General features: G+C 38.3%; 1 long non-coding RNA gene across 1 annotated transcript; it reads right to left on the bottom strand.

Annotated features, from left to right (window-relative positions):
- Positions 1-35920: 35920 nt before the first annotated feature.
- On the bottom strand, positions 35921-104581 carry LOC141543519 (uncharacterized). The gene is made up of 3 exons (XR_012482458.1): positions 104448-104581; positions 70494-70619; positions 35921-39929 (listed from the first exon to the last, which is right to left on the bottom strand). It is a non-coding gene; the product is annotated as an uncharacterized LOC141543519 (long non-coding RNA).
- Positions 104582-144179: the final 39598 nt, after the last annotated feature.

Below are 144179 nucleotides of genomic sequence, written 5' to 3'. Positions count from 1 at the left end.
GTGATCTAAAACAATTTCAATAGATGTGAGATAGAAAATGCTGTCCGCATCCAGAGATGAAATTATGGAGACTAAATATGGATCAAAGCAAGATATTTTCACCTTTTTGTTGTTGTTTTTATTTTTGTGGCTTTTCCCCCTTTTAGTCTAATTTTTCTTGCTCAATGTGCCAAATATGGAAGTAGTGCATGAGTAGCCTATGTCATATTGCTCGCTATCTTAGGGAGGGGGAAGTAAAGGAGGGAAGAAGGAAAAATTTGGAATTCAAAATCTTACAAAAATGAATGTTTATGATTATCTTTACATGTATTTGGAAAACTAAAATACTATTGAGAAGAAAGAAAAAAAAAGATCTGGACAGGACTTCATTGATTGACACGCCCAAGACATTTTCAAAGCAAAAGCTCCTTCTACAAGCTCCCTGAAAATGGTCAGACACATGTTGCCTGCCAGTGAACAATTCAATTCAATGAGAATTTAAATACCTATTCTGTTCTAGCCATGCTTCTAATACTGAAGACATAAAAATAAAGATGAAAGTCCTTACTACTTAGATATTACATTCTACTAGTGTTAGGAATTTTTTAGTATATACAGAGATAATTAAAAATATATACAAAATAATTTCAAGAAGAAGAAAGATCCCACAACAGGGGTAGAAAAGGGGAGAAGGAAAAGTCTAATGTAGGAAGTAGAATTTGATTTGTGATTTGAATAGAGCTGGATTTTACAAAGTGGGGGGTAAAGAAGGAGGGTATTCCAAGCATGGAGTATAGTCTGTGCAAAGACATGTAGGTGGAAGGTGGAGACATAGGCAAGAGAGATCAGACTACCTGGAAAGAAGAATGAATCATTCCATTTTTGGACAGCTCAAGTTGCTAGGCAGCTATTCATCGTGGGAAACCAAAAAAAATCTGCCTTTCTATAATTTCAATTCAGCATTTAATAAATGCCTACCATATACTTAGTTCTGGGTTGGAGGATACAGAGGTGGAAAATGATATCCCCTCTGTGCTTAAGAAAGCTTAAAAAAAAAAGATCTAGTTCCAAGCTAATCTCTATTTTAGAATGCTGGTTTCAAATTCTGTAAAATGGGGATATAACATCACCTAAATCCCAAAGTGCTTCTGAGGATCAACTAAAAGTGCTTTACAAATACTAGCTGTTATAATGACAATTATTATCACTATTATTGTTTCTCCATGGAGAGGAAATATCTCTGTGACGTTGATAGAGAGAATACAGATAGTAACTTATGAAAATCTGGTGCTCACAGAAAATCATTCAATGAAATATTACTTAATCTAGGCTTTCCCATGTATCATCCCAAGGAAAACAAAATAACTCATTATTCTCTGCACTGGACAGCTTCAGGATAAGCTAATAACTTGATGAACCCTGTGTTACCGAAAGTTCCTTTTTATGATGAGTCACCATCTGCATCTTTGTCACTTTGACCCATTGGTCCCAGTTCTGTCCACTAGAGAGTCACAAATCAAATTGTTCTTATTGTGAAAGCCCTTTGAATATTCTTCTATCTACCCTCCCAGATTATCTTCTTTTTCAATACTAATTCTATCATTTCAATTAATCTTCATCTTCATGTTCTAGATTATCAGTGTGCTCTGGACAATAAAATGCAACATTCCTGAGTGGGCACATAGTAGGTCCTTAAGAAATAATTGTTGATGATTACTGTTACTGGATGATTACTATTACTGGATTATAAGCTCCTTAGAAACAAGATCTATCTTTGTATTCGTAGTCTCTTCACGTGAACCTGACATCAATAATTCAACAATTGATGCACATTTATTAAGTGCTTACTATGAGCCATGTTAAGTGCTGGAACTCTAAAAAGAGGCAAAAGATGAACCTTATCAAGGACCTTACAAAATAAGCTCTTAATAACTGTAGAACTAAACTGAATATACCAAACTAGAGCTAATTGGAATTTAAATTAATGGTCTCTGAAGACAGCAACCACTGAGAGGTTAAGGGATCACTGACAAGAGATGTTAAAGCAGAGACTCAAAGCCCTAATCAGAGGTAAGCTAAAAGCCCTCCCTCTCAGGTCCCTTTCAGCTCTAAGTTTGGCTCACCACATCAATCCACATATGAACACCGGAAAGACTTGCTTTGGATCCAGGCTTCCTCTAGGTGTTTGGAAGTTCATGAAGCTGAGAGAGGTCAAGCATACAAAGAACTGGCTTCTGGTGAGAGCTTTTGAGAACAATTAATAATAAGAAGTCCCATAGGACCAAAGAAGTATCTGCCTAATTTAGTGTCACAGGACCATGGGGTCCCAGATTCATGGTGGATGAGGAACTCATAAGATCAGAAGACCCTCCATCTAGAATTATAAGTGACCCTACTAGTCACTTCTTCCACTCTTTTCTTTTTAACCAATGAGAAAAGCAAATCACAGAGAGATGAGTGATTTGATTGATGTTCACATAGAGTAGAATCACATCTCAGTTTTCTGGATTCCATGTTCAGAGCCCATATACTTCTCATAAATGGGCCCAAATTAAAAGATACTTTAGGTTCTTTAACAAAAAATATTTAAGACTTCCATTAAAAGTTCACTCAATCAATTAATTTGTAATTATTTTGTGAATAAATTTTACTTTGGAATTTAATACATCAAATATAGCCATGAGAAGAAGAGAATTTAGAAATTAGAGAGTCTGACTTCCTCATGTATTAGTTAAGGGAAAAGAGGAAAGAAAGGAAGGCGTAAGTCACATGGGTAGTCAAAATTAAATTACCAAGTATTTATAAAGTACCTACTATGTGTTAAGTACTGTGACAAGTATTAAAAATACTAAGAAAGGTCAGGTGCTTATCCAATTCCCATACATATGTGTGTGTATGTATGTATATATATATATATGTATGTATGTATATATATATATATACATACATACACACACACACACACACAGAAGAGACAGAAGAGACAGAAAGAGACAACAAAACTTCAAATTCCATTCAATTAGTAAATGTCACTATTGTTAGAATAAACTCTTCTGAATGACTGAAATGGTCTCTAAAATCAAAGCATTTAGAGGCAAAAGGCTCCTTACAGATAAACTCATTCAACTTCTTCATCTGAGAGAGGCTTAGATTTTTCACCTGACTTTACACCATAATTCAGTGGTCAAACTGATTCTTGCTTGGCTCATGACCCTCATATAATATTTTTTCCTGTAGCATCATGCTATTTCAGCGATAAGCTGACCAGATTTTCCATAATATATCTTCTTTGTCTATAAGATAACAAAATGTCTTCAGATGTGCAAAGGATATCTACTGACAAAAAGAATAAAGATTGTATATTGTGAAATTTTCTGCAAAACTATGTTTTTCTCTATTTTTTCTAGATATTATAAAGACCATGATTCATCCAAGAGAACTTTTTTATAGGTGTTTTCTTTTTCTAAATGCCAGACTAAGAAGATGTAATGAAGTTTTCAGCGGGGAGAATTTTAAATGACCTGAGAAGCCCCTGCCTGTCAAATGCATTCCTGCTGACCTCATCATCGGGGTTCTCTGTGATTTGTGATCTGGCATATCCTAAGAATTCTACTGGGGATGGAAAGCAAGGCAACTTCTGGAAAAGAAACCTAATTCATATCCAACTACCGGCAAGGTACTTGACTAAATCCTAAGGACTCAGCTGAAAAGAAAGGCAACAAAAAACTGAATTAACTATTAAATGTAAAGACAGAGAACTTCTTAAGTTTGTCAATAGAGTGGTCAGACTTTGTCACTGAAAATCTGAACATTAGAGTCCACAGGAAGGAGGGATTCATGAGTCAGCCACAAGTACTTATTGTAATTAATTCAGGTCATCAATCACTTATTGGACACTGGTGATACAAAGACCAAAGCCAGGCAATCTCAGTCTTCATTGAATTTTCATTCTACATTAATGGATGGGGTGAGAAGAGACAATACCTATAGAAATTAGGAAATTCAAAGTAATTTTTGGGAAAGCAGAATCATGGAAAGTAAGAGGTGATATTGATCTGGGCTTTGAAGGAAACCAGCAAGAAAAGTAATAGTCAAAAATGATTTCCCTATTAATGCTTTTTAATGACAACATGCGTATTAAAGGTAGCACAGTGGACAGAGTACTGAGTCTTGCATCAGAATTCAAATCTGGCCTCAGATACTTATTAGTTATGTAAATCCAAGCAACTACCTTAATGCTGTCTGCCTCAGTTTCCTCATCTATAAAATGATCCAAAGAAAGAAATGGCAATTGACTCCAGTACCCAGAAAATAAATGGGGTCACAGTGAGTCAGACCTTACTGAAAATGACTAAATAAAGACAAACTGACAAAAGAAAAGCAATGCCCAGGGAACTACCTCCAGAAGATGCTCAGCTAAAACAGTCTTTTAATTCTTTATAAACTCATCTATTTAGCATTTAAAGCTCTGTTTTTCAGATCCATTGTATATTATTCCCCATTCTCCTTCCTATACAACCAGAAGAATTAACCTTTCTCTTCACTGTACATATGATTTCATTTCTGTCTCCATGCCTGCAATGCTGCCTTCCTCTCTTTTTCCTATTAAAAACATTTTATTTCCTGCTTAAGTGATACCTTCTACAGGAAGCCATTGTTAATTTTGTTGGTACCCTCCCTCCAAAAATCATATTCCATCTGTGTATCCTTATATATGGAGCTATTGTCTTAATAAAATATAAGTTCCTTGAAGACAGGTACTGTTTCACTTTTATCTTTTATCCCCGAGGTACACCCATAATGCTGAAAAATCATGGGTACTTAATAAATATTGGTCCATTTGCTGATTCATAGACCCACTGACCTAAAGTTAATTTTTACCTCTGCAGAGTTCACGAAATACAGAGCCAATAATGTTTTCCCTAATTCTTTAATGTTGTTAAAAGACTCAAAGGACTTCCAGATTCCAGTTATTGATTTCATCCCCTTGCTGATGAGTACTGACTTACAAACTGTGATGCAATCAAGTCAGTTCCTGTAAAGTTCTTGAATTGTGAGGGTCCGGTCATCTGCTCAATTATAATCCTTCTCTGGGAGGAGATCTGTAAAATCTTTTCCTCTGTGTGCAGGTTTCTTGGGAGCTCTGAATCTCCTCCAACTCTTGTCCTTTCTCAAACCAGACTGGTCTCCTTTCAGCCTGCCTGGCATCAAGACTTTATCCCAGAGTCCATTCTCTCAGACCCAATGCTGCCCTTCTTTTATCCTCCCAGAGAATGGGCATGGGATAACACAAGGGCTTCTGGGAAACATTACTTCAACCAATGAGCTTGCTCCTCCTAGAATTCCTAAGGTGTAAACTCCCTTTAAAGGCCTAAACCAAAGGTCTGAGCCAGAGAACTGTCAAGTCAACCTGAGTTCTCACCTTGTCATTGTCCAGACAACCTGAGTTCTCACCTTGTCATTGTCCAGACAACCTGAGTTCTCACCTTGTCACTGTCTAGACAACCTGAGTTCTCACCTTGTCACTGTCCAGACAACCTGAATTCTTACCTTGTCACTGTCCAGACAACCTCAGTTCTCACCTGGTAATCCTAACAAGTTCCCATCTCTGGACCTCAGTTTCCCCATCTATAAAATCCAGAGGTTGGATTCAGTGAGATTTGAAGTCATTTCCAGTTCCAAATCACTGATCCTAGGATTTCTGTGGCCCATGTAAACTAAAGTCATGTAAATAACTAATAAATGTTCAATGAATTACTTAAGAGTGGTTAATCCATTAGCAAAGCCAAATCAAAGGCTTTTGCACTTTGTTATAGATTAGTAATTGCTCTGTTAACACGGAAACTTCATTTCTCCTGCGAAAGTACATGTGATTAAGCTTTTGTTCTTGTTAAGAAGGAACTGTGACGACAATTCCCAATTTGATTGGGGGTGGAAGCAATGGGGAGTCACCAAAGAATGGCATCTTTGGAATATTTGAACAATTTTCCTTTTTCCTCCCATTACTTCTCAGATGCATTCCAGCCCTTCACTGGGCAAGCTGCTTCTTTTATGCCTTAAAAATGAACTTTCCCAAACTTGCTCCCAAAAGCAAGTGCTTTACTATCCTGCTGGCTTATTCAATAACAGGCCATTCCTCTCTGAGGAAGAAATTCTGCCATAACCCCCACAGTTTATTTGCTGAGAAGCTGGATTCCTGCCTCCTCAAACAGCCCTTGGCCCTCCTCTCCCATAATGAGCATCATTACCTCTTTCAAAGACAGCTTCAGCTCTCTAATCCTCCACTTGCCAGGCTCTCTTCTCTGGCTGCAACCATCCGCTCCCACTGAGAAACCCCCACGTTCCATTTGCATGGAGGTTTAACATAATCAGGAATGAAGAGAATCAGATGAATCTGTGTGTGTTTAACTAGTCTGCATTTTTATTGATACTGCTGGGTTATTATGGGACTTAAAACAGATCTTCACTATAATCCAAGGAGTAACAAAAACAACTAGTGCTAATGGTAATGGGGAGAGGAAGGGATAGGAAAGCCAAAGCCCAGGGCTGGAGCCTGAAGCAGCAGTGTTGTCCACCTTCACTTAGAAAGCTCCCACAGAGTTACCAGCCATAAGAAATTACAGGAATCAGTGGGGATTTGGGGATGAATTGGCCAAGCATCCAGATTTTCCTAGGCTGATTATTTATGGCAAAGGAGAAATCAGTCATAACTCCAAGATTAACTCATAGGAAATAATTCCCCAGGAAATCAGAAGCTTTCCAATTACAATCAATTAGCAACCATTTATGAAATACTTAATATATTCTGGCCAACGTACTTAAATGCTGGGAAAACAAAAGTTAAAAGTGAAAGGTTCTTGGCCCTGAGGAGCACATATTTTTATAATTGAAGAAGACAGATATAGTGATCTTTTCAACACATAAAGCAGATGAAAGATAACTTTAGAAGGGGGCAATACTAGAGTCTTTCAGGAGGGGGACCGGAATAGCTTCATGAAGAACTGGGAGTTGAACTGAGACTTGAGGGAACCCAAGGATTCCAAGAAGTAGCAGTGAGGAGGAAAAACATCTCAGCCAAGGATAAATCATCACTCTTATTATGTATCATATTTTAGGAAGGGCATAAAGAGCATTCAGCAGAGGGTGAGCTGGATCGGGGGGTGTCAGCTTCATGTCATATGAGAATTGTGTGAAGTAACTGGGGATGTTTATCCTGCAGAAGAGACTTTTCAAGGGGACTCTATGACAATCATCGCCAAATATTGACAGGCTGACAGGTGGAGGGAGAGCTTTGACTTTTTTCCATCTGCAACCAGAGGATGCCTGTAGGAACAATAGAGGAAAGCTACAAAGAGACACTCTTAGGCTGGATGTTGAAGGAGACTTCCATGTAAAGAGGGTCCCAAAGGGCAGTGGTGGGGGGCTCTCCTTCACTAGAGGTCTTGAAACAAAGGAGGACCCTTTACCATTTGATTTTTGTGTTAGGGATTCTTTTTTTTTTCTTGGTAGGGACTAGACAAGATGGCAGCTGAGGTCCTCTCCAACTCTGAAATTGTGTGACTTTGTGCCATTTTTGTGTCCATGGCAATAGAGATAAGTTAATTGAGAAGAGTGACTTCTTTTGTTGACCTTTATATCCCCAGAGCAAGCTTTGATGTAAACATTTAATGTAAAAATAAATTACTTATGTTTAATTGCCTTCTCATCTCTCTCTTATTTAGGTCCCTTCATCTTTGGTAATGAGACTTTGCTAGTTCCAAGCTCAATACCAGCACCCCTGCTGACTGTACAGTTGGGGTCAGTGAACCAATGACGCCAAAAGATACAATATACAAAACATAAAAAGACATATAAGAGAGAATGCTGGGAACAAGAAAAAGGTAGAGGAAGGGAATGGGTTTTATTTTTTTCTAAGAAAAATAAGATAGGACATAGATTAAGTAGATTTGACTTTTAGGACCAATGGGAAAAGGATCAAAGGAGAGAAAATCACAAATGACATTGGATCTTGGATCTGAAGTTTACCATTAGGCCATGGGGAGAACACATGTTGTGAATTGCTCTGGCAAAAACAAGAGATTATGGGCCATCTGGCCTTAGTCATCTATTCTATTTACAGGTGAGAAGACTGTGGCTTATTGAGATGCAGGAAACTGCCCAAAGGGAACCAGGGTTTGAATCTAGGTCCTTTGCCAGTCCTGATGCCCTCTTATCACATTTTGTCCACAAATCACACTCCCACAATAAGGAACATGCCCAAAACACATGGGAAAAGAGCATTTAAAAAGGCCTTCCAATCACTGGATGATGTCATGACCTTGTTAGAAGGTCTAACCTCCATTCCATCCATATGCCCAATTGGCTTCTGCTCCTGATCTCCCCCTGAAATGAAGCAGTGGGTGAGGGAGACAGTCGGCAGCTGGACGGGGAGTTAGGATGAGCTTAGTGTGAATCCTTACTAACTGTAGGATCCAGGCAAATCACTTTACTTCTCTAAGCCCCAGGTTCCTCCTGTATGTAGAGGGGAAGGGTGTTTTATCTCCCAAAATTGTAAATCAAGTGAGAGACTATGTACACCTTAAGGTACTGTGGCAACATGAATTATCATCAGCATTATGTTATCATTCTCTGTATGCAGAATTAGATTAGATGAGTTTTTAGGTCTCACACAGTTCTCTAAAAACAATCCTCTCATCCAAAAAAAAATCCTTTTAAAATGACCTAACCAATTGGAAAATAATATTATTATCAAGAAAATATAAGATAAGTAAAGAAAGAGGTCTCAGAATTCAGTTTAAAAGTCATCAGTGGCAGATGTCTACTCTTCGGAGCTCTTTGATTTCCTTCTCGAGTCACCTTTGCACTCTTATGTTTTGCCAGAGCTCACAGAAGACATTTTCTGCTACTTGAAGCCATCATGATAGACCCAAAATGGTCTGACAGCTAGTAGTGCTCCTGGGAGGAAAAAAAAAAAAATCTGATATTTCTTGCCATTCATTTGTATCCTTGTATAATTCCCCCATGCATAAGCTCTCCAATGTTCTGAATGTCTCTTCCTGAACCTTTTAACCCCCAGGCTGTATTCCAATGACAAAAGCAGCAAAAATTGACCATTAAAAAGTTCATTTGGATCATTACTGAATCCCTTAGCCTAATTCACTAAGAGCTCTATTTTTCAATAGAACCTTTCAGCCAAAGTAAAAATGACTCATTGTCCAGAAACCTAGCTTGTAAAAGAATTTCCAAGGCACCAGCGGACCCCAACTGATACCTAATTTAGGAGACTCACTGACTGAAATGGACAGGAATTAGACCAATCCCTTCCCCACATTTTTAATCATAATATATGAGCATAAACTTCCCAGATGTAAAATTTCAATCTTATGCTATCCAATCTCCAAATACTGGTCTTGCATGTCCTCTGTCACTCTCACTAAAAAACAATGATCTGGACCCTAAGGCCATTATGCTCCTTCTAAAATGGCTCCTGAATCTCCCTTCACTATTATTGGTAGGATTTACTTTGAACTCAGGCTTAGAAGCTACAGGCTCCCCTTGACTCTGCTTTCTTGGTCCTCCATAACTACTCCATCAACCCAGTTCTGTAAGGCTTCATGTTCCTTTGTCCATCCCCATTAATTTTGTTCCCAGAGCTACAGCATTGGCTCACTTCCTTAAGGTTCCAAATTTAACCATATGTAGTGCTGTTCACGATATCAGTGCTGACAGGTTTATGCAGTGATATATGATATATAGAGAAATATATACCTAGATCTATTGATATATCTATCTATTTATCTATCTACCCACCTAACTATTTATCTGGCTATCCATCTGTCTACCTATCTACTTATCTATCTACCTATCTATTTATCACCTATCTGTCTATCTAGTTATCTATCTATAATACTCATGGACATGTAGTTTTATGTAGTGGTATATAAGATAGATGTGCATACACATATACATACTTATCTATCTATATAATACACATACATGTGGTTTTATGCAATGATATGTGATATATATGGATATACATACCTATATCTCTATATAATACACACAGTTGTGGTTATATACACATACATTCCCACACATGTATGTATGTATATATGTATATACACACATATGTATATATATATATACACACACATATATATACATATATATACATGCATTCCCACAATATTCCCACACATGTATGTGTATATATATATATACACACGTGTGTATATTTGTGTGTGTCTATAGACATATAGACAAACATACATCACATTAAGTCCTTTTTTTCTTGTGCTAATGATTTCCTCCCTAAATTTACCATTTTTTTTAGTATATGACAATACATGTACTTGTCATGTCCCTCCACTAGAATAAGAGATCCTTAAGGGTGGGAAATGTTTCATTTTGTATTTGTATCTCCGGTGTTCAAAATAATTCTTGATAAATGAGAATTACTTAATAAATGCTTACATATTTGATCAATAAATCAATGAAGTGTTTAAAAAGAAAACATGTGGAGACAGCTTCATTTTTGAGATTTTTATTTGTTCTTTCAGTGATACATAAATCAGTGAATATTCTAGTCGCCAGAGAATTGAAATTAAGGATTAGCTTAAAGGCACTAGAAAGACACATACAAAAGGTAAACTGATAATAACAAATTATTAATAAGGAATTACATCACATACTCATAGAAAATATCATCAAAGAACATATATCAGAAGATAAAAAGGTAGTCTGGTTATAGCCTGAGAATAAGTGATAACTGATGGATAGTTTCAAGTTTCACTGGTATATATCCACACAATATCAAAAGATTAAAGCAATGCTGCAGCTTGTAGAGAATTTATAGAGATACAAGGGGGAAAGTCCGAATGGGCAGGAATCAGGGTTTTTTACATCCTTGAGGAGAACATCCACATCAGTGGGATTATAGATCCATCAGAAAAATTAATATCTGTTGTAAATGATCGGATGGAACAAACCAAAATGGCAGCAACACAGGCAAGGAAGGGGGCCCTAAGAGCGTGCTTTGAGTCCTCAATCAAGGCATCATGCCATAAAAACAGAGGGAAGAAGAAAGACTTGTAAAATTTGGAGAAAATGAATCTGATACACATATAAAGCAGTGTTTCTGGAAATGCCAATCTGTTTTATTCCATACATATCCAAAAACTAAGCAACAACTTATATTTCTTATCCAGAATATGCACTTACATGTGCTTCACATAGACGGTGGGCCTTATACATGAGTTAATTCAAGAATGATTTTAAGATAAATTCTGGCAGTTAATTGAGAGAGGTTATAATAATGACTTATATTTCCTAATTTTTAAACTTGAGAGATAGAGTTCTTCCAACAACTCTGTGAGGTAAATAGTGCTGCCATGATCATCCCCATTTTAGAAATGACACAACTGAGGCCCAAATCAGTCAACTGAGTTGACAAGTCACAGTGATAAAGGTGGTGTTCAAACCCAGATACCTGACCCCAAGGTCAGTTTTTCTTCAACATATTATATCTCCATAGAAGAGTGGAAACTTTATAAGAAAAGAGTTCAGCAATAAACAATGATTAAGGGATATGAGAAAATAGTTCTCAAAAGAAGAGCAAATTCTTAACTATACAAAAGAAGGTTTCAAATTACTAAGAGAAATGTGAGACAAAACATGACTGAGGTTTCTTTCACCTCACATCCAGCAAACTGACAATGTGAACAGGTGGGGATAGTTCCCTTTGGAGGGATTATGGAAAGATAAGGGCACCTAAGAATTGTTGTGAAAACTGTAAATGGTAGAACTAATTATAGAAAACAATTTGATATTATGCAAATAAAGTGGCTGAAATGTCCATTCCTTCTGACCCAGAGATTCCACATATCCCAGTGATATTAAAAAAAGGGGGGGCCCATACACCAAAGTATTGATAACAGAACTTCCTGTGTTACCAATGAACAGAAAACAAAATAGATGCCCACTGATTGGGGAATAGCTAAATAAATTACATGAATTTAACATAATATCATTGTGCTATCATAATGAATTATATATAATATAATATAATATATATATATATATATATATATATATAATGAATACAGAGAAACATGGAAAGACTTACATGAATTTATGTAAAATGAAGTAGAACCAAGCAAATAATACATAAAATGATTATGACAACAAAACAACCTAAATGAATGTTATAAAATAACAAAATACAAGCTTGATCACAAAGAAAAGCTATAAAAATCCTTCTTTCTCATTGCTTCACACAAGTGGAAGTCCAAGGAAAGAAATATGGCATAAATTGTCAGATTTACACACACACACACACACACACACACACACACACACACACACACACACAATGTATAGATTGGTTTTGCTGGGTTTTTTTCTTTTTCTCTTTTCCTAAAGGTATTTTTTGAAATATAAAATGGATCTCTGAAGGAAGAAAAAAGACCCAGGATGGGGGGAACTTAGGGGATGTAAAAACAAAAACTATCAATAAGTTTTGAAGGCAATAAGGCAAAAAAAGGAAAAACACTTCCTTCTTTCACTTCTCATTGAGCCTCGTGCAGTCTAATTTAGCCATAGTTTTATCGCATAAAAATAACTTCTATCTTATGAATTATCTGTCAAGCTCTAGGAGTAGTCAACCATGAACCATTTGTTACTGGTTGCAATATTTTCATTTTGTCACTATTTAATCTATCATTTGGTGATGGATAGAATGCTTTCATCCCTGAGGCATCTCATCTGAAGGTTTGTTTTGGATTATTGTTTTTTTGTTTGTTTTTTTTTTATTTTTGTTTTTTAGCACAAATGAGTTCTCCTAAATAAGACACAACATTTTCCTACAAGTATCACTAATGGTGGAATTAAGGTCAAATCAATTATTTGCTCCCACTCCATAAAATCTTCTTTTTACCTTGAGCCTTCTTATGGTAAACTCTCTTTGATCTGCTCCATATTGCTACTTTGCTAGTGCTCTTTCTGTTCTTGAATTATCTCATTGTTAGTCATGTATGTGTAGGTTGTATCTACCCAGTAGGATGTAAGTTCTTTTAGGGTGAAGACTTTTGTCTTCAGGGGAATCATTGTCAGCCATTCTCTGGGGACATAACCCAGAAGAGTGTCCGGGAAAGCAGTCACAAACGTACAAATGTGTGATTTTGTCTAATCACTTCATTTTGGAAATAAGGAATAGAAACTGAAGAGTGGTCATGTGACTTGCCTAAAGCCATACATTGCATGAACTTAAACCGTCACTCATCATACTGATGATACAGTGGAATTCAAAACCTCTGAGTTGCTTATTAACCTGTAAAATAGCACATCTGACAAAAAATCACTGGGAAATTTGGAAAACAGTAAGGCAGAAACTAGGCATTAACCAACACCTAACACCTTATATCAAGATAAAATCAAAATGGGTTCATGTTAGAGTAGAGGGTTACCCTCTACTCTAACAGGTTCATGATTTAGACATAACAAGTAATACTACAAGCAAATGAGAAGGACAAAGGATAGTCTACCTCTCAGGTCTGTAGAGAAGGAAGGAATTTATGGCCAAAGAAGAACTAGGGTACAGTATAAAATGCAAGAAGGATAATTTTGATTATATTAAAAGGTTTTGTTTAAGTAAAACCAATGCAGACAAAATTAGAAGGGAAGCAGAAAACTGGGGGAAAATTTTTTACATCCATGGATTGTGATAAAGGCCTTATTTCTAAAATATATAGAGATTTGACTCAAATTTATAAGAATATAAGACATTCTTCAATTGATAAATGGTCAAAGCATAGGAACAATTTTCAGATAAAGAAATTAAAACCATTTCTAGTCATATGAAAAATGCTCAAAAATCACTATTGATCAGAGAAATGCAAGTTAAAACAACTCTGAGGTACCACTCTCAGATTGACTAAGATGACAGGAAAAGATAATGACAAATGTTGGAGGATATGTGGGAAAGCTGGGACACTGATACATTGTTGGTGGAGTTGTGAACTGATCCAAACATTATGGAGAGCAATCTGAAAATATGCCCAAAGGGCTATCAAACTGTGCATACTCTTTGATCCAGCAATGTCTCTACTGGGCTTATATCCCAAAGAGAGCATAAAAAAGGGGAAAATTCCCTTATGTGCAAAAATGTTTGTAGCAGCCCTTTTTGTAGTGGCAAGAAACTAGAAAATGAGTAAGATACTCATCTATGAAGTCTGAATGCTGACTGAAGTAGACTATTTCCACTTTTTTGTTTTTTTTTTCTTTCTTGTAGTCTTTTCCCCGTCGGTTATGATTTTTCTCTCATATCATGATTAATGTAAAAAATGGTTGATATGATATGATTTGATTTTTTGCCATCTTGAAGAGAGAGGAGAGGATGGAGGAAGGGAGAAAAAAAATTGGAACTTATAATCTTATAAAAGTGAATTTTGAAAACTAAAAAAAAAGAAAATATTTAAAGAAATAAAAATATCTGTGTATAAATAAAACCAACAGTAAAGATCCTTGTATTGGAAGCTGGTGGCATTTGACCCACCCTAGAGGTAGAGGTAAAGGTACAAGAGATGGAAGATGGATGAATAATGTATTATCAGCCTGAAAGGATCTATTGGAGCCAGACTGTGAAAGCCTAAAATGACAAATAAGAGTGTTGGTGGTAGCTGTGGTGGTTGGAGTGTGGTTGTGGTGTGTGCTGCTGTTGCTGTAACAATGGAGCGTCACTAAAGATTCTTGGACAGAGAAATAGGACTCTTTAACTGGCACTTTTGGAATATGACTATGGCAGCCATGTGGAAAGGATAGATTGGAAAGGAGAGAGCCAAGTGGCTGGTCAACCAATAGACTGTTATTGTAATAGATTGGCAGAAACAAGGTCCTGAATGAGAGTGGTGGACATGAAAGGCAAACAAAGGGGATGGATGTAAGGACACTGCAGAGGTTGACTCCATTGTCACCTTTGTTTCAAAAGGCATTTGTCAATCATGAATAGATTCAGACTAGCAATTTGTCTTCATATAATTTTCTTCCTCTGATTCTCATGGGAAGCTCAATTCCTTAAAATTATGCAGCACAATGATTTCATGGCCCTAATTAATGAATATCTTGGAGAAATAAAATTAAATAAAATCAGGGTTTATCAGTTCTCGAGAAGACGTCTCTTGGATTTCATCAGAATCCTCATTGTTGTGACACTGTCAATCAGTTAGTCAAAAAACATTCATTAAATACCTACTATGTACCAGGCATTGGGTTAAGTGCTTGAAATTTTAAAAAAATGTATAGTCATTGTCCTAAAGGAACTCACAACCTAATGGGAGAGAAAACAAACAATACATACAGAGCAAGAGGGAAGGTGGGTTCAATTCCTTCTTAGACATTTTTAGACAAGTTATTTATCTGTCTTAGCCTCTTCATTTTCATCTTTAAATGGCAATATAGCTATAACATTAACCACATAGGCCCCCAAACTCCAGCTTCTGGAATAAAAACTCACTATTTGACAGAAATTGCTGGGCAAATTAGAAAATAACAGGTCAGAAACTCATCATAGACCTATATTTCATACCCCATACCAAAATAAGGTCAAAATAGATCCATGGTTTAGACATAAAGGATGATACTATAAACAAATTAGAAAAAAAAAAAACCAAAGGATAATTTACCTATCAGGTCTTTGGAAAAGGGAGAATTTTAGGACCAAAGAAGAACTAGAGAACATTATGAAAGGCAAAATAGACAACTTTGATTATATTAAATTCAAAAGGTTTTACACAAACAAAACCAACTGAAACAAGATTAAAAGGGAAATAAAAAACTGGGAAAAAATCTTTACAGCCAGTATTTCTGATAAAGGTCTCATTTCTAAAATACATAAAGAATTGCGTCAAATTTATAAGGATACAAGTCATTCCCAATTGAGAAATTGTCAAAGGATATGAACAGACAATTTTCAGATGACAAAATTAAAACCAGTTTTAGTTATATGAAAAAAAATGCTCTAAATCATTATTGATTTGAGAAATACAAATTAAAAAACACCTACCTCTCAGATTGGCTAAGATAACAGGAAAAGATAATAATAAATGGTGGGATGTGGGGAAACTGGGATGCATTGTTGGTGGAGTTGTGAACTGACCCAACCATTCTGGAGAGCAATCTGGAACTATCCCCAAAGGATTATAAAATTGTGTATGTCCTTTGATCTAGCATTCCATTACTGTCTTTGTATCCCAAGGAAATCATAAAGGAGGGAAAAAGACTCATGTATGCAAAAATGTTGGAGCAACTCTTTTTGTGGTAGCAAAGAATTGGAAAAGGAGTGGATCCCCATCAATGGGGGATGCCTGAACAAGCTGTGGTACATGAAGGCAATTTGTTCTATAAAAATGATGAACAAGCTGATTTTAGAAAGGCCTGGAAAGATTTACATGAACTGATAGTGAGTGAAACGAGCACAACCAGGAATACATTGTATACAGTAACCTCAAAAATGTATGATGAAAACTATGAAAGACCCAGTTCGTCTCAGCAGTTCAGTGATCTGAAGCAATCATAATAGACTTTGGACAAGAAATACCATCTGCATCCAGAAAAAGAACTAAGGAGACTGAATATAAATCAGCACATGCTATTTTCACTTCTTTTTTTGTTTTTTTTTAATGTCTCCCATGATTCTTGCCTTTTGCTCTGATTTTTATCTCCCAACATGATTCATAAAGCAATGTGTATTAAAAATAAATAAACTTACTACAATAAAAAAAGAAACATTTACCACATCGGGTAGTTGTGAACCACTTTACAGCCTCTGAATACTTTATAAATATAAGCTTTTATGATAGAACTCTTATCACTGCTATGATCAGTCACAATTACAGATAACCTAAGGTTAAGCATTCTTCTCTCCTCTCAACAGAAAGGTGGTTGGGGCTAGAGGTGCAGAATAAGGCACGCAATGTCAGGCAAGGTAATGTGTTGATTTGTTTTGATTAATTGTGCATTTGTTGAAAGGGAGGGTTCCATCTGGAATAGAGAGGAGCATTAGTAATGGCAGCAAGAGAAAGAGATAGAAGAAGGAGGGAGGAGAGGAGAGAAAGGTAAAGATATACATAGAGGAAGAAGGGGAAAGAGAGGGAAGGAAGAAGGGAAGGAAAGAGACAACCAGAGAGAAAGGCAGAGAGAGAGAAATGAAAAATTTTCTGAATTAAAAAAAATGAATGGTTTGGATAAGCTGATCTCAAAGGTGTCTCATAATTTCTAAGTTTTTGATGAGGGATAAGTCTATGGAAAGGTAAAAAGTTGTCAGGATCTTGGTGGCCAACTTATCCTAGCTTCCATTCACTAAACTTTAAATTCTCCTTCCTGCTTCTAGGATGTTGAACATGTCATGACCCACTCTTCTAGAAAATACTCCTCTTCTTTACCTTTGCCTCTTAGAACCCTTGCCTTCCTCCAAAGCTCATTCCTTCTATGGGAAGCTATTCCTGATTCCCTTAGTTATTGACCCTCAATTATATGGCGCTAGGAGTTCCCTTTTCTGCTGCAGCTTTCCTTTTCCCATCACTCATTCCCTTCCATTCTCTGCCTCCCATTACTCTGATGGCTCTAAGACAGATGGACAATGAAAAAGAAAAACAAGGGATGGAGGAGGATGAAGAAAAGAGAAGGAGAAGGAAAAATCAGAGAAGGAGGAGTAGAATCCCCAGTTTTAGAGAGACTTCTGTGTTCACAGGAAAGAAAGGAGAAAGGGAAAGGAATCCACCTGGGAAACAAGTAGGAACTGGGAGCCCACTTGGCCTCTCTATGGGTGGCTGCACACAAATCCAACCTAAATTAGGCAGGGGTTGTCTGTGTTTGAGGCGGGGAAGTGTTGGCTGAGTTTTGCTCCCTGCTGTGTAATTGTAAGACTTGGGAAATCCCAACACAAACAGAGTTCCACTTACTAATGGTCACTAATAGCCTGTAATCACAGGAGAACCTGTTAAGTAAATAATGCATTAGCTTGTTTGAAGTACAATCAGGAAAACCCACAAATACAGCAATGCTTTTCTTGCTGTATTTACACTTGGCTTTGCTCCCTTTGGTCCGGACCAACACTTTTACCTAATTTGGACGCCATGGCCCCTCTTGCCAATCTCACACAATATCGTTGTTTCAGATCCCTAACGGTGAACCCAGAGATTTATTCGAGCAATCTGGAGCTATCTAGAGGCTGGAAGGGACTCAAAGGTCAGTCCATTATCTCCCATCTCACTTTCCCTGAGATGACCTGAGACTTCAGGGGAATCGATAGGGGATTCCATATGGTTTGGTCACAGACTAGCCCCTGGAAAGGGAGTCTCCTGTATCTTATCCCAGGTCGATCTCCTGGAAGGTCCTGCCCTCCATGCTTTTCCTGTGATGTAGCACTCTGTAAAAAACATAACACTCCAAGTAACTCTCCTAGGGGAAAAGAGAAGGGAAAACAAAAATAAAAGACCTGTCAGCCTATACAAGATACCAGAAATACTAGATAAAACATCGTATTTAAAGTCAGGAAGACCCAGATTCAAATACTGTCTCAGGTCCTTACTAGAGAGATAATCCTGAATAAATCCTAAAATCATAGATTGAGAGTTGGAAAGGATTTTAAAGTCATGGAGCCTGAGTCTCCTCAAGTAAAGTGACTTGACCAAGGTCATACAACTAGAAATCAGGACATAAACTCAGGTTTTCTTGACTAGAATTCCAGCACTCTATGCATTAGCTTACACTGCCTTCCTAGTTATTTTAATGTTCCAACACCTCAGTTTCTTTATTTGTAAATAAGGGGCTTCTAACATCGATTCTAGCCCTAAAAATATGATCCCTAAATGACCTTGACTAAACTCCCCATCTTCTCATTTCTCATCACTTCACTCTTTTGGGTCCTACCATTCTGATTCACTGGAACTAACAACGCTCGTAGTCCCCAAGTATGCCCACATTCCCTGCCAACTTGGAGCTCTAGAAAATATATGAGCATTTTTTAGAATGGAAAAGATGTCGTCTGTTGTTAAAAGAAAATAGTGACATTGGATAAAGGCGAAACTAATGCTAGCAATTAAATACACATAAATACATACATGTACACACATAGGAACATATATGGTGTATACATACATATGTACACATATACATATATACATGTACACCCACATATACATCTACACAGAAACATAACTCTAATATCTATAATCCAGATTGGGAGCTTCATCTTCCATCGCATCCCAGCATCATGGCCACCCCCTCCATAAAACCTTCCCTGATTCCCTCAATAGAAAGTGTATTCATTCTCATTCATATTCTCTCTCTCTCTCTCTCTCTCTCTCTCTCTCTCTCTCTCTCTCTCTCTCTCTCTCTCTCTCTCTCTCACACACACACACACACACACACACACACACACACACACACACACACACACACACTTATTCAAAGTGAAAAGAAAGAATTCCCAAACCCCAAATCTCAGTGTGTCAAAGGGACAGTAGCCATTTCTTGGCAGATCCCTCCACCCTCTCCTCTCCCTGTGTAGCCCAGGAGATTAACCACCACCCTGCAGAGGGATTTGCATTTCTTTGGCCTCCAAATGTTAACGTTTCTACTAGATTATAAATACCGAGCAGGACGGGCAAGATGAGGAAACTTGCTTCCTGTGAAGCCATTTCCAACACATTATTTTAATTTATTCTGATGGAAATGCAAAGAGATCTTTGGAACACATGCCGAGGAGAGAAGATTGCCATGAGACTTAAATATAATTATTGTGACATGAGCTGGGAAAGAGAGATGTGTGAGCACAAGAGCAGGGGAAGAGAGATGTTTGAAGTCTAGAATGATTCATGTGCCGTGCTAATAAGTCACTCACTTCTCCATCAGAGTTCAGGGAAAGGTTCATCCAAATAGGATCACGAAGGCTCTGCCAGTGACAGTCACATTAATACGAATAGCTTGATACGTGAAAATGCCACCTACCAAAAATAATTATATGATCATCTTTCTAATGTGGGAAGCTGAGCGCAGGTGGTACGTTAGTGGGGGACAGATCTGCCACCAACTCCAATAACGTTCTCCTGTCAAAGGACTTGTCCGTGTCAATATGCAAGGCCGGTTTCTCCAATCCACATCGGGGCCCTCAGTATGAAGAGTTCTGGTGGTGAAAGATCCCCTTTGTCAATCCACCCTTGGCTTGCCTTCTCTGCATGGCAAGGTTGCAATGGGAAAAAAAAATGCAAGATGCAAAGCACTGAATGTTTGGGAAGGGCCAACTGAACCAATAGCCTCAGTACGCGTGCTCCTGGGTACTTTCATAAGGCAGTGCCAGTCAAGGATGGCCAAGGCAGTAGAAAATGGCTGGGTGCTCTTTCAGCATGCTAATAAGGCAACCAAGCAACATTATGACTCACATTGACTAGATCAAACTGTGTAAGGGGTAATGTGGAAACTTAATATTAAGAAGCAAGCAGGATTATAGATGCCATTTTTTCTGGGCTTTAATATTTGTCCAGAGATCTCATGAATCCCTCACTTGACTTTCCTAAGGACTCTTTGCTTTAAGTGATTTTAGCTCCATTTTACAGATGAGTATCAGAAGGATGAATCCATCTTACTGAGCAACAGTCACAACCAAGCTTCCGCTCCCTAACTCCCTAGCCCATGGTCCTTTCTGTTCAGTGAATAGCTTCATCCAATGAAGTTGCTGGTATATTTATGAAATGTTGGTTGACTTGACTTGACTCCCAAGCATCGAATCCAGATGCCCCAGAATAGAAAATTCCAAACTCAAAAAATTCAGAAAGTAAGCAAAAATGATATAAAGGAATGCTAGAATGCAGAATGACTAGGACCCCCATCATACAGCCACCATTTTGCTTTGCATACTGCTGCCAGAAGGAGAGCAGATACATAAAATATAACGTATTTACTATCCCTACAATATATTCTGCTGCTCAACTTTAGCAAATACAATGGTTCATTTAAGTCTGATCTGCAGGGTCAGAGCTGGGAGGCCTGACACACAGGACTCATGCTCCATCCCTGACCAACCACAAGAATTGGCCTGAGGTAGGCAGGTCAAAATCAGTCCAGAAGGCAAGTCCACCAGAGAGGCAATCCACACCGAATTAAATCAAGATAAAACTCCACAGCCTACAAAGGGCCCAAGTTTTATAATGAAAGCAAGGGAACGACGTCTAGGGAGACTCCATCAGTTCTATGTGTCATTCACATGTTGTGAGGGCCTCTAATGGCCACTGGAAAAGTTAGGCTCCTCTTGCCCCATGAGTCAGTTTGCAATATTGGCCACATTTGACACAAAGGCCAATCTAAAAGGCCCAGATCTAAGTGTCCATTAATCTGCCTTTTCATTACATTGAAAAGTTCATGTAGAGTAAGTTTCCAGCTTCATATTAACATGAGATATGTTCCTGGTCACATCAGGCTGTCTTTCTTAGAAAGTAAGTTAACAATTGACCAATTATGGAGAGAATTTGCTCAGTGCTTACCAGCCAAAATAGCTTAAGCCTGAAAAAAGTTTTTTTCCATTGCAAATATTTGTGCCTAAATGGCAGATAACAGTTTCACTTCCTTATAATATCTCAGGCACAAATTTGTTTATGATTTATGGTTTATGATTATGATTGTGATATATGGTTTATGATTTCAATTAATCCGTGTTTTCAAAAATATCAGTTTTCATTTCTAATACAGAAAGTATAAATAAAACCCATATAAACAAGAGCTTTTGGGGCTGCTTGATAATTTTTTAAGAATGTGAAGGAGTCCTGAAACTCCTAAATTATTAGATCATTTCAAAAGTCTCTTCCAGTTCAAGATTCAAACAAGCTAGATATATTGTAAAGAACTAGAAGGATTTCTCTAGAAAGTAGTCCCACAAAATGGATCCCAATACCTTAAGGGCTATAGCATTTTCACTCAGTTTGAATTCAACTAATAGAAAGAGTAAAAACAAAAATATTTCCATGAAACCTAATAAAAAATAAATGCAAACATATTGAAGTGGACAAAGGACTAGAACCAGCGATGGAGGAGCTGGATTCCAATCCTGATTTTTGAGGGAGACATTCAGTCACTTTACTCCTCAGTTTTCTCATCTCTAAAATGGGGAGTTTTGATTAAATGACCTCCAAGATTCCTTCTAGCCTCATATCCATGATCCAGTTAGAAGGATGTGGTTGACTTGATAACTCAAATAAACCATTCCACTCCATTAAAAGAAAGGATAAGATACTGTGGCCTGATGCTACAATTAAGTGAGAGCAGGTCTTGATGATATTAAGTCTGTCAAAGCCATTTCAACCAAGTCTGAAAAGGTCCTAATCAATTTCAATATCTTTATCGAGCTTTGAATGAAGTAGAAGTTTCAGAAGAAATTTAGACTAGCTGAAAGATGCGGCCGTGGCCCATTGGGTCTGTAAGAAACCAAGGAGCTAGTTTAGAATCAGAAAGACTTGAATTTGATTAAATGTCTGTTCATAGAGAAGAAAGAAAAGGCATTACAGTGTGTATATGGAAGAGAGGCAGGAGTTGGGGAAGAGACCTCCTCTCTTTGGACATCTTCCTTTCTTCCCTCTTCTTGACTGGAGAAAAGACCCTTTTAAGCTTCAAACATTCTAGAGGATATGGATCTGTCCATCTTCCCATTACATTCTAGCATTATCTCCTAGGGAACAGGGGCTAGAAGCAGATTGAATTTAACGAAGTAAGGAAGACCCATGATTCCATAGAACCCAACAGAAAATGGTATTATACTTGAGGAGCTTCATGGGTCTCCTACAAAGGCCATCCAGCAAAAGAAAGACTTCCAGCGATCAGGAGCTATGAATGACTCCTCTATCACACATGTTCTTTAAGCCTGAGTCTGCTTTCTTCTGGATTCTGTATTCACCGATGGGAGGATATATTGCAGACATTTAGGAAAGAATTTAGTACTAAATGTACCAAATATATCACCTCAGTAAAATACCTCTTTCTCAAAGTGAATTAAATTTGCCTGACTAAATGATATCAACTGACAATCATGAAGGGAAGTATATTAGTGGGGGTTCATGAGCTACGATGGCAGAAAGAAAGCTTCTCTAGCTATCACTAGATCCCTATCTAGAGACCTGACTAGTTAATAGAAGTGGGGGTTGGGTAGCAAATTCAGAGCATATATTTTTTGTTAATATTTTTTAGAAGGAGCTATAAAATGCAGCAGAAAGGGCTGTGTATTTGGAGTCAGAATTCTGGCTCTCCTATTCAATATATTGTGGATAGGTCCCTACTCTCTAAGTTTCAGTTTTATATATTGAAGAAAAATGATCTCTAAGGTTGCTTCCAGTTCTAAGCCACAAGGATAAAAAAAAATGAACACAGGAAAACAGTCACATGAAGGTTTAATGAAATAATGCATTTTAAAGAGTCCTTGCGTGCTGACAATTTTTACCATTTTGACTAATAGCTGTGTTAAAAAAAAATAAAAAATAGAGGGGGGGGAGACTGAAATTAGAAAGAAAACTCCTTTAGCTGTATTTCCCTTTTGATTTTTATTACACAGGGAAGGCTTTTGAAAAGAGCCTCAGATAAAGATCTGAGCCACACAGAATGGGTCCAACTTGGACAATGGGCAGAAGTCTTTGGAGATGTATTTTTAAAACCGGAGGTTAGTAATCTTTGCTTCTTTGTAGACTTCCAAATTTAACCTCATAAAAAGAGGTAGTGGGAGTGTGCGGTCACTGGATGCCTGCATAAGGATATAAACCTATTTCACAGAAGTATCAAGCAAGGACCCCTGGGCACACTCGGTCGCTCACTGAGAGGCTGCCAGGTAGTCAGATATTTCGGGGTGCTATGAAATAACCATGGAAATGGAGGAGTAGCATGTGCATGGAGCCTCCCAGAAGTTTTGGGATCCCAGAAGAACATGCTTTTAAAAATCCACTAAGACCAGAAATAGCACTTTCACTATTGCCCCCATTTCCCTTCTCTATTTCTGTCTCTGGCTGCCCCACCTCCATGCCTGTAACTTCTTCTCAGACCATTCTTCTACTTTCCCAATGGCCCAGCTTTTCCTCCTCTTCCTCCCTTCTTCACTTCCCATCCCTTCCCCCCACAACAGCCCGGCTGCCTCCGCCATTTTTGTTTTGTCACAACCTCGCATTTTACAAGTATTGAGTTGGAAAGGATAAGATGAGAATCTTCTCTAAAGAAGAGTCCAGTCAAATCGATAAGCCGTTATTAAACACCTTGAGATGGGCCAGACTGTGCTAAGTGCCAAGGAGACAAAGAAGAAAAAGATAGTCCCTGCAAGAAGCTTTTGCTGTAGATAACTGTATAAATTTGTATACATATATTGTATTTAACATATACTTTAACATATTTAACATGTATGGGCCTGCCTGCCATTTGGGGAGGGGGGGAAGGAGGGGAAAATTTGGAAAAGAAGGTTTTACAAGGATCAATGTTGAAAAATTACCCATGCATGTGTTTTGTATATAAAAGGCTATAATTTTAAAAAAATAAAATTAAAAAGAAGAAGAAGAAGCTTGTGATGTGACAAGGGAAGGTAGCAAGGTAGGGAGATTGAATCCTAACTCACAGACTGGCCGGCCATGTGCACCCGAACAAGTCATTTCATTCATTTCTTCAAGGTTCAATTTCTTCATTTGAAAAATGTTTAATTCAGTTAATAAGTGACTAAGGTGGAATTTGAACTCTAGTCTTCCTGGTTCCAGGTCCAGCCCGCAAACCATTGAGCCACTTTGCTGCCCCAAATGTAGCATGCTAGAGTAAAAAGGGAACTAAAATCGATGCCAGAGGGAAGTTTCAAATTCTATTCCTATGCACTTACTGTGTGAACCAAAGCACATCTTCATCTATCTGGGTCTCAGTTTCCTCCTGTGTAAAAATAATGGAGTTAGACCAGATGATTTCTGGGGTTCCTTACTAATGCTAGATCCTACTGAGGGATATCGTTCCCCTCTCCCTCTCTACAGACTCTCAAAATGTCCAGGTATATAATGGGTGTTTAATAAATGCTTGTTGATTGATTGATTGAAAATAAGGTGATCACTCCTAAAACATTTCACTAAGCTATTACTGAGAGGTGCATGAACACAAATGAAATGGAGCCAGATTAATTATTTTGTGTTTGCTGACTATTTATCCCGAGGATAACAACGAAAGCTAGAACAGTTCTATGGTGCTTTAAGTTTGCCAAACATTTCAGATATATCTGACTTTGTAGCAAATCTGTGGAATAATTGATATTTTGTTTTTATTTTGCAGCTGAAGAAACTGAGGCTGAAAGTTTCACCAAGTGGTGAATGAGGTGGGTCATTATGACCCCGAGTCCAGCTCTCTGTAGCACAGCTGCCACCTAGCTCTGACAAAGACCAAGGGCTGGAAACTAACTTAGAGGTCAGCTAATTGAACTCCTCCTTTGATAGATGAGGAAACTGAGAGAAAGAAAGAGCCTCTGATTAGACTACTCAGCCTTCCTGAACTGGCACCAACAACTGGAATGGGTTAACCCCACACAGAAGGACTGGATGTGGCCAATTTGTAGGGACAAATTCAATTAACTTTCCCTGACTTCTTTCCTTCCTGGGAAGTGATTGGCTTACAGGCTGAAGTTTGTTAGCCCCCAAATGCCCAATGTTGTATCACGTTTTCCTCTTGGATGGCTGCCCAGAACTCTCGGTGGCTCGGCAAGAACCTGGGCATTTCTGCAACGGGAAGTTGGCAAGTTGATAAATCAGGCTTGCACTGAGGCAGCCAAGGGCATGGGAGGCTCTGGCCACAGGCTCTCAGAAAGGGGGTTCACACCCTTCCAGGGGGATTCTGAAGCAGGAAATCAACTTTCAAAAAGCAGGAAATGAGAATAATAAATAGGAGGAAGATGAAGAGAGAGAGAGAGGGGTGGGAGAGAGGGGAGAAAGGAGGCAGAGGGAGAGAAGGAGGGAGACCAGAAAAGGGAGGGAAAGAAGAAAAGGAGGAAAGGGGAAGGAAGAAAAAGAGGAGGAAAGGGAGAGAGGGAAGGGAAACAGAAAGAGAAGAAGGGAGGAAAAGAGAGAGGGGGAAGCAGAGAGAAACAGGAAGGGGGAGAGAGGAGAGAAGGAAAGGAGAAGAAGGGGAAGAGGGAGAGAGAAAGAAGGAGAAAGAGGAAGTGGGAGGGGAGAAGAAAAGATAAAGAGGGGGGAGAGAGGAAGAGATGAGCCTGAAAAAGGGCAAAGAGAGACACAGAGAAGTATTGAGGACTTATGTGCCATATACTGTGCTAAGGCTTGAGGCTACAAATACAAATAAGCAAGACAACTGATATTTTAACTAGAAGATACATTCTAAATGCGTGCTTGAAAAAACAAAAACAAACAAACAAACAAAAAAACTTAATCCTTCTAGCTACATGTCCAGAGGGATCAGGGAAACATGTGAGATTCTGAAACTCATGCTCCAAGTTTAGGAACCACCTCTATTTAGCAGTGTATGTGTGTGTGTGTGTGTGTGTGTGTGTGTGTGTGTGAGAGAGAAAGAGAGAGAGAGAGAGAGAGAGAGAGAGAGAGAGAGAGAGAGAGAGAGAGAGAGACAGACAGTCAGACAGACAGACAATCAGACAGACAATCACTTTCAGTCATCACGTACCAGGCACTGTGCCAAGCTATAGGGATGGATACAAAGAAAGGAAAAGGACAGCCCCTGTTCTCAGCGTTCACAGTCTAATGGGGTAGAAAATGTACAAACAATTATGTCCAAATAGGTTATGTACGAGATAAATCAGAGACAAGGCACTAGAATTAAGGGGGAGCAAAAACAGCTTCCTGTCCTGGGACCCACGAGGAGGCAGAAGGAGGAGGGAGAGCACTCCACACAAGGGCACGCCAAGGAAAATGTTGGGAATAGAGTATCTTGTGGGAGAAAAGCCAAGAAGTACAGCGTCAGTGGATCTCGGAGGGAGTAGTGGAGGTTAAAGTTCACAAAGATTGAAAAGGTGATGAAGGGACAAAATGAACATCAAACAGAAGATTTCACATTTGATCCTGGAGGTGGTAGGAAGCAGGAGACTTAATTGGATAGGGGGCAACATGGTTAGACCTGCACTTTAGAAAGAACACTTTGTCAGTGGAGGGAGGAAGGACTGGAGGGGGGGGAAGAGGCAGGGACACCCCCAGGAGACCCCTGCCACAGTCTAAATGTGTGATGAGACCTGCTCCAGAGCAGTATCAGAAGAGAGAAGGGGCTTATGGGGAGAGATTTCTTTGGTATCAGTTTGGGAGAATGCTACCTAGAAACACTGTTATTCAAAGACTCACTTGTGAACAGAACTTACAAGTCTCCTTCTCAGACCACAGAAAGTCAACCTGGCAAAGGAAGCTCCTCAGGAGAGCCTTGAATGAAGCATCAAAGAATGGTCACTGATCCCTGGACTATGAACAATATTATCCTCAAAATAGAGCACCTAGAACAGTGTCTCCCCATCTCAAGATAGAGAAGTAGGGGAGTGTTCGAACATCGTGTTTTACGTGTGGATGAACTAGTCTAGATGGAGTGTCTGTACCCAATTGCTTTTCTTTCTTAAAAGGGAGTATCTATTATGGAATGGGATGGGAAAGAGCTGAAATAAAGACAAAAGGCATCACTATATTTTAAAAACAAAGACACTGTAGCATTACATTTTGTGGAGCCTTCAGGTCATTTTGACTAAAACCATACCTTTGTGTGGTTGTACAACTGAAAACAAGATTTCCACTTCCCTCCTTGATGAAATAAGAAAGGGAACCTCAAGGCCAAAGGGAAAATAGAATTCCCAGAGAAGAAGTCCGATCCTCTGTGAGAGCAGAACTTTACATCCGGATCAGGTGGGAACAAGAGCAAGTGGGATGTTTCCTCTTCCCAAGACTTAGGGCCAGTGTTGGGTCACTTTCACAATGACAGGGATCTCTGACCTCAGGATCTGAATCTCACAACATGCGAAGAATCCCCGAGACCCATGGCTGACCACAAGTCTCAAGAGCCAGCCTTGGAGGCCTCCAGCATGACAGGATCCCCTTTCTCTTCCATCGTAGTCATCGACAGCTCACATTGTTGGAGGAAGCTTTTTTCCGACCTGAAGCAGAAATTTGCCTCTTGCAGCTTCCTCCCAGTGCTGCTTCTTCTCTCAGGGACAAAAGAACAAACCTAATCTCTCTCCCACATGGCCAGCCTGTGAAGGCTTGATAACAGCCACTATGTCTTGCTGAACTTTCTTCTCTGGATTGAGCACCCCAATTTTTTCAGTCTATCTTTGTATGGCACTCTATCCAGTTTTCTCAAAATACTGATTTCTTCCTTCCGGATATACTCTACCTTGTCTCTTTTCATCTGGGGATGTGGTTTCCAGAACCTAACCCAGAACCACTGAATTCTAGAGAGTCCAACGCATGCATGAAAAGGTTTCCCCACTGGAGCAGCCCCAACATGTGGGTATACAGACTCTGCTTAAAGACCTCAAGTGGGGGGAAGCATCCAGCCTCCCAGATACTCATGCTAGCTTAAATGTGAGGAAGCTTTTTGGACATGGTTCCTCCATTTTAAAACTGGACTGCTACCCTATGGGGCCAAACAGAAGAAATCCTTCCTTTCCTTGGCATCCCTTTAGATACTTAAGCAACCCTCATGTTCCCCCCGAGTTTTCCTTCTTGAAGCTTACCTATGGTTTGAGTGCAAATGAAAGTAAGATGCACCTGCTGAGCCGCAGGGAAACTGAACCAAGGGAAGGAGACAGCTTAGATTTGCAGAAAATCTGTTCTCCTCCTTCACACAATGCATGCACAATATACAAGGTGAGTGACGGACTGCTGCTCCTAACCCAAGGAAACAACACTCCAGAAATTGCCAAAATATATAACACTGAGAGGGTCGATCCGTGCTTGGAACAAGCCAGGTACGGTCTACTCTCGCACACACGGCCCCACGACACTCAAGGGCTACATTCTCTCCCAGATTCTTTGGGAAGGAACGTCTTCATCCCCTCTCCAACTAAACCTCCTCAGTTTTCCTCTGGTCTCCAGAGCATAAGTGATTATTAATTTTGCAGCTGTATACCTGGCACCTAGCATACTGCTTGGAATACAGGCAGCATTTAATAAATGCTTGATTGATTGCTAAAGCAAGTCAGAATTCCATAACATTTGGAAGCTTAAATAAAGCACTAAGTTCTAGATGTTTATTATTATTATTATTAAAGAAAGATGACCTTTTCTAGGGCTGCTGCAAGCTGGCATAATGGAAAAGGACCAATTTGCCCTCTTTGTCTCGGGAAAGGGGTGGGACCATCTCTCCTCCAGATCACCTGGCATTCAGCTTGGAGCATTTGTTTGAATGAATGACTAATCCCATGGGAGTTTATTTTCGGCCCAATCTCAACAAATAAGAGGAAGCCCTCTCCTGAGATCCACATTTGATCTGTTCAAGGAGGCTTTCTCATGAGAGAGAACCCAAAGTCATATTATTTTACATCCACACCAGCCTGAAATGACTGGTGTGTGGACAGAGCCTTTCATCAAGTGGAACCCAAGGGCTCTGGGCAGAATGAGAGGACGGGATTCATCGTGGTGGGGAGGGGAAGAGCATCTGATTTTTATCTGAACCATATTTCGGAAAGCAAAGTAGAAAATGAGCCTAAAAACAGGGAGACTCCGAGAATCCATTTGGCTTTAGAAGGAAAAAAAAAGAAATGTGTTCTTGGCTACTTGAACAGTATCATATTTAAATGTGAACTTAGTTCTTGTGACATTTTTAAAAATAGAAAATGATTATATCCTGTTTATATAGTGCCTCACAGTTTATTAATAATAATGGTACGGGGCTGGGGGAGTTGAGACCTGGGCTTTCATTAGTATGAGGAATTTCCAGTGAACAAAGGCCCTTTGCCAGTTCAGATCGGCCACTCTTTTTTAGAAAAAGTTACCTTTGAACACTGAAATTTCTTTTTTTTCTTTTTTTTTTTTTTTGAACACTGAAATTTCAATAACTTTCCCAGGATCACGTAGTCTAAATATGTCAGAGCTGGGACTTGAAGCCACATCTTCCCGATATGAGACCCGTTATCTATACCACGCTAGTTACTTCTCTAACAGTTATTATTCATAATAAAATGATTAAATCATCATGAATCATTAATAATATATTTTCTGTGATGCTTTAAAATCTGCAAGGCCCTTTCCACACATTATTTCATATCATCATCATAACAGTTGCTATAATTACTCATACTTTATAATGGGGAAACTGAGACTGAGAGAGATTATTTGTTCAAGGTTAGACAGCCAGAAAATGTCGGAAGCAAATTTGAACCTAGAACTTCTTACCTTCAAGTTCATCCCTCTATCTTCTAAGATAGGGCTTAAACTCAGGGCCCTGTCTAAACACAAATAGAACCAAAGTAAAATATAAGGGGAAAAATATTTAATAAAATAATGTATTTTATTTTAACATAATTTAATGATCTATTTTATTTTATAAAAATGTATTTCAATGTTATTAAATACAGGGCAACATAGATGACAACACTGCAATAAGACATTTCTTCTCAGCATGCACTACTTCCCATGCAGATGGGGATGAGATGGGGGAACAGGAGGAAATCTCCCTCACTTGAAGGTTTTTAGACTTAATGCTCATTTCTGTGAGGATTCTCTTTCAGATATGAGCTGAACTAGAGTCTTAAAGATCCCTTTTCATGCTGAGATTCTGGGATTCTATCAGGGTGTCCATTTTACAGATAAGAAAACTGAGAAACAGCCAGTAGGTGATTTATCCACTGCCACTCAACTACTCAGAACACTTGGGCCTTGTTGCTTAAGCAGCCCACCTCCCCCCAGGCCCAATTAGCCATCAAAGAGGCACAGGGCTCTCCTACAGGGAGAGACGTACCAAGGAGAAGCTATTCTTTGCCTCACCTCAGAGGGAAAAATATTAGAGCAAATTAACATTTTTCCTGGCTCACTAATTAGAAGTGTCTCTTCTCCACAAATATGTTTATCAAACAGTATGACTGAGTGCAAAGCCCATTCCCGGAGCTGCAGTCATCCAAATGAGATACTGTCTCAAGCAGAAAGGGCAGAAAACCAATTGGCTCCTGGAACTTCCATTTTCCGACAGCTTGCAGCTGGTCCTGATTAAGCAGCCTCTCCAACCGCCCCAGGATCTATTTTTATCTCAGGCAGTTTATTTTGGGGGCTCACACATCCCCGGCACATGGTGTTTACCTCAATAGGTTTTTGTGAACCTCGTGGCTCTGGCCTGTGCTGTCAAGGATGGATTGGGGGGTGACTAAAGCGGCCCACCTGTATCGGAGCTCTGAAGGGCTCCCCCACCCTGTGGAGGTGCAGGACTGTGGACTGTCTCAGAAAAAGAGCCCTGGGGAAGGAGACGTTGGCCACGTGGTTCTGTCCCTCGGAGCCTCAGTTTCTTGATCTGTCAAATGAAAGGATTTGCCTCAAAGGATACTTTATTCCCTCCCTGATAACTGGAGGAGGAGACCATAGGCTAAAGCAGGTGTACACATGCTTGGTACAGAGAGAGATGGCCTTCCCCATTCCCTGGGGGTCTAAGAGAGAAAACTCTGGGTTTTTAATCAGTTTAATGCTGTGATGAAAGCCTGGTCACTAGATGACTAAATGCATGGAAAGATTTAATTTTTCTGGAACCAGAGATGATGCAAGCCTCTGTCCCAGCGGTTTATCTGCATACACAATTAAGTAAATAATATTCAGCATCTGGTTTAAATAGCTATTGTTGGGGATTAATGAATTTCAAAATTATAAAATTTCAGGTTTGGAAGGGACTGAAGAGGAAGGAAAGAAACACACAAACATTTATTAGATCCCTACTATGTGTCAGCTGATCCATACAACAATCCTGTGAAGTAAATTCTATTATTATCATCCCCATTTTATAGTTGAGAAAACTGAGGCAAACCAAAGGTCACACAGCTAGTGAGAGTCAGGAGGTCATTTAAGAATTCAGCTCTGACCCACTATATCACTCAGCTGCCTTACAATTCTTCCTTTACAACTCTCTTTTAAAAAAAGTGCTTAATTTATTCTAAATTTAAGAAATAAAATAAGCATTTCCATAACAGAGTAGAATAGGAAAAAAAAGATGATTGTGTGTGAAATTGCAAATCTATTATGAACCACTAACTACTCCTTTAAAATATATAATAAAGTTATCATTTTTTCTTTCTTCTCCCCCGGAGATAGCTACCATTGGAGTAGAATTTATTATGCTTCAACTGATGCAAAAAAGCCAAGGGAATGCTCATGATCTCAGATCGAGTTAAGGCTAAAATAGATTTAATTAAAAGAGATAAACAGGGCAACAATAGTCCCTTTAAAAACTGACTCTATCGGGCTGTAGGCCAGGGAGGTCTTGCATTGCCTCTAAAGGCAGCCCCTCCACTTTGGAGACCTCTCTGCTCAGGAGGCTTGCCCAACATTTGGCCTCCAGCTGCCTCTGCCCAATGGCCGCCATTGCTCCCGTTTCTTCCCTCTGGGCCAGAGCAGAAACAAGATTAATTTCTTCCCTCACGGACAGTCCTTCAGAGGCAGCTCTAGGCAAAATGAGTCTGCTCCCAAAGGCAGAGAGGCTCACAGAGGCCCTGCCAGGAAAGTCCAGCTTCTGACCGGGATGTGAGTCATGTCCTGGGACCGAGGGACATCCCAGGTCTGGCCAGCCTCACACTTTGGGGAGAAGCGATCACCCAAAAAGCCACTTCGAATGGCAAAAACTTTCAGGATGCATCCTGAGCTCTGCCACGGGTAATGTGAGTCATGTGAGGGAATGCCCACTGAATGAATGAATCAAGCAATTATTCCCCAAGCTTTAATTAAGAACCCCCTGCCTGCTATCCTGCACCAGGCTATGGAGATAAAAGCCAGACACAAAATCTTTGCATTCTAACATACGCCCACGTTTATACATATATACATTGACAGAAAGATGAAGGAGTGGAAGAATAACTAGATAGACAGGTACATCCAATATAGATGTAAAATTGATAGAAGTAACTGGAAGGGCATTGTAGTAGCAGCTGGGGGCCAAAAAGGCTTCACGGAGAAGAGAATATAGCACTTGGACTGAGTGTTGCAGGAAAATCCAAAATTTCAGGAGGTAAAGTCAGGATGAAGGCAGCAGTTGTGAGCAGCAGTTCGGGCAAACGTGCAGAGATGGGAAGTGAAAGGTCAGCCAGAGGGGCTGGACCTTAGAGTTCAGGGAAGAATGCAAAATGTGAGAAGCCTGGACACCAAGGAAGGGGCCCTGCAGTGAAGAGCTCTAAACATCCCAGAGAGGACGTCCTCACTCCCAGAAGTCCTAGGAGCCCCTGGATGTTATCAAGTAGGAGGTAATGTGACCCAAAATGCACTCTGGGTAGAGGACAGTCCAGAGCAGGGAAACCCTGGTAACCCGACAGAAGCTACAATAGTCCAGATGAGGGGGCATCAGTGTCTGTCCTAGAATAGGGGTCATTCAAGGAAGGGGATCAGAGAGATGTTTGGGAATGGAGTTGCCAGATGCCTCAGAGCTCTGAAAAAACAGCTTCCTTAGCGAGAAGTCAGCCCTCTAGAGCAGAAACTCCCAGTGTGGTCCGTTGATATTATTTCTATCATTACTCACGCACATGAACACAAAACACTCTGCAGAGTAATTCCTTCAGATGCTGGCGACCCCCACCCCCAAAAAGGCACCATTGCACAGGCAAGACCTTTAGGCAATCGTTCCACAAATGTCACTAGCCCACCCAAGTAACCGGCTCCCATTTAAAGTCGCTGCGGCTTTCTTAGAGCCAGGCAAAAATGTCCGGTCCCAGGAAATAATCTAACATGTTTATTCCCAGGGCTGCACTTGAGGAACTGAGCCAGCAGGCTGCCCTTCCCTCTCACTGACCACAGCACCCCTTGGGCCTTCACACAAGCACACAGGGGCAGAGGTGCGAATCCAACCTGTTATCTATAATTCTAGGCAGAAATGGGGTGACGGAGGTGGTCAGGGATGCTCCTCCCAGGTCTGTCATTTCCCTGTTTTAATTAGGAATCCCACTCTATGTCAGTAATTAGATCCTTCAGGAAGCAGGTTTCCAGGGGATTTTGTGCTTGTTGGAGAAAAAGGAGGGCCTTGTAATTAGCCTCAGGCTCAGGCCCGTCACTCATTCATAGGAAAAGGGTTTTAATGACCTGTTGGATCTGCGCGCTCAGCATGGACACACCCTCTAACATACACACTGTGGCTCCTCCATACCTTGTGGGACCCTCATCCGTGACCTCCTCCAAGACCCATCACCCAACAGTTAGCCAGCCGGCATTTATCAAGGGCCACGTGCCAATAACTGAGCCAAGGGCTGGCCAGCTGTGGGGCTTTTCTAAATCCGTAGACAGCAGGGGATCCATGGGGGAGAACAGCGGATCCTGCTCATCCTTCACCTCTACAACATGACCAGCTCATCTTTTCACTAAATGGGAGTTTTATAGGACTTTAAGGGCAGAATATGATAGACTTGGAGCAGAAATTGACCTTCTAGATCACTTATTCCATCCCTCCTAGGAGAAATGAGGTAACCGAGTCTCATGGACCTCCCATGATGTGCCCAAGGTTATACAGATGGTAAGCAGCTGAACAAGGTTCTGAACCCACACTCTTGAGCTCCAAAGCTGATACAAAGTTTTCAAAAGCCCATAGATATCAAACCTCTTTTTTGAGTAAGACAATTATAAACACCATACTTTATTTTTTTGTTAATTCTGGTTTTAAAATACCAAATAAATCTCCATCTCTCTCTGTCTATATCTTCTTCTTTCTCCTCCCTCTATGTGTTTATGTATGTGTATAATACACATACACACACAGGCGTATACATCAGAACAAAATTACATGTGGAATTGCAAGCCTTATAAAGCTTACTTGTCTTTTTAAATGTGTAAATAATTCAACCTATAACTGTCAGAGGATTCCAGTCTGTGATTCTTTCTGATTTTCCTTCTATTCTTTTCTGTGTATTTACAAAATGCTTCTCTGACCACATTTTCTTCATTTCTTTCGGTTTTTTTTTTTGCTCCCTTAGCTTTCTTCCACCTCCTAATCCCTCCCTTTCTTAATTAAAAAAAAAAATATATATATATATATATACACAGACACACACATATATAAGATTTTATCAACAAATGTATGCAGCTGAGCAAATGACTGATTCTGAAAGTGTAGTCCGGCTCCATTTTATAGATGAGGGAACTGAGGCCCAGAGGGATGAAGCAGTTGGTCTGGGGTCACCTACATTTGACCAACATTTGAACCAAGGTCTTGACTAAAGCCCAGCAATCTATTAATATCACACGCCACTTATAATCTCATCAGAGTATTCCTCCCCTATTTCCTCTCATCCACCTTTTCTTTCCACTGCACATGTCCATGGTACATGCTTTGTCTCTGTCTCTCTCTCTCCTTCTCTCTCTCCTCTTTATCTCCTTTTCTCTTTCTCTTCTCTCTCTCTCTTCTTTCTCTGGGACTCTCTATCTCTCTTTCTCCCCCCTCTCCCTCCCTCTCTCCTTTCTTCTCTTTCTCTGTCTCGCTCTTTCTTTCTCAACTTTTCAAGGCTTTTTTAAATTTTTTATTCAAGACTCTTTGTGCCAGGAATGCAAGGGTTATTTAGCATAACAAAAACTATTAGCATAATTTATTATATCAATAATAAAAGTTTAAAAAAATCTTTATGACTTTATCAACAGATGCAGAAAAAATACTTTATCAAAAATATTTCTATTACAAACTAATTTCTATTTCTATTTCCTATTTCAAACTAATTTCTATTTCTATTTCAAACAAATTTCTATTACAAACACCTGAAAGTGTAGGTATAAATGGATTGTCTTTAAATTGATAAAAAGCATTTATCTGTGAAAGCATTATTCGTGATGAGGATGAGCTAGACTTTCCAGTAATATCAGATGCGAAAGAAGGATGCCCACAGTCACCAATATTATTCAATATTTATTGGAAATCCTAGCCATAGCAACAAAAAAGAAAAATAAATAGAAAAAACAATTCAAACAGGCAATAAGATAATAAATCTCTCTTTACAGATAGCATCTTCCGAAGCATCTCTCTTCTAAAGCACTTATATTTCTAAGCCTAGGCCCTTTGAAAATAGGGACAATTTTTAGAACAAAATAATATTCTCCCTGTTTGCCAAATCGGGTTCACTGCCTTTCCCTTAAGCTTCAAGTTACTCTGGGACCAACCCCTGGAGAGCAGACTGATTGTTCCAAGACTGCCCAGAGGCCTGCACAAGATGATGCATCTTGCATCTGCTGCTCCAGAATGGTCCAGCCCCAGAACTCAGGTCAACCACCAGAGGTGCTCTGAGGATACACTAACTTGATGGGGCACAAAAGTGAAATGATGTCTTTCCCTCCCTCTCTGTACAGGTAGAGAGCTTCTGTAAGAATGTTACCTACATGTCTCACTCAGGTAAATCTCCCAGATGAAAGGAGTATTTGGGCAAAACAATTCAATTTAATGTATGTTTACTAAGCATTGAATTACCATTGAATCAAATTCTTCCCCTCAAGGAGTTTACTGATATTACAGAGACAACAAGTAAACATGCAGATGCAAGATAATTTGAAATTAAATAATTATCTGGGATCAAGAATGGTTTCCTGTGCAAGGTGGTAATGAGCTGAGACTTTCAGGAAGCCAAGGCTTCTAAGAGGCAGACTGGAGGGCAGAGTTAAATCCAAGAACTGCAGAGAGGTTATGCAAAGAGCTGGAAGCAGAATTCTGAGTTCAGGGAAGAGTAGCTATAGACATAGGATTGTGAAATGGAGTGATATCAACTAAGATTGGAAATGTAGATTGGAACCAGATAGCAAAGGATCTTCAGTAGTAAAGTGAAGAGTTGTAGTTTATCTTAAGATAACAGGGAGCCACTAGAAATTCTTGAGCTGGGATGACCCACTCAGACTTGTGCCTTTGGAAGCTCATTTGTGTGAACAAGAAATAAAGGAACAAAGGGGAAAATCAAATGATGGAGAGTAAAAAGAAAGATGGAAGTATAAGGAAAGACCAGGTGGCCCCAAGAATCATCAGTTTCACTTCTCGTCCATTGATCAGACAGGCAGTGGGGCAGAGTACAACAAAAGCATTCAAGTCCCACAGTTTTGGGGATCTCTTTGTTACCTTGCTAATGAGTTTAATGTTTTTATTCATCTGCCCTTTTTCTCCCTAGTGCTTCCAGTACCCAGGATCACAGCCTCCGGCCTCCAATTCCAGAACTATCAATTACATCCTGGCAAGTTTCCTAATTTCCCTCAGCCTCAGGTTCCTCATCTATAAAATGAGGAGACTGGACTGGCTGTCTGTCCAACTCTGACATCATAATTGTAGACTGGGTGGCTAGACATGACTATTGGGAATGGCAGCATTTTAAAAGCTGATGAAGGATGACTTTCTTGGGACAGACAGCCAGAAGGGACAAAACCCTGTCATCCTCATCCTCCTTCTACACTTGAGCAACTGATGTCCAGAGACTTGAATGGACTCAATGGTCACACAAGGAAGATCAGAGCTGGAGTCTGAGTCCCGATCCCATAATCCTTGAACCAAAATGTTTATGCTGAATCACCATCGGGCAGCTCCTTAGGGTCCCACAGCTCCAGTGCTATTGTTGTTCTCAAAAAAGTTTTTATTTGTTTAAAAAAAAACCCTCTAATGTCTCTATGAATGGCCCTGTGCAGACTCAGTTTGTGACTTTCATACATAAAATCCCTTCCATGTTTAATCATGCCTTCTTTCTTCTCCTGAAGCCACAAAGAAAAAGCAGGTAAGGGGATCAAGCTTCCTGAGCCATCTTCTGCCCTGCCCCCAATATTCTTCCTTCCTGTTTTTTTTTTTTTTAAACTAAATGGGATTCTGTCCAAGGGAAGTGTTATGTCTAAGAGCCAACTTACAAAGGAGAGAAAGTCAAGAGACTCTACATCTCCCTGGGGACCTCCACATTTACGTCACTCTGGTTTTTCTTACCCCTGACCTAATTTGTCAATGCAAAGTCCTATTAAATAAAGCACTATTGAGGAGAGGAGGGAAGTGATGGAGGGAATGGATAAGAAGTAAATCATATTCTGTATAAAATAAGGATGGTACCCAGCAGTACTAACGTTTTCACTCTGCTAGGAATATTTTGCATGATTTCCTGTACATTAAGAATGTTTTATGTTTCAGAAAAGTGGGATACTTTCCCTCCCTTTCTGCTAAATTAACAACTGTAGGGATTCATAGAACAAATCCAAAAGCATGAATCATAGGTTTCTAGACCTACAGAAAACCATCTGTATTCAGCACATTATTTTTTTACCATTTCTAATCTGAAATTCATAAATGCTGGGACTCTATTAGTGCAAAGGTTACTCATGAATCTACTGTTGCTTTCAATAAAATCAGCTATTAATGGGCCTTAACGACATCGTTATTTATCAATGAGCTTCTTTTTTCATTAAAATATATGCATTCCCAATTTTATTTTCTAAGAACATGTTTGCGTGAAGTCAAACAATAGGCCAAATTCTGCCAAAGACTCGTCAGCAGACACGAGGTGTATTTGCAGACACTTGTGTTACCATTTCAATGAAGCTGACACTCCAATAACCATTATCCCATGCCCACACACTCAATCAGATCAGGTTGGTAGGAAGCGTTCCACTGTGGGAGCCACTGAAGTGGTCAAGCCCAAGAACGATGGAAAGATCCCAATAAATGGGATCCCAACTAAAGACAACGTTCATTTCACTGAAATGGAAACAAGGCACTTCAAGAAGATAAATGCAAAGAAAAGAGATATCATGGTACCCAAAGGAATATTTTACCCTCGTTACAAAGACTACAACCTGGAATCAGGAAGACTCTCCTTTCTGAGTTTGCAGACACTTAATAGCTGAGTGATCTTGGGCATGTCATTTAATTCTCTTTGCCTCAGTTTCTTCATATGTAACTGAGCTGGAGAAGAAAATGGAGAACCACTCCATTATCCATCCATCATGAAGAATCAGACCCAACTGAAAAATCATTCAACAAGGAGCTTAATGGCTAGTCAAGAAGACTGGGCTTCAAACTCTACTTTGTATATTTACAAGCTACCTCATATGGGACAAGTAATTTCATCATTCTGGGCCTTCGTTCTTCCTCTGTAAAACAGAAATTGGAACATTTAGCTCACAAAGTTGTCAAGAAAGTAAAAAAGGATAATGGATATAATGTTTTTTAAATTCTAAAAGCTGTCTATCAATGATGACTATTATAATCACTAATTTTCACAAAGCTTGAGGCAGTGGCTTTAGAAGCAGTAAGGACTCTGGCTTTATGACTTCCTACAGTGTGACTCTGGACAAGTTACACAGAAAATGAAAAAGGTGGACAAGATGCCATCTGAGGTTCTTTCCAAATGATAAACCCAAGGCCCTCTGGAACGGGTCCTTCTCATCCATTGAAAAGAGTAATAGAAGAAACAAAGTTCCATAACCAATGCCCATCATATTCCTTTCATCTTCCTTCCCCCATCTCGGTCCCATTGCCCTCTGGGTTCCTATTATTGCCAACGGTTGCCCATTCCTATTCCATCACCAATAGCAAAGAAACTAGAGCTGCAATTGGTCCTGCTCTTTCCTCTCCAAACTCCACACTACAGGGGACACTGATGTTTAAGTTCCAGAGAAGGGGAGGACATCCCCAAAGTTCACACTCCATCCCTTGTCAAGTAGATGCTCCTTCTTGCTTCTTTACTTTCTAGAGTGAGAAATGTTTTCACTACTCTTCCAGGTGTTCTCACCACTATACCTGAGCCGGTTACCGTGCACAGACACACATCTGGCATGCCAGAAACAAACGAAGAAGTGCTGTGTGGGAGGAAAGAAAATTAAAAGTTGTCAAACATAGTTTCTTTAGGTGTTCAACATAATCTGGTATTCTAATTATTCTTCCTGGTATTTATGCAGCTGAGCTAATCATTACACCAACTGAAGCAGAATTGCAAGGTCAGGAAAATCGTCTTTTCAATATCTTTGATGTGCTTTTTTAGTGCAGCTGAAATTCTGAACAAAGACATTTGTACTGACATCCACATGTCTGTCGTGGGGGAGGATAGGGATTGCACTGGAGAAACTGCACATCTGGGTATAAAAATATGACATACTTCCTTGCTATTGTCAAAGGCACCTGGCTACTATTCATTGTACCATCATTCTGCCCAGTCTACTTTTGCATCTCCGTTGAGACTGGCAAACAGGGCCAATTAGAATATGCAAATTGTGACAATTAAGGGAAAAAAACTTTTGTATAGCACCATGAGGAAAGAAGTAAACTTCTAGGGCAACTAGGTGGTGCAGTAGATAGAGCACCAGCCCTGAAGTCAGGAAGACCTGAGTTCAAATTTGATCTCAGATAATAATAAATAACACCTGCTTCTTAGGTTGTTGTGAAGATTAAAGGAGATATTTGATAAACCTTACAGTGCTCTATAAATACTAGGTATTATTATTATCATTATCGTAATTATTGGCAGGATCAAATGTAATTATTTACAATATACATCAAGCATTTAAAAGATATGTACATATAAATGCTAGCAAGAATACTAATAGCGGCAGCTAGGTGGCAGTGGATAGAGCACCAGCTCTGAAGTCAGGAGGATCTGATGTCAGACACTTAATGCTTCCTAGCTGTGACCCTGGGCAAGTCACTTAACCTGGTTTTATCCAATCTATCAGCCTGACTACCCCTATCCAGCTATATTCCTAAGATTAAGAAAATGAAACACCTCACTTACATAAATGGAAAGGCAAGCTGTGCGCTTAAGGGGTTTCTATCATACTTTGATTATTTGCACATCCCCTGAATCTCAAATATTAAGACAGAAGTCACATGCAACTTGTCTCTTCGGACCTAATCTAAACACTTCATAATAAACGTGCTGATCCGAACCATGGGGAGCCAATGTCAACCCTAAAATCTATATGGCAGAAGTCACCTTGCGTTCCTGGAGGATTGTACTCTGCTGGGGAAGCAAATCTCTCCACCCCTAACAGCCCCAGCTGAGAATGAGATGTGAATACATAGAACATTATAATTTCAAATTACTTGGAATGTCTCTCAGAATAAACAAGAATATTCCTGCACACAGGTGCAACATATTCCATTTTAGCAGGAAACCCCAAGAAAAGACATGAATTCTCTTCTTTGGAAGACTGGGCTGTCCAAGTGAAGCTCACGGGAGAAGCCTAAAGTCAATAGACTTGATCATTCTGGGAAGATTCATGGTAGGAAGAGTGGACCGAGACGAGCACTGCAGCGATGATCTAATGAGAGCTGCTACAGCTTCTGGAAACCAACAGCAACAGATGGGCCAAATGGAACACGTGACATTGCCACAGCATCCTAGGGATGCTTTAGGACATACAAAGCAAGAGCATCCAAGCTGTCCGAAGTCATCCTGTGGCCATTGGTTCTCCTTATAATGACAGAGGCAAGAATGTCGGCCCGAACAAAAGTCCGAGGATGTGCACAAAAGCTCCTTCTTATTCACTTCCAGTCCACTCCTTCTCATTCACTTTATTAAACTAGAAATAATCAGGCACAAGGGTTGGTTGCACATATTTCCCTTTTCAATGCCACAGGCAAGAATAGTATAAATTTACGAACTATCTTATAAAGGATATCAGAGCCACAGTGCTGACCATCAAAAGGAAGGTATGAAAGAAAGAAATTCCCAAATCTAACTTAAGCTTAAAACTCATAACATTTTAAGAGGCTAAGGAAGGCTCTCAAAAGTATTAGAATTTAGATTTGATTAAATCTATTTTAATTATTATTTTATTTTTATTTTATAATAATATTTTATTATATTATTATTAAATCTATAGATTAAATCTGAATAAAAAGAGAGCATTAGAAATTAGATATTCATTCAGAATGAATAATTATCACTTAGGCCAGTCTAACTCTTTCTTAGGCAGATGGGTGGTGATAGGGATCTGAGATCAGTCCTACCCCAGAAGCATCCTAACTATAGGCAAGGCACATAATCTCCATTTCTGTTTTTAATCTGGAAAATGAGGGTGGGTTGGAGCCTACGATCTCTCAGATCCCTTCCAGTTGTTGGAGGATAAACCACAGACTGCTGGGATAAGCCATCGAAATATAGCAATTCACAGCAAGAGATCACAAAGCTTCGGATCAAAGAGATCTGGGACATAGTCTAGTCTAGTTCTTATATCTAACAGAAAATGTGGCCCGGACATTTGGAGTCAGGAACATCTGAGTCTGGAAAATGGCTACAGGACCAGTTAACAGCTATGACCCTCAATTTCCTCATTTGTAAAACGATTCATTTGAATAATAGCTCCCTAAGAAAGTGACTTTGTGAGATTCCTATGCAAAGCTCTTTAGAAAATTTAAAATACTATAAAATATAAAATTATATTACTGTTATTATTTTATACACACAAGAGGCCCATACAAAGGAAATGCCTGACCCCAAACCACACAGCAACGGTATATCTCCCCCGTCTCCATGCCAGTCGTTCAGCATGGGAATGTTCAAAGCAATCTCCTTCCTTCCTTCACTGAATAACCATTTCTTAAGCACCTAAAATGTGCACAGTTCTAACTTGTGTGGAATGATGGGGGACAGGGAGAGGGTGCAGCCAAAGGCAGAGAGATCAAATACACAGAGAATTAAAATAGATCCAACTCTTTCCCTGAGACCTTGTGATCTCCCCAAAGGCAAGGATACTTCCCTCCCCAGAAACTCTGAAGCTACTTTGCATGTTGTTCAAATGTGTTCCTATGTGCACATGTTTGAAGTCTCCATCTGTCCACCCACTGGAACGTCAGCCTCTGGAAGAGAAGGAACAGTTGTTGCTTTTTTTGCCTTTTTTTTTTTTGGTCTATCCCAATGCTTAGCATAGTATTTGGCATAGAATAAGTGCTTAATAAATGCTTCCTGAAGGATCAACTCTCAAGGAAACTTCCAAGTGAGACATAAGATGAAAGGACCAAATTTCCAGTAACTAAAAGCAAGAACAAGGCCTATACAGACAAAGAGCAGAAAGGAATACTGTGCCAGGGACTCTCCCTATCCTAAACCTCTGGGAGGCAGACATAAGAAGAAAAGAAATAGAAATCAGACTTTGAATGGAAATGAACCTATAGGAATATCCTCAGAACAGAAGCAAGTCTGCAAACAGGAAGCAAGTGGCCAGAAGAAATCCCTTCCTCTATCCTTTTATGTTTTGTTTTGTTTTTTTTTTTCCCTCTGGGGAAATACAAATAAGAAGATGCTGCTTCCTTAGGATTATTCTGAAGTCGCTCCAAGCCCTAACTACCACCCAAGCTGCAAAAGACCAGGACAGTAGGAATCTGTTTAACCCACTGCCAAGTTAGCGGGAAGATCTGGGACTTCCAAGATAAATAAAGATAGTTGCCATGTCAAATGGCAGATGGATTGGGGTTTTCAAAAGATACCCGGAAACTCTTGTGAACCTAAGACAGGCGTGATGTGCCAAAGCCCACGAGGGATGCCAAGGAGGCTCTGGGCCAGGCCGGGCAAAACGCTGAGATTCCAGTAAAGCAGAAAGCCCCAGGCACCAAGGAAGCTTCCCAGGGAGAAGGAGGCCACAGCTGGGAAAGGCTTCTATTCCAGGGTCGGAGCCAAGTGCTCTGGCTTCAGAGGATGGCCCCACATCCAGCCCAGACAGTGGGCAAAGGGGAGCAAGAGAGGAGTCATTCAGGGGCGAGTGTCACCTTGTCATGAGCCGGTCTTCCCAGCAGAAAGTCAAAGAAAGGGCGCCGAATTACCAACAATTACAGCATCATGGAGAATTCATGGGGGTAACTTGGTCTCTTGCATATTTTTACATACTAAGTTACTTGTTTTCTAAGGATAAAGCCATTTTTCTTCTTCAAGGTAGCAAAGGAACACCTTCCTTATTCATTGCATTTAACATGTATGATCAGGAGCCCAAACTGCTCAAAACAGGCCATGACTTTGGAACAAAAGCCATCCCCCAGTCAGGTTGCTAAGGGAACATGTGCAGTGTACCACATGCCTCGTGCTTGTAGAATATTGGTCCCTATTTTCATATATTGGGAATTGAACCTCTGAGTCCTATTACCTGGGTAGTTCTAAGAAAACTGTTCTACTTCCCTGAACCTCAGCTTCCTCATCTGTAAAATGAGGCAGCTGCCTCCAGGGTCCCTTTTAGCTGTAGGTCTAAGATGCTGCTGTGCCTTCATCAGCATTGATCCAGTCACAGGGGCTCCGGGGCTCAGGAAACGGTCGTGATGGTTGCCATGGTCAAAAATGCTACAGCCCCAGCCGTAAACCTCTCTGGATTTTGTTAAAGCAAGTTCATGGATGAAAGATTTACTTCCTGTCTCTGAGCTCAGATGTGAATCTTGAGTTTGAAAGGACTCGTGAGAAAGACTCCATGCTGCCCTACCAGGAGGAGGACCCACATGGAGGAAGAGCTGAGAGATCATTAGGTGGGCCACCTGGTCAGTACTTATCATATATTGACTGTGTTTACAACCATAACATTTCTGGAGCTTAGGGCAAACACACCCAGGACAAGGTGCGGGGGACTTCTTATGGAGAAGGGTCGCTTCTAAGATCGGCTACATACTGGAGGATGAATTATCATTTGTTAACTTGCTATATTTAACTATTTTTGCTTATAGGTTACTAAGATTATTTGTTTCTATTATTGAAGACAGTTGCCGTCAAGTAGCCTAAAACTATTGTTGACCTCCACGGAACTCCGATTGCTTCTCCCTGGCTCCAGCTCTGGCCCTGCTTATTTCTAACTCATTAAATATGTGACTGAAAGAGACAGTTATACACATACATATAGTCACACATATATGAAGATTTAATCAGGGATTCTTCATCCAAAAGCATGAAAATAAAATCCAAAGAATAGTTTACAAGAGAAGTAAGCCATATATTGTGTGTGTGTATATATATATATATATATATAAATATATATATGCTTACACACATATATAACATACATATATATGTATATTATATTTATATATTATATAATAATATATATTATTATATAATGTATCATATATAAAATATATAATGTAGTATATTATATATTATTCTATAATATAAATAATATAAAATAAATATATATTATATATTTATATTCTATTGCATATAATATATGTGTATATATAGATATATGTATACATACACACATACAAATATATAGGAAATAAAGGAAAGCAGTTGATCCATACTTGCCTTCTTAACAGGTCCATAAACTCAAGACCTGTGAGAAATCGAAGAGAAATCCCTTTTAAAGCATCGTTCTTGTCTACCGCCCATCTATGTTGGTTAAGCTGCATAAATTGAGGAATTGTATTGGAAAAAAATACTTATCTGATTAGTGTTGTGAAGAGAGACTAGTTCCTGAGAGAATTCTTAACAGCTAATTGTTCTCAATTAAGGAGCCTCAAAGCAAATAAAAGAAACAGCGACTGGGTCTCAGAAAGCAGCCACAGCCATTGGATGGCGTTCCTTCAGGGCAGAAGATTAACTCCAGATGGAGAGCAATCAGGACATCTGAGAGCAGTTCCGATCTTGGACAGGTCACTGTCATGGCTGAGCAGAGACAAAGCAAGCAGTGGCTGGTCCGTTATTTGCCGACAAGGGCAGATGCTCAGCCAGTGCCATTTTGGGAAGGCCATTTGGGTGTAATTTAGTTAAGGCATGAATTGAACGCTCTGGTGTTGCCAGTCCCCCAGTGTCCAGAACACAGGGATATAGATTCTGTGCACACACATATTGTATGTAGAAAAGGGCGATTTTTTCCAAACTATTTTTGGAACTGTATCAGGCAGCTGCAGATGGCACAATATGACAGAAGATGACTGTTGAGGAGGAAAGACTATAATTCCAGCCTTCTACATGGAGCCCACACCTCTAAGATGCCCTTAGGAACAGACATTAAGCATTCCCAAAGCATTTCCATGGACTCGTCACCCACAGGAGAGATTTCTGACAAGTGCAGAGAACAGAAGTTCCTTAGGCTTGGAGATGTCATGGAAGGACCCCAAATCTCTTACTGTTTTGTTAACTTCAGTCAGGCAATTGATAGATATTTATTAAGCACATTCTATGTTCTAGATCCTAAACTAAGTGCTAGGAATACAAGTACCAAGACTGAAATAATCCCAACTTGCACTGTACTTCCTTACTAGTGGGGGTGGGGGGAGAGGAGTACATTAAGAAATAGCATAAATACAAAGGGGATCAATGGAAATACAGGCAAAAGTTTTCAATACCAAGAAGCAATCGGCAAAGGAATCAGGAAAGGCTTTGGGCAGAAGATGGTGCTTGAGTTGTGTCTTAAAGGAAGAGAACACTTTGAGGCAGAGATTTGGTGAGGGGAGAATAATGTTCCAGGTATGGCAACATCCAGTGGAAAGTCATGGAACCTAGAGAGAGAGGGGATCCTTGGGAAGGAGAGAGAGAAGGCCAGTTGTCATCATGGCTAAGTACAGGAGAGGGAGTAATAGCCAAAAGAGACTGGAAAGCAAAGTCGGTGTCAAATTGCATAAGATTTTCAATGATAAACAGATTTAACCCTATAGGCAATAATAGGGAGCTACTGGAGGTGAAAGGGTAGGAGATTTACATCGTTAGATCTATGTTTAAAGCAAACTACTTTGTCTGGATGAACCAGAGTGGGAAGAAATGAGGCAGGGAAGTCTGTTAGGGACTATTATGATAACATAGGCCAGAAATAATGAGGTTCCTAAGCTAAGATGGTAGCTACATGCACAGAGAGAAGGGTTTGGATGTGACCAATTTGGTGAAGTTAGAAATGGCAGATTTAGGAATCAGAGAGCCTAAGAAACCTGAAGGATGGTGGGATGGGTGGCAAAAATAATTTAGAATTTAGGAGGGTTTAATAAACAATCTGTTTAATTTTAAAGATAGGAACTATCTCATTTGGGATAAGCAATTGACAATTAGTGAAATGAAACTAAAGCTAAAGTAAGAGACATAGAAGTATACATCTTAGTGTATGTATATATGAAAATATGCATATACAATGCAGGTGCGCATAATGAATATGTATACATACGTGTTGTGTGGGGTGTATGTATGTGTTTGTGTGTGTGTGTGTGTGTGTCTCAGTTACATGCATAGAGCTGATACTTAAATCCTTGAGAGTGATGAGGCTACTAAGAAAAAGTTTGGAAGAAGAAAAAAAAAAAAAAAAAAAAAGAAGTGGACCTAAGAAAGAACCTTGTAGGACAATCAAAGTTAGGGGCCATGACATGGGCAATGAGTTAGCAAAGGATACTGGTCATTAGTAGTTTGACAGGATGTGAAGCAGGAGGAAAAAGAATCACAGAAAGGAGAGAATGTCCAGGAAGAGATGGCAATCAATTATGTCAAATGCAAGAGATAGATTGATAAAGATTAGGACTATGGGAAGATCAGATTTGGTGACAGAGAAATTACTGATGTAGAGGATGATTATTTCAGTTAAGCTGGCAGTCAGCTTGTAGGAGTAGATAAATGAATGAAAGGAGAAGTGGAGGAATTGAGTGTCAACAGAGAACATGTGGAGAGATGAAGGTCTCTCAAAGGGAAGACACACTGGGTTTGCTCTATCTGGTCCAGAGGACATAATAAGGAACAATGGGTCGGAGGTAAAAAGAAGCTAATTTAGATTCAATGTCAAGAAACATTTCCTAATAACCGGAGCTAACAGCAGAACGGCTTCCTGTTCCTTGGAGGTCTTCAAGCACAGACTGGACAAGCATTTGGTGAATCTGTTGCCGTAAGGGATCTGTTCACGTGTGAATTATTCTGGATGGCCACTGAGGTCATGGTCACCAGGGTCCTGTCCGACTCTCACACACATGCACATCTCCACACATGTAAACCGAGTCCCCATGGTACTTTCTAAAACAAAAACACCAAAAGCTCTGTCCTTTGGACAAGAATCAAAAGGGCATCTTACTGAATTGTTGTAGAGAGAAATAGTAACCTCTAAGAGAGGAATAAACACAGCCAGCCCACTGGATTAGTCAAACCGATTCACTTAGAAGCTGACATATACACAGGTTTGTATGGCACTGTCCTTATTTCAGGAAGCCTTTCTCAGGAGAATGTGATCTACCTTAAAATAAGAGAATACAAAAACGTGAGGTGATAGGGACAGCTAGGTGGCGCAGTGGATAGAGCACCAGCCTTGAATTCAGGAGGACCCGAGTTCAAATCTGGTCTTAGACACTTAACACTTCCTAACTGTGTGACCCTGGGCAAGTCACTTAACCCCAGCCTTAGGGGGGGAAAAAATTGAGGTGATAGAGCCTTAAAGGGATATGAAATAAACATTTCAGATAACTTAGAGTGAGAGAAAGGGCGAGCCCTCCTGGAAATGTTGGTGCTTCCCAGAAATCATTTTTGTAATGGAGATTAAATGTATGATCCATGAACTCACAAGATCACTTTTCAGCCTAAAAGTAAAAGGGCCTGAGCATCTGAAGGCCTTGGTATCTGAAGAGCTAACTTTTTCAAAGGCCCTGGTTTTGTTTTATTTTATTTTTTTATCAAGAAGAAGGCTTTTGTAAAGAGCTGAGATGCTCCACAATTGCCTCCTTGAATCAGGAATTTGTTTCTAGTCAGCTGGGTGCTCCCAGAGAAAAACACCGTTCCCAAATAATAAATGGCAAGCGCTTCCCCTGATGAGCTCCCTTCCAGGTTGCCCATTGTAACTCAGAGCCTAAAGTTACACTGCCTCCTGAGCCCCTTTAAGCCTTCTTGTACTGAGTGCCCCTCATCCACACACTCCTAGAAGCTCATCAAAAAGCCAGCAGCTGTCCAGCACGCTGGGGCCTTCACTGTTTGCTCCTGACATGAGCTACTTCCCAGGATTATCCTTCATCAGGAGTCCATCTTTTTCCTTCGAGATTTCTTGGAAGAAACTCCTTATTCTGGAATTCTTATGGTTATGCATTTCAGACTGCTTCTCCTGACTTTTCAGTAGCCCCAATCAGGAGGAGCCTCCTCCGCTCCAGGGACCCTGGCACTCCTGGCCCCCAGGACACGGTCGGTGCCCCGGGGATGGTCCAGCAGACCCTCGCCACGCAGAAGGGCCGCGGCACTTCCTTCCCTTGGCTTGTAGCATGCTCGGTGTCTCCTCACACCGGGAAGCACCAACAGAAGGGCAGATCTGCTGCGGTGCCATCTGGGGACCGTTCCTGGCTGTCAGAACTGCCTCCGGCATGACACTCGTGCCCCGCATCAACAAACAGGCAGGCTGAAAACAGAACAATGCAATTTACCCACACGTCGCACCCCGAGAGACAGGAAGCAGACGTGTTTGGGGGTCCACCGCTCAGAAAGGCAGAGGGAAGGGAGGAGAGAAAGGGGGAGGATGGGAGCCCCCAGACGGGAGCCAGGATCTCCTCTACCCGGGCTGCCTTTCACGTTGGTCCTAAGGGCAGGACAGATGCTGTGTCAATGGCAACAGCAAAATCCATCTCTGCCAGTAAGGTGCAGAAGCACAGATCAAAGTCTACCTCCTCCCCCCCCCCCCAATCCAAGAATGGCTGTCCCCAAGGACAGATCCAGGTAGCTGCTCAAACTCCCTGCTCGGCTTTTCCCATGTAGACGGACCTTCAGAGAAAGCTGAGACTGTTCTGTCCTGTCCCAAGCAGCAACAGGTGCTGAAAATAGACTGCCTTGTCTGTGTCTGCAATCCTTCTCTGCCCTTCGCTGCTTATGTGAATGAGCCAGTGACTTAATTTCACTGAGCCTTAATTTCCTCCTCCATGAAATGAAGAAGAAACTTGGGAAGATTTTTGTGAACTGATGAAGAGTAGAATAAATAAACCCAAGTGAAGCCAGCAACTGCAATGAGGTCAGGAAATAATATTAAAAGACATTAAGAGGTCTGCTCATTTCCATGAATGAAAGAAATGATTATGAATAACCAATGGTTTGGGGAGATCCAGAATTCCCCCTTTTTCTAGAGTCCTCCTTTCAAAGTTTAGTCCCTTAGCAGCCATTACTGATAATGAGATTACGTTAATTCTCCTCAATCTTGCTCAAACCCTACCCAATCTTCTACTTCGGCTTGGGTGGGGATAAATTCTTTGAATAAATTACACAGGGCTGGACAATTTAGACGTAAATGAAGTAATTCATTTTTTCTTATTACTTGTTAACCAGAGTTAACTGCCACGCTCTGAAACACCCACTTTTCGGAGTCCATATAAGCAGAGAGCCTGCCGCCAGGAGGGCCTTTGGCATTTCAGAGTGCCACTGGCCTCTTTTACGCAGAAATTATGTCTTTGGGACTTTCGAAATGCAACATGACTTACAGGAAGAAGACTTACTATAACACGTACCTCTTTCCTCTTCACAAGAGGAGGTGGATTATTGGAATGGAATTAAGTGTGGATTTACTTTTTGGACATAGCCAAATTGCTCAAATCTGCTCGACTATGACATGGAAACATTTTATTTTTGTGGGGCTAGGAGAAGAAGAGGAGTTCTGGGAAAGATTTTTCTTTTCCGAGCATCACCAAAATAGTTAAAATAAAATGAGCCAGGCAGACCACATGACTTCTGAAATCCCTTCAGACTAGCACTTCTGATCTATGTAGTTTCTTAACCCCAAATTTTCATCCATAAATCAAGTTAGGATGTCAAAGGAAGGGAGTGAAACTAAAATAATCACTAGGATTTAAAAAAAAAAAAAAAAAAAAAAAAAAAAAAAAAAAAAGGAAGATGCTTGTGAACATGGAGACAGCACTGCTCAACAGCTTTCCCCGGTGGAACATTATCTCCTTGAGGGCAGGGACTGGGCACCCACTGGATGGGGCCTTCAGTTGAACTGAAAAGATAAACTTCAGGAAATCCACTTGATCAGCTTAGACAAGAAACAGCCTCTGTGGGCACTGATCCCCCACTCCTACCCCAAGTAAAAGCAAAAGATTGAGCCCGAAGATGTCTTCTGTGCTGGCTAACACACACACACACACACACACACACACACACACACACACACACGCTCTCTCTGTCTCTCTGTCTCTGTCTCTCTGTCTCTGTCGCTCTCTCTCTGTCGCTCTCTCTCTCTCTCTCTCTCTCTCTCTCTCTCTCTCTCTCTCTCTCTCACACACACACACACACACACACACACACCAGAAATGATGTCTCCAATGGTTCCAGCCCCCAAATCCCTTAGCAAAACCCCCCAGTCAGAAGCCTTGCAATTCAACACCCAGAGTTCAGTTAGCCCTCCACCTATTTGGCTTTGTCTTCAGCCCCTCTGGCTGTGAATTATATAAATATCAGGAATTCTCACCACTCAGCTGGCACAAAGAACCATTTTCCCCGGGCCAGCAGCCGCTGCCAAAGCTGACAGACAGCCTGTCGGTGCCCAGTAACAGGGAGGCCAAAAGAAATCCTGACTATCAAAGAAGTTCACACTTTCCCTGTCATAAACTCCAGTCTCTGTGGCCAACCATGCAGGGAACCAAGCAAGAGTCCAAGTGATGCTCTTCTCACAGCTAGAAACCAACTTGATGGATCCTGATTTCAAGAGAAAATAAAGCGCTTAAAGAAATGACTTTTATATAAGCAAGGTCTGCCTACTGGTAGGATTTTCCCCCCTAAATGCCCCCAATGATCCACCATATGCAGATCAGATTTGCGAAGCTTGGTAAATTTGCTCATACATGATAGCACACAACAGACCTGCAAATCAGATGCTCAATTATCCCCATTTTAGAGATGGGAAATCTAAGACTGACAAAGATCTAATGGCAACCAGAAGCACACGTCATAACTGATTCCTACCCAGATCCATCCCTTTTGCTCCCAGGCCATCTTCCTCTCAAGGAATACAAACACATGCCCTCCCCGATTCAGAGAAGAACATTCAGATTAACACAACTCCTGGAAAGAAGGAGACATTATATCATCTAAGTCATTTCTGGTCCCCTTAGAATGTAAAGTCTTTGAAGGACAAGGACTGTGCAGCCTCGGGGTTTATGTCTCCCACATTCAGCACAGTGCTAAGCACAGAGTAGGTACTTTAGAAATACTTTTTTTTTTTTAATTTTCATTCATTAATCTATTTATAAACAAATAAAAAAAGTAGAATTTGAATCCAGGTCTTCCTACCTCCAAATCTGGCATGTCATGTCCCTCCCCAGCTTAGCCTTCTTCAATAGCTGGATTCTAATATCAATTCAAGGCAACGAACATCGGTGAGCTCCCACAATGTAGGTTCTAGACAGTGGGGTGCTAAATTTTAAAATTACATATAATAGCCCCTATCCTCATGGGACTTCCATTCTGCTGGGAAAATGGAACCCACAAAGAGGAAAGCAGATATGGGTTAGAAGACAGTAAAGATTTTCTCTTAATGGGGGCCCCCAACTAGAACCTTAAGAAGTTAGAGACTCCAGGGAGAAGAGATAGACAAAGAGGTCCCCATCCAAATGTGGGGTTAACCTAAAGAGAGAATATCAACTCAGAAAACAGTGGGAAAAAGCCAGTGAAGCTGAAATCCTCTGTGAGGGAGAGTGAGGAGCAAATATCTGAGAAGCTGGGACAGGGATGGGATGGGAATGCTTCTAAGTGCCAAGCTGATCTTGTTTTGTGGAAGTAGCAATGGGGAGTTACTGCATATCCTAGAGTAAGAGGCGTGGACTTGTCAAGGGACGTTCTAGAAGCCAGGGGTTCTGTTAAGAGATTGGCTGCCGGGGCAGCTAGGTGGCGCAGTGGATAGAGTACCAGCCTTCAATTCAGGAGAACCCAAGTTCAAATCTGATCTCAAACACTTAACACTTCCTAGCTGTGTGACCCTGGGCAAGTCACTTAACCCCAGCCTCAGGAAAAAAAAAAAAAGAGAGAGAGAGAGAGAGAGAGAGAGAGAGAGAGAGAGAGAGAGAGAGAGAGTGGCTGCCTCCATCATCTCCTCCAATGTCCTCGAAGCCTTTTAAGCTGCCATTTCTTACCACAGAAAGGACACAGAACAGTAACTACCCACCAGCAGCAGTAGATAATGGTTGTCTCACAGTTGGATGAACCAGCACCTCTGGAGAAGAGTGACTGATCCACTGGCCTCCGGCCAATGCTTATTATAAATGCTTATTCTATTCCTCTTACTGACCCAAGAAGTGTTTCATTTATCCCTTCCACATGTCCACCATCCAGAACATACTGGTAAAGGTTCTTATAATGTTGGAATCAAAGGTTTTACTTGGGCTGATTTTCAAAAATCTAAGATCACAGGCTCATGAAACATCTAGAAGGGACCTCCATGGTTACTTGGCAAACTTGTTTTTTTGTTTTTAAAGGTAAAAAAACTTAAGCTGAAGAAAAGTGACTGCTGAAGGTTTAAGTGAAGGGACTTGGTGAAATTCATCTTACTTTTAAAACAATCTCTTCTCCCCAACATTAAAGCATAAGCTTCTTGAAGGCAGGAATCCTTTTGTCCCCAGGGATTAAATGGGATCCAGTTATAAGCACGCGAAGATGTCTTTATCCTTGAATCATTAAATCTATTCAACTATCACTCGAACTCTCAGAGTTTTGGAGCAGATTTATTTCTCACCTCTAGGAAATCGTCTTTCACCAACCTCAGAGGAATCCTCTCACAAGAGATGAAGATAGCCCCATTTTGTTCGAAACATACCAGGAAGCTTCCAAATTTGGCAAAACCCATTCTCTAATTTTCTAACTGCTAATTCTCATGGAAAAACAAACACCGTTCATTTCCCTTCCAGTCACTAGCGATGTCATATGTTTTTATCTCTTCCTGCCACAAGGAAACATACTGGAAGGAAAGGCTGCTCTTGAAATTGGGAGATCTGGGTCATTCTAAACTCAATCTGTCAGGAACTGAGCAACTGAAAACAGACACGGAGATTATGTTCTAGGTGAGGAAAACATTCCAACAGCCCATGGCTTGTCATCATATGTCTCTTGAACTGATTCCAGATTTTCATTTCAGCCAAATTGTGTATGTGTGTGTGTGTGTGTGTGTGTGGTGTGTGAACAATGAAGGGTGAAATCTAGCTCGGGTTCTTTAGCAGGGGCAATCTACTCTCCCTAGGCATCCCCATCATTCAGGAGCCTTCACACACACACACACACACACACACACATTCCAGGCTCACAAATAAACCTCAGCAACACTACAACCTGCCACTTAACTCAAGAGGCAGGATGGCACAGCAGAAGTCTTGGAGCTAGGGAAATCTGGATTCGAATCCTGCCCATGCTATTTCCCAAGTACCCTTTGAGTAGCTATTTTAGTTTTCTCATTTGTAGAACAGACATAATAATCCCCTGTCGGACTCCTCCTGTGACATTGTATAGGCAAAGCCTTGAAACACCAAACGAATGTAAGTTGGGTGATCATTAGGACCTCACCTGGCTCCTGGACTGAAAGCACGTCCACTCCAGTTCAGAGCAGAGCTGTCCCAAGTCCAGCACCTCATTTCCTCTCGTCCAGCTCTCCGGCTCGCTAGTATCCTTCAAGATCAGCCTTCAAGCCACCTCCTCTAAGAGACTTTCATCGATACCACCTGGTCACTTCTGAATCATTTTACATTTACTGTGTCTCCATAGCATTTATTTCCCTCTGTAGAGAGACATTTTATTTACTTACACCTGCAAGTCCCTCACAGAGAAGACCAGAAATAAAGCTCGCTGATCATGTCAAAGCTCAGTTCTAATGTGTTGCTGTTGTACTTGAGGTCTTTGAAAAGATCACCAGCTGCTAGTGCCCATCCCTGAAATGACCTTGTGTTTATTTTAAATATTTTTATATGGGTGTATGTTGTGTTTAGATTTCCCTCAAAAGAAGGTAAGAGTAGGGACTTGGCATGGTAAACAGACTCAGATCTGGGGTCAGGAAGGCCTGAGATCAAATCCAGCCTCAGACACCCACTGGCTTTGTGAGCCAAGTAAGTCATTAACCTCTATTTACCTCAGTTTCCTCATCTGTAAAACCAAGATAATAATAGTATTTACATCACTTATGAGCATCAAATGAGATAATTATTATAAAATCACTTAGCACAGTGTCTAGCACCCTGTTAGTATTATATACCTACTATTATTTTTCCTATTTAACTCTATAATTCCAATGTCTAGCCCATTATTTGACACACAATAAATTCTTTGAAGCTGTGTACATATTCTGACCCAATGTATTGCTTTTGAGCAGAAGGAAAAGATCCACATTCAAGAAAAGAGAATTGTATATTACTTTGTATTTGTGACAAAAAGAGGATTAAGAAGAGATAGACCCACTATAAATTATAAACTGAACTTAAAAAAAACATTTTGAGCAAGAGCAAACCAAGTTAAAGTGATACAAATGCTTCTATTCCCCTATCAGAGATGGTCCACAATTCTCATCCAGTGTTATGGACAACTGTGGAAGGTTGGAGACTGAGGAGATCTTGGTCTTCCCCCCTCCCAAATCAAGTAGCCAATCAATTACCAAATACCACTTATTGACTACACCTCCATCCTATCTCTCCATTCCTTCCTTCTTTGATCAATAAGCCAAAATGCAATTAGATTGCAGAAAGGGATGACAGTGGGGGAGAATACAGGTTTTATAACTCAACAAAAGGGCAGTGTCCAGTTCGAGCAGCTCCAATATAATCGTCAGGTGATTGGAGAAATCCAAAAAGTGGTAAATGGAAGGGACCATATAGGTTAACTGCTTGGGGGAGAGGGTTTGCTTGTATCTCTATAGATGGAGAAGGAATCAGATGAGTGTCAAGGGCCGTATTCTCCTTGTCCATCAGAGAGAGACAAAAAAAGAGAAAAATCTTGAAACAAAGGAGAAAACTCAACATCAGGTGGTTCCATTTCTGACTACATGTACCCCTGAAAAAGCATCACTGTTAACCCACTGTGTATGGCAGTTGACTCATGAACATCAAAAATTGTTGATAAGACTGTTATAGAACTTCAAAACCACCAGGAATCATTGAATTCCCTGAGACATGATAAAACAGATACAGGACTTCAAAACTTGCAGGAATAATTGGATTCCCTGACACATTAAGTAATGGACAATAGATTGGTTTTGGATTATTTCTAGGCTTTATGGACATGAATATTCCTCATGTTGATTCATGTTGTTACATCACTATTAGCATGTGTTATATTACTATGTGCTTGTGTAATATCTCCCATGTTGATAGATTTATATATACCTATTTCAAGTGAGACCCTTCAGAAACCCACTAACAAAATCTGGTTTGACTCCCCATTTCCCTTTGATGTTTTCATCTCCCTTCCTGAGACATCAGGGAGAGCATGATCACCTCCTTTTTGGGGTTCTCACCTTCCTAAGAAGTCAGAAAGGACATGACCAAAGGGCATGACCACCTATGTTCTGAAACTAAAGAAAGTGGGAGTTGTAAAGGGCAGGAACTCAGTATGATTGCTTTAATCCTATAACAAGGTGTTAACTCAGTGGAATTGAGCAGACAATAGTTATCTAGTTTAGCAATGATTAATAGTTCAGTATGATTGATTTAATCTTACAACAAATAATGGTTCCCTTGTGATATAATGATCAGTATACTGTAATGATGTAATTGTAATAGAGTATATCAACTGGGGACAAACTCAGCCAGAGACAGACTCAAAATAGAGACTGTCCTGGTGGCTCTTCTGCCTCCTGAACTGAAACCAAGACCCATTCTGGAGGGCCTCCAGAAAGCTGGCCCAGACATTACACATCCTTCCCTTCAGAAAGGCTCTGAACATGGGCCTGAGCATGAATTATCTATCAGTGTCCCAAGGACTAGGTTCCCAGAGGCTTATCAACAGCTCAATCGTAAGATATTCAATTGCCTGACTCCCAGAGGCAACTTGAAATCTATCCCATCAAAGAGACAAAATTTGGGATCCTTAAAACCTTAATATTCCAGAGGCTCAAACCCCATTGCCAAAGAGGAGGAGGAGGATGTCAATAGAAAGAACACAAGAAGAGAACAGAATGAAATGATCTTTGCAAAGCACTTGGTAAATCCTAAGGATGATTAATTTGATTTTTGCACATGATGAGTGTGAAAGGATAACAGAACACCTGATGAGAAATGAGAAATGCTGACCAGAGGCCCAGGAGAGAAGCTGAAGACCTGTGGAAATGTCGATTTAAAAACAAGTGAATGGGAGAGAGCACAAAGGCATGAGAGGGAAGGGCCATTTAGGGCTGAGAAGGTGGGCAATCTATTGAGGTGATGGAGAAGGCACATTTGGAACATCAGAAGATAACAGAGATAAAGAGAATATGCTAACAAAGGAGCCAAGTGATGGGAATTTCCAACAATGAAGCAGTAGTCGAATGTCAGATGCCAAAGAGAAGGTCAATGAGGAACATGGCTGAGAAAAAGCAGAGACTATTGAGTTGGGTGATAAGGAGTCCCTTATTAGAGGGCTGGAGGGACTTCCACATCCTTCAAGTCCAAGGCCCCCTTTGCCACCATTGATTTTATATTGTTACAATTATCTCATCTCTATCATATCCATTGTTCTCTCCTAAAATCTCCCCATTAATGAAAGGCCAGTAACCAACTCTTGGGTAGAACAGCAAAACCAGAAGCAGCCCTCTGGTACAATGGACAGGGCACTGGACTTGAAGACAGAAAGTTGTCAGTTGTGTCCAATGCTTTGCGATCCCATATGGGGTTTCCTCAGCAGAGACATCAGAACAGTTTGCCATTTCCTTGAGCAGTTCATTTTAGAGCTAAGGAAATTGATTTTGGGCTTGGTCCTCTAGCCATTGTGCCAAGTAGCTGCCTAAAGTCAGGAAGTTCTGATTTCAAATCCTGACTCAGACACTTATTAGCTGTGGAATCTTGGATAAGTCACTTGTCATCTCAATCTCAATTTCCTCTTCTCCAAAATGGGAATAATAATCTCACCTAAAACCTAAGATAAAATCTGTAAAGTACTCTGCAAATATTCAAGTGACATATATAAATATATATGTGCATATATATATATATATATATATATATATATTCTAAGTATGATCATGATTATTGTAATGATGATAAATTTATTTTCCAATTCCCTAACACACAAACATTCAGAAACTCACACAGATGCAAGAACAAAGCAAGAAAAAATACCTTTAAAGACAATAAAGCAACAACAAAAACAATTTGGTTTCAAGAAATAACTTGACTACTACAGTTAGCAACATATTTCTCAGTATAAGAATGAAGCTGGGGGAATTAAAAATCTAGAGAATTTTGGGGATCCTCATGGAGTTCTCACCCAAGCAACCACATCTCTGGAGAATGGAAGAAAATGTGCTGGCATAGGAGTCAATATTTGTCATCTAATGATTCTCAGATCCTGACTTTGCTCCTGCCTTTCTGATTTTGGACAAATCATTTCCCCTTGTTCCAAACTTCAGTTGCTTCATCTGTAAAATGGGTTATGTATATGGGGGGTGGTGAGAGGAATTGGCCTAGATCACCTCGGAAGTCCTGGCTGTCTGTAAGAAATTGCACAGCCTTCTAAAACTAGATTCCATAGCATGCTGTAGTGGATGTGCAGCCAGAGGTCCTAGATCTGAAATCTGACTCTGTCACCACTTGGATGATTTTGGACAAGCCACCTAAATTCAAGCACCTCAAAGTTCCTTCATCTGTAAAATAAGGGGAATGGATCACATGCCCTCTGAGGTCTTCCTGCTCTAGAACTGTGATCCCTCAATCCAGGCTTAACTCAAATGAAAAAGGACCAAAAAAAAAAATCAAGGAAAGAAATGAAATAATTGTCAAGTTCAAGGTCTGAATGATGGCTTTCAGCAAAGAGGGAGACTTGGCAGAAGTCCAGCAGATGCACTCCAAGAGATCCACGATCTTATCCGCACAAGATCTCTGTCGATTAGGTCAGATGTCAAGCTGCCCATGAATGTCCTTGTCACCCTGAGCAAGTCCTGGCCATGATCTCCCACAGATTCCCTAGAGAATCCATGGCAGGCCTTGCAAAGGTCTCTTTAGCTATCGTGGGTATAAGGTCTTCTTCCAGTCTGTCCAACTCTTGTCCCTTATTCTCGATACGGGGCCAGCCTGTTTCCTTTTGTGATCAGACACGTGCTTAATGTCTTTTACAATATTTCTTGCATGCAAATCTTTATGTGGCAATTACCTCATTCTGCTCCCATCCTTTGAGACCCTTTCCTTTACCATCTGGGTCATCTGGAGAGCATGCAGTTCCATGATTCATAGAATCACACTTGCCAAAAAATGGTATCAAAAGTATCAGTCTGATATCAGAGACCAAATGAGGCAACATGTATAAAAAGTACTTAGTATAGTACCTGGCATACAGTAGGTGCTTCATAAATGTTTATTTTCTTCCCCCTAGAAAGAAATTTGGGGTCATCAAAGGCCCAATTGCACATCACATCACAACCCCCTCTCTTTCTACTTTCCTACTCTACTTTCGTCTCATTGTCCCATGTGCTATGCTGGACTTACAGACTGATGGACTGACTCAACGTGCTGTCCATCCAACTGCAAATAAATCTGGGAATGTCTATTTCTCACCTACTTAGTTTTTTTTCTTCATGACTAAGCTAATATTTCAAATGAATTTGGATTTAATTGGGAAGGTCTTGAGCCATCTCAAGGCTCAGCAAAATCAGTGCCTGTCAACCAATCAACAGCAAACATTCATTAAGTTCCTGGTCTGTGTTAGGCACTGTGCTAGGCCCAGGGGATTGAAATACCAAGAATAAGTCAACCCTGCCCTCCAGTAGCTTATAATCTATTAGGGAAAGACAACATATACTCAGATAAATAAGCACAGGATGTATTCCAAAAGCAAAAGAGCATTATCTGCTACATGCAACCAGTTGACAACTGCAGTTCTAAGGAGGAATCCACATGCTCGCAGAGAGAAGGAGATGCAGGTAAGCAGATGATCACAAGAATTTAGATTAGGAAGACAAGATAGTCATTCCATCACTTTAAATGATTTGTAAGTTAAATTACATTTTTAGTCCATAAGCTCACACGATTAGGGGGAAAAAAAGGAAAGGAAAATGATAGCTGGGATTCAAACATCATTGAATATGAAAATTAAATTCCCTTAGAGAGAAATTACCCTATTCCATAAATTTCTAAAATATAAATATATTTTTCCTCATATCTTATGATAAAAAGTCTAAAATGGAGACCAAATCTAGTTGTATCTTCTCAGTCAGAGAGAACTAATGACATTGCTTTCAAGATTTTTCAGATGACAGCATCATGAGATGGAGACTTGTTAGTGTCCATTGCCTTATAAAGTTGATTTGGCTTGCAACTCTGTTAAACAGTGTTTAACACTTAATAGATACTTCCTCTGAGAGACCCTTCCTTCCTTCCTTCCTTCCTTCCTTCCTTCCTTCCTTCCTTCCTTCCTTCCTTCCTTCCTTCCTTCCTTCCTTCCTTCCTTTCTCTCTCTCTTTCTCTCTCTCTCTCTCTCTCTCTCTCTCTCTCTCTCTCTCTCTCTCTCTCTCTCTCTCTCTCTCTCTCTCTCTCTCTCTTTTCTTTCTTTTTGTTGAGGCAATTGGGGTTAAGTGACTTGCCCATGGTCACACAGCTAGGAAGTGTTAAGTGTCTGAGACCAGTTTTGAATTCAGGTTCTCCTGACTTCAGGGCTGGGGCTCTACCTAGCTGTCCTAAGAGACTGTTTTTCAAGAAAAAAATAAGACATCAAGACAGAAGTGGACCTAGGAACTAATAAAACACTAAGATGCATTTACAAGGATGAAGTTGCTCCCTAGAAGAATCATCTCCAATCCTAATGAATTGATTCCTCATTCCCTTTATTTTAAGGCTGTCCCTGTCTTTGTTTCTGGGCTCCGCTGCCTGGTCTTTCTCTGCCATGCTTCCACATGGGCACCTTCTTCTCACCCCTCCTGCTTTTCAGTTCCCTTTTATGAGTAGCCTTCTCTCACTAGACTATAAGGTCCACGAGGGTAAGAACTACCTTGCTTTCGGAGTGCCCGGCACACAGTAAGTGCTTAACAAATAATGTTTATTGAATTGACAGTCTCTCAAGAAAAGGGAACTAAAGACCAAAATGTCACAAAGACAGTGGCAATATTTGAACCCAGGGCCTCTGACTACAGATCCTGCTTTTTTTCTTAACTGTCCCTACTGACTGAGAGTTTCAACACCCTTGGGAGGGACAACCAGATCTCTTATAACTGTGAGAACAGTGCCATGGGAAAACGGATGGGATGCTTCTTCCATGTTTGAGATTAGCAACGATTGAAAATGACAAAGGATTAAACTATTGTTTTGTTCTGCTGTCAGGGCCTTTTGTGGTAAGAATGACTATTTGGTTCTCTTTGTGCTGGAAACATTCATTATGAAATAAACACGGATATCAGACACTATTTATAATGCGCCTCAGAGGTTGGGCTTTGAGAAGTGGGAGTCTTTACATCCCTGCCTGGCAATCTTCCTATTATCATAATCTCTCCACAGACCCCTCCCTGGCTTTGAGAAAGGAAAGGAAGAAAAAGGAGGTTAGAAAATGCATGAAGGGTCTAAGCCATGAAAGCCCGAGGCAGCTTTATTGAGACAGAAACAGAGGTGTCCTGGGCAGCATTTGGACTTTTATTCTTCTTCTGATGACCTGACTGAACACCAGCATTTCAGATTTAGGGAGGGCCTCAGCAGCCATCTTGACTCCCAAAGTAATAAGAAGAAATTGGACAAAGTATATATATGATCAAGGAATTGTGGGATCAGGTTTTGCTTCGGATTTTGAAGGTAAAAACACTTGAGAGTTATTGGAAAGCTAAGAAAAGCACATCTTTTCAAGATGAGACTCAGGAGCTAAAAAGATCCTCCTAGAACTGCTGTTCCCATCCCTTATCAAGGAGGAACATGAGGGTGCTGGAAATCCTTGTCTGTTCTATACCAACTTGATCTGGTGATGGTCAGTGTGTCTGTACCCTCAGAACTAAATCGGACCATGTTCCAAGAGGCTCCTCACTAGGCCGCACCAGGAAAATGAGCTTTTTGGCCACAGTTAATTCATTGACCATCCCCCGAGCCAGAGAGGGGTTATTATTAAGGTTTGTGGAGGGGATGCCATATCAACAAAATTATACTCTTAGAAGTAAGCATCTTGCAAGATTAAGGACACAATGACCACCCCATGGACAAGGTCTGGAGTCACGGATCAAAGAGATGGACAGAGGCCTGGAAGACTCAGGTCTAATTCTGAGGGTGTCCATACAGTAGGAATGAAGTAGCCCAAGACTGAATCAGAACAGATCACCGCTATCCAACTGCACTAAAAATATCGGCCAGTCTCATGCTGGATTATTCAGAATGAGTCCTGAGAACTGGTAAGATGCTAATGTTGCCACTGAGGAAGAACAGAATTTACAAGAAGGATTGGAAGAAATGAGTGCGAAAGGAAGCGTTTTGAAAAGAATGGATGGAAGGCGTGGAACTGGGAAGAGTGTGGGGGAAGAGGAGAGGGCTGCATTCCTGCAAAAACAAGAAGAAATTCTACCTTTAACCCTTGTCTCGGGGAGCTCACAGTCTTTGGTGACCAAGACTGATTGCAGGAAGAAGAGAGCGGCTTTACTCTGAGGTTTAAATGGCTCTGTAAGGTTGGCAAAGCCAGGCATTGTCCTGTGTTCTCTTATTTAACCTTCACAGAATGCTTTGAAGGAAATGTTACAGTTATTATAGGGACAGGTACAGGAACTGTGACATGGCTATAGAGAATTCCCAAGAAAAAAGAATCCCTACAAATACAGAGAGCACCTTGTTGCCTTGACCAGTGGCAGGTTAAGTGACTTGCCAGGGTCACCCAACCAATATGTGTTGGAACCATGACTTAACCCAGGCCTGACTACAAGGGCTGCTTTCTAGATGGGATGTGACACTGCTGCAACACTCATTCTGATTTCCATTTTATAAAGAAGAAAAGAAAGAAAGAAAAGAAAGAAAAGAAAGAAAAGAAGAGAAAGAAGAGAAAGGAAGAGAAAGGAAAAGAAAAGAAAAGAAAAGAAAAGAAAAGAAAAGAAAAGAAAAGAAAAGAAATGAAAAGAAAAGAAAAGAAAAGAAAAGAAAAGAAAAGAAAAGAAAAGAAAAGAAAAGAAAAGAAAAGAAAAGAAAAGAAAAGAAAAGAAAAGAAAAGAAAAGAAAAGAAAAGAAAGAAAGAAAGAAAGAAAGAAAGGAAGGAAGGAAGGAAGGAAGGAAGGAAGGAAGGAAGGAAGGAAGGAAGGAAGGAAGGAAGGAAGGAAGAAGGAAAGAAGGAAAGAAAGGAAGAAAGGAAGAAAGGAAGAAAGAAAGAAAGGAAGAAAGGAAGAAAGGAAGAAAGGAAGAAAGGAAGAAAGAAAGGAAGAAAGGAAGAAAGGAAGAAAGAAAGGAAGAAAGGAAGAAAGAAAGAAAGGAAGAAAGAAAGAAAGAGAGAGAGAGAGAGAGAAAGAAAGAAAGAAAGAAAGAAAGAAAGAAAGAAAGAAAGAAAGAAAGAAAGAAAGAAAGAAAGAAGGAAAGAAAGAGATGATAAAGATGGACAGATAAATAGATAGGTAGATATGTGATAGAAAGAAAGATGATGGATGGATAGATGGATGGATGGATAGATAGGTGATAGACAAATAGATAAATGAATAGATGATAGATTGATGCAGCTGTATAGTGTTATTTATATATCCTGTCTATATGTATGTGTATAGTATATATGCACACATATATAGATATCATTATGTATAGGAAGGATAAACAGCAGAAAAATACCAGCTTTGGAGTTAGAAGACCTAGGTTCAAATCTATCCCTGACATTAACTAGCTGGCTCCTCTGGCCTTCAGCTTCCTCAGCTGTAAACAACTTTGATAGTAGCAGTATGTTGTTATGAAGATCTTATAAGAAAAATCGTTAAAGTTGTAAAGAAAATATTAGACTTTGAGTCTAGAAGATCAGAGTTCCAATCCTGCCTCAATCACTAGCTACATGTTGCTAAACCAGGGATAACAATAGTATCTCCTTGCCAAGATCATCTTGAGGACCAGAGGACCGATTATATGTAAAAACCTTTGTAAACCTTCAAGTGATAAATGCATGCTAGCTCTCACTATTAATATAAATGCAGATGCTAAAGGTGCTTTATAATTATCAACAACTTAACAAATACTTTATATTTTCCATATATGTTATTATTCTTCCCATTTTTACAGAAAACAAAGCTGAGGCTCAAAGGACTTATGTCAGCGGCCTGTGGACACACAGTTACTAAGGTCCCAGAGGACAGACTTGATCCCTGATCTTCTTGCTCCAGAGTTCAAAGCTCTGCTCTTTTCAATAATATGCATTCTTTGAGATTTAGCTTCAATTTTCCCTCAGAGCCAAAACTGACATAATTCCTTTTGTGTGTATGGCTATGGGGAAGACAGAAGCAGGTTGGTCAAAAATAGTGAGAAAGATGCCCAGACTATTTTGAATATCAAGATCATCACTGTTGGAGCAGTAGTCATAATCATTAATAATAATATTAATAGTAAAGATGTTTATATGGTGTTTTAGAGTTTGCTAAGTGACTTGATAAATATCTCATTTGAGCCTTTTAACAACCCAATGAGGTAGGTACGCCAAGAAGTATTATCTTCTACTTTACAGAAAAGGAAACTGAGGCACAGAGAAGTCAAATGAACTTTCCAGGGTCTAACACAAATCATCAGAAGCAGCCTTTGACTCTGGCTCTGACTTCCCACCCAGTGCTCCAGCTAGAAGGCAGTATTGCCTCCAGAAGGAATCATCCAGCTTCTCAAGTGTCTGGACGCCATTAGCCAATGACATCGGGCAAGCCGTGCGTGTGTTTCAGGATTTTCACCCATCAGCATTCTACCAGAACAGGCCTGCCTCATTTAGCATTCCCAAGCAGCAGTTGAAATGTTGGTTGTTAAATAGTCACAAATGGCAGGTCTCAGTCAGTAGATTCCCAGAATTGCAGCCTCCCTTTACCAACACGTGTGTTTCCTAGGCGGGACCCACAGTTACCTGAGCAGGAAAAATCAAAACCCTAAGAGGGGTGTGTGTGTGTGTGTGTGTGTGTGTGTGTGTGTGTGTGTGTGTGTCTATGTGAATGTGTTGTGTGTGTGTCTATGTGAGTGTGTTGTGTGTCTATGTGAGTGTGTGTAACTATGTGAGTGTGTGTGTGTCTATGTGAGTGTGTGTGTGTGTCTATGTGAGATGTGAGTGTGTGTGTGTGTGTGTGTGTGTGTCTACATACAGGTGCTCTACCATCCAACTGGATCCACCAACATGCCCAGGGGCAAGAATGTTTGCACTTTTACCTCACTAGCCAGGTAAAAATTTCCAACCTGACACAGTCGTAGCAACCCAAATACTGCAGATCGGCCCCAGAGGCTCCGTGTTTACGATCACATTTGATTTCAAAGAAAACTTCCTGACAAACAAGTCTTTCCCAAAGTGAAATGCAACAGGCTTGCTCAGCTAATAAGTCCTAAGTTTTCCCTCAATCACGTTTCCCCCCAAAGTCTAGCTCTTGCAGGTTTTCCATCTGAACTTGGGGAAATCGCTTAGTCCGTTCAGACTCAGTTTCCTTCTCTGTCAAATGAAGGGGTTGCATTTGAGAGCCTCCAGGATTCCCCCAGTTTTAATCCATTATTCTGTATTTCTGGAAGGTCATGGAAGAAGATGCCCTCAGACCCCCCCAGGGATGAATGCTTCTTGATCTTTCCCCTTCTTTTTTGGCAAGGCTGGGAGGAGGAGATGGGAAAGGAGAGCAATGAGCCCTCACCACACGGACTGGGGAGAGGATGTAAACATTTCCTTAATGATCCAGCAGTTTATAACAAGCAAAATAAACAATCCACCTCAATCCGTCAGTCCCTGGTGGAATTGAGCCCTGACTGGAGTGTTTGAACCAGCCACTCATTTAGGCAGAGGCTGGTCCCCACAGACCCAGAGAGTTTGCCTTCCATCTAATGGGGGCCGGTGTTATTGCCAGTCCATGTTCGCACACGGGAGGCCTGGGGGTTGCATCATGCAGCGTCAGGAAATGCTCGTTACACAAGGGCTGCAAACAGCAGCTACCCTGCCAGGGCCCCAGGAGGGCTGTTTGATGAAACACAGGCAGGCCCCTCTTGTCTGTTCCCCATCTGGTCCTTCTCTGGTTCCTTCCTGACAATGAGGCTGGACTGGGACCCTCCTTGACTTCCAAGGAAAGAAGTTTCACAGCACCAGGACTCTCAACAACCCAGAACACCCACCACTGGCTATCTGTAGGACTCCTGAGGAAGAACCAGGGTTATTATTTGAAACTTTGCAGTATTCTTAGCTCTGATAGCCCAAGGATTTAAGGTGTAAATAGTTCCGTGAATCAAATCAATTGAAGCATTTTCAATAGTACCATTCTTCTGTACCATTGTTCTGTAGAAAGAATGATTCTATAATATAGAGGCATCAGTGTACATAAACATATGGGAAAGAAGCCATTTCTACTTCTGAGGAAAATGATTGGGGGGGGTAGCCTCCCTGAGCTACTCATCTATAACATTAGAAAGCTGCTCTGACAGGCCTTCCAATTTTAATGATTTTTAAGCTAGTAAAGAGGATGACTTTTTCCTTTAACAACAGGTGGGCCAGTTCATATAAATATTGTCACAGCTTTTTTATTAAAGCTTTCTATTTTCAAAACATATGCAATAGATCGTTTCAACATTCACCCTTGTAAAACCTTATGTTCCATTTTTTTTCTTTTTCCCTTCCTTCCCCCACTCCCCTAGACAACAAGTAATCCAATATATGTTTAACGTGTGCAATTCTTCTATACACATTTCCACAATTATGAGGCTGCACAAGAAAAATCAGATCAAAAAGGGAAAAAATGAGAAAGAAAAAAATGCAAGCAAACAAACAACAAATTGAAAATATTATATTGTGAGCCACACTCAGTCCCCCAGGCTTCTCTCTGGGTACAGATGGCTCTCTTCATCACAAGTCTATTGGAACTGATCTGAATCATCTCATTGTTGAAAAGAGCCACGTCCATCAGAATGGATCATCATATAACCTTGTTGTTGCTGTGTACCATGATCTCCTGGTTCTGCTCACTTCACTCAGCATCAGTTCCTGTAAGTCTCTTCCAGGCCTCTCTGAAATCATCCTGTTGTATTTTTTACATTTCTTACATTTCCTGTCCTTTCTTACAGAACAATAATATTCCATAACATTCCTATACCACAACTTATTCAGCCATTCTCCAACTGATGGTTATCCACTCAGTTTCCAGTTTCTTGCCACCACAAAAAGGAGGGCCAAAAACATTTTTGCACACGTGGGTCCCTTTCTCTCCTTTAAGATCTCTTTGAGATACAGGCCCAGTAGAGACACTGCTGGGTCAAAGGGTGTGCACAGTTTGATAGCCCTTTGGGCAACCAGATTATTTTGAAAGCAGCTCTCTTCTCATTTCTTACAGAGTGAAGTGAGCAGAATGATAAAAACAATCTATATTATAATATTTGTGTTATAAATATGAATAATTTGTGTTGTGAATTCCACCAGGAAGCAATGTGATTAAGCAAAGTTGGGTTTTTGAAAAGCAAAACAAAGGAACGCGCAGAAAATTTTATAGGACTTGATGGAGAGAGGAGTGAAAATAGGAGAGCAATTTATATTATATATATATTATATATAATATATATTTATATTAGCATATATATTTACATAGTATTTATATTAGTATCAATGCTATAACATGGTTAATTTGGGTATTTTTATAAATGAATGAGTAAAATTAGCAGGACTACAACAACATATTATAAATAATAGCAATACTCTAGAGAGAAATAGCTTTGAAATCTATAAGTACCCTGATGAATAAAATGGCAATTCATGATTTTAAAAGATTGATAAAACATTCTCTCTACCTCCTGACAGAGAGATAGTAGAGTTAGGGTATGAAATGAGTAGAGAGAGAGAGAGAGAGAGAGAGAGAGAGAGAGAGAGAGAGAGAGAGAGAGAGATAGAGATAGAGATAGAGATAGAGATAGAGATAGAGATAGAGATAGAGATAGAGATAGAGATAGAGATAGAGATAGAGATAGAGATAGAGATAGAGATAGAGATAGAGATAGAGATAGAGAGAGAGAGAGAGAGAGAGATAGAGATAGAGATAGAGATATTTCTCTACACATACAATAAAACTATTTATTTTGCTTTACTATTCTTATTTGTTCCAAAGAATTTATTTTGTTTTGTTTTCTTGATGTGGTAGGTGGGAGAAAATATATCCCTATTTATTAAAAAAAATTTTTAATCGAAGTGAAGGAATAAAGAAATCAAATAATGAAAAAATTCTTTGCTATGCTTAGTTCCACAGAATCTATTCTTCAAAGTTTGTTTTAAGGTAGGTGTAGAGGGAAAAATACAGTGAAAAATATAGGCAATGTACAAACTACATAGACACAAAAATATCTACATGCACACACAGAGATGTATAAATGCATAATACACAAACTCATATACATAAACATGTATGCACACATCACATGAGATTGAGATATATATAAATACATACATGTATATGTCTGTATATGCATACATACATTCATAGACACACATACATATCATAGGTATGGGTGAAACATTTGGAGAAAAAAAAAGGAAAGGAAATGAGAAAGAAGGGGTCCAAACTGGATAGAGATACTCCCTGATGACCTAAAGCAGCTGATGGAAACAGGGGTGCACTACTTGTTAATTCTCTTGTTCTGTGAATTGTATCAGAGCTAATTCATCATTGTCACCGATATTCCCAAGTTCTCTTACCTAACCTCCTCCTCCAATCACTTTAACTCTCCCAGTATCTGAGCCATCCAGCCTGAACTGGACATCTTGGTCTTATTCAATTAACAGTAACCTTTCAGAAAACTGCAGAGTTGTTCTCCTCCATCCTTCATTTTGAATACAGCTGTTACTGTATCAGGCATCTCCCCTGTGTTACTCTTACTGCAAACATCCCACAATGCTCTTCCCCTTCTCCGCCCTCCTTCCCCTAGCTTAGACCAGGGTTTGAATAAGGAGCCAAGGACAGAATAACTCTTTAAAAGAATGGGAAGGGATGAAGAAACAGGGTAAAAAAAAAGGGTATCAGTAATGTTTTAAATTATGTTTCTAAAGCTTAATTGTCCTCCAAATAATATTAAAAAGTCAAACCCTAAACTAACAACATATTTTATTGCATTTCTTTGTATACCCAATGCTTAGCACAATGCCTGGCACATTATAAATACTTAATAAAATACATGTTGTTTGAGTGACAACCAATGGGAGGAGAAATGGGGCCTGGATCCCCCATCAAATGATGGATACTTCTACAATAAGGTACTCAGTTTCACAGTTGAATCTGAAATGTTGATAATTTTTAATCTGAGCTACATATCAAGGATTGTGAATTTCTGTTTTATCACAGGAATTGGGTAGAAATAGGGGGCTGGAAATAGGGCAAACAATCTGAATATAGAGGATGATGGAAGATCTTGCCAAAATGTTTACCCCCATTTGCGACCCTGAATATAATAGGACTTTGTCCTTGAGAGTGCTAATTAGTTTTGTAATAACAGGAAGCTATAAATATGCTGAAAGATTAAACACATAGTGAAATAAACCCATAATGACCCAAGTGAAAAGCCTGAAGAAATAACAGCAATTACCAGGCTGAGCCTGACCTGTGTGCCACCCTCCCCTCCCCACTGCCATCGCCCTTCCCCATACTTGGCCTGGATGTATGTGTACCCAAAGCAACTCCCTGTTCCTAGAAGGATGGGTGGGGGCCCCAGATTACAAATGACCCTACACTTCCCCCTCCCCACAACTCTGAGTTCAAAGGAAAAACTGTGGAAAAGCTCATGAATCATAGAAATGGGAAGTCTTTCTGGGAGAAGAAAAGGGTGGAAATAAACACCATCCTTCCTTGGAGGCCAAGCAAGACCAGAAAGTTAACTGCTACCTGCCTCAGCTGCCCATCCAGGCAGCCATTAAGATCCAGACACTAATGTGCTTGTGGAATGATGAGAACTGTGAACCTGATGCTGACTGAATGAAAAAAATAGATATCCATCACTTCAAAAAGCTAAGAAAAAAATTACCTGGAAAGCCAAGGACTCTTACCATTGAAATGGGCTGTGTGAGAATAAGCTGAACAAAGAAGTATAAAATGAGACATTGCATCCAATAGTCTTATTGATAATTCAGAAAAAAAATCATTCCAACAAAATGTCATTGGAGGACAAAACATGTCAGATTTTTGAGTTTTATTTCCTTATGTATGGAACAAAGTAATGTACTTCCAAGAAATTCTTTTAGAGAGTCAAAAATGACTGACCTGGCTGTGCTGGGGAGCTCATAGTGGACAATCAGAAGATGCTGTGATGCAGGCAAGTCAGGATCCCGTGGCTGTCGCTTAACTGGCGATGTCTTGGTTATGGTGAGTGGACAGAGAAGGTGATTCCTAGAGTAAAAAGGGAAAAGAGTTGGGAAAAGAAAAAAAACTTAAAATGCTTACATAAGTATTGTTTGTATTTGTTGTTGTTTTTTAATATAATAAATAGGGATGAAGAGACTGTCTCCAAAATTCAGTAGTCCCAGGCTTCTCGATTTATTTATTACATTGTTGCTGGTTGAAAAATCTACATCTGCTTAAAACTTGTGTGGAAGAAAGATAACGTATTATCATGACTACTTATCTTTGAGTACTACCTAAGAGAGAAAGAACACAATGGCAAGAATCAAATTTTCTCTTTTTAAAGGATGTTTTATGCTATCCACCTCTTGATAGAGAGGGAGCTGTTCAAGATGTAGAATAGAACACTTTTGCATGCAAGAATGCATCTGACACAAAAATCTGTTTTGCTTGATTAAGTACATTTGCTGTAAGGAGTTTGTTTTTCCATTTTTTAAATGGAAAACAATAAGGAGAGAAATAAATATTTGCTAATTAAAAATACAAATTTTGGGGGCAGCTAGGTGGCGCAGTAGATAGAGCACCAGACCTGAATTCAGGAGGACCTGAGTTCAAATATGATCTCAGACACTTAACACTTCCTAGCTGTGTGACCCTGGGCAAGTCACTTAACCCCAGCCTCAGGGGGGAAAAAAATACAAATTTTAAACATTTCAAAGGATGTCAAAGGATGAAGGACAAGACTTGGTAGATGATGACCTTAATCACTACTTCTTTGTATCTTCCTTGAACTTATATTTCCATTTTTTTTTTTTTTTTTTTTGCTGTTTGATTTTTGCCTGTTTGATTAAATGACTTTTTATAACATTAAAAAGAAATGTTTTGTTTTTAAATATCTTCATTTTCCAGTATACTCTTTCCTTCTCTCCTACTCTGAGAGTCATTTTTTATAATAAAGAAACAAATTTAAACAGTCTAAAAAAGTTAACCACAGCATCAACAAATTATAATAGTATATACAACATTTTATAACTTGCTTTATGAAGGTTTCATATTTATGCTTTGGTGCTTAACTTGGTCATTATAATCACCAGATTCCAATCTTGATTCTTTGTTTTGTTTTTGTTTACTACAAAAAGTACTGTTACAAATATTTTGGAATACATGCAACTACACTTTTTGTTACTCATTTCCTTAAGATATGTGCTTAGCAGGATAAATTTAGAAATATATTTAGAAGAATTGCACATGTTTAAATCATATTGAATTACTTAGGAGTATAGGAGGGGAGTGGGGGAAGGAGGGAGAAAAATTTGGAACACAAGGTTTTGCAAGGGTGAATGTTGAAAACTGTTTTGTAAGTATTTTGAAAATAAAAAGCCTATTAAAAATAGTTTAATTTAATGTGATACCAAACTATCCAAGGATTGCTGTATACCTGGGGGAAGAGGAAGTAATAAAAGGTAATTTGTTTTTTGTTTTGTTTTTTTTAATTTATTATTTTATTTTATTAAAGCTTTTTACTTACAAAAAAAATTGTTTAAAAAGATTTGTGTTTAGTAGTAGAATCCCTGGGTCAAAGGGTATGGATTTTTAGTCATTTTATTTATGTAATTCCAAATTATTTTTCAGATCTATTGCATAAATATTTATTGCAAGTATAACAGCACCCCTGTCTTTTCACAAATTCTGTGATACTAACTATTCCCATCTTTGCCATTTGTTGGGTGGGAGATGAAACCTTAGGATTCTTTTTTTTTAATTTTCATTTTTATTATTATTAATGATTTGGAGGACTCTATTGTATTATGTTAATAGTTTGAAATTCTTTTGAGAACTATTTGTTCATGTTCTGTGACCATTTAGCCATTAGAAATTTATTTTTGGCCTCACATATTTAATTGCTTATATACCTTGAATAGCAAACCCTTACCAGAAAAACTTATGCAATTTTTTCCCAGTCACCTGCTTCCCTACTGTTGCTAGATGTATTGATTTTGTTTGTACAAAAGCTTTTAAATTTCATGCAATCAGAGTTATCTATTTTATTTTTCCAGTTGCCTCTATCCCTTATTCATCTAAGAATTTATGCCCTATCCATAGCTGTGAAAGTATTTCTCTTCCAATAATTTTATGGTATGACTTTTAATACTCAGGTGATATATAAAATTTAAAGTTTTTTATAGAATATTCTATAAGATGTTGGTCTAAATCTAATTTCTTCCACAATATTTTCTATTTTTTCTAGTATTTTTTGTCAATGAGTTCTTTCCTTAATAATTTGTTTGTTATCAAAGACTGGTTTTCATTACTTTTTATTCTGATTTTTTCTAGACTATTCTACTACTGCTGCTGCTGTTATTTTCTTTTAATCAATACCAAATTATTTTGATCATTGATGCTTTAGAGATCAAAAAAGTGTAATTTCCCCATCATTTCTACCTTTACCTCTTATTTCTCTGAGAGTCTACATCTTTTCTTTCTCCAAATGAATTGTATTACTTTGGTGTTTTGCTAAAACGGAGAATTAACCTTAAGCAGTACTGCTTTTATTATATCACCATAGCCCATCCATTAGCACCTCACATTCTTCCAGGAATTTGAGCTGTCCTTCATTTCCTTAACAATAATTTTGTAATCTAATTTGTACAAAGATTAAGTATGCTTTGGAATATTGACTTTTTTTATTTTTTATTTTGTAATTCTTTTGAATGGAAATTCTCTTTCTCTTATTGCCTTTTGATTTTGCTATTATGCTGTTGATTTTAGTGATTCTTTTTGTATTCTACAATTCTCCTGAAGCTATTAAATAGATTAGTTTCCTTGAAAATAACTTGATTTTCTAAGTAGACTACAATGTCATCATTAAATGGGAATAATTTTTGTCACTTCTCCTTTTATGCTTTAATTTCTTTCTCTTTTCATACTGTACTGCTAAGTTTCCTAGAATTATAGAAAATAATAGTAGGAAAGCTGGACTTCCCTGCTTTACTAGTGACTTTCTTTGAAAAGCTTCCAGTATATCTCAATCACATATAATGTGCTTTACATGGATATTTCATGATATTTGGGGCAATTCCAATTAATGAGATGAAATAACAATCTCAATTAGCATTAACCATTTTTTCCAGAAATCAATTAGGTTAGAATTTTCCTGTGAATCCACCAACACACTTTTATTAAAAATTTTCTAAGTTCTTTATAGCTACTTCTATATCCTTTTTTTGAGTTTGGCTTAAGATCTTTTGTGTGTGCATATATTATATCTAGGTTATACTGTAATACATGTAAAATGTATGAGATTGTCTGTCATCTAGGGGAGGGAGTAGAGGGAAGGAGGGGAAAATCTGGAAAAATGAATACAAGGGATAATGTTATAAAAAATTACTCATGCATATATACTGTCAAAAATGCATAATTATAAAATTAATAAAATAAAAAAGAAATCACACAATATCACTAATATCAAACAAAAAATAAATAAATAAATAAAAGTTTAAAAAAAAAGATCTTTTATGTTTGTATACACACACACATGGGTATGGGGGGGATGAATGTACATATTTTAAAGAATTATATAAAAGCTTGATTTTTTTTCTATGTATATTATAGCCAATTTATCTATTGTTGTTCCTGGTTCTGTTAGGGCATAACTTTCCCCTGGTGTAGTTTACTAGAAAATGCCAGAATTAGAATCAAAATTGATTGAAACAGCACTAATTGGCAGACAAGGGCACCTCCTGCTTGTTAATATGTAATTTTATCAGCAGTCTATTGTGTATCATTTGATTCTGTGGAGCCAAACATCCCTTGCCTTCTACCACACCAACATGTGGACAGTGTGTGACTCACTTGCCAGCTGGGACTGTGAAAATGATGTTACTATCTTTGTTCCAATTTGCAAAACAGGCTATTAATGCCCATTTTCTCTGAGGAAACCAAAGGCACTGATCATCCCCCGTATATTTCAAATAGCTTTTTGCCCAAAGAGCACTATTGACTTACTAAAAAGAAAAAAGATGACAGGTACCAGTCATCACCCCACAGATATTCAATATGCATCCAAGGACTAACCAACACATATCTTTGTACAACCTTATTGTCACAAATTAAAATGAAACACTTTATAAGTTCTACTGAAGAAATACAGAGGCACTGTGGTAAAGTGGACAGAATATAAAACATGATGTCAGAAAGAGAGCAACTGTATAACACAGGGCAAGTTTATTCCCAGAACCCTAGGATTTCAGAGCTATAAGAGACTTCAGAACCTATCTGATCGCAAAAAACCTGATTCTCACTACATCTCCAACAGGTGGGTAGTTGATTTCTTGAAGGCCTCTACTGAGAAGAAGCACACCATCTCCCAAGATCTTCTATTCCGATTTTGGGCAGCTAAAATTATGGGAATTAATAACCATCTTAATTGACATTAATTTTTTCTGGAAATCAAGCCTAAATTTGATCTTTGCAATTTCCAACCACTTTTCTCTATTCTGCCCCCTAACATCAAATTGAATCAGTCTATCATCTCTTTTATAAGATGGTCTTTCAAGGATTTAATGACAGCTATCATAGCTAACACAGTAGATAGAATGCTGGACATGGAGTCAAAAGAACCCAAATTCAAATTTAGCCTCATATTTTAATAGCTATGTGACATTGGACTAGTTACTTTACCTTTGCTTGTTGCAGTTTCTTTAGCTATGGGGATAATAATAGCACCTACCTCATCAACATGTTGTGAGGATCAAATGAGATATTTATAAAAGCACTTAGTATAGTGCATACTACAAGGTAGGTGCTAAGTAAATGACTATTCCTTTCCTTTTCTCTCCCTCTTCTTTCCTTTAGAGCAAAAACCACCCATTTATTCAATGAGTCTTCCCACAGCATGAATTCAAGAGATCTTTCATCATTCTGGCTGCGCGCTCTCTCTCTCTCTCTCTCTCTCTCTCTCTCTCTCTCTCTCTCTCTCTCTCTCTCTCTCTCTCTCTCTCTCTCTCTCTCTCTCTCTCTCTCTCTCTCTCTCTCCATATCTTTAATTTGCCTACAATTACAATTGCAATAAGATCTTGTCTAGTAAGTCCCAGACTTGGTGATCTCTTGGTGGAAGAACTGTCAACACTGGAAGTTCTCTATGTTGATGAAATCACAAGTCTTTCATATATTAGTAGACTAGGAAAGAATATTTCTATTTCCAATCTATAGATGAGAACACTGAGGAACAGAAAATAATAGTGTTCTTTTCTTTTTTCTAGCTAAAGCGAATAACAACAGAGACAATAAACCATCTGACATCAGGACTGATGTCACAATGGTTTTCTAAAAGACTGACAGGTTTGTCATATTTGTGAGTCTATTAAAGACATTCACCCCACTGGAAAAAAAGAGAAAATAAAAACAATTGCTTTTTTAAAATATGCATAGTCAAGCAAAACAAATTACCTCATTGGCTACACATATATAAATAAGGACACACTATATATGTATCTATATGAATAAGTGCATGCACTTGGGACTCTAAATCCGCTACATCCCTATCATGAGATGGCTCATTAGTGGTCCACTAGAAACATTCTATTGATCATAGTTCTTAGAGATATTAAAGTTGTTTGTCTTCACCATATTGAATACATTTTCTAATGTATATATTTTTCTCATGGTTCCATTTACTTCATACTTCATCAACTTATAAAAGTCCCAATTTTTTATTTTTATAATATTGATGTTATATCATCAATTGCTTTCATGGTTCTGCTCACTTTGCTCTGCTTCACTTCATTCAAATCTTTCTATCTCTCCTTGAAATCATGCTCCTCATGACTTACAGTGCCATGTTATCTCATTTCATTCACATGTCACAATTTGTTCAGTTATACTCCAATTGTGGACATCTCCTTAGTTTCCAATTGTTGTTTTAAGTAAAAAAAAAAATGCTACTCTATATTATATGGAGAAGACCTTTTCCTCTGTATATCTGGATCAAAGGACTTAGGTTGTGTAGTAAAATTGTATTTATAATTTCAAATTGCATTCTAAAGCACTTATACTCATTTGCAGGTCCACCAAGGGTACCTCAAAAGGCCCATTTTCCCACACTCCCTTCATTTTTTTGTCAACTATCAATCTGATGGGTGGGAGATAGAATTCAAAAATGCCTTCATTTGAATTTCTTTAGTTTTTAATGAGTTGGAATAATTTTTTCATAGGATTCCAAATAGCTTAGACTTCATTTTTTCTCTTGAGAAATACTGATTCATATTCTTAGATCCTCTATCCTTTGGGGATGATTCTTATTTTTTATAAACTTGAATTAGTTTCTTATATACCTTGGAAATGACTTGTACCTTGTAAATGACTCTTTTATCAGAGAAACTTGCTATAAAGATTTTTTCCCACTTATTTTCCTTTTAATCTTAGTTTTCTTTGGATTTGGACAAACATTTTTTTTTTAATTTCATGTAATTAAAAGTATCCATTTTAGGTTCTATCATCCTCTCTTTCATATGTTTTGTCACAAACTATTCTTCTATCTGTAAAGAGTAACAATCCTTCCCATTTCTCTAATAAATGATTTTTAAATTACATATATATATATATTTGTTGAAATTATCATTTCAATTAATCTTTAGAGTACTTTTAAGTGTAGCATCTTATCATCTGCAAAAAAAGCAATAATTTCATCTCTTCTTTACCTGTGCTTATTCCCTCATTTTTTTCCCTTGTCTTAATGCCACACTTAACATTTCTAGTACTATGTCATCAGTGGCACCAATGGACATCTTTGTTTCACCCTTGATTTTATGGGAAAGGATTCTAATTTGTTTGTGTTATATATAATGTAGCTTTAGGTATATGATAGTTTTAGATATGTACTAGCTATCATTTTAAGAAAAGATCCATTCATTCTTATGTTTTCAAATTTTTAAATAGAAATGAATGTTGTATTTTATCAAAAGTTTTTTCTCCCTACATTAATATAATCACATATTTTTATTTATTTTGTTATTAACATGGTTATAATGTTATATACCAATATAACATTAAACTAAATCTGCATATCTTGATATAAATCCAATTTGTCATGGAATACAATCTTTGTAATATATTGTTTTGATTTCTTTTTTATTAGTTTATTTAAAATGTTTATCATTAAGGGATATCATTCTATAGTTTTCTATTTTGATTTTACCTAGACTGTGCATCAAAGTCATATCTGTATCCTTTAAAATTAGTAGGTTCCTTTCTTCTAATATTTTTGAAAATATTTTATCTAATACTAGAATTGTTTTGTGAATATTTGATAGAATTCACTTATAAATACATTTGATTCTGAAGTTTCCTCCCCCCCTTTGAAGTTTATTAATGGTCTGTTCAATTTCTTCCTTTGAAAACTGTGCTATTTAGATTCTGTATATTTATTCCACTGATTTTGGTATTTTGTATTTGCATAAATGTGTATTTCATTTAAGATGTTGGATGCATTGGTATATGGTTAAGCAAACTAATTCCTAATAATATTCTTTATTTCATCATGTTGTGAATTTTTGCTACTTGCCATTTGTTTTTTCTCTTTATTCATTATTAAATTAAATAATGGTTTCTCTTCCCTCCCCTTCTCTCTCCTTATTGTTAACCTCTTGCTTGATTTTTGAAAGTTCTATTTTGGTGTCTATTTTTTTAGTGGAGGTTTTCTGTATTTTAAACTGTATTTATAATTTATTGAACTGTATAATTTTTATTACTAAAAGTATTTATAGAAAAAAAATTTGCCCTAAGGATTGCTTTGGCTGCAACTCAAAATTTTGTTGTGTCATTTTCTTCTTGTCATTACCTTTAATGAAATTATTTATCATTCTTTAAGGCTTTTTCTCTGAGCTAGTACTTTAATATTAAAATATTTAGTCTGCAATTGATCCAAATACTTTTTCCCTCAAGACCCCTTAATAACATTTTATTAACTTGTGGTTAATGTAAATTATATGTAATATTTCTTCATTTGTTTGTGAAAATTTTTATATCTTAAGACATGATTCATTTTTATAAAGGTATCATACATAGCTGACACATGTTTTCCTTTCTATTTCCATTACATTGCCAACATTCTACCTTTTTTATTCTCAAATTCTTTTCAGGTACTTATAATTTTTCTTTTTCTCCTTAGATTTATGTCAGAATAGTAGGGGCAAATTGAAGTCTCTTATTATTATAGTTTTACTCTTTTTCTCCATGTAATTCATTTAGATTTTTTTCCTCTGTATTTAAAAGTTATGCCATTCAGTGCATATATAATGATTTTAAAAATCATTTCAGTATCTATTACCTTTTCACAAAAATGCAGTTTCTCTCTTTATCTCTTAATTAAATTTATTTTTATATTACCTTGTCTGAACTCCTAACTGTATGATAGCTTTTATTCAACACTTATCTTAATTCTGCCTGAGTTTTTGTTTCAACCCAAAACAGCAATTTCACTCCTTCATTCCTCTCCTGATTTTCCAGACTTCCCTCTCCACCATGCTGCCAGTCTAAATGTTTGTTTACTAACTGCATAGAATACATGAAGGAGACTGATGTGTAATCAGTCAAGAACAATAGGGGAAGGACTTTGATGTTTTTATTTTATCCTTGGAGATAACAGAAAATGTTTGTAGTACCTTAAACAGGGGAATGGAATTGTCAAGTTGGTGCTTTTTCAATATCAGTTTTAGGCAAGACACATTGGAAAAGAGAAGACAGACCTAGGGAGACCAATTAGGAGGCTTCTGCAACAGTCCAGGAGAGAGGCGATAAGGATGTGCATGAAGACCATGGTTACAAGTATTCTGAGAAAGGAAGAGATGCAGGAGATTATAAAAAAGAATCTTCAAGATTTCATGTAACCTCCTTATAATTCGTTGATCTGTATAATTTTTATTACTAAAAGTATTTATAGGAAAAAAATTGCCCTAAGGAGTGCTTTGGCTGCAACTCAAAATTTTGTTGTGTCATTTTCTTCTTGTCATTATCTTTAATGAAATTATTTATCATTCTTATGGCTTTTTCTCTGATCTGATCTGATACAGGTGAGAAAACAAACTCATAATTGAACTGTCTAGGAGAATGAAAATCAATTATATTTCCAGAACAATATATATATATATATTTTAAAAGTTGATGAGCAATTAGTCCTAGACCACCTTGACAAATTGTTTATTCATCTATTTCATGTATCAAGATCTTATGCTGCAAAAGATTCTTAGGAAGACTGCAAAGTGTGGACTCTGAGAAAGGAAAATGTAGAAGTCTTTGGGAAATGTAAATGATGATTTACTCCTTCCCATGAAGTATATTGTTATTGTTCACTTATGAGAACCATGACATCAGGGAGGTGATGTCATTATATTCAAATGAGCTGGATTTAAGTGAGAGTGGGCACTGCAAATGCATCAGCCTCACTTTCTCCTCCAGAACCATAGGGGGCAATTGCCAAGATACAGATCAGGACGACTGGAGATGGTCCTGGATGCAATGGGAGACCTTGGTCTTTTGAAAGTAAGGTCTTTAACAGGGAACCTTGATGAGTAAGCTTAAACCACATCTCATAGTGATCTCTACAAGAATGGGGAAAACATGGTACCAAGATGCTCAGAGGTCGCAACCAGCCTCAATCAATAATTTCCGATAGAGATGAATGGATAAGACCACGTGACCACATTTTCTTCTCACTTTTAAGAAGAAATACTAAAAAGTTTCTATTATTACACAATTCTTCCTTTCACCATATATGAGAGAGAGAGAGAAGAAAGAATATGAGTTTACCCTTCATTAGCTCATTTTCCTAGATAGATAATAACTATTTCTCTAACGGATTCATCCTGGCAAAGCACTTGATATATCTCAGAGTTTTCACTTTGAGATAGGAAATCTTCATTTTGCAGATGAAGAAACCAATAATTAGAAAGGGTAACTCATTCAGGACGATGCAGCTAATAAATACTAAAGCGAAATTTGAACCCATCTTCCCCATTTTAAGTCCAATACAACAAATGCAAGTCAGATTACCTCAATGAATCCTTCTAATACTAACTCCACATACATGGAAAATGGAGTTCTCTCATGGGATGTAGGCTATTAGTCTAGCCTTTCTCACTGAGACTACTTTCTATGAACTATGTATTTATGTACATGGGATCATCACTAAAATGTTAGCTTCTTGAGCACAGAGGTTGTTTTTGTCCTTTCTTTGTCATCTCCTGCCCTTGGCACAGTATCTGGCACACAGAAGATGCTTTGTGGTTGATTGTGGGAAAATATTGACTTGATTTTTTTGATCGTTGAATCCCAAGAATCAAGCATGGTGTCTTGTAAATGGTGGGGATTTAAAGTGCAGGTTAACTCGAATACGGGGGCTAATTATTTATCAGAGCTGGAAATCCAATGAAATCTTCACAATAGTATCATCCAATATTAAAAAAAAATACCAAAGACCTTTGGCTGTTTTCCTTTTTGTTTGTTTGTAGTTCTGCATCTCATCTCCAAGCCAAAAAAATGGATTCAACAATTCTTTTCTATTGGGTATCTAAAACTTCAGATGAGGAACCCAATGATTTGAAAGGATATGTGACTCATCCAGGATAACAGCTAATAAATACTAATTAGGAATCTTAACCTATTTCTTCCCAATCTTTAATCCAGTACAAGCCAAAGCCAGTCAGATTTAACTCAACAATCTCCTCAATTCTAAATCTATGACCTGTGAACTTGACAGAAAGAATAGCTTAATTTGTAAACATCTTCAACTCATCTCAAACTGAACTCAGATCTTCTCCCCAAACTTTCCCTTTTTCTAATTTCTCTAGCTTGACACCATCTTCCTAATCACCAAGGTGATTGAGTCACAACCTGGGAGTCATCCTCAATGCTTCACTCCTACTCACTCCCTGCATGCAATCTGCAGCCAAGTTCTATCAGTTTTATCTTCAAGATATCTCTCATAGAAGCCCCCTTCTCTCCTGTGACATTGTCAGCATTCTCATCACCTCAACTATAGATTCTACAGTAGAATTCTGGGATTTTCTCCACCTCGAGTCTTTCTACTTTAGTCCAGCTCTAATCAGCTGTCAAACCGATCATTCTCAAGCACAGCTCTAGTCATGTTACATCCTCCCCACCAGTTCTCCACACTTGCAAATCTGTGATGTCGCTAGTTCTCTTCCAAAATAAACAAATTCTAAGGTCCCTATTACCTTAGGATCAAATTTAAAACCCTCTGTTTTTAGCTTTGAAAGCTCTCAGTGACCTGACTCTTTCTTCCCTTTCCTATACTCTTACTCCTTATTCTCTTCCACGTCCTCTGTGACCCAGGGGCTACTGGCCTCTTTGCCGTTTCTCACACAAGACTCCATCTCTGACTCTGGGCAATGTCACTGGCTAGTCTTCATCCCTCTTCATCACCATTTCCTCACTTTCCCAGCTTCCTCCAGGTCTCAGTCACGACCCCACCTTTTGCAAGAAGGCTTTCCCAGACCATGACTTAACTCTAGTGCCTTTCCTATGCTAGCTATTTCCACTTTGTTCTGTACATATATCTTCTCTGAATGCAGTCTTCCCATTAGGTACAAAGTCCTTAAGAACAAGAAGCACTCACACATAATTTCTGGCTTTCTCTGTCCAGGTGTCTCTCCAAAACCTCAGTGCTTCACCCAGAATCAGGCACAAGAAACGTGTTTGTAGACTGGACTGTCCCTATTATTTAAAGGCAAAACTTGACCAAGTCGCTGCTGATCACAGGGCCTGATACCATTAAAGCCTTTGCTCCTCCAAGTTCCTGGAATGGGCCTGCTACTGGTACAGGATGTGGGCCACGTTTGATGGCCTCAAGGAAGGGAGCCCCCCAATTCCCTCTCTACCCCTCTAACTTTCCTCTCTCTGAGCCAGTAGGAGGGAATTGAGCAAAATGGGAATTGCCTAAGAAGTAAAAAAGGAAACCGTGCCCCCTCAGCCATGAATCATTAATAGAACATAAGTGAGAACAAGAGGGAAATGTCGGGAATGGGGCCAAGAAAGCAGCAGAGATGGGGAAAGGCTGAAAGCTGCATGCGCAAATCCAAGCAATGGAAGGGAGCTCAGAACTGCTCAGGCTCAGAGCGACAAGGGCACACTCCCAAGGGGTGCCATCCGTACCCAATACAGAATCATCCATACCCAGCAAAGGCCAGTGGGCTTCTGCCGGGGCATCCCAGGAAAGCCAGAGAAACCTAGATGGAGGCTCAAGAGATCACCAAGAACAGCTGAGGGCAGGGGAGGTAGAGCTTTTACCAGGGTCACTCAGAAGCTGTTGGTTCTCTTCCAGACAGCTCTTCTCTTTCATATGATCCCTAAGTCTGGCCTTGGGCAACTTCCCCACATTCATTCTTGTGTTGCCCTCTCAGAAGCAGAAGAAATTGGGTCCTTGGACACATGGCTGCCTTCTGAGAATGTGAACACAGAGAGTCTGGGTCCCTTCTGGGTTATCTCTTCAGTCTTCATTGTACTCCTTCCCAAGGGGCATTGGAAAGGCGCAGGGTGAGCATACATAGGAAAGAAAAGGAATAGTCTTTATTAAATCCTCACTATGTACCAGGCTAATGTGCTTAGTGCCTCCTGAATATGATCTCGTTTGAGACCCACACCGATACTGCAACAAGGTTGGTGTAAGACACAATCAGGAACATAACCAAGCAAAAAAGGGGATCCTTCAATGTTCTGGGCCCCACGGTGCTATCCCTGAGGTAGTAAAAGGATCAGAAAGCTGGCATCAGAGTTAGAAAGAACTGGCTTCAGTCCCTGACTCTGGTACCACGGGATCCTGAGCAAATCATTCCCTGGCGAAGTCAACTCTCCAAGACTCCAAGGGGGAGGAAAGGTGCCATTCTTAAATGGTAGAGGACAAGGGGGTGTCTTCCCTGGCGTTCCCAAAACTAATGAAATCACAAATCTAATCTAAATATATATGTATAGGTATATGTATGTGTGTGTATGTATGTATATATGTGTACATTATATATGCACGTGTATTTCAACTCCTCAGATGATTGATAGTCACAGGCTATAATATGTGTGCATATGTCTACATATATGTGGACATGTACATATATATGGGCAGATATATAGCTAAACACACAAATATGTATATATTATGCATATATTATACATGTGTGTATACATAAACATTGTATGTGTGTTGTATTTCAACTCCTCAGATGATCGATAGTCATAGGGTACAATATGTGTGCATGTGTCTACATATATATGGACACGTACACACATATGGGCATATATATAGCTAAATACACGAATATGTCTATATTATATACATGTGTATACTACATATTGCATGTGTGTGTGTATTTTCACTCCTCAGATGATTGCCAGTCACAGGGTGCAATCTGTGTGCATATATCTGTATATATGTGGACATGTGCACACATATGGACAGAGATATAGAGATAGCCACACACTGGTTGAAAATTGATGAGAACACTTAACAAGATCTACCTGGGAGAAGCCATGGATGGACTGAAGAAACACCCCTGGCTGGGGGAACATAGAGTGTAGAACCCCCAAATATATTTATTATCCCAGAGAAATAGGAAGAGCAGGTTCCATCCATGTACTCTGAAGATGGATCCAAGAAGGCCTACTGGCCTTCCCAAGGGATGGGCCCTGAGTCTAGTGGGAATCAGCCCACTCTGACAGACTTCCCAACCCCAAGTATATTTCTTTCCCCTTCAAGGACCCTGTTAAGCCTCAGGATGAACTTGGCCACAGGCCAATGTTGGATTTTGAGGCTTTCCAACAAAATCTACCTTCCTGATGGGACCGACATTTCAGTTTCTGACCATGCTAGTCAGGGGGGTTTCAGGCTGGTGACCAAACACTGGACATAGAATGAAGAGTGACCTATCGTCCCAGACCTTTATTAAAAGCTTTTAAAAAAAACTTTTTTTTTTTAATTTTCAAAACACATATATAGTTTTCAACATTCACCCCTATAAAACCCTGTGTGTGCAAACATGTGTCATGTGTATACCCTCTCTTTTCCAACCCCTCCTCCCAGACTACCTTTGACACCCAATAGCCAGGTGACCCCCAGTATCCTCATCTGTAAAATGGTGTCCCCTCTCTGAAACAACATCTACATGGAGCATGGATGCCAGTAGTGGGGGGCATCAGATTTAGAGGCAAGGTGATCTGAGTTCCAGCGCTGCCTTTTCTGCTCCCTGTGTGTGGGATTTGTGACAAATTTCTTCTTTCTAAAATAAGAATTGAATAGGGAGGCCTGTGAGGTTTCCACCATCTCTCCAACAATGATTTTCTTCAGCCTAGAAATGGCACAGTCAGTCATCCAACCCTGGCAAGGAGAGCCCAAGGCATTTCTGCCAAGGATGTGCCCTTGCCCTACCCGAGACACAGGACATTCCCAGGAAGCCCCATGGTTGGATATGGCAGCCCATATCCTGGCTGACTTCACGTGCTTCCCCAATGTAGTGACCAAAGGAGCCCGATGGAGTCTGACTCCTCCACTGCAAGCTTCCTTCCCCATCCTTTCAAAACCAACACCAGTCCCCTGTGACCCCAAAATCCTCCTCTTTAAAATGGCCCCACTTTGGACCAGAAACTCTAATGTACAGGGCTGATGGAGGCTCCAGCTCACAGATCCAGCTCATGTAGCTAGTTTGCATATTGAAGAGGAAACTTAGTGTCTCCACTATAAATATAACAGCACTTTGGTAACATCTAAAAATACCGTTGGAATGAAGGATGGTCTACTGGATATTGAGTTTCACAGACGCCTCTGCCAACTCCTCTACCTTCCTTACTAAGGAAGCAGGCGTTTCCTCGGGACTTAATGACTTCAAGTATTCAAAACGGAGCCTGGAGTCGGCCCAGATTGGCATGCAAGATCAATAAACAAGCATTTATTAAGTGCCTTCTATGTGCCAGTCACTCTGCTAGGTTCTGGAGATACGAAGATAAACAGAAAATACCTCCTGACCTCAAGGAGATTCTGGTCTAGCCCAGTGTGGGGAAAGTTTTAATCGATCCCTCTCGAGTCCTACGCTGACAGCTCTTCTTCACTTTATTTGCCCCAGGATTACCATAACCAGGGACCAAACATCCTTTGGAAATCCATCTACAGCCCAGGGCCAGCGATAAGCAAACAAGTCCTCTGTACTTTTTCCACGGGCTTTGGAATTATATTCATCTTCTCGGAAGGGATTTGTGCAGAAATGCCCCATGAACAAGTCACCAGTCTGCCGTCATTCTTTTACACTTAATGTTCTATGAACTACTGCAGGGTGGATAAAAGAAACTTATTACCAATCAATTATAATTTTCATTACCCCCCTTTCATTTTTAATGGAGTGCAGAGAGAATGTCATCATCGATAGCTCAGGTTTAACAGCACTTTCACTTTTGCCAAATGTTTCCTGTAGATGATTTCATTTGGGCTTCCCAGCAGCCTTAGCAAGGAGGTTCTGTACATGTTAGGTCCATTTTGATGCTCATGAAACAAACTCAGCAGTGACTCCCTCGCAGCAAATAGGGGTTGGAGGTAGCATTTGAAGCCAGGCCTTTTGGACTTCCAAGTCCATCACTTTCTGTACCAGAACAGACTTCTCAAAGCAAAAGCCAAGCCTGGTCCATTGGCTCACCCTTCCTGAGGGCAAGAAAGAGTTCAACTAGCAGAGAATCTATAGGGGTACTAGTTATCTTGGCAATATTTTGATGTACCACTGGGCAGATGATGTGGACTTGGCTTTCAGTCTCACTTTCCTTTAGTTCAGTGAGCACTCACACACATGCACAAATGTATATACACACACACTCATCCATGTTAAAATAAAGTGAGATCAATAAATAGAAATAGCTCAAATTCAATCTGAAGCCAGATTGTATCAGAAGAAACACTTGAAGCTGGTTCTTGCTGCCTCCTCAGCTGGCTCTCTCTCCAGCAAGCTGGTTTTCCCAAGAGTGGAATGGCAATCCTTATTTCACTCATGCTCCCATCCGCCTGGCCACTGAGACTTATGTTACTCACACAAATTATCTATCGATTGTTTACAGAAACAGACCTGAACTCACAAAGACAATCATGTGCCTCAAGCACCCAAGCCAGACTAGCCACTCAATTGATACAGTTGGGTATATCCCTCAAGGTCCCAAATGTAAAAGTCCACCCCACTAGAGGACTTGACTCTGCCACTAATTCTCCAGGTGAGCTTGGGATGATCATTCACTCTCTGCGCTTCAAGGTCCTCCTCTATAAAATTTGGAGGTTGATCCTCATCATCTTGGAGGTAGCTTCTAGCGCATTTTCTCATAAATGCAAACTGCTCACGTTAACTGGGGATTATAATTTATAAATATAAATATGTGTATAGGTGTAATGTTTGGGCTAGCTTTCTGGATGGTCCTTGGTCTCAGCAGGATAGACACCATGAGGATCGTCAGGAATAGAGTCTAGAGCCTTTACAGTCTGTGTCTATTATAGTTTTGATCTTAGTTGAGGAGTGCAGGAGGCAGGAGAGCCACCAGAGGATGGTCAAGGATGGAATGTCTCATTTCCAGTCCTTCTCAGACCTTATATACCTTAGTACAATTACAGCATTACAGCATACTGAATATGTGTGAACTAGAAAACCATTATGTCACCATGCTAAGTACTAAGAGAACCATCATTTCATCAATTCCACTGAGTTAACACCTTGTTGTAAGTATCCTTGTTTCAAGTAGATTTCTCCAGAGTTCTGGCCTCTCCATATTAGGAGAACATAACATGTGATTATAAATACCAGGGACTTGCTCTTTTTTCATAGACAAAATTAAAACATACAAATTTTCTTCATGTGCACCACATTGTGACTTGTTTTCAGAGACGTGCTCACATGCATGGTGATTGGACAGCCTGTACCCAGCTCAGATAAAATGCCCTAGCCGCCCTTAGGCATATCCATGGGAACGCTAAAAAATTAACAACCGACTCCCTTACATAAACAGCTAAATCTGCCAATGACCTGGATGTTAAATCTGGACTGTGCCATGTTTACCTGTATGACCCTGGGCAAGTAAATGATTTTCTATTTCTCAGTCTCAGTTTCCTTACCTATAAACTGAGGGGTTTGATTAGATAAACTGGAAGTTCTCCTTTCTAGACTTAGATCTATGATTCTACCTCCTCCCTTCCTTGGAATCTCTTCCCTACCAACTTCCTAATAAAGACAAAATCCCAAAATACCATACAGAAAAATACCAACCTTTAAAAATAGGGGTTTTTTGAATCATTCAAATATTTTCAGAAGGAAGCTTTTTTGGTAGTTTTTAGCTATTTCAACTCACCACTGACAAGCAACAACAGAAATTACTTTTTTTTTTACAGGGGAGAAGGTTTTTTTTTTCCCCAACTAATTTGCCAAAATCATACTAAAAGCATTGAGGAGGTTGACCAAGCTGTTGCAAATGGAAACTTTTCTAAACAGGAACCAGAACACATGTACTTTAACTGGCCCTTCATATTAGCCTGGTTCTTAGGAGAATCCCCCATTTTAAAATAACTGGGGAAAACAGAAAGCAATGTGGCAAAAATAGACTTAGACAATCAGACATAACCATACAACATCTTATGCTCCACAAAGCCCCAAAAGGATATATACAACTGAATATTTTAGAAGTCAGACCATAAAGAAATCACAGGAAAGTAAAAAAGAAGGACCTTTCATAAATTTGTCTAGAGGTTGAAAAGATCAAGTATATAATTCAATACATTAAATTATAAATATTTTCCATGAATAAAAATGATACTGAGAGAATAAGAGGGGCTCTGTACAGTGAAGAAAAAAAATGTTTCCATCAAATAACATTAAATGTCTAATAGTCAAGATAAATTAGTAATCGACACCAAAATATGGAAGGCAAAGAGGCATTCCCCAATAGGTAAAGTTGTCAAAAGATTTGCAGATGATAAACGGCTACGTGAAAAAATGCTCTAAATCATGGCTGAGAGAATCTAAGATATCTCAAAGGTTTTACATCATACTCTTCAAAATACCAGAGATATTCCCCTCAAAAAAAGGAAAATTGATGATGTTGGAGGGATTGTGGGGAAACAAACATATCATTGTGGTGATGAAGGTGTAAATTGGACTAAGCATCTGAATAAATATTTGGGATTATGGAGATCAAAATTTTAATTTCTTTATACCCTTTGATCCAGCCCATTGCCGGCATGTGCCTTAAAGAGGTCAAAGACAGACAGAAAGACCCCAAATATACTCAAATATTCTAAGCAATGTGTGCACCTGTGTGTGTGTGTGTGTGTGTGTGTGTGTGCATGCAAAAAAACTTGAAACAAAGAGGATGCTCATTGGCTGGGGACAAAGTGCCACGTATGTATATTACTGCATTGTAAGGAATGGAGAGGATGACGTAGTTCCAAGGTACTTAAGCAATCTTTATGTGAACTTATATGGAATAAAAACAGCAGTCAGGAAAAAAAAAAAAGAGGCACAATGATGAGTTCAACAAGGGAAGAAAGAGTCATGTGATTGTGATCTTAGAACTGGAAGGCTGGAAGGCTCCTCTCCCTCAGAGAAGCAGGGGACTGCCTGGGCAGAGTGCTGTATATATACATCATTAGGGAAGGCACTGTTTCAATTGTTCCGGCATAACTGTTTTAGGAGAAGGAGAAGTTGTCCAGGACAGCATATCCTGAAATAACATTGGTATGAAAACAAAAGAATAAATTAAATGTTATTTTTAATAACTTAATCTGTCTCCAATGAGCAAAAACATAGTTTATATCTATTTATTGTGTATATTGATACATATTGATATATATTCATATCATATTGTTTATCTATTTAGATAACAATATTTAAGGTTTTAATTTAAACACTAAAAGATAAAATAAAATTAAAAACTTAAGTAGTCATTTTTTTCCGCCATTTTCCAAAGTGTAATCCAACAACTAATAGTAACTATCCCACTTCCTGGTGACTGCCTGGGCTGAGCTGAGCTTGAGATCTGGATGCTGATCCCAAATGTTCTCCTGCTTGCTGGGCATCTCTCCTTCCTGACACATCCCTCCAGCATCTCATTCTTCCTTCTACCAAATCTTCCATTGACTTCCCTATTTCTGTTGATGGAACCACCTTTCTTATAGTCACGCAAGCTTGGAACTTCAGAAGTGAGTCTCCTATCTCCCTCAACCCCTAGATCCAATATGGTATCTTAAACATAGTAAATATTCCATAAGTGCTTGGTGAATCAGGAGCCAATTCCTATGAGCATCATCATGTTTGTGTATCATCCTCCTTCTTTTCTATAGTTTCTGCAATTTCTCTGAACCTCATCACTTCTAGATTGTCCATTTTCTAGATCCTCCTCTTTTTGCTTCATCATTTAAATTGGTATCAAAGGAATCCTGTTAGTGCTTGGTGATTATCCCAATCACTTGCCACATAACATGCCAACTTTCTCACCCCATCACAGTCGGGCCCCATTTGGATCCAATCTGCATTGACAGTGTCTCATGTTCTGTCCATTAGCAAAGAGCAGGAAACAAGTATTTATTAAGCACCTACTATGTGGAGGAGCTCTGCTAAGTGCTTTATAAATCTTAACTCATCGCTGTGTGCCATCTTATACCCTATACCATCAACCTCTCAAGGTGGCTTCATGAGTGCTTGGCCCTTGTGCCCAGAACAACAAAGAGCCATGAATATCTTCCAGTCCTGGTGCAGGTAGAGCCCAAAGAAAGCAGACAAATGAAACAAACACAATAAGAAGAAATACAAAAAGCACTGTTGAGCGCTAGTGAAAAAAGAAATTGAAAATTCTTTTCTATATACCTACACACATACAAAAAATTGATAGAAATTTTACTTACGCATCAACACACATGTGAACACACACATACACACTCTATTAAATGTTGGACTTAACTCACATTGAATCTGCTTCTTATATTCATAAAAACCATCACTACCATACTTCTAAATGCAGATTCGCTGGTCTTTAAAGATTTTGAGGGTTCAGAAAAGTTCAATAAATCTTTTGAAACACTACCAAACATTAAAAGAAAGACCCCCTCTCCCAGGAAGCCCTCCCTGATTTCCCAGGGTAGGAAGGATCTTGTCTTTTTTTAATCTCTTGCATCTCACTGATCACAACTTGAGCAATAAGCAGAGCTAGTTTCTGTCTAGTACTTTGAGGCTGATGAAGTGCTTTGCAATGCAGTTCTCTGCATGTTGAATTTCCCTCTTTTCCTGTGTTCAAAGGTAGCTACTCCAAGGAAAAACCTGAGAACTGTTTTCTTTGTTCCTCCCTAGTACCTCACCAGTGGGGTTCATGGCACATCTAGGGGAAGAGACCCATGATTTCATCGATGCAGGGCAGAGGAAAGCCCTGCTCCCAGTGCTGGTGGCCACCTGCTCTGCCGCTGAGTCTTGGTGCCTTCTCAGGGACACTGCGAGGTTTAGTGACTTGCACAGAGTCATGGAGGCAGCCTGTGTCAGCAGCAGGATTTGAATCCAAGCCTTCCTCATTCCAAGCCCTTTGTCACACTGTTACTGCTCCATACAGTAGGTGCCTAATAAATCTGCCAAGTGAGTCCTGTCTCTAGGACTCACAAGCTCTTTCTCCTAATAAAAACAAGTGTCATTTCTCAAGGGCCTTGAGGATGACAAAATGCTTGTCTATATTAGTGTCTTCATCCTTCTGGCAGCTGTGAAAGAAAGCCACCCCAAACTTGCAAAGCCCATTTTACAGATGAGAAAACTAGGGCTCAGAAAGACAGAACATGAATCCAATTTCCCCTGAATCCAAACTTCCCTATTATTGCACTCTGTGCCAATGCAGAAGTGGGACTCCAGAACCATAGAGAACATCCCCCTCAAACCCTTTCCTTCCTTCTTTCTTTCATCCCTTTCTTCTTTTTTCATCCCTTCCTTCTTCCATCTCTTTCTTTCTTTTATCCTTTTCTCCCTTTATTCCTTCCTTCCTTCATCTCTTCCTTCCTCCATCCCTTTTTTCCTTCTTTTCTTCCTCCCTCCTTTTCTCCCTTCCTCCCTTCATGCTTTCATTTCTTCCTTCCTTCCTAATAAAACACGTGGCCCAGAAAGGTAAGTTCCCCAGACAGAGAAGGACGCTGGTGCCCACGGCTTGCGACCCACCTGACCAACATCCCTGCTCCCCTCAAGCCATAGTCTCCACAGTGGCACAGGGAGCACGCTGCCTCTGCCCTGTGCCTCCATGGCAGGCTGGGATGTGAGTGAGAAGCAAAGGAGACAATTCACCTAAAGATCCTTATGCACTACAAGGCCCACCAGAGGGACCCGACCCCAAGATATTTGAGCTTCCTTAATTTTTATAAACACATTCCTACTATATGTTGTTTACAGGAAACACACCTGAAACAGGATGAGACATTCAAACTAAAAGTAAAAGGGTGGAGCAGAATCTATTATGCTTCAGGCAAAACCAAAAAAGCAGGAGTAGCCATCCTCATCTCAGATCAAGCAAAAACAAAAATTGATCTAATTAAAAGAGATAAGGAAGGGCATTATATCCTGCTAAAGGGAAGCATCAATAGTGAAGCAGTATCAATATTAAACATGTATGCACCAAGTGGTGCAGCATCTAAATTCTTAAAAGAGAAATTAAGAGAGCTGCAAGAGGAAATAGATAGCAAAACTATAATAGTGGGAGATCTCAACCTTGCACTCTCAGAATTAGATAAATCAAACCACAAAATAAATAAGAAAGAAGTCAAAGAGGTAAATAGAATACTAGAAAAGTTTGATATGATAGATCTTTGGCGAAAGCTAAATGGAGACAGAAAAGAATATACTTTCTTCTCAGCAGTTCATGGAACCTATACAAAAATTGATCATATACTAGGGCATAAAAACCTCAAAATCAAATGCAGTAAGGCAGAAATAGTAAATGCATCCTTTTCAGACCATAATGCAATCAAAATAACATTTAATAAAAAGCCAGGGGAAAATAGACCAAAAAATAATTGGAAACTAAATAATCTTATACTAAAGAATGATTGGGTAAAACAACAAATCATAGACATAATTAATAACTTCACCCAAGAAAATGACAATAATGAGACATCATACCAAAATGTGTGGGATACAGCCAAAGCAGTAATTAGGGGAAGTTTTATATCTCTACAGGCCTACCTGCATAAAATAGAGAAAGAGAGGGCCAACGAATTGGGTTTACAACTAAAATTGCTAGAAAAGGAACAAATTAAAAACCCCCAGACAAACACAAAACTTGAAATTCAAAAAATAAAAGGTGAGATTAATAAAATTGAAAGTAAAAAAACTATTGAATTAATTAATAAAACTAAGAGTTGGTTTTATGAAAAAACCAACAAAATAGACAAACCCTTAGTAAACCTGATTAAAAAAAGGAAAGAGAAAAAGCAAATTGATAGTCTTGAAAATGAAAAGGGTGAACTCACCACTAATGAAGAGGAAATTAGAACAATAGTTAGGAGCTACTTTGCTCAACTTTATGCCGATAAATTCGATAACTTAAATGAAATGGAAGAATACCTTCAAAAATATAGCTTGCCCAGATTAACAGAAGAAGAAGTAAGTAGTCTAAATAGTCCCATCTCAGAAAAAGAAATAGACCAAGCTATTAACCAACTTCCTAAGAAAAAGTCCCCAGGACCAGATGGATTTACAGGTGAATTCTACCAAACATTTAAAGAACAACTAACTCCAATGCTATGTAAACTATTTGAAAAAATAGGGATTGAAGGAGTCCTACCAAATTCCTTCTATGACACAGACATGGTACTGATACCTAAACCAGGTAGATCGAAAACTGAGAAAGAAAACTATAGACCAATTTCCTTAATGAATATTGATGCTAAAATCTTAAATAAGATATTAGCAAATAGACTTCAGAAAATCATCCCCAGAATAATACACTATGACCAAGTGGGATTTATACCAGGAATGCAGGGATGGTTTAATATTAGGAAAACTATTAGTATAATTGACCATATTAATAATCAAATTAATAAAAACCATATGATCATCTCAATAGATGCAGAAAAGGCATTTGATAAAATCCAACATCCATTCCTACTAAAAACGCTTGAGAGTATAGGAATAAATGGACTATTCCTTAAAATAATAAGGAGCATATATTTAAAACCTTCAGTAAACATCATATGTAATGGTGATAAACTAGAACCTTTCCCTGTAAGATCAGGAGTGAAACAAGGTTGCCCACTATCACCATTACTATTCAATATAGTACTAGAAACTCTAGCCTTGGCAATAAGAGCCGAGAAAGAGATCCAAGGAATTAGAGTAGGAAATGAAGAAATCAAATTGTCACTTTTCGCAGATGACATGATGGTATACTTAGAGAACCCCAAAGACTCTGCTAAAAAGCTATTAGAAATAATTCAGAATTTTAGCAAAGTCGCAGGATACAAAATAAATCCACATAAATCCTCAGGATTTTTATACATTACCAACACAATCCAACAGCAAGAGATACAAAGAGAAATTCCATTCAAAATAACAGTCGACAGTATCAAATATTTGGGAATATATCTACCAAAGGAGAGTCAGGAATTATATGAGCAAAATTACAAAACACTTGCCACAAAAATAAAGTCAGATTTAAATCATTGGAAAGATATTCAATGTTCTTGGATAGGCCGAGCGAATATAATAAAGATGACAATACTCCCCAAACTAATCTATTTATTTAGTGCGATACCAATCAGACTCCCAAGAAACTATCTTAATGACCTAGAAAAAATAACAACAAAATTCATATGGAAGAATAAAAGGTCGAGAATTGCAATGGAACTAATGAAAAAAAAGTCAGAGGAAGGTGGTCTAAGTGTACCTGATTTAAAGCTATATTATAAAGCAACAGTCACCAAAACCATTTGGTATTGGCTAAGAAATAGACTAGTTGATCAGTGGCATAGGTTAGGTTCACAGGACAAGATAGTGAATAAAAATAGCAATCTAATCTTTGACAAACCCAAAGATCCCAAATTTTGGGATAAGAATTCATTATTTGACAAAAACTGCTGGGAAAACTGGAAATTAGTATGGCAGAAACTAGGCATGGACCCACATTTAACACCACATACTAAGATTAGATCAAAATGGGTCCAAGATTTAGGCATAAAGAACGAAATCATAAATAAATTGGAGGAACATGGGATGGTTTACCTCTCAGACTTGTGGAGGAGGAAGGAGTTTGTGTCCAAGGGAGAACTAGAGACCATTATTGATCACAAAATAGAACATTTTGATTACACCAAATTAAAAAGTTTCTGCACAAACAAAACTAATGCAAACAAGATTAGAAGGGAAGTAACAAATTGGGAAAAAATTTTTACAGTTAAAGGTTCTGATAAAGGCCTCATCTCCAAAATATACAGAGAATTGACTTTAATTTATAAGAAATCAAGCCATTCTCCAATTGATAAATGGTCAAAGGATATGAACAGACAATTTTCAGATGATGAAATTAAAACTATTTCCACTCATATGAAAGAGTGTTCCAAATCACTATTGATCAGAGAAATGCAAATTAAGACAACTCTGAGGTATCATTACACACCTGTCAGATTGGCTAAGATGACAGGAACAAATAACGATGAATGTTGGAGGGGCTGTGGGAAAACTGGGACACTGATGCATTGTTGGTGGAGTTGTGAAAGAATCCAACCATTCTGGAGAGCAATCTGGAATTATGCCCAAAAAGTTATCAAAATGTGCATACCCTTTGACCCAGCCATACTACTACTGGGCTTATACCCCAAGGAACTACTAGAGAAGGGAAAGGGTCCTGTATGTGCCAAAATGTTTGTGGCAGCCCTTTTCATAGTGGCTAGAAGCTGGAAGATGAATGGATGTCCATCAATTGGAGAATGGTTGGGTAAACTATGGTATATGAATGTTATGGAATATTATTGTTCTATAAGAAATGACCAACAGGAGAAATACAGAGAGGCTTGGAGAGACTTACATCAACTGATGCTGAGTGAAACGAGCAGAACCAGAAGATCATTATACACTTCAACAATGATACTGTACGAGGATGTATGCTGATGGAAGTGGATTTCTTCAACATAGAGAAGAACTAATCCAATTCCAATTGATTAATGATGGACAGAACCAGCTACATCCAGAAAAGGAACACTGGGAAATGAATGTAAACTGTTATTTTTACCTTCTGAATCCAATTCTTCCTGTGCAACAAAAAAATTCGGTTCTACACACATATATTGTATCTAAATTATACTGTAATATATTTAACATATATAAGACTGCTTGCCATCTGGGGGAGGGGGTTGGGGGAGGAAGGGAAAAAATCTGAATAGAAGTAAGTGCAAGGGATAATGTGGTAAAAAATTACCCATGCATATGTACTGTTAAAAAATGTTATAATTATAAAATAAAATAAAAAATTAAAAAAAAAAATGCTTTGTAAACTTTAAAGCTCTAATTAAAAAAAAAAAAAAAAAAAAAAAAAATTTTTATAAACACATACTGGCGTCTCCCTCCCCCATACTCCCCTCTGTGTCTGGCAAGGTCAAGGGATCTTAGGAAATCATGGCCTTGTTTCTGGGCAAACTGCTTAAAAAATAAATACAAAAGGGGCTTTCCACTCTGGCTTCTCTCCTTCCTGAACCAGGAATCTGGCAGTCTTTTCTAGGACAAAACTTAAAATTCCAGCACAGGATTGTCTTGGCTTGAAAACACACACGTACACACACACACACACTAAGAATAGAAAGATAAGCAAAGATTCATGTAGAAAAGAAAGTGCTTTTTATTGCTGCCCATTGAAATTCAAAATAATGGCCGTGAAAGTGTCTCCCCAAACTCAGCCACCTTCCCCCCTAAACCTTAGCAAGCTGAGCACGGGGTACCACATACAACTTGACCTCAGGGACCGGCCTGCCAAAACCCCAGCTCCAGCTGGACAATGTTTTCCTTTCTTGTTGCCCAGCCACGGCCCAGCCATGTTCAAAGACATAGGAATAATCGCAACAATCCTGGTGGGAGAAATGAAGGGATGATCCCAGGCTCACTGGAGTCCCTCTCCATGTGGTCCCAGAACAAATGGGTATTGAGAAATGAAGATGCTAATCTTGACCAGACATCCTCATCTCATTAAGAGCTAATTCTTTTTCTCACTTAATGAGCTTTTTTTTTCTCTCCCTACTATCCTTCTGCACCCTCACAAAAGATACAGCAGATATCATTGGCTAAGCCAAACCACCCAGAAGGCCATTCTGCATCCTGAGACCATCTCTCTTCTAGCAGGGGTGGAAGGCGAGCTTTATCATCCCTAATTAAGTGATCAAATATCTCTATGAGTAAAGTCAATCTTGCGGCCTAATCTTTTGAACCTGTTCATGTGTCCCTGAAAGCCCAGCAGCAGTGGGCTCTGTGACTTACTAGTTATGCTCCTGAGCAAGTCACAGGTGAACTGAGTTACCATTTCCTCATCTGGAAAATGGGCCTTTGCATCCACATGGGTATTATCTGCCTGTCAGATAGAAAAAGAAAGCAGCCAGCATCTGTCAAACATTTGGGCTCAGGGTGTCCTATAGTATTAAAATGAATAATTAATTTAATTGTAAAATTAATAAAGAAACTCTCCCCTCAAAAGAATATGTATGTGGGCATTTTCTATTGATATTTAGTATATTAGAAGTTAGAATATCTTAATGATGTGATGCAAATATTTTTGACTTTGTGGAGCCCCTAAAAGGGTCTCCCAGCCCCTCTTAGAGAGCCCCCAGTATGAACCATTGAGTCCCCATCAACTTGTAAAGCAAGTTCCTTGTTTAATAGATACAAGTACATTCTCAATAAAGCCAGTTCTCATTGTGATTCTCAGCTTCCTTTCTTTCTAATGGATGAAAAAGGCCCATTTCTTTGGTAAATTAAGGGCTTCATTCACACTGTTATTTCTAAAGAAGTTTCACGACCCACCTCCATCATCTTTTGTGATTTGTTCTCACCATGTCCAAGTGGCAGCACAGTGGAAAACAGCCAATCAACAAGAACTTATTACGTGCCTACTGTGTGCTCAGCAGTTCAATTTGAAAAAGCCAAAGGCATTCCCTGCCCTCCAGAAGCCCACCATATAATGAGGGAGAAAGCCTAGGACCCAAAATCAGGACAAACAAGCTCCAGGACACATACAAGCTCTACGATCTTGGGCCAACAAACATTTCCTCAGTTTCCCACTCTGTAAAATACCTAGAATACTTAATTTATTGTTATGTGGGGAATCACATGAAATGGTAGCAGTGATAATAACAGTATCCACACCTATATAGACCTTTAAAAGTTTGGACCCTTTTTTGAGCTTCAGGAAATAAACAAAAACTGAGTGGAAGGCATTATTATGCCCATTTTATAGAGAAGAAAATTGAGCTTCCATGAAAGGTTAAATTACCCAGACAGGATCATAAAATAACAGGAGTCCAAGGCAGAATTTGAACTCGGATCTTCCAGATTTAGAGCCCAGACCATTGCCCACTGTACCAAGCTACCTTAAAAGATTATATTCTGGTTAGTAGTATGATTATCTCATCTTTGTTACATCAGGCCTAAATCCTTTACTCTCCATAAACAAACATGCAGGAACTTCCTACTAGCCCATGCCACTTAAGTCTTAAACCCACCATCCAATCTGCAGCATCGGTCCAATAGCTGAAGACTTTGCTCAAAGACGATCTTCACCCAATTCCTTCATCAAGGGCCACTTGACAAAAACAAGTGCTAGCACTGAACTACTCCTTGGGAGGGAGTCCATTAGTCATCTCATGTAGACTTCCAGCTTCTCACCCACTAATTATTCCCCATCCTCCAAAGGCACGTAGATCAATTCCATTTCTCTTTGGCAATTCAGAAACACTCCATCTCCAACCATAGAGCCAAGAAAATGGGGGGCAAAGGAACCCAATCCACCCCCTGCAATTTCCCCAAGAACTTCCTTATTCCCTGTAGGCGACCACATCTCTGACCTCTTGCCTTGGGAGGGAGCCTTGCCTATACCTAGAACATCCAATGAGCTCTGCCTTTTGGGAATCCCCCTAACAACCTCCAAGGGGGGCTCAAGCTCCATTTCTTTTCTAGAACTTCACTGAACCTCTTCCTCCTAGAAGTTATGTCTCTATCCTCCCCCAAATTATTTTGCATTGTGCACAACATGTATACATATCACAATACCCAGACTCACACGATTGCTCCCGATAAAATCTGAACTCCTTGAGAAGAGAATCTATTCTATTTTTGTCCAAATCCCTAAAGGCCTCAGGTATACAGAAGGTGTTTAATAAGTTCTTTCTGAATTCAATTGAACTGTCCTCTCAACCACTGGGAAGAAGGCAGGAATTGGGAGCAGTTAGCCCATAAGCCTGCTCGCCAAAGTACCTTGCTGTCCCCTGTCCCTAGAGTACATGGCTTCCATGCCCATAGCTAGCAGCTAAACAAGAGGTCATGTGCTTCCATAATAAGAGGGCTGGGCTTGAAGGCAGGAGAGATCTGGGATGGAATCTCACAACTCACACATATAATTATGTAGCTATGGCCAACTGAAATCATTGCCTCTGCAAGCCTCAGTTTCTTCATCTGTAAAATGGGGCTAATCCAATCTGAAGCATCTTCCTCACAGGTTTACTAAAAGGAAAATACAATATAAAGGTGAGTTACAATTATTGCATAAGTTAAATGCAAATGAGGAGTCAGTGTGTTACAGAAAGAGCATGGACTTGAAGCAAAAAGTTCAAATTCTGCCACTGTTACTTTGTGACTCTGGACAGCTCACCTGACCTATCCAAGCCTATACTTCCTGCTTGGTGAAATGAGAACACTGGACAAGCTGATCTCCGGGTTCCTTTTCTATTCTAGAGCCATCATGCTACCATCTTACTTCTTCTCTTACTAATTGATTGTCAGAGACAAGAACAAAGGCCTCTCCCCCTGGTACTACTGCAAAAGCCTCAATCCTGACTTAGAACGGCCTCAGCCAGCAGACTCAGTCATTTTCTTAGAACCAAAGAGCTTGGACTTCCTGGTCCAGTCTCAGCCAGCCAAGGGGCGCTACCAAAGCCAGTGATCCAGGTCACAGATTGGACACCTCTGCATTGGCACTTCTACCAAAGGGTGATGGCAAATCTCTTTGAGGAGCCAAGCTCTCTAAGCCAAAGAACCGAAAGGCAAGACAGAGCAGTAGAGTCTCTGAGAAATCTCCCCGAGCTTGATCTTTGGATAGCTGGATGAAATCCCTGGAGACACGCAGAGATGGGGAAGCCCTCCAGGTCTGAGGCTGGGGAGAAAGGGACTCCCAACACCCAGTAGTTCCCTCATCTGAAGCCCAAAGCACAAAAGGAGACCCTGCGCAAAGCACTCTAGAAAGGAGTCCGGCCCCATTTATGGGTGATGCTGCTGGAATGGGGTGTTTTAGAGCTTCCACAACAGGGATTCCTGAGGGCAGGCCCTGACTCTGACATGAGCTGATCAAATCACCTGCTCTCTCAGCACCCCGGGCAAATGTCAAAGGGTAACCTTTAACCCACCTTGCTATCTCCACCAGGGAGAGAGTGCCCACCCCAAGACTTCTGTAGATGGAGAGCAGCACAAGCCCTATACCAAAAATACCTCAGCTGACATTATGATGTCATAATGTGGTTCATACCCAAAGATGTGACAATGGACATGTTTTACATGAAACACAAATAGATCCCAGCAATATCTTGGGTGAGTGAATCCATTTCCCATGGAGCACTTCACATTGTCGCCACCTGTGGAATATTAGTTCTTCGAGAGCATGAATTATTTCATTTTTCTCTTTGTATCTCCAGAGCCTAGCACAGTTCCTGGGACAAGGCATGAACTTAATAAATGCTTAATTAACTTGTAAAAATCCACTAAAATAATCCTTCAGTGTTTCATTATAACAGAGAAACTGGGGGAGCTCCATGACCAGGCTAGCGAAGTGGATGGCCAGCCACCATCTTGTATTCCATCAACAGAGAACTGGTCTATGGTTACCTCAAGACTCAGGCCTGGGGGGGGGGGGTGAGAGCACCGGGAAGGGTCACAGTCTCTAGAGCTTCTCCACTAGCCCCCACTCCAGAGGTCTTCCAGGTTCCTGTTTTAGGGAGAATGAGTCAAAGTGGGGTGCAAGTGAGCAAGCAAGAGCTAAAGAGTCAATGTCTGAGATGAGGGAGGGATCTCAGAAGCCAACTAGTCCACCGTACTGTACCTGAGAAGTGGGCTTTCCCTGAAGTCCTGTAACGTGCTCTCCTGGCAGTTACAATTACTAGTCTGTCCTAGACCCACCAGAGTACCTTTGACCACTGACCTTTGCAGTGTGAACTCTACCCGGCTCGCCTCCTCTGAGGCCTTCAAAGGTCTCTGGCCACAATCTCTTGAATCTATAGCTTAGTAACCGGTAGCACACTCAAGAACAGCCACGTGTAATCTTAAAAGCCTTTATTATACCTACTCACATAATGCCCTGACTGATGCCCTGACTTGTTGGTTCCCGAGTGAACACCTGGTCAGAAGACCACATGTTCACTACCAAAATCCTTACCTCTTTTGGCTACCCATCTCGGCTTGGCCACCCAGGCTAGGGAGACAGGGTGAAGAGCGCCACGTTAAAGAGAGCGACTGCTACCTGCAGTGGGCTTATAAAGGGCCTGTGAGGTCACACACACGGCCAATCAGTGAGAGAGTCACCCATTATGAAGCTATCTCAAAATGGCCAGGCAGTCCTAAAATCCACAGAAATTACTTCTGGGCCTCAATCTCCCAATGCACTGTGGCGCCGCCCATTTAAAGAGCTCTTACAAAGTCCAATGAGGGAAAGCCTATCACCTCCTAAGTCAGATCATCTCACTGTGAGGCAGCTCCCTTTATTGGGAAGGTTTTCCTAACATTCAGCCTCAACTGGCCTCTTGGTAACTTGCCCTCAATGATGAAAGACCTTGAGTCCATGAAACATAAAAAGGACCAGCTGAAGCTATCAAGGCTATTTATATTGCAGGGGGAAAAAACTCAGTAGAAACCAGGGGACTGTCATGGGAACAGGGGACTCGACTCACCATTTTGACAGAAGTTATCAGACCCAGAGCAATTATTTCTAATTGAACCAAAAGTAGTTTCAAGTTTCATAAACTAGAAGAGGTTGGCTCAACCTTACTTCAGAGTAAACTGGTAATGACAATCTGCCCTGGCTCCATATGTCCTTGGCCTGATTCCTTCCAGAAGATGAAAGGCCTTTACATGGCCTATCATTGGCAGTGATTTCTGCCTCCAAAAAGCCTACGTGAATACTTTTCCAGATTTCTGCACACCTGGGGTCAAGAAGAGAACTTGAGGAAATCCTCGACTCATTTCTATGCATCTTTCATCAGATTCTCAAATGTTACCACCTGACATTTAAAATCTTAATCCACTAAGCACCTTTGGCGAGCACATATATCCCTGTTTTATGTTTCATTGGATGAAAATGATCAGAGGGTCTCACAAGGTTATCTCTGTTGTTAGATCCTTCAAAGAATCTTGTGTAATTAAAAGGAATCTCACCCACAGGGCAACAGAGAGGAGTGTGGTAGGTCAGCAGGCTGCCCCATATTACAAATAAAAAATTACAAAAAGGGTTGGAATACAAAATGTCATCCAGAAAAGCGTAATTCATAAAGCTCTTACATAGCATAGTACTGACATGTAGTTGGCATTTAGTGAAATACTTGTGCATTTATTAAGCAAAGTAACACATGAGTGGACAAGTAGGTGGTTGAGAGATCGGATGCCCTGTGAACAGCCCGCGTGCTGTGCTCCTGCATTCAGAAGGCAGGAGAACTCAAGGAAGCTCTTCAGCCTTTCTGTTGAGTGGGAGAGAGGGTCCCCCTGCAGCATCCTTATAACAGGATATGAATAAGAATGGGCAGCCATAAATGGCTTCCAGTCTGCAACAGGGGAGGTGACTCCTAATTGGGGAGAGCACAGTGCTAGGAGACCATTTCTCGAAACCATTTCCCCATCACCTCGAAAAGGATCAAAAGATGGAAAAACCCAACCAATCACCTCCCTTAGTTGCACTGAAATGAGCAAATGAAGAGTATTATCTCAGCTTGGGAAACAAGGTTCTCTCCGACCATCTGTATCACTATCTCACAAAAGCTGATGTGAGAGCTCAAGATGAAGAGGATCTGCCATGGTTTCATTTCTCTAAAGAAATATTCTGTTTACCCTAATCTGTAAAGGACTGAAACTAAGTTGATGCACTGAAGTCAGAAAACCGAGCACTTGAGGCTAATTACTGATTGGACAATACTCTATTAGAATATGCATGGAAAATGGCCCTTCCCACTATCCTATGCTGGCCCAATCATTTGGTGTATACAGAGAAGTGTAGGAGGGACCAAGGGGTGGAGTAAGACTAGCCAGAGTCACTTCTGGGTGGGAGACGGAGAGGAGAGGTCGCGGAGATTCTGTGTCCATCCAATTCACTCCTACCCCTAAAGACCAAGAATAAAGACCAAGGACTTTTGCTTATCCTGACTCCGGCTGATTCTAAGGTATCCAGGGAGCTAACTCAGTCTTGACACTACTCCAAATTGAAAAAGAATTCTATTTTTCTGATTCCCAGAAGTGAGAGGGACATCAGAGGTTTCCAATGGTCTTGAATAAGAATCACCTCTAAAAGCATCATCAATGGGGCTTCCAGCTTTTTATTGAAGGCCTTCAAGGAGAGGACCTCCGCCATTTTTTTGAAGCAATCCATTCCACTTTGGTATAGTTCTCATGGTTAGGGATTTTGTTTTCCTTTCATCACTTTATGTTTGTCTCTTTGTTGCTTCCATCCATTGCTACTCATTCTATTCTCTGAGGTCAATCAGAACTGCGCTAACGCCTCTCTCAAGTGACAATCCCTCAAGTACTTAAATCGATAACCATCTATTAAGCATCTACCATGGGCCACACTGTGCTAGCAGTACAAAGATGACCTTTAGGAAACTTTTAACCCTAAGAACCAAAGGTAGCCACTATCTCCACACCCACCCATCCCTACCCCAGCCTTTTCTTCCCACGGCCAAGCATCCTCAGTTCCTTCTAGTGTTCCTCTCATCTGTTTTCTCCATGACTACAAATTAGGCATGGAGAATTTTCAGATATATGACAGGATGGTAGTAAAAATTCTATTCTAGTCTCAAAGATATAACTTTCAAATTGTATTTTTCCGTTTCCCATATTAAGATCCTTCGAATTAAAATATGTATAAAACCAAATGGCACAGTTGCCTTTGTTGATAATTTGAACATTTTTATTGATAAAGAACCTTAAATGAAGACTCCTTGGATGTGTCTACAGTCATCATTACATAAACATGCTCAGCCTCTGGCTGTCAGCGAGAAATAAATCTTCTTGATTTTTATCTTGAAAAACTGTCACATGCTCAGCAATATGAAAGAAATGCTGAGCTATTATGCTTAATTAGAAGTGTTTTTCCCAGAATTGCAGAAAATGAGAAATATTGTGTGGCCAATTATCTAAACATAAAGAGAAATGATTTCACCGACACAATACTTGGGATCTGTACAGTTTCCATATTTGAGCTTATTTGAAAAAAATGAACAATAAGAGATTTGATGAAATCTGGCTATGTTGGAGGGGGGGAGTTAAGTTGAGGGAAGAGGATAATGTAGCACAATTTACGCATTTTGAGTTTGGACAAAATACATGGGTGGGGGTGGGGAGGAAGCCTAAGGAGAGAAGGCTGCTCTCTTTCTGCCTTTCCCACTATTTCACTTACTCTCTACTTAATTGTCCTTCCTTTTCTTTCTGTTTGTTTCCTCTCCTTGTACAAGATCTCCGCTCTGGTCATTTGCTCCAGTCCTCATCCCATTACTTTTCCCAAAGACAACAGCCTCTTTCCGCCATCTCTATAACTACTGGAGCTGGGGAGGAAGAAGGAATGGACAAATGAAGTGTCTGATTAGATGGGGGTAGTGAATGGAACAGAATCCTCGATTGTCACAAACAGTCCTCTTTGTGAACTAGCCAACCCAGTTTCAGTGATGAAAGAGGGAAAAGAAACTAGTGTCCAAACAGATAAATGTCTCCACAGTCTCCCTATTTCACCAACAATGGACTAAGATGAAAAGCAGCTGAAAGTCCATACTTGAGCCTGGGCAGCTGAGACAAGAGACAGTATGGCCATCATTGACATCCCATTTCCATGCCCCATGGTGCATCAAGTCGTAGGTTCTGAGTTCCTACATCATTAAAAACAAGCCCTATTGGAGGCATAAATCAAACATCTAGTAAGAATTCGACATTTTGCTTAGACATCCTTGCCTCCTTTCAGGAGAAATGGCCAAACTCAGATTGTTTTCTTCCTCTAATTCCTGGACTTGGAGAGGTTGACCAGGTCTAGGAGAGTCATAAGCATTCACCTAGCTAGATCTTTTTTTATTATATATTGCTTCTTATTTTTATTTTTCCAACACTAAACACAAGCACTGTGTACACTACCCAAGAACTCCTGAGTCTCTGGGGATCTACTTTTAATGTACCAAGTTTCATGTACCAATGTACTATGCAATGTACCAATGTACTTTCAATGTGACCAAGGTCATATGAAATAGCAAATTCGAAAAAGAGACAGAGTTTGCCAGAGATGGGAGCTTGAGCACTGACTCTGATTGGCTAAATCTACAAATCTTAGAGCAAGAGTTCTTAAATCTCTTTTGGGCTATGGATTCCTCTGTTGAAATAATAGAGTACTTCTCTGAATCCTGCTTTTAAATAAAGTGAATGCTAAATTTTAGTTAGAGGTAGGGGGGGGAAAAAAGATGCCATGTCTTTTCCCCCTTCCAAGTTCATGGAACCTCATGGAATCTACCCATGGTTTCTTAGAGATCTATAGATACCAGGTTTTTTAAATCTTGTCCTAGAAAAAGTGGATGTTGCCCCACAAAAAGATGAAGAATAAAATATTGGCCTTCATCTGTGAACAATCGGGAACCCAGCCCTTCCAACCAAGGATACATGATAACAAGGGTGATTGTGGGACTCTCCTGAACAGGCCCAATACAGTGGCATTCAACCATCGGGGAGGGGTGGGTAACTGAGATTCAGAACTGAAGGGAAGTCTAGAATAGTAGAGAAAGGATGAGCACTGGAGACAGAGAGACCCAAATTCTGGTATTATCTGGGGTTCTGTGACTTAAGTTTTTGATATCCCAAGCAATGAAGACTCAATCTGAATTTGTGAAGGGAATTTCTATGAGCATCAATGGTTTCTTGAAGTACTTTTTGAAGGCAGAGACCATCTTTCCCTGTTTTTTGCCTTTTTTGTATCTCTAGAACTTAGCACAAGTACCTGATACATAGTAATCATTTAATAAATACTTGTTGATGACACTAATTGAAAAAAAATGATTTCTGATTAATCAGAAAAATCATTTATTCTGAAATTAAAAACAAAGACAGCTCAATCAGCACTAAAGTTTTCCAGACAGATAATGCTGGGATCTATCCCAGACTGTAGGGAACCAAACAGGCCAAAAACCAAAACCTTTGGAAGGCATTTTCAGTCAGATAAGTCAGATATTAAGGCTGAAGATGAGCTTCCCTGAACGTGGCTGCAGCAAACCAGGCCAAGAAGAGATTTCTAGCTTTGGTCAAGGGTGTACAAAAATGAAAAGGAAGATGCAAGGTGAAATAACAAAGCTCCAGAGCTTCTGAGAGCTGGAGATGAGATGTGGAACCAAGTGAACATGAAGGATCATTGTTTATAATTTATGATGGATTTTTTTGTCCCTAATCTGCTGTCCTTGTGTCTATTTTTTGCCTTTAAAATTGATATTCAATTTTAACATCTCTCAATAAAGTCGTGCATGGGAATTTCTGGGTGAAATTTTCCTATGTTTTTTGCCAAAGATGGGTATGACCAGATAGCTAATGGAATGTAGGAAATTTCCTTGTGGCTCTATAGGCAATGTATACAATTGAGGCAAGGGAGGGGGGGAGGGTTGGGTTCCAGGAGCATCTAAAGACACATTTTTTTCCCTCCTATGCATCTTTCATCCTGGAACTTAATTAAAACACACTAGTACAACATCTACTATAGCAGAGCTATCATGGCTTCTGTTTGAGGGATACATAGGGTTTGCCAACTCCTTTCTCCACATCTACAGCTTATAGAGCCCTCATAGAAAGTCAAGTTCAACCTCCTCATTTTAAAAATAAAAATCTGAGGTTCAGGGAGGTGACATGACACAGAGTGACCCAGGTGGAATTTGAACCCAGGGCCTTCAACTTCAAAGGAAGCACAACAAATTAGCAGCCTTGTCGATCTTATTTTCCAAAGAGGTCCCTTGATCTGGTGATGGACAGAGCCATCTACATCCAGAGAGGACTATGGGAACTGAATGTGGACCACAACATAATATTTTCACTCTTTTTGTTATTGTTTGTTTGCATTTTGTTTTTTCTCATTTTTTCTTTTTGCTCTGATTTTTCTTGTGCAGCATGATTATTGGATAAATATGTACGCATAGATTAGATTTAACATATGTTTTGACTATGTTTAACATATATTGGATTACTTGCCAACTAGGGGAAGGGGGAGGAGGAAGGTAGGGACAAATTGGAACATTAGGTTTTGCAAGGGTCAATATGGTTAAATTATCCATGCATATATTTTGAAAATGAAAAGCTTTAATAAAAAATAAAAATATAAATTAGGCTTCATTGACTACAAAAAAAGAACTCTTGTCTTAATTGTGGGGGTGGGTGATGAGTGTGCCTGAGAAATAAAGGGACCTGCCCAGAGTCATGTAGGCAGTATATGTCAGAACCAGGACTCCATCTTTTTTGCTCCAGAGACTGTCCTTAGATCTACTATTGGGCGACTATAAATATATTTCATGGCTTTGCCTTTTAATGTCAGGACTTAAAAAAAACACACAGATTGATTCTTTAGTTTGGAGTGAGGAAATGCCCCCCCAGGGTCTCCTGACCCCTTTAAAGTTCCATTCAGGTTAAATTCTATGAATGGCCTCTAGCCCTTGGATGCCACCTGGCTGGTAACCTCATTCTAGCCTCTGAAAGAATGAAGTTTGACTCATCATGGAAGCAGCTCAAACCAGTTGGCTCTCTGAGAAGGAAAAGAGAAGCTGCCTTCCGATTTCTCTTCCAGAGCTGGCTGGCCATCCTCCTTCCTTGTCAAGTTGCATTAGAAATAAAGAACACAAACATCTTTCTCTAGTTTAAAAAGAAAAAAAAAAAAAGGCCAGTAGCTTGCCAGCATAGGAGGATCAAACACGACAGGTGGGTTGAGGGCAGATTATAAAGGGTTTGTAATGATAAAGAGGAGAGCCTTATTTGATTCTGAGATGGACTGCTCAGAACTATATGAATATCAGACCCCTTAAATGAGACAATATGCTTTGTATTGTTTGAAGGTGGTCTATAAGGGAGGTGGCCATGTGATTTCATTGCTCCAGAGACCTCCCAATGAGAAAATTCTTCCTACAATAAAAAAATTATAGTTTTATAGATTGAGAGTCGATTAAGGAACTGGGTAGTTAAAGTGACTTGCCCAGGATCTCACAGCTAATATGTATCATTTGAACCCAGGTCCTCCCAACCGTAAGGCCTAGTTTCCTACCCACTAGAGTGATCTGCAATAAGCTTTCCTGAGAGTGGCCAAATTCACCTCATAGCTACAAATATTCCCCCTTCAACAAAGAGAAGAACCTTTTGACCTTAGCCACTGGTCCCTGTCAGATAGTACCATGCTTCTTGCCTTATGGAGAATGACTCTTCCTATAAAAGCAAATTTCTAGGCCTTTGGAAATACAGATGAGCACATCCTCGCAGCCTTGCTTTGCTTTGTGTTTAAAGCCAGTCATATTTGCTTTTTGGTATGGAAGCCAGTCAACCACAGCTGGGATTCAAAGGGGAATAGAGTCCTCAGGCACTCCCCTGTAGCAGGAGCAACAACAATACTAGTAACCTTTATATGGTTCTACTATATGTGAGGTACTGTGCTAAGTGATTTACACATATTTATCTCATTCGATCTTCATAACAACAGTAAAAAGGCTCTCTTCATCATAAGATCATTGCAATTGGCCTGAATCATCTCATTGTTGAAAAGAATAAAGTCCATCAGAATTAATTATCACATAATCTTGCTGTTGCCATGTACAATGTTCTCCTGGTTCTGCTCATTTCATTCAGTTCCTGTAAGCCTCTCCAGCCCTCTCTGAATTCATCCTGCTGGTCATTTCTTATAGAACAATAATATTCCATAACATTCATATACCATAATTTACTCAGCCATTTCCCAGCTGATGGGCATCTATTCAGTTTTCAGTTTCTTGCCACTACAAAGAGGGCTGCCACAAACATTTTTGCACATGGGGCTCCCTCTCCCTCCTTTAAGATCTCTTTGGGATACAGGCCCAGTAGAAATACTGCTGGGTCAAAGGGTATCCACAATTCAATAGGCCAAATTGCTCTCCAGAATGGTTGGATTCATTCAAACAAACTATATATTAATGTCCCACTTTTCCCACATCCCCTCCAACATTCAAGACAAGGCTTCTTAATGGGTTTTTTTTGCCATAAATTACATATCTTTGGCTGTTTGGCTAAGCCAAAGACCCTTTATGCACTGCAAAACAAAGAATCAAGTTTTAAGTGCATAAAAATAGTTATATATATACAGTTGCACAACTACAAATATATCAAAACCAACCCTCTCCAATGATCCCTTAACGATCTCTAGAACCCAGTTTAAGAACCCCTCTCCTGAGGCTATAAGCCCTACAGATCTGCATTGATAGCTAGTGTTCACATTGGGAGAACCCATGCTAATTAAAAACAACAACAACAAAAAAAACAAACAAAAAAAAAAAAACATAGTTGTAGACCTCTACACTCTAAAATAAAGTTCTATGAAACAGAAGCATCCAAGGATCCTGGGATGTCAGGTTCTCAGAAAAGAAAGTTAGATACTACTTGGAACAATTCTTTCATTTGCCAGATAGGAAAAAAAATGTTTATATAACCTGACTGCATAAGCAGTCCCACTTAACTGACCATTCCCAAATGAGGATTTTTAAAACATGGATTTCTGCCAGATTATTAGAGGATCTTTGCAACCTCCAAATATTGCATTTAGGGAGAATCTAGTCCAAAAATTATTTAAGAGATGAGAAAACAGAAGCCAAGAAAGTGGAGTCACACAGAAAGAAAGAATAGAAGTTTGCATGTTCCAAGCATTGTGCTAAACACTTTATAAATAAGATTTCATTTGAGTTTAATGGAGAGATTTTGGGGTTTTTTTGTATTTTATTTGATCCCTACAGAATCCTGAGAGGTAGATGCTATCATTATTGCCATTTTACAGTAGAGGAGACTGAGGCAAATAGTGGTGAAGTGATTGTTGGTTTTTACGATTGAGTTTTGTCAACTTTTATTGAGTCAATAGTACATTTATCTGTCAAGTAAAGCTGCTGAAAATTTAATGACTAATATAATATGTGTTTCAAACTGGAGCATGTTAACAGACTACAAAGCACTCTGGCCACACCCAAAAATAACCTAATGAAAGAGAAATAAATCTACAGCTTATTGAGGGGAAAGGGTGGAGATGGGGAATTCCTGGAAAGGCACAAGGGTAAAATTTCTTGATTATTTAATAAAAAGTCATTTCCTTCTTCCCTAGAAAAAGCAAGGAATCTTTCTGTTTTATCTAAACAGTCTTACATTCCCAGCAAAGTGTTTTTAAGTTAAAATCTAGTGAAAGAACAAACTCCTGGTACAAATGAGGAAATGGAGATGAAAAGTCAAATTTCATACACACACATTAGCATATTTATACAAACACATCTCTGAGGCTCACAGCTTAAGAAAGGGTTGATTGCAAGAGCAAAAAACATCAATGATGAGAAAAGCAACTGTTGCCTATTTAGGCACTGAGCTTAGAATCGAGAAGACTCATTTTCCTAAGTTCAAATCCAACCTCAGACACTTACTAGAAAATCACTGTATCCTGATTGCCTCAGTTTCCTCATTTGTAAAAAGAGCTAGAGAAGGAAATGATCAACCACTCTGGTATCTTTGCCAGGAAAACTCCAAATGGGGCCATCATGAGTTGGATGTCACCGAGATGACTCAACAACAGGGTCACATAGCTAATAAGTATTTAGATTTGAGATTAGATTTGAACTCAGGTTTTCCCAATTCAGGACTGAAACTCCATCTTCTGTACCACCTCACTGCCTCAAGCAACATTATTTACTCAAATGCAATTCAGCTTTCTGGCCTAATTCAGAAAGGAACTTCAATATTTTCAATATATACAATGACTATGCTTGAAATTCAGAGTAAATCAAAGAAAGTATTGGGGGATTGACCAATGGGGACTCAGTTTTTGGATAGGCCCCTATAACTGGACTGTAGTTGAAAAGGCCATTTTGTTAAAATTAAAGAAATACTAGTTGTATCAGGCACCTCTCAAATATCCCTAGGGATCAGATGAGCTCATCTCAATCTTAATTAAACTTCAAGTCATAAACAAAGATCAACTACGATCAGATACTATCCTGACATTTGAGATATTTTAAAGGGTAAAGTGTGTAATTCTTTTAAAGACAGAGAGGTGTTCCAAGGCTATTCAGCCATCTTCTAAATGAAGAAATAGACCCAGCTCTATTGGTCAAGCAAATTGGTCAAGGTCACACAGGTAATCTTGGGAGATCCAGCTCAGGACATCCTGTACCAAGGTTTTCAGGACTAGGGAGAGCAACAAGAGTCCTGGATTAGGAGCAGAAGGACCTGACCTTGAATCCTTGGACCACCAGCCCATGGTATAGACTAAGCAATAAATCAAGGCTTGATGAATCTTGTGGTCTAAGCCAGGTCCACCTCCTGAATTTTGTCCATAAAATGAGGGTGGAATTGGAGGGCCTCTTAGGTCCCTTCTAGATGCAGATATGACATTATCAACCAATGCAGGCAAACATGGGCAGAGATTTTTAATCAGATTTAATATATATATATATATATATATATATATATATATATATATATATATATATATATATATATATATATATGTAAAAACCTTAATATTTTCAGTTTCTAGGAAGCACAGAATAGGTCAGTTTCACTATTTCTATAAGAAAGCATGGGACATTCTGTTCTATACATTTCTCATTTTACTGTTTTAGAAGGAACAATGAAGAAGGTCTGGAAATCCTGATGAAGTTATCATTCAAACTTGTCTAATCTGGGTCTACGAGTCTCTGTCAAAAGACCTTGAATTTATTTTTCTTTTTCTCATTTCTTCCCTTTCTCCCCGTCCCCTTCCTGGGTCTATTGCAGAGTTTTCCCATTATATTTTTGAAAGGGAAAAAAGTCTTCCCCAACTTACAACTGAACCCTCCCTTCCAGCAAATAAAACCAGTTAAGTATAAATAAAGAAATAAATAAAAGCAATAACACCCGTTACAGTGACTGCTTCCACAATATTCTGCCCTAGTGGTCCCCTGTCTCTTTCCTGTGAGGAGGGAGGTCTGTTTCATTATCTACTCTCTGGGACCATCATTTGCTTTTCCAATTACACAGAATCTACAGTTCTTTTTACACGGATGTCAAACTCAAATAGGAATGGATCCCTGCAGGCCATATATTGACTTAGAAAACAATGAATTTACATTATCTATGTTGTGTTGTATTTTGACTTATTTTGTTAAACCTTTTCCAATTACATTTTAACCTGGTTCTGGCCAAACTTGGGAGCTTGAGACATCTGATTTTAGAGATCTTGTTATTTACAATGCCATAGTGATGTTTATATCATTTTCATGCTACAGTATTTGATATAATGATAATAGCTAACCTTTGAAAAACATTTCAAAGTTTGCAAATAAGAAGTTTCACCATTTGATTCTTCCAACAACACTGTAAGGTAAATGTTTCTCTTATTCCCATTTTACAGATGAGGACATTAGAGACCAGAGAAGTTAGGTGGATTGCACAGTTAGTATGTGTTTCAGGCAAGACTTGAATATATTCTCCTGAGTATTGCACTCTATCCACATTTCTCTGAATTCCTCATATTAGTCATTTCTTACTGAAGAATCACACTGCATTGTATCCATAAACTATTTTTGCAGCCACTTCACAATCAATGGACACTGTGATATCAAAGAATTGGAAACAAGAAGCAAAATGTTGGAATATATGGGACCTTTGTTTCCATTCATAATCTCCTAGAGAAATTAATATAGACTGGAAAATGAAATCTTGAAACTGAAGCTTAAAGACTTTGGTCATGTAATGAGAAGATAGAAGTCACTGTAAAAAGATCCTGATGTTGAGAAAGGCAAAAGAAGAAGGGGACTGCAGAGGATAAGATGGAGAGATGGAAGCAACAGCTTGAACAGAGTTCAATTAAAGGTTGAATGAAAAGGCCAGATTGTCCTCAAGATGCATCAGTCAATGCCAGGAGTACCAAGTCTCAGGGATCCTTGAGAGGACTTGTAGGGTCTGTGCTTAGTATCATGGAGCAGGTCCAGTGGCCTGAGAGACTAAATGTATAACAGGAGGTATGTGGGAAGATATATGGGAAGGTCCCATAAGTCCCCAATTTCTAAGTAGTATAAGTTTTGTTTTCCTTAGAGGCCCCATCATGTTTAGACAACCTTAGGGAAGAGAGAAAGGGAAGGTGGGAATAAAAGTAAGAGAAGGGGAAACGGCAAACCCCCTCCACACACACACACACACACACACACACACAAATAGGTGCCTTTCCCCTATATTGGCCCAAAACTTGGGTCCAATTGGCCAGAAGTCCAGAAAAGGACAAAAAGCAAGGGAGACAGAAATGCACATATTGCCTCCAAAGTCTGGAGGATGGGGAAATGTTCTTTTTTCCCAGCTGGGATATCCCATGGAGTCTAGGGGATAGTGCACCCATACTGGACCTGCACTTTCTTATCTCCAAAAAGAGAATGTTGTGCTAAATGACTCCAAAAGTGCCTTCCAGCTTAGACTTTATAATTTGATGATCCCTTCCATTCCAAATCCTCTGAGCTTCCCTCTACCATCAAGGAAGTGCATAGCTAGTTATAACAACTCAGTAGTAATGAAACCATAGATATTATCATCCCCTTTTAACAGAGAAGACAATAAATTCAGGGACATTTATTGACTGCCCATGGTCACAGAGCTAATGGTCAGAGAGTAGCTTCTAGATTCCATCTTTTGTGGCACAATGTCTCTGATTTACTCTTGAGACACGACCTTAATATTCTTTGTAAATGGGTTCTGTGTTGCTACATCCTGACTCTCTAGAACAGGCTGGAATCATTCTGATGGAGCTGATCTGGGTTTTCGCAGCCGTCTCAAATCCCTCTCAGGAGGTCTATGGCAGAGCCCTTAAAAGGTTTCTGGAGGGGAGCTCTTCCCGGGCTAACAATGGTCTAACGCAAGACAGTTGGTCTGATGCCGTTCTGACATATGGTTCTTGTCTGGATACTGAGAGGTTCTAGCATTTCCTAGGGGGGAGCAGATGGCCTTGAAGCTTCCATGTCTCATTCTGCTCCATGCAGAGAAAATGAGGACAACGTGCTGTCTTGGAATGACTTTTTGGATGATAAAAGTTCAGAATGAGGATAAACACTCGGAAAAGACAAGTTTCTCCTGACTCTAAGAATAAGAAAGTTATTTTGAAGAAATTAATGATGTCTTCTTCATCCTACAGTGAAATGGGAGGATAAAGGCTTTTCCTGAAAATACGTGAGTACATTCTGTCGTAGACCTTCATTCATTTAGAGATTCTGGAATCCCACAAAGAGCAGGATACTGGATCTTACATTAGAAATGTTATATGACCCTGAGTTCCAGCCTTTCCTTGTATATCAGAAAGAGCTGAGACCCAGAGAGGCTAAGCTGTAGCTCTAGATCCTACAGGTAAGAATTAGCAGAACCCTTGACTACAAATTTAACACTCTTTCTCTTGGATGATCTTGCATCTCAAATAATATTTACAAATACTCCCCAAAGCACATTTTAAAACATCTTATACAAAATATACCTATCAATGTTTGCAATGTATATGTAAGAAGTATCTTACACATATATACCATATATAACAAAACAGATCGGGGATCTCTAATTCTTTCAGTCTGGCTCCCTTCTTCAACCAAGGCAGATTGCAATCTGCAATGTCTTAATCTTCATGAACTGTGACGATAAAACAAATTAATGTCCTGTGGCCAACATCCCATTGCAGGCCTGTCCTTGGAGCCTCCCAGCTCAATGGACGAACAGGTGGAATTCAATGAGATGTGACACCTTTCACTTGGGTGATGGTTCCCCAGATGCTTCCACTTCTGGCCCATTCTCCACTAGTTGGCTATAAAGGAGTGATAGGAGAGGTAAATATGGGGCTCCAAGGGTAAGTGGAAGAGAAGGTGAATAAGAAGATTGATGACATTAAGTAATAATGACTTCATCATACTGGTGACTATTAAGTAATAATAGTTGACATTTACATAATACTTTGCATCTCTCATTTCATTAAATCCTCAGAACAACACTGTGAAGTTGATGCTATTATTAATGCCTTTTTTAGAAAAAAAGGAAACTGAGGCAAGAGAGACTAAGAGGCTTGGCCAAGAATGCTTTGCTAGGACATCTGAGATAGGAGTTCACATCCGGTCTTTCTGACTCCAAATTCAGCTGTTGTTTCCTAGGGCCACGCCAGGAAAAGTAACAGGAGGGAATTCTAAAAAGAAGCAAACACATTTGAATCCATATGTTGAAGCTCTTGAAACAAAGACCATCACTACAGTTCCAAGAGGAAGGGGTATAGGATAGGGTTTCTCAGGGCAAGAAGCTACAATCACCATCTGACAATGATTCTCAATAAATCCCTTCAATCTGACTATAAGTTTCAAACTAGACTACTTCTCCATTATCTTCATTCCTATTGCACTACATGTCACATGATCCATCGTAGAATTCTCAACATGATATATACATGTAGGCCCTAGGACTGAACTGGCTACTCAATAATATTTCTCCTATAATCTGTTCCAATAAATTCCATAGAGGGCAACAGGGATTCTTGGGATTCAAATATTAGCCACAGAGGCTACCTTCTGATGGGGTCACCTAAAGCATCAATCCACCTGAATGCACAAGCCCAGAACATCTTATTGGTTTCCTTGAAAGAAAGTTGAATATCAAGGAAATCAATAGAAGATTAGAGCCATTCGGTCAAAGTAGTGGGTCACACAAGAAAGGATCCAGAAGATTAGTCACTTCACAAGTCAATCAGCTACTACATGGCCCCTGCTTTGAAGAAGTTCATATTCTAATGGGGAGATCACATGAAAATTGTTATACACATATAAGATATAAATGGAGAGCAACCTAAGAGGTAAGCAACTGGGAGTGGAGACTGGGTGTCTTGAAAGAAGCCAGGATTTGGAGGTGTTGAGATAGAATATTCCCTGATGTGGAATACAACTAACACAAATGCACAGAGGTGATAGAAAGATTGAGGGTTCTGAGCAGCCAAAGAAAGAGTGTGAGTGTACCAGATGTCTGAAAGGGAAAAGGAGAGTGAGAAATGAAGAAGAAAGGTCTAGAAAAAGCAAACAGAGTTAATGAAACTCCCCATACCCCAAAACAATGTTTTCCAGAGTCAGACCTGTTTAGCAAATAATCTCTTATGCTAATTCCTTTCCTCATTCTTAACTACCCTAGGGAACAAGTCTAGGTAGTTGACTTCAAATGTCTCCCTTCAAATACCAACTAATTTCCTTCATCTAAATCTTCTCCAAGAAGATAAGCATTTTGTTCATATGTTTTCTATTTTTAAATGTTCTTGATATTCTCCATTTTTACATCATCTCCATTTTCTAATATATTCTCCCTTTCTTTTTCTCAGAAAGTCATTCCTTGTACAAAGGATTAAAGGGGGAGTGACTTTTGTCATGTCTCCTCCAAAATCAAGCTATTGATCATTATGATTTGTCAGCCTTCCTTGTTCCATGGGCTTTGCATCTACAATGTCATAAATACTGACTAATTATCTCAGTTTGTGGATTTGGGTGGGTGGCGTGTTCTTTCCATTTGAATTTTCATGATTACTCCTCTCTTCATCTTTATCTTTTTTCTTGATTCTGCTTCCTTCAGTTGTCATCAGTTCATAAAAAGTTTCCTTTGCTTCTCTGAATTCTTTCTATTCATCCTTTCACACAGTATATTATTATTCCATTACATTTACTTACCATAATTTCTTTACCCATTCCCCCAAAATGAACATCTCCCAGATCATTTAGTCTAAAGGAAACACTTTAAGCAAAGAGGCAAAGTACTAACATCCCTTAATAACCCCCCACTCTCTAATCTAAATAGGCAATAAAGCAATTCTTCAGCTAACATATGTATGAGAGAAAAGTTTTCATCCAAGTGTAAGAACCCCAGAATTCAAGGTTAGTAAAACCCCATTGGACATTTCAAGGTAATAGATCAGGAGACACACCCAGTCATGGTTACAGACGATGATGAAAGAAAGTTAATTAATCTGGTTTTCAACGAATGAACAAATCACATGCTTTCTTAAAATACCAAGTGTAAGGCTCTTAGCTGCTAATTAAGTTCAGGAGTGGAATAAACACTACATTTAAAGTACAGGCAAGAGACTCATAAAAGGAGGTATGCTGCTAACCAAATCCTCCATGGATTTGTCAAACCATTTAACTCCTATGTAATGACCATAACAACATGGCTAAGCTGTTTATTGAGTTGAATGTGCCAGTCAAGAATTATTTTTTGAGAAGCCACAAAATTGATACAAATAGTCAAGAAGTATGATGACCCAGAAAAATTATCTGATTGCTAAGAGATACAGACAATTGACTCTGAATTCCATTTTTTTCAAGTATAAATGAATGAGATCCAAATGGGTTTTTCTTCTCCTAATACATAAAACCTTCACCAGGAGTTTTAAGACCTGGAAAAGTCTTTGAAATGCATGTTAGAGATAAGAGACAAATTTACATAATAACCATCATATAAATGAAAAATACTGCTCAGAATTCAGATTTTGTACAATGTTTCCATGTCTAATATAGGTGTTAGAAAACTGATGGAAAAATATTTCCCTCCTTTTGATGGGAGTTGGAAAACAATGAGTCTAGATTTTTGTACCTGTTGTCACCATGATGGCTGTCAATTTTCTTTGCTTAATTATTTCATATGACAAGGGATTTCATGGGAAAAGGGACAGTTATTGGGAAGTGTCAGTAATACAAAACAAAACAAAAAACAACGCTAATAGATGTACACAGAGATTATGTACATAGATGTAAACTCTGACTACAGTGGTACAGAAAACTCCCATATAAGGGGATGCAAGTAGGCAACTTCTCTGCAAAGTATATTCTTAAAGAGCTACTTAGAGGTTAAGTGCCTTGTCTAGAATTTATATAATTCTATAATATAGACATTATATAGATAGATAAATAGATAGATATAATATAGACATATAAGTCTATAATATAGACATCATATTATATTATGCTATGCTATTATAACACATAATGTGACATATAATAATGTATACATATCAAATATTCACATGGATTCTTTGTGTCCAACTTGTGCTAGAGATTTCTGAATTTATATTAGTCTGACCAGACATAACTAGATGCACTGTATCTTGACCCCAATATGGTTATATATATATATATATATGTATATATATATATTGGTCCTCATTTTGGTCCTCTTCAAACACAAAGGACAACAACCATATAATACAGATTAAAAATTCAAAGATCCCCTGGAATATTTTTTAGGAAATATAAAATGAACTAAATCTGCTAATCAAACCCATTTCCATCATAGTCAAAAAATACTTAGGGAAAAACTTTATGAACAGTATTGAAAACACAGTACTTTTGAGTGTTTTTTGATCCTTAATTTAAATGACTCATTAATTCTAAGAGCATAGATTTATCCAGATGAGATCTTAAAAGTTATTCACTTCAACTTCCTCCTTTTACAAGTGAGAAAACCATGGCCCAGATAGGTATTTAACAAAGACCATATGGGCAACATGGCTGTTGGAAAAGGTATTAGAAAGCTGGAGAAAGAAGGTATTGGAAAAATAAAGGAAAAAAAAAGGACACCTAAATGAGTGGAAAATTCCAGAGAAGAACAAGGAGAGATATGAAGATTTTCTTAAATAAGCAATATAAAGGAATAAAAAAAAATAATAGAATGGGTAAGACAAGAGATTTCTTTAAGAAAATTAGAAGTATCAAGGGAATGTTTCATACAAAATTGGGCAAGATAAAAGACAAAAATGGTAGAAACGTAAAAGAAGCAGAAGAGATTAAGAAGAATATTCAAATGAACTATGTAAGAAAGATCTTAATGTCGCTGACAACCATGATGATGTGGTGATTGCTCTAGAGCCAGACATCCTGAAAAATAAAGTGAAGTGGGCCTTATGAAGCATTGAGAACATCAGCAGCAGTGGAGGTGATGGAATTCCAACTGAGTTATTCAATATTCTAAAAGATGAGGCTGTTAAAGTGCTTTACTCAAGAGATCAGCAAATTTGTGGAACTCAATAGAGACTGGATAGGAAAAAATCCATTTATCTCCCAATCCTAAAAAAGGGCAGTGCCCCTTTGTGGTGACAAGGAACTGGAAACTGAATAGATGCCCATCAGCTGAGGAATGGCTGAATAAATTATAGTTTATGAATGTTATGGAAAATTATTGTTCTATAAGAAATGATCAGCAGGATGATTTTAGAGAGACCTGGACTTACATGAATTGATGCTAAGTAAATTATATACAGCAATAATAAAATTATGTGATGATCAATTCTGAAGGACATGGCTCTTTTCAACCATGAGATGATTCAGGCCAGTTCCAATGATCTTGTGACAAAGAGACTCGTCTGCACCCAGAGAGGGGATTGTGGGGGCTGAGTGTGGATCACAATATAGTATTTTCATTTTTTGTTGTTGCTTTCTTGCATTTTGTTTTCGTTCTCATTTTGTTCCCTTTTTATCTGATTTTTCTTATGCAACATAATTGTGGAAATATGTATAGAAGAACTACATGTTTAACACATATTGGACTCCTTGCTGTGTAGGAGAAGGATGAGAGGCAAGAGAGGAGGAAAATTTTGGAACACAAAGTTTTGCAGGGGTGAAAGTTGAAAATTATCTATGCATGTGTTATGAAAATAAAAAGTTTTATATCGAGTTAAAAAAAGAGGAAAAAAGGACAATGGCAAAGAATCTTTAAATTACTAAATATTGATACTCATTCCACCCACCAATATTTTATATTTAAGATTCTGAAAATTAGGCCTCAGGAATATGTGAACCAAAAATTACTAAGAGAATAGGGTGGCTTTCAAAGAGGCAGAGGAACTAGCGACCAAATTGCAAACAATTCCTGCTCTATGGAGAAAGCACGGGATTTCCAGAAAAAAAAATTCCTTCTACTTTGTTGACTACACTAAATCCTTTGACTATATGGATCACAACAAAATATGACAAGTCCTCAGAGAGATGGGAGTATCAGCTATTTTACTTGTCTCCAGAGAAACATGCATGTGGGCCAAGAAGCAACAGTTAGAACCAAACATGAAACAACTGATTGGTTTAAAATTGGAAAAGAAGTATGGCAAGGCTGTCACCTTATGTATTTAACTTATATGCAGAGTACACCATGCCAAATGCCAGACTGGATGAGTCAAAAGCCAGAATGAAGGTTGCTGGGAGAAATATCAATAATCTCAGATATGCAGATGATACCACTCTGATGGCAAGAAGCGAAGAGAAATTAAGAAGCTTCTTGATGAGAGTGAAAGGGAGAGTGTAAAAGCTGGCTTGATGCCTAACATCAACAAAACTAAGATCTTGGCAACTGGTGCCATCACTTCCTGGCAACTAGGAGGGGAAGAAATGGAAGCAGTGTCAGATTTTTTTTTCTTCTTGAGCTCGAGGATCACTGCAGATGGTGAGTGCAGCCATGAAATTAAAAGATGCTTGATCCTTGGAAGGAGAGCTATAGTAAATCTTAACAGCAAACTAAAAAGCAGAAACATCCCTTTCCAACAAAGATCCATATAGTTAGAGCTATGGTTTTACCAGTAGCAATAATATATGGCTGTGAAAGCTGAACCATAAGGAAATGCTTTTCAAACTGTGGTGGAGAAGACTTTTGAGAATCTCTTAGATAACAAAGAGATTCAGAATCAGTCAATACTTAGAGAAAATAATAAGGGCTTTTTACTGGAAGGTCATATACTGAAGCTGATATTTAAAAACTTCAGCCTTATAATGAGAAGATGGGACTTATTAGAAAAGAACTTGATGCTGGGAAAGACTGAAAGTAAAAGGAGGAGATGGCAGAGGAGGAGATGGAAAGAGTGTCATGTTGAACTTGGACAGACTTTGAGAAATAGTGGAGGATAGGAGGACTAAGTATGCTATGGTCCATGGGGTCATGAAGAGTTGGACATGGCTGAATGATTGGACAATAACAACACATGGACAAGAAATGGAAAGACTGGATCTGAAGACATGGGTTCCAAATTTAAATCACTGTTGTCTCCATTGGACGTTCTCATAAATTTTCATAAAATCAATGGATTGTAACCAAATCATGAATCCCACTCACCTCACAGATCACAAGTGCTTTGACTTTAACCATCAAGTTCAGTCCCTTACAGGAAACTGAAGATTAATTATCTTGTTCTTGGCTATAAAGGTGACAGAGGCAGGCTTTGAATTCAGCTCCAAACTCAAAGTATTTTCTACTATATTATGACGCTGGAAATGAAAGCACTTTTTCTAAATCAATGCCCTTTATAAGCATCATATATTCATCATTATTACTAGTCATTGAGTAGCAACTGACTCATAAGAGATGCCAAAGAGTAATTTTCCTAAGATCCTTTCTCAAGTGCTGCTGGGGAAAATTAAAGTCTGCTCTTGTAGGCTGTGAATGAGCTCTGTCTCTGAATCACTAGAAAACCATTAGATACACTAGAGGCCACCAAAAAAAGGGATAAAAGACAGATTCTCTTCCAAAGCTTTCAGCCTGGGCTGTGAACAGCAACTTGCTGATCGATCAAAGGAATTCCAAGAGGCCAAGTGATGCAAGGTCCAGTTCTCAAGACTTTTCCAACCCTTAAACTGTTCTTAAGGCTAAGGATAGATGAGCTATGCTGTTGTAATCCAACTTTATTGAGAAAAGGAGGGAAAGGAGGGCTTTGATTGTTTGAGTTTAAATTGGGGGGGTATTGAGTATTTTTTCTAATTATAAAATACAAAAAATTACTCCTAAGAAAAACCATTAGTGAAAAAGGGATGGGAAAGATCAAGGCAAGAAGAGTTCACTGATAAAGCTTTTTAACTTCTCCTTTTGTTTGCTCTTTTAAAACCTGGATCATTTCCCTGAAATGCTTTAGAGTTGCTTTTTCTGTTTGATTTTATTTAGCCATCCTGTTCCAAGAAGGGCCCTGAATTATTTTCCTGGAACAAGAGAAGAAAAAAGACTAAATTCTCTCCCACAAAATAATCAGATGGTAGGGGACACTCAAGAGAACATGAGACTTGGATATAAATCTGGGATTTGCTGCTACTCTGTGTAAGCTCTTCCCTTCCTCTAGGTTTCTAAAGGTTGAACCAGATCACCAATAAAATTATTTCTGTGGCCAATCCCAAGAGAGCTGGTCCTGACGTCAGGAAAAGCCACTACTTACAAAAGTAAACAAGAACAAGTCTCCAGCATTATGGGGGCCACTTTTTCGTGGCCTCTCTAATTGCCTGGAAAATGAGTATGAAAATTCTTGACATTCTTTGAGTGTCTTATTGTGAAGAAAGTACTTTGTAGAAACAAGGCATTAAATAGATTTGGTCCACACTTGTGATTTTAAGCTTGGGGAAGCTGTCAGATGAGGAGTTCTTTCATCTAATACCTAATAATGTAGACTTAGTATACACACTGAAAGGTTAGGGATATACCATTGGGTCACACATTCAATCCAGTTCATTCTGACTTCATGGTCAGCTGTCTAGCCACCATGCCAAATTGCCTCATAATCAGTAACATAATACAGAGAGAAAGAGAGAGGGACAGAGAGACAGAGACAGAGACAGAGAGAGAGAGACAGAGAGACAAAGAGAGAGACAGAGAAACAGAGACAAAGAGACAGAGACTTCCTTTCTGATATTCACTATTACAGTCATTCAGAATGATTAACCAGATTTTATCACCAAGAAAGAGTTTACTTCTGAGGGTCAAAAAGGAATGGATCACACTCTAGGGATGGCAAAAGATGTATTACAGAACAATCCAAATCTATAACCATTTCTCTTCTCCCTGAAAATGAACAGAGGAGAATTTAATAGACTTAAATAGTATCTGTATCATGATTATGAAATTAGATCGATTATTTTAATGTAAAAATAATCCATTTCCACGAGAAGCACTAAAATGCATTTTAGCTTTAAATACAGTGAAATAAAATTTATTGCTTAGGGTTTTGAGGTTCTTATAGGATTCTTGCCAATCCAGATGAAATAGGTGAAAATGAAAAGAAACCGTCTCATTTCCCAGTTCAATAACATCAAGGGATGGGTCCTATCTCAAGATAAATAGTAAAGGTTTATTTAAAGGCAGCTTCCTTACAATTGAAGACAAATAGACAGATTTGGTCCATAGGGTATTTTTAATATCATAATTACTCTAGGGGGAGGTAATATGTAGTTAAAGCTGTTGATTTTGGATGTTGGTATTTGATAATCATCTTGTTAAAAAAAATATCTTAAATCAAAATTGAATCTAAAAAAAAAAAAAAGAATATTAGAGCTCATGGTAGAATCACAAAGGTGAACCCCCTGCCTTTGTATGAAATATTAAAGGGCACTGGTACAGGGACATGTTTGTTCATTACTCAGTACCATTTTTGAGCAACAAAAATACAGTCCACATTGTTTAGGGTATAAAATTAGACAACGGCAACAATGAGAATGGTAATTACATCTTTGATGGATGACATTTGGGATCAGACCTCGGTGCCCTTGGTGTTCTAAATTGATAGTATTTATTACCAATGCCTGCTATTTTTTCTTCTGGTTAATTTGCCTGGCACACTAAATGTTTGCTCTGGGTACAGCTCCCCAGGCTCCAGTGAGAAGCTTCTCTGTGTGGTATAACTTGCCCCTGTGAGGTTGGGATACTTTGTGTTTCTCGTGGGGGGAAGGGCACTCTTGTTTAGTAGCATACAGGCTAATCATGAATCGGATGATTCAGCCCCCTCACTGTTTCCCCACTCCTCCTGCATCTCTACCATAAGCCCCCCTTCTGTCTTCTCACACAGCCACCATCTTGGCTGATGTCTTCATCACCTCATGTCTGGGTTATTGCAATAGCCTCGAAAGGGTCTCCCAGCTCAATGATTTTCTCCTCTCTGATTTCCCTTACAAGTAATTAAGTAGTTAGTAAGTAATGATAAAGCCAAAGTAATTTTGCTGCCAGTGCTGGTTTAAATATTTCATCTCTCTACTCTGATTGCAATGGTGTTCCATTGCTTCTAAGAGCAAATATAAAAGCCTCTCTTCTGGCATTTAAAACTTTTTGCAAGCTAGCTCCAGCTGACCTTTTCAGCCAATTTCCTCTTCAAATTGTCTTCAACTCTTGCTGATTTTCTCTAGTTCAGCCAAACTAGTCTTATTGCTGTTTCCTCATAAGGATCCTATTTCCCACCTTCAGGCTTTTCCACTGTAAGGAACTCATGTTTGGAGCTGTTCCTTTCTTGTCTCAATTTCACAGAGCTCTTCAATTCCTTGAGCTTCCAGCTCAAGCCCCACAAAACCTAGCTATATCACATTGATACTAAAATGTTGCCACAAAACCTAGCTATAGCACATTGATACTAAAATGTTGCCACAAAACCTAGCTATAGCACATTGATACTAAAATGTTGCTACAAAGCCTAGCTATAGCACATTGATACTAAAATGTTGCTACAAAGCCTAGCTATAGCACATTGATACTAAAATGTTGCTACAAAACCTAGCTATTTCACATTGATACTAAAATGTTGCTACAAAGCCTAGCTATATCACATTGATACTAAAATGTTGCCACAAAACCTAGCTATAGCACATTGATACTAAAATGTTGCTACAAAGCCTAGCTATAGCACATTGATACTAAAATGTTGCTACAAAGCCTAGCTATAGCACATTGATACTAAAATGTTGCCACAAAACCTAGCTATAGCACATTGATACTAAAATGTTGCTACAAAGCCTAGCTATAGCACATTGATACTAAAATGTGGCTACAAAGCCTAGCTATATCACATTGATACTAAAATGTTGCCACAAAACCTAGCTATAGCACATTGATACTAAAATGTTGCTACAAAACCTAGCTATTTCACATTGATACTAAAATGTTGCTACAAAGCCTAGCTATATCACATTGATACTAAAATGTGGCTACAAAAAATTAGCTATAGTACACTGATTGATACTAAAATGTGGCTACAAAACCTAGCTATAGCACATTGATACTAAAATGTTGCTACAAAGCCTAGCTATAGCACATTGATACTAAAATGTGGCTACAAAAAATTAGCTATAGTACACTGATTGATACTAAAATGTTGCTACAAAGCCTAGCTATAGCACATTGATACTAAAATGCGGCTACAAAAATTAGCTATAGTACACTGATTGATACTAAAATGTGGCTACAAAGCCTAGCTATATCACATTGATACTAAAATGTTGCTACAAAGCCTAGCTATAGTACATTGATTGATACTAAAATGTGGCTACAAAGCCTAGCTATATCACATTGATACTAAAATGTTGCCACAAAACCTAGCTATATCACATTGATACTAAAATGTTGCCACAAAACCTAGCTATATCACATTGATACTAAAATGTTGCTACAAAACCTAGCTATAGCACATTGATACTAAAATGTGGCTACAAAACCTAGCTATAGCACATTGATACTAAAATGCGGCTACAAAACCTAGCTATAGTACACTGATTGATACTAAAATGTGGCTACAAAGCCTAGCTATAGCACATTGATACTAAAATGTTGCTACAAAACCTAGCTATGCCATACTGATACTAAAATGTTGTCATCAACAATATATCACAGATATAGTGATGGTAAGCAAGTGTTATTTATATCACGTAAACAGAGGTAGATTAACAAAAGGAAAATTATCCACATAATAGACCTCAGTAACAAAAGTAATAAAAATCTTAAAGAAAAAGCATCTTAACAAAATATAATTGTCATTCTTTAAAAACATAAGGATGAATGTTTTTCCCCTAAAATGATAAGAAGAATCTCCCTACAACCATTAGCAACTATTATTTATAAAGGGTTATAAGGTAAAAGCCTTCCCAATAAGATCAGGAGTGAAACAAAGGTTACCCATTATCACCAGTATTATTGAATATGATTGTATTAGAAATGCTAACAATATCAAGAAGAAAAAGAAATTGAAGGAATCAGAAAGGATAATGAGGTAATAAAACAATGTCATTTGTAGATGATAAGATGGAATGATATGATGGAAAATCTATACATTCAAATAAAAAGTTAGCTGAAGCAATTAAAAGTTTTGGCACAGTAACAGATAGAAAATAAGCCTACATAAATCATCAGCATTTCTATATATCACTAACAAAACCTTGTAAGAAGAGATAGGAAGAGATATCCCCAGGTACAATATTCCTGGGAATGTATCTACTGAGACAAACCCAGGAACCATATTAACACAATTATATTTTTTATCCAAATAAAATCAGATTTAAATAATTAGAGAAATATTAATTGTTCATGGGTGGGACAGGGCCAATATAATAAAAATGACAGTTCTACCTATATTGGTCTATTTATTCAATGACAGTCCAATAAAATTATCAAAATTTATTTTAGTGAGCTGGAAAAAGTGCTTTTGGAAGAAGTAAAGAATAAGATACTTTTGAAAAGAACAAAAGAATGGCAAAGGAATTGATTAAAAAATATAAAGGAATGAGGTTTAGCAATACCAGATCTTAAATTACATTACAAGGCAGTAATTTTCAAAATTATTTAGTTCTAACTAAGAAACAGACAGGTGGATCAGTGGAACAGAGTAGACATAAAACACACAGTAGTAAAAAAAAATACAATAAACTTCTGTTTGACAAATTTAAAGATTTAAGCTTTTGAGATAAGAATATATTATTTAGCTTTTAAAATGTAGGGAAAATTAGAAAACAATCTGGCAGAAATTGGGTATAGATCATTCTTCTACCATTTACCAAATTAAAGTAAAAATAGCTGCATGATGTAGATATAATGGGAGAAATCTTATGTAACCTAAAAGAACATATAACACATTACCTATCAAACTAATGGATAGAAGAATTTATGAGTAAATGAGATAAAGAACAGTATGGCATATTAAAATAGATAATATGGAATTCATTAAATTAAAAAAAGTTTTGTACAAATAAAATTAATGTGGCTAAGATTAGAGGGGAAACAGAAAATTTGGGGGAAGGGGATAGACAGTTTCTTGGATAAAATTCTCATCTCAAATATATATATATATATATATATATATATATATATAATTTTATAAAATATATATGTAATTTTATAAAATATATATATAATTTTATAAAATATATATGTAAGGATATGAGTCATTTCCCTGTTGATAACTACTAAAAGGATATGAATAAGCAGCATTTCAATGAATAAATCAAAATTATATATAGTCATATGAAAAATCATTACTGATTAGAGAAATACAAATTAAAATAACTACAATATCATCTCATATCTATCAGATAGGCTAACATGACAGAACAGGAAAATGACAAATGTTGGAGGGGATGTGAAATACACAATAATACACTTTTGGCACAACTGTGAATTGATCTAACCATTTTAGAACGCAATCTGGAATTATGCTCAAAGAGTTATAAAACTGTAAATACTCTTTGACCCAACAATGCCACTATCGGGTCTGTTTCCCAAGGTGAGCAGAGAAAAGGGGAAAGAACCTATTTGATCTAAACTGTTCTAGTAGGTCTCTTTGTGGTGGCAAAGAACTATAACTAAGGAGATGTCCATCGATTGGGGAATGGCTAAACAAGTTGTGGGATATGATTGTGATGGAACACTACTACACTATGATGAAATAATACTTCCATAATAACTAAATAACTAATTAATTAATGTAGTACTGCACTGTAATAAATGATGAGCTACTTGATTTTAGAAAAAACAGGGAAATACTTGTATGAAATAATGAAAAGTGAAATAAGCAGCATCAAGAGAACACTGTATACAGTAACAGCAATATTATTTGAAAAATAATTGTGAATAACCAATATTCTGGGTAGTGTAAATACTCAAATTAACTACAAGGCTCTATGAAGGAAGACACCAGATTCCAGAGAAAGAACTGATAAATAAAACTACTTGTAGTATGGTTTTATACATATTTATAAATTTGCTTCTCATAGTGGCCTATTCTCATACTGGGTGGTGAGGGAGAGAGAGAGACAATTTGGAACTTAAAATGTGACAAAAAAATCAATTGAATTTAAATATGTTCTTTAAAAAATCTAAATGCCATTATTGTCATCATGACTAGTATTAGTAGTGATACTAGTAAGGGTAGTAGTAATGGTGGTAATAGTAGAAGAAACAGGAGGAGGAGAATGAAGAGAAGGAGGAGGAGGAGAATGAAGAGAAAGAGGAGGAGGAGAACGAAGAGAAAGAGGAGGAGGAGAACGAAGAGGAGGAGGAGAATGAAGAGAAAGAGGAGGAGGAGAACGAAGAGAAAGAGGAGGAGGAGAATGAAGAGAAAGAGGAGGAGGAGAACGAAGAGAAAGAGGAGGAGGAGAACGAAGAGGAGGAGGAGAATGAAGAGAAAGAGGAGGAGTAAACATTCAGACTTTTGATTTCTTTGATATCAGAAACTAATAGTGTATAAACTATCTCATAGCCTCGGGCACTGAGAGGGTAAATGCCCTTCCCTTTGCCAAACAGCCAGAATTTGTCTGTGATCAAGATCAACTCTCTATCTACTGCACCACACTGTCCTTCAAATTTTCATTATATAAGCCCAAATGAAGTTCAATATTAGAGAAATTCCAATTTGAAAGCTTGAGAATGCTTCTTCTTCCTCCTCAGTCTCCACAAGCACTCAGGGTTTCTCTCCAGAGTTCCTACAAGGTGAAAAGCCACAGAGAATTAGGGGGATTTGAATAATTCATGCTAGTTTGTAGCCCAAGTTAATGATTCTAGGGGTGGGATGATTTGTTATAAGACACAGCCACAGAGCCAAAATGTTTGTAGCAGCCCTTTTTGTAGTGGCTAGAACCTGGAAAATGAATGGTTGTCCATCGATTGGAGAATGGTTGGGTAAATTGTGGTATATGAAGGTTATGGAATATTATTATTCTGTAAGAAATGACCAGTAGGATGACTACAGAGAGGCTTGGAGAGACTTACATCAACTGATGCTGAGTGAAATGAGCAGAACCAGAAGATCACTATACACTTCAACAACAATACTGTATGAGGATGTATTCTGATGGAAGTGGATTTCTTCAACAAAGAGAAGATGTAATTCAGTTTCAGTTGATCAATGATGGACAGAATCAGCTACACCCAGAAAAGGAACACTGGGAATTGAGTGTAAACTGTTTGCACTATTGTCTTTCTACGCAGGTTACTTTTACCTTCTGAATCCAATTCTTACTGTGCAACAAGAAATTCAGTTTTGCACACATATATTGTATCTAGGATATACTGTGACACATTTAACATGTATGGGATTGCCTGTCATCTAGGGGAAGAGGTGGAGGGAGGGAGGGGAAAATTCAGAAAAGAAGTGAGTACAAGGGATAATGTTGTAAAAAAAAATTACCCATGCATATGTACGGTCAAAAAATTATAATTATAAAATTAATAATAAAAAAGACATAGCCACAGAGCAAAAGAAGTACTAAGAAACCAACAACCAAGTGATGAGGGACTATTCACAGTGAGGGGAATTAGGAGAGAATTGATAGAGATGAAGATGGTCTGGACTTTCTCCAAAATCCAAATACTTCTAGGACCAGATGAACCAAGAGAAAACATATTGATGGCTTCTGTCCTCGTGGTCTAGTTTGATCCCTTCCAAACAGACTGAAAACTCCTTAAAGCCAAGGATCATTTGCACAAACAGTTGTCCCTGGTATCTAGGACAGTACAGGGGAATAACCCAAGCTCCTTGGAATGGATTTATTTTGTTTCCTACATTCCCAGCTCTTTCAGCCCACAGCAGTTAGTCAATCCACAAACATTTATTAAGATCTTTTATGGGCTGGTTCATTGGGTTGAAAACTGTAGAGATGAAGGAAAGCTAAAACAGCCTCTGTCCTGTAGGAGCTTACATTCAATTGAGAGAGCCAGGTTCTGGCCCTCTGATGGCCTGGTGAGTAGCTACCTCCCAGGCACTCAGGAAGAAGTCTCCCTATAAGAATTCAGACTCAGTAGAATGTCCTTAGAAAGTGAAGTGACTTGGACAGGGTTTGGCAGCCAGTAAGTGTTAGAGCAGCATTTGAACTCTAGAATCCAGAGGCAGTCAGTCCTCCTTCCATAAGCCCATGCTGCCTCTACTCTCTATTGACTACCAGCTGCATAAGCACATTGCCCTAGAAGAGTTCGTCCCCATCCTGCCCAATTCAATCAAGCTGCAGCTCAGACTTCTCCCAGAAAGGTTTGGAGGGAGACCAAACTGAAGGCCTAGGGCCCTAATCAGAGACTGTGCATATGGCTGAGCAGAGCTGAAGGCTCAGAATACCCACACAGCTGATGACATCGGGTTTTATTTTAAACAAGATTTTCACTTATTTAGATTGATTCTAAAATGGCCCAACAATCCTCTTAACAACCAAGACAGAAAGGGAAAGGGGAAAAGGTCATTTACAGCAGCCGTGTAAGACAGAAAGCAAGGGGAAGTTTGTGATCTAGAGGAGAAAATGTAGAGACTGGGAGGTTTGTTGCTGGAATTTCGCACTGAACCAGTGGGTCTGCCATTTTTAAATTCTGTGTCTCCAAGGCCACTGAAGGCAGATATTATATACCCTGGTTGTTTCACTCCAGCAGATGGGAAAGAGTCTTGCTGCCATCCTTGGAAGCATCACTCAGAGGTCAGCATCCAGGAGAATCAGCTCAACCTTCTTGGTGAGAAGTAGCCTTCTAGTGAAGACATGTACCAAATGGAAACTCTATACATGAATATGAACTGATGATCCTAATAGAAAACCAGATTGGATATATATATATATGTTTTTTGCAACTAGTACAGGTTCTTTAGGAACTCTATTCAGTCAGTTAAAACAAGACTTGCAGCTGACTTTGGATAAGAACATGAGCTTCTAATTGCAAAATTCAGACTTAAATTAAAGAAAAGAGAGAAAATCATATATGGTTATGACCTAATGTGAAACAGAAGTGATGAATAGAGAGATTAGATCTACTGAACAGAGTGCCTGAAGAACTAGGTTCAGAGGTTTATAACATTGTAGAGGGGGAAAAAATCTTTCCAAAGAAAAAGAGTTTAAAAAAAAAATCAAAATGACTAATTAAGCATAGCAAATAGTTGAAGCAAGAAGGAATACAATAGGAAAAAGAAAAATGGAAAGCTAGAAACAATTGAATGCAGAATTCCAATGAACAGCAAGGAGAGAGATTGTCATAAATGAGCAAGACAAAGAAATAGGAAAAAACAGAACTAGTAAGACAAGAGATATCTTAAAGAAAAAAAGAGATACTAAAGAAAAATTCCATGTAAATATGGGCATGCTACAAGACAAAAATGGTAGGGACTCAACTCAAGCAGAAGATATTAAGACATGATAAGAACACACAAACGAATTACTGAAGAAATAGTTTAGCATCACCAAAAAGTATTGCTAAGAATAAGATTATTGGAGGTGATAAGATTCTTGGTAAGCTACCTAAAATCATAGAAGATGAGGTGGTTAAAGTGCTATGCTCAATACACCAGCAAATTTGGAAAACTCAGCAGTGATCACTGGATTGGAAAAGATCCGTTTACATTACAATCCAAAAAGGACAATGTCAAGGAATGTCCTATTACCAAAAAGTTGCCCTTATTTCATGGACCAGCAAGGTTATGCTTAAGATACTGCAAATTAGGCTTTAGCAATATGTGAACTAAGAATTGCCAAAAAAAAAAAAAAAAAAAAAAAAAAGCAGGCTAGTTTTCAAAGAGCAAAAGAACTAGAGATTTTTCTGGATTATGGAGAAAGTAATCGAACTGAAAACCATCTATTTTTGCTTCATTGACTATACTAAAGCCTTTGACTGTGTGGATAACAACAAAACATGGCAAGTCCTCAAAGACATAGGAATATCAGATCATCTTATCTCCTAATGAACCTGTATGTGGGCCAAGAAACAACAGAACCAAACATGGAACAACTGATTGGTTTAAAATTGGAAAAGGAGTATGACAAGGCTATATATTGTCATCTTATTTATTTAACTTATATGCGGAGTACATCATGCCAAATGCCAGACTGGATGAGTCAAAAGCCATAATGAAAGTTGCTGGGAGAAATATCAACAATCTCAGATACACAGATGATACCACTCTGATGGCACAAAACGAAGAGGAATTAAGAAGCCTCTTTATAAAAGTGAAAGAGGAAAGTATAAAAGCTGGCTTGAAGCCTAACCTCAACAAAACTAAGATCTTGGCAACTGGTCCCATCACTTCCTGGCAACAAGAGGGAAAAGAAATGGAAGATATCATATTTTATCTTCTTGGACTCAAAGATCACTGCAGAGAGTGACTGCAACCATGAAAATAAAAGATGCTTCCTGCAATGAAAGCTATGGCAAATCTGGACAGCCAACTAAAAAGGAGACATCATTTTGCCAACAAAGGTCCATATAGTCAAAGCTATGGTTTTTTTTCCATAGAACTGTAGGGTTCTGAAAACTAAACTATAAAGAAAGCTGAGTACCATACAAACAATGCTTTTCAAAATGTGGTGCTTGAGAAGACTTTTGAGAGTCCCTTGAATAATAAGATCAAATCAATCAATACTTAAAGAAGTTAATTCAGGCAATTCACTGGAAGATCAAATACTGGACATATTTTGAGAGGATGGGACTTATTGAAAAAGAGCCTGATGCTGGAAAAGACTGAATGCAAAAGGAGAAGATAACAGGACAGTATGAGATGGAAAGATAGTGTCACAGAAATTATGAATGTGTGAGAGACACTGGAGGTTAGAAAAACTTAAGTTTGCTAATTGACTTCCAGGGCCAAAATGGTGGAATAAGGAGGGAACCCCTAGAATTCCTCCCAAATTTCTTTCCAAATTCCGAGGAAATCACTCAGAATTGAACTAGGAGTAGGGAATTAGCTTACTAATGCAACAGAAAAAGTCTGTCTCACTTGCAACAAGATCCAAGAGCAGCAACAACAGAAGCAGCAGCCAGCCTCATAGCAGAAAGTCTGCAACAAGGGTCCAGGACTGGGGCAAGACACCTTGTTCTGCTGCAAGCCAGCAGCCCCATAGGCAAGTGGACAATCTTTGCAATTCAGCAAGCCCCCATCCCAGCAACATGCCACTAAAGAGGCCTGGACCCCACCCCGGGACTGGCTAACTCTGAAACCCTACCCTTACAGCCCCCCCAAAGAGACTGTTTCCATAGCAACCCAGGAGCAGGGACCTCCCCCTTGGGCACAGAAGCAAGATCTCTCCTCTAGGCCAGCCACCAGAAAGACCTTGTCATCATAGCAACCCAGTAACAAGGTCCCATTCCTGAAGCAGGTCAACAGCAAAGCCTCATTCCCAGGGGAGGGCAATATGCCCCAACTCACAGTACCAGCCAAAAGGGAAGCTTATTCTCCAGAGAAAGCCAACCCTCTAGTTAAGTCCTGAATTTCTGTCAAAGCCAGGTGTAAGACCCAGATCTCCAGCAGCAAAAGTTGGAGATAGTGTAGGACCAGAGCCTAACTCTCATAAAAACACCAAGTCAAAAAAAAAAAAAAAATAGCAGAAAAGTGAGCAAAAAAAAAAAAAAAAAAAAAAAAAAAAGTTTAGCTAGAAAGATACTATGGTGATAGGGCAGATCAAAGCATAAACTTAGAAAAGATCAAAAGCTATAGGTGAAGTCTCAAAAAAAAACTATAATTTGGTCTCAGATCCAGAAAGAATTCCTGGAAGAACTTTAAAAGTATTTAAAAAGAAAATTAGAGAGGCAGAAGAAAATATGGCAAAGAAATGAAAGTAATGGAAGAGAATCATGAAAAGAATCAATAACATAGGAAAATATATACAAAAATTTACTGAAGAAAATAACTCCCTCAAAATAGAATTGGCCAAATAGAAAAGGAAATACAAAAGTTCACTGAAATAATATTTTTTAAATTTATAATTGAACTAGTAAAAGCTCATGCTTCTATGAGACCTCAAAATATTATAAAACAAAATAAAAAAAAGAAAAAGAAAATATAGAACAAAATGTGATTTTCTGATTTTTCTTGTGCAATATAACTGTATGGATATGTATACATATATTGTATTTAACATATACTTTAACATATTTAACATGTATTGGTCTACCTGCCATCTAGGGGAGGGGGTGGGGGGATAGCGGGGAAAAGTTGGAACAGAAAGTTTTGCAAGGGTCAATGCTGAAAAATTACCCATGCATATATCTTGTAAATAAAAAGCTATAATTTAAAAAAAAGAAATTAAAAAACTGGATATTTAACAAAATAGAATACTTTCAAGTATCTAATTAAAATACCTAAAATTTTATGTCCTCAAAATACAAGACACCCAGAAAAAATCTTAAAATATAAAAAGAAAAAACATAAAAAGAAAAATATAAAAGAGAAAAATTAATCAAATTAAACTGTATATATTTCCATATGTTATAACATTTGAAATTTTCAACTTTATTATTATAAGAGCAAATAGAAGGCATTTGTCTTTGTAGACAAAGAATGTGGATATAAAATGACTTTGATAGAATGATACCCCAAAAACAAAATAAAGACTGTGAAAGAAAATTGCACTGGAAGGAGTGGGGATTACATGATATAAATTATTCCATATAAAAGAGCATGAAAGACTCCCAAAAGATGAGAGTGAAAGCAAAAATTAAGTCTTACTCTCATCATCAATTAATAACATATACATCCAGTTGGATATAGAAATCTATTTTACTCTATAAGGAAGTAAAAAGGGATGGGAACAATAGGAAGGGGAAGAACGACTGATAAAAAATTATCTTGAGAAAGGCAGTGATCAGAAATAAAACCTATAAAGAGGGGAAGGATGTGTGTAAGAGAAGAAAGAGGATAAACAAATTAAAATAGCCTAGAAGGAACTGCACAGTTAGTTATCATTACTACAAATGTGAAGGGGATGAACTCATTCAAAAATGGAAGTAGATGTCAGAATGGGTTAAAAATCAGAATCTGATATTATGTTGTTTACAAGAAACATATTTGAAACAGAGTGATACATACAGGGTAGAGGCAAGGGGCTGGAGCAGTATCTATTATACTTCAGTTGAAACAAAAAAACAAAACAAACAAAACATGGCAGCAATCAGAATCTCAGACAAGGCAAAATAAAAAAATAGATTTAATTAAAAGATATAAAGAAGGAAATTATATCTTGCTGAAAGATACCATAGACATGAAGCCATATCAATACTAAACATATATGCACCAAATGGTATGACAACTAAGTTTCTGAAGAAGCACTTAAATGAGTTACAGGAGGAAATAGATAATAATGCTATAATAATGAGGGAACTCAATTTTCCCTTTCAAACTAAAAAAATTAGACAAGGAAGATAAAGGAGATAAGGAAATAAATAAAATTCTGAAAAAGTTAGATATGATAAATCTAGAGAAAACTTAATAAAAATAGAAAGCAATATACCCTTTCCTTAGCAGTACATAGTACCTACAAACAAAAGATTATGTATTAGGACACAAAAACCTTACAACCAATTGCAGAAAGGCATCTTTTTCGGATCATAATACAACAAAAATTACATTCAATAATAGACAATAGAAACATTAAAATTAATTGGAAATTAAATAATTTAATGATTAAAAATGGGTCACAGAATAAATCACAAAAACATTTGACAATATTATTAAAGATAATGTCAACAAAGAAACAGCATAACCAAACTGTTGTAGCCAAAATGGTACTTAGGGGAATTTTTACATCTTTAATTGCTTGCATTAATAAAATAGAGAAAATCATATCAGGGAGTTGGACATATAACTAACAAATCTAGAAAAAGAAAAAAAAATGTTCAATTAAACATCAATTTGGAAATCCTAAAAATCAAAAGATTGATAAAATTAAAAGCAAAAAAAAAATCATTGAATAAATAAATTAGCTTAGAAGCTGGTTTTATGGGTGGAAAAGCACAATATTTTTTAAAATTGGTTAATTTGACTCAAAAAAGGAAAAAAGAAAAAAAATTACTAGTACCAAAAGTGAAAGAAGTGAATTCACCAATTCAACACCAATGAAAAAAAGATAATGACAATTGTTAAACTTTTTGCCCAATTACATACCAATAAATTTGACAATCAAAATGAAATCAATATCAAGAAAATATGAATTACCCATATTAACAGAAGAAATAAAATAATTTTTAAAAATTTAACAAGCCATCAATGAACTCCTTAAAAAAATTCCCAGCACCAGATGGATTCACAAGGAAATTGTACCACACCTTTAAAGAACAATTAATCCCAATACTATATAAGCTATTACTTAAAATAGACAAAGAGAAGATTCTACTAAATTTCTTTTATGACGCAAATATGCTACTAATACCCAAACAGGAGAAGCTGAAACAGAGAAAGAAAATTATAGGCCAATTTCCCTAATGAATTTGAATATGAAAAAAATTAAATTAAATACTACCAAAGAGATTCCAACAATATATAAAAAGATCATACATTATACACATGGGGGATTTATTCCAGAAATGTAGGATTGGATCAATATTAGGAAAGCTATCAGCATAATTATCAAATATCAATTACAAAAATCAACAAAAATCATATAATTATTTCAATAGATGCAGAAAATTGTAATAAAATTCAGCACTCATTACTTTAAAAAAAAAAAAACACTAGAGAGAATAGGAATAAATGGACCTTGAATTAAAATGATAAATATTTATCTAAAACCATCAGCAAGCATTATCTATAATGGGGATAAGCTAGAAGCCTTCCCAATACAATAAGAGATAAAATAAAGATGCCTATTATCAGCTCTATTATTTAATATTGTACTAGAAATATGTTATAGAAATAAGAAGGAAAAAATTAAAAGAATCAATGAAGAAACAAAACTGTCATTGTAGATATGATCTTATATTTTAAAAAATCCTAGAGAATCAACCAAAACACCATTTGAAATAATCAACAATTTTAGTAACATTGCAGTATATAAATAAACCCACATAAATCATCAACATTTCTACATATTATCCCTCAAAGTACAGCAGCAAGAGATAAAAAGAGAAATTCCATTTTAAATAACTGTAGATAAAAAAAAATAGTTGGGAATCTGTCAATACAAATCTAGGAACTATACAAACAAATATAAAATACTTTTCACACAAATAGAGTTAGACATAAGCAATTGGAAAAATATTAATTGCTCATGGGTAGTTCAAATTAATATAATAAAAATGATAATTCTACCTAAATTTATTTATTTAATGCTATACCAATCAAGCTATCAAAAATTATGTTATAAAGATAGAAAAATAATACCAAAAGTCATTTGGAAGAACAAAAGCTCAAAGATATCAATAGAATTGATGGGGTAAAAAATGCAAAAGAAGATGGTCTAGTCATACCAGACCCGAAACTGTATTATAAAGTATGACTTATCAAAAGTCTAGTATCAGAGCTGCACAAAAAAAAAAAAAAAAAAAAAAAAAAAAAAAAAAAAAGGCCTTCAAATATAGAATTCAAGAGAAGCAACAAAAAGTAAAAAGGAAAGAACTCTTGAGAACTATATTTCTGTTATGAGTATACATAGAGAGTGCAGGTATAATTTGATTTTACTGTGATGATATAAAAAAGAAACTAGAGGTAGAAAGGGGATTTACTGGAAAAAGAGGAAAATGGATGTAAAATGAGGAAATTATATCTCATGGAGAAGCAAAGAAGACCTATTATAACTGAGGGAAAGAAGGAAAGGGATGAACATTATGTGAATTTTACTCTCATCAGATTTAGCTCAAAGAGAGAATATCAGACATATTTGGTTTCCCAAAGAAACTTGTCTCACCTTATAGGGAAATAGGAGGGGAAAAAAGAAAGGAAAGGGGGAGGCAAATAGAAGGGAAAACAGAAGTAATAGGGGAAAGGTATAAGAAAGGGGGAGGAACTATAAAGGGAGGGAAGTGGTGGTCAAAACCAAAATACTAGGGAGGAGGGAGAGGGGGAAAGGAAAGAGAAAAGCATTATTTGGGGTAAATAAGATGGCAGGAAATATAGAATTAGTCATTTTAACTGTGAATTTGAATGAGGTGAACTCTCCCATAAAACGGAAGCAGATAGCAGACTGGATTAAAAGCCAGAATTCTACAATATGTTGTTTACAGGAAACACACTTAAAGCAGATTGATACATATAGATTAAAAGTTAAAAGGCTGGAACAAAATTTATCATGCTTCAGGTGAAGTTAAAAAAAAAAAAAAAATCAGGAGTAGCAATCCTGATCTCAGATCAAGCAAAAGCAAAAATAGATCTAATTAAAAGAGATAAAGAAAGAAACTATATCTCATTAATGGGTACCACAGATAATGAAATAATATCAATATCAATCATATATGCATCAAGTGGCATAGCATCCAAATTCCTAAAGGAGAAATTAAAAGAGCTGCAAGAAGAAATAGAAAGCAAAACTATAATAGTGGGGGATCTCAACTTTGTTCTTTCAGAATTAGATAAATCAAACTACAAAATAAATAAGAAAGAATTTAAGGAAGTAAATAGAATTTTGGAAAAGTAAGTATGTTAGACTTTGGAGAAAATTAGAGACAGAAAGGAGTACACTTTTTTCTCTGCAGTTCATGGAACCTAAACAAAAACTGATCATATATTAGGGCATAAAGACTGCAAAATCAAATGCAGAAAAACAGAAATAGTAAATGCAGGTTTTTTTTCAGCTCACAATACAATAAAAATTATATTCAATAAATTGCCAAGGGAAAATAGACAAAAATTAATTGGAAACTAAATAATCTAATCCTAAAGAATGAATGGGTAAAACAGCAAATTATAGACACAATCAATAACTTCATCCAAGAAAATAACAATGAGACAACATATGAAAATTTGTGGGATGCACCCAAAGTAGTAATTAGAGGAAATTTTATATGTCTAGATGCTTACTTGCATAAAATATAAGAAAAAAAAATCAGCTAATTTGGTTTGCAACTAAAAAAGCTAGGAAAAGAACAAATTAACCCCCCCAATTAAATACAAAATTTGAAATTCTAAAATTAAAAGGAGGGATTAATAAAATTAAAAGTAAAAAAATTATTGATTAATAAATAAAACTAAGAGTTGGTTTTGTGAAAAAAAATCAACAAAATAGATAAGTTTTTAGTTAATTTGATTAGAAAAAAGAAAGAGGAAAATAAAATTGTTAGTTTCAAAAATAAAGGAGAACTTTCCATGAATGAAGAGGAAATTAGCCCAACTTTATATCAATAAATTTGATAATCTAAGGAAAATGGAGGAATATTTACAACAATATAGATTGCCCAGATTAACAGAAGACAAAATAAATTACTTAAATAGTCCCATTTTAGAAAAATAAATAGAATAAGCTATTAATCAGCTTTCTAAGAAAAAATATCCAGAACCAGATGGGTTTGCATGTGAATTCTACCAAATATTTTAAAAATAATTAACTCCAATACTATGCAAACTATTTGAAAAAGTACAGAAAGAAGGACTCCTACCAAATTTCTTTTTATGACACAGATATCATGCTGATACCTAAACAAGGTAGAGTGAAAATAGAAACAGAAAATTATGGAGCAATTTCCTTAATAAATATTGATACAAATATCTTTAATAAAGTATTAGCTGAGATATTACAGAAAGTTATCCCAGGATAATACACCATGACCAAGTAGGATTTATACCAGGAATGCAGGGCTGGTTCAATATTAGGAAAACTATTAAGATAATTGACTATATCAGTAACCAAAATAACGAAAACCATATGATTATATCAATAGACACAGAAAAAGCATTTTATAAAATCCAACACCCATTCCTATTAAAAAAAACATTAGAGAGTATAGGAATAAATGGACTTTTCCTCAAAATGATCAGTAGCAACTATTTAAAACCATTAACAAACTGCATATGTAATGGGGACAAACTAGAACCATTCCCAATAAGATCAGGAGTCAAACAAGGTTGCCCACTATCCACCATTACTATTCAATATTGTATTAGAAATGTTAGCTTTGGCAATAGGAGAAGAAAAATAGATTAAAAGGAATTAGAGTAAGTCATGTGGAAACCAAATTATCATTCTTTGTAGATGATATGATGGTATACTTACAGAACCCTACAGAATCAATTAAAAAACTACTAGAAACAATCCACAACTTTAGCAAAGTTGCAGGATACAAAATAAATCTACATCAATCAGCATTTTTATATATTACCAACAAAGCCCAGCAGCAAGAGATACAAAGAAAAATTCCATTTAAAATATTTCCATAATATAAAATATTTGGGAGTCAACCTGCCAAGGCAAAGTCAGGAACTATATGAACACAACTATATAACACTTTCAACACAAATAAAGTCAGATCTAAACAATTGGAAAAATATCAAGTGCTCGTGGATAGGCCCAGTAAATATAATAAAAATGACAAAACTACCTAAATTAATCTATTAATTTAAGACCATACCAATCAAATTCCAAGATATTTTTTTTTACAGATCTAGAAAAAAATAATTACAAAGTTCATCTGGAAGAACAAAAAGTCAAGAATTTTAAGGAAATTAATGAAAAAATGCAAATGAAGGTGGCCTACTTGTGCCAGATCTAAAACTATATTATAAAGCAGTGGTCATTAAAATCATTTGATACTGGTAAGAAATAGAGTAGTCAATCAGTGGAATACGTTAGGTTCACACGACTATAGTAATCTAGTGTTTGATCAACCCAAAGACCCCAGATTTTAGGATAAGAACTCATTATTGGACAAAAACTGCTGGGAAAATTGGAAACTAGAATGGCAGAAACTAGGCATTGACCCACACCTAACACTATATACCAAGAGAAGGTCAAAATGGTCTCATGATCTAGACAAACAGAGTGATATAAGCAAACTGGAAGAACATAAGATGATTTACCTCTCAGATCTGTGAAGAAGGAAAGAATTTGTAACCAAAGAAGAACTAAAGGCCATTATTGATAACAAAATATATAATTTTGATTATATTAAGTTAAAAAGTTTTTCTACTAACAAAACTAATGCAGAGATTAGAAGGGAAACCACAAACTGGGAAACATTTTTGTATTCAAGGTTTCTGATAAAGCCTTAATTTCTAAAATATAGAGAGAATTGAGTCAAATTTATAAGAATTCAAGCCATTCTCCAATGGATAAATGGTCAAAAGACATGAATAGACAATTATTAGATGAAAAAATGAAACCATTTCTAGTCATATGAAAACATGCTCTAAATCACTATTGATCAGAGAAATGCAAATTAAGACAATTCTGAGACACCACTACACACCTCTCAGATTGGCTAACATAACAGGCAAAGATAATGATAAATGTTATAGGAAATGTGGGACAACTTGGACACTGACACATTGTTGGTGGAATTGTGAATGGATCCAACCATTCTGGAGAGCAATTTGCAACTATGCCCAAAGGGCTATCAAACTGCCTACTTTTTGACCCAGCAATGTTTCTACTGGGCTTATATCCCAAAGAGATCATAGAAGGGAAAGGGACCCACATGTGCAAAAATGTTTGTGGCAGCCCTTTTCATAGTGGCAAGAAATTGGAAACTGAGTGGATGCCCATTAGTGGAGAATGGATGAATAATTTATGGCCTATGAATGTTATGGAATATTATTGTTCTATAAGAAACAATCAATAACATGATTTTAGAAAGGCCTGGAAAGACTTACATGAACTGATGCTAAGTGAAATGAGCAGAATCAGGGGATCATTGTACATGGCAATAACAAGACTATATGAAGGTCAATTCTGATGGACGTGGCACTTTTCAACAATGAGATGATTTAAGCCAGACCCAATGGTCTTGTGATGAAGAGAGTCATCTACACCCAGAGAGAGCTCTACCTGTGGGAACTGAGTGTGGTTCATAATAAAGCATTTTGTTATTGTTTGCTTGCATTTTATTTTCTTTCTCATTTTTCTTTCCTTTTTGATTTTTTGTTCAGTATGATAATTGTATAAATATGTATGCCTATATTGGATTTAACATATATTTCTACCATGTTTAACATATATCGGATTACTTGCCATCTAGGGAAATGGATAGGTGAAGGTTAGATTGTTAGAACACAAGGTTTTACAAGGGTTAATGTTGAACAATTATACATGCATATGTTTTGAAAATAAAAAGCTTTAATTTTAAAAAAAGAAAAAATAGTCTAGTACTGGCTAAAAGATGAGAGTAGTGGATAAGTAGAATAGATTATGTACAAATTACCATGGTAACCTCATATATTGTAAATCCAAAGATCCAAGCTTTTGAAACAAAAACTGCTAGCAAAACTGGAAAACAGTATGGCACAAACTAGGTAGACCAACATCTCACACCATATGCCAAGATAAGATCAAAATGGATACATGATTTACACAAAAGGGCGATGCCATGAGTAAATGAAGATAGTGTGGAATAGTTTACTATCAGATTAATGGATAAGAAAAGAATTTAGGGTAAAAGAAGATAGAACATTATAAAATGAAAAATAGATCATGTTGTTTATTTAAAATAAAAGAGTTTTTGAACAAAATCATTGCAATCAAAATTATAAGGAAAGCAAAAAACTGGAGGGAAAAAGTTGCAACAAGTATATCTGATAAACGCCTCATTTTTCAAATTTATACAGAATCAATTTAAATTTATTTTTTAAAAAAATACAAGTTACTTCCCAATTGATAAATGGCTGAAGGATATGTACAGGCGGTTTTCAAAAGAATCAAATTTATCTATAGTCATGCAAATTAAAATGCAGTACCTATCAAAGTGATTAATATGATTTTTTAAAAATGTTGGACTTGGAGAGGATGTGGGAAAGCTGGGACACTAATGTATTGTTAGTGGAGATGTGAACTGATCCAAACATTATGGAAAGCAATTTAGAATTATGTTTAAAGGACTCCAAAACTCTGCATATCAGTATCCCAAAGACATCCAAAAAGAGGAGAAAGGACTTATTTGTACAAAAACATTTATAGCAATTGTTTTTGTGTGGCTGAGAATTGCAAATCAAAGGGATGCCTATCAATTGGGGAATGGCTAAACAAGCTTTGGTATATAATCATAATGGAATATTACTGGGCTATAACAATGATACGCAGGATGATTTTAGAAAAATCTGGAAAGATGTACATGAATTGATAAGTAGCAAAGTGAACAGAATCAGGAGAATGTTATACAAAGCAACAAAAAACGCTATTCGATGAATTGTGAGTGACTTAGTCATCCAGTGATCCAAGACTATCCCAAAGGGCTAATGATGAAGCATATTCCAGAGAAAGAACTAACATTCACTGAATACTGACTGAAATATGCAATTTTTACTACCTTTATTTTATTCAATACATCTTGTATAAAACAACTAATAGAGGAATATTTTACATAATTGCACAATTTACATAATCTTTGTCTGATTGCTTACTGTCTCAGGGAAGAGAATTTAAATTCAAAACTTTAAACTTAAAAATTTGGGAAAAAAAAATAAAGTTTTTTCAAAAAGATTTGTTGATTAAGATTCTCTAAGTATATCATTACATTGTCTGCAATGAGAAAGTTTTGTTTCCTTGTTGCCTATTTTTATTCCCTCAATATCTTTTTTTCTTCTCTTACTGCTATCGGTACCATTTTGAGTACAATATTGAAAAATAATGGTGATAATAGACATTCCTATTTCACCCCTGATCTTATTCTTAAGGCTTCTAGATTATCCCCTTTTCAGATAATATGAGCTCTTGGTTTTTAGATAGATGGCATTTATTTTTAGAAAAGCTCCATGTATTTAATTCTGCCCAAAGTGTTTTTAATAGGAATGGGTGTTTATTTAACATGT

The sequence above is a fragment of the Sminthopsis crassicaudata genome, chromosome 5, assembly GCF_048593235.1.
Source record: "Sminthopsis crassicaudata isolate SCR6 chromosome 5, ASM4859323v1, whole genome shotgun sequence".
Taxonomy (NCBI): domain Eukaryota; kingdom Metazoa; phylum Chordata; class Mammalia; order Dasyuromorphia; family Dasyuridae; genus Sminthopsis; species Sminthopsis crassicaudata.
This window is presented reverse-complemented; position numbering and strand designations above follow the sequence as displayed.